This window comes from Thermobia domestica, chromosome 11, assembly GCF_964235325.1.
Source record: "Thermobia domestica chromosome 11, izTheDome1.hap1.1, whole genome shotgun sequence".
Classification (NCBI taxonomy): Eukaryota; Metazoa; Arthropoda; class Insecta; order Zygentoma; family Lepismatidae; genus Thermobia; species Thermobia domestica.
This window is the reverse complement of record NC_137464.1, coordinates 238,332,666-238,458,440: the sequence shown is the minus strand read 5'-3', so window position 1 is coordinate 238,458,440 and position 125,775 is coordinate 238,332,666. Positions and strand designations below refer to the sequence as shown.

At 34.9% G+C, this 125,775-nt stretch overlaps 2 protein-coding genes across 4 annotated transcripts; both read left to right on the top strand.

Moving 5' to 3' along the window:
* The first annotated feature begins 8,871 nt into the window (after window positions 1–8,871).
* On the top strand, window positions 8,872–62,365 carry LOC145664840 (uncharacterized). 3 transcript variants are annotated; one of them, XM_081731849.1, is made up of 2 exons: window positions 8,872–8,968; window positions 57,742–62,365. In XM_081731849.1, exons 1-2 carry the CDS (start codon window positions 8,898–8,900, stop codon window positions 60,530–60,532), a joined length of 2,862 nt encoding a protein of 953 aa, XP_081587975.1. In that variant the 5' UTR covers window positions 8,872–8,897; the 3' UTR covers window positions 60,533–62,365. The 3 variants fall into 3 exon arrangements, with proteins under 3 accessions (XP_081587975.1, XP_081587974.1, XP_081587976.1); XM_081731848.1 differs by lacking the exon at window positions 8,872–8,968 and adding an exon at window positions 24,706–24,813; XM_081731850.1 differs by lacking the exon at window positions 8,872–8,968 and adding an exon at window positions 45,674–46,003.
* Window positions 62,366–95,611: 33,246 nt separating this feature from the next.
* On the top strand, window positions 95,612–123,957 carry LOC145663785 (innexin inx2-like). Its single transcript, XM_081729870.1, has 2 exons — window positions 95,612–95,821; window positions 122,051–123,957. Exon 2 carries the CDS (start codon window positions 122,052–122,054, stop codon window positions 123,171–123,173), a length of 1,122 nt encoding a protein of 373 aa, XP_081585996.1. The 5' UTR covers window positions 95,612–95,821; window position 122,051; the 3' UTR covers window positions 123,174–123,957.
* The last annotated feature ends 1,818 nt before the right edge of the window (window positions 123,958–125,775 follow it).

The window sequence follows — 125,775 nt, the reverse complement described above, 5'->3', positions numbered from 1 at the left end:
CGACACAAACTTTTTACAGTAAACCCATATTACTAACAGTATCACACATACTTCTAACAGTAACGAACATACTACAAACTGTAACACATCAGTGACACACATACTACTAACAGTAACACACATACCTCTAACAGTAAAAAGGGGGCCGCGGTGGCTCAGTGGTAGAGCGTTCACCTCTGGTGCTAGGGGTCTCGGGTTCAAACCCTGCTCCCGCCAAGTGAACTTTGTGGTGGACAAACACCGTGTGCGTGGGTTTTCTCGGGGTTCTCGGATAACTGTACAATCTTATATACATCTGAAACTGTAACAATAAATTTATGGTTTTGCTCAGCAAATAACTAGTGTGTATTTAATTATATACAAAGCAAAGCTTCTACTTATGGAAAATATCACAATTATGTTTTAGAAGTTAAACATTTTAACATCGATCTCAATGTTTTAATTGCTTATTATTTTTTGATAATAGAAGATGAGAAATATTTATTTTGTTTCAATTAAGCTAAAAATCTTGTGGATGCTGGAGCCCCAGAGCACCCACGTACTCGACGCGCCTGTACAGAGGGGAAAGAATATACCGTATTTCTTCGAATGTAAGGCGTACCTTTTTGTCATCTTTTAGACGTCCAAAATTTAGATGCGCCTTGGATTCGATGGCCCCTTATATTCGAAGAAATACGGTATATTTTTTTCATGAAACCACTAAAGGGAAAAAATACACGTTCAATCCTGTTCAAAAGGTGTATTGGTACGTGTTGAATCCTCTCTGCTGTGCAACGTTTTCTCTTCAGGCGAACTACTGGCGATCGACTAGATAAAGAGTCTTGAAGTCCACCATGAAGAAAAGAAGAAAGAAAACGATATACTTATTTCAGGGATAGGACAAAATAAAATAGTTTATTTATTTACTCTTTTTAATTAACAGTTTGAAAACCTACAACTCTTCTCAATGTTCATTTTCTAATTTCATATAAGAATAACTGGAATGTTAATTTTCATATATCGTAAGAAGAAAGAAAGAAAAATATACACTATATCACACATTTCATAAAGATAACGAAATAAAATCGCCTATTTATCTACGCCTTAGTGTTGAGTGTTTCAAAATTGTTCAGAATATTTCCTCTAGTTCACTTAGAAAAAGAAGGAGACATATAATTACACATATTAAACAAAAAGAACAAAATAAAATATTTCAGTCTATCATGGCGTTTCCAAGTGCTTAGGATGTCTTTTTTTATTATTTTTATTTTTATTTATTTATTTATTTATTTCGCTCGTGAACACTTTATATCTTCAAACTAATATTAGTCAGGAACAAAACAATCTTCAATAAACATAAAAATTTATTATAATTTTAGCTTAACATTAGCCTACAGCTTAACATGAAATCCGAACCATAAGCTCCCACTGAGTTTCGAATCCGGGTCTTTCGCACCGAAGGTGCATATCCTAACCATTCTACTTTACATGTTTGCTCTACAACGTGGCAACATTACAAACCAATCTCAACTTCAACCAGCAAGATGGAGCAGCAGTTAACGATTCAGCCAAACACTAAGTATTGCTACATAATGGATTATTTATTTATTTATATATACTTCTGGTGATTGCGGCAGCTATGACCTTAAGCCCTTCACATATGAAGGATGATATCCCTCAGCCATCATACATTCCCGGAGAGGGAAAAGAAACGAAACGGCTTGCATCTGTATGTTAGATAGCATCCCGGCATTTGCCTGGTGTGAATGAGGAAACTCCAAGAAAAACCTTACTGAAAATATCTATCCTGACAAAAACCGTTAATTCTTTTCGGTCAAGTTCTCCCAGGAACACACATTGGATGAAATATTTTGTTTCGCAACGATTTGAATCAACAGATTTGTTGTAGTGTTTTATATCAGATCTGATACTTGATTATTTAATAGAAGATGAAGATGTCTTGAGACATTCTTCATCTTAAATGTTGTAAATTAAAAAGTCCTGTGGGCAGCACTACGAAATCTTCCTTCTTAGCCCTGTTAAATAAGGTTTTTTTCTACTACCACCTTCGAGACAGCATGATTCCTCCTTCACCTAATCTTTCTTATAAAGAATTTGTAGTCCGAACTTTCCCTTTGACAAACAAAAAGAATAATGAAACAAGTTGACTTAAACGCTTGAAACAGTATTGGTGAAAATTTCACGAGCGGCAATTACGCCATAGATGACAAAGATATTTAACCTATACACAATTACGATAGTATGAGATGCTACAACTATGATCTTTTAATTTAAATGGATCACGAGTAAACGCAACACCATAATATTGAAAACTCACACAGATGTTATTTACCTTTGTGTGTGTTACTGTGTGCAGAAATTAGTGTTGCCGATGAAACGAGACAAAACGACCGCGTCCAATAGAAATAGGTAATCCTTTTTGGAAACGAAATTGAATTTTTACGATACTTTTAGGAAACGAGAGAATCCGAAATCTCATTTCGTGAGCAAGACTAGCATAAATCACGAAGTTTAAGCCGTGACCGGTGGGAAATCCGTCGTAACTATATAGTTAGCGCACTCCACCATGCCGTACACGTCGTCAACACCTAATGGCCCATTTGCCGGTAAATGTCGATCGTCGATATAGCGACGGGTCGAAGGACTGCCGAGGGTTTCGTCGAATCGAAAGATATATCTAGTGTCGGGGTGTTGAACTTACCACCGCATAGCAGTGAGGACTTCATTTTGCTCCGCGCTCCTTCGATTCCTCGCAGAGAATCGCGAAGGTTCCAACACGAACTATCGCAGTCATGTGCATCCGGTTATTATTATATATTATTTTTTTCCTGTCGAATTGTTCCTAAAGTGAGCTCCAGGGGTCAAGAGTAACCCCTGCCTCTACATCATGAAGTGAAAAATCTTGAGATGAGTGCGTGTAATAATATGAATTTAGATGGCAACTGTCACCCATCATTTGAAAGTGAATATCGGAGAACCATGAAATAAAGTAAATAGACGCGTGTCATTTTGTTATAAAATTACAAGGCGTGTACATTTTATCTTATCCCAAACGGTTATCGTCGAATATACACGGTTAAAGGAGCACTCTGATTAGCCAAATTATAAAGACACCAACGATTTATCCCTCTACAAGCGACGTTTTCTCCATCGCCTCCGTGGCCAAGTCGGAAGAGCACTCGCCTAGTAAACATAAGGTTGGTGGTTCATGCCCATCGCGGGGTACTTTTCTTGACTTTTTAAAAGTATTTTTCAGAGTCACATTAATGTAAACAAATTACGCATATAGGCGGTTTAACAGATTTTGAGGAAGTAATTTTGTGGTTTATTGGCGTTTCGTCACTAGTGGGCCGCTGGTGGTATAATGTTCAAAACGGAAATGGGACCACCGCGGATCATCGCTGCGGGGCAGCCAATTTTTGGCAAGATGTCGCTAGTTGCCTATCGGTGGTCGAACGACGCTTACGGCATGGGGTCATTTCAGACAAGGGGGAGACCCGGGATCGATTTCCGGTAGGAACTTATCTGGTTCGAATCCTACGTTAATATTTGGTATACATCTTAAATACCCTTGGCGCTGAATGGGAGACTCAACTCCAAATCAGGTCACCAACCAACCAATTGATGTCGTAATCGGGAGCGCAATTTTCCTGTCATAATTGGGATATGGTGGCTCAATGATATTGCACTCGCCTCTGGTTTTAAGATTATAGGTTTGATTCCAGGCTATGACATGTAAGTGTGTGTTGGACATCATTGTGTTCGTTGGTTTCTAAGAGTTCGATATTTCCTTCCACACAATTCCACAGTTTATTTCACCATTCATTTTCTTCACTCATCAGCCGTTTCCATTAGCCTTCATAACATAATCCTGTGTTGTTAAAAATTCCATTTCATTTCATAGAATTAGATCATTAACAGTCTTGCATTTCCAAAATCACTTTTCACTGTTTACACCTCAATTAACTTGTGAGTAAATCATGAGTATGTCGGTATCTAAATTAATTATAATAAGAACTCTGGCGCTTCAAGTAAACTTCTATGCATGAATTATTTATCTTTCTCCTCAATAACAAATGCAGGTATTGCTTTTTCTTTTCCTCTTTGTCTGAAAGCACTAAGCTTACTATCAAAAGGAACATGGTTTTTCAGCAGACACTAAATTTGTTTGAGAGTCGCCCGCTTACAAACTTCACGTGAAAGCAGAAAGCAACAGGTCTCCCGAAGAAGGTAACTCAGGTGAATAGAGTTGGGAATATTTTCCCGCTTCTGATGTAGCTTGCACGGCTGACTTAATTCTTTCGCGAGTGTACATGGTGATTCGATTGAAACAGCTAATAAGTTTATCTTCGCTGCCAATTAAGTTTTTAATCTGCTGAAATATATTTTATGTATTATAGCTGAATCTACTATAATACATAAAAAATATACACTTTTATTTAGTATCTATTGTTGTTTAATGTTTCCTAATAATGATGCGTGTACTTATAGTAAGCATCCCATTTAACGCGTTAGAATAAATCTTATGAGAATGAGGTGTGACAAGGTATGGTTATCAAGACGATATAACAGGTCCTATAACATTTTCCTCGACCTTATTACAAACCTATGGTGGTGTTATTTTTGGTACATTATACAGCACTAAACTTCTATTTTGTTTTTTTCCACAGTTTTTTTTAACATTTTGTGTATGAATGCTGAAAAAGATCTTAAGTTAATAATCATCTCCCTTGATCAAGTGGAAATGGATGAGAATTGCATGACAAAAGAAACCCTGGAAAGAAAAGAACGTTTCAGAAAATGAATGATCTCCGAAGAAGTCCACAGACATGGTTCTATCCAGGACCAATGTCAAAAGATATGTAAACCTTTTGTGTAGGGTTTATGCATCACTGTAATATAATATTAAAATGACAGTAATTTTGACAGTGGTTCATTGTAATTTTACTAAAATCTTTATACAGTATACTTATGAAGTCATTTGAAAGTTATAATCTTCAGAGTAAAAACTAATTGCTTGTTTAGCTTTATCGAATTTTTCCTAAATCTAGATTACATTCCTCTTCCGTTTATTCCTAAATATGTCCTCATTTGGATTTAACATAACATGCGGCAAAATATAAACTCTGATGGGGTATCTCAGACCCCAAGTAACTCATATTACAAAAAGTTAGAGTACTTGTTATTGTTTATATAATTACAATGATAGTTCACCACAAAAAATGAGAGAATACAAGAAACCAGCATCATCTATTAACTACTTTTTAAATTTAGAGAGAATCAAATGACGACGCGGGTCTATGAGACCCCTCCAGAGTAGTTAAGTGTTAACAATGATTAATGCGTAAGCGCTCTAGTTATATACATTATGCCTTGATGTTATAGTTTTTGTACGATGAATAACGGAACGAAATGTCTTGTTTAACGTCATACGCACGATTATGCCCTTTAGGCTAAAGGAGACAAATGGCCGATGATACTGGGTGATTGTGAAATATTTGGCGAAAAGAGAATGTGTGACGAAACAAGAGAACCTCTGGAAAACACACACAGACGAATCATCGCAAATTCACATGGCCGAAAAACAGGGACTCTTCGCAACGTTCCTTAAAGCTGCTTTTTTCATAAGAGATATGTGAGAGTATTTCGTAAACTATTTAAAGTAAATTTCTTTACTCTTTGCAAAAAAAAAAAAAAAAAAAAAAAAGGAAACCGTTTTTCATTTACATTTTGTCTTGCTCAATCTAGAAAATCCTTTAACTTACTAAGCAATAATTCTATTACTATGATTAATAAAACATCATACATTTTGATAATTTGCTATTTCGAGGAATAAAGGAAGTTAAGAAGTAGATTCAATATTTTATTAAGAAAAAAATGTCTTCTTACAGTTGATGTCGTTCTCTGTAGATGGAGGAGAAAAGGAAGCTCAGTAGTAGATCGCTTATCTCTGGTGTCCTTGGTTCGATCTCCAACCAAGTAAATTTGTGGTGGACAACATCGTATCCGTGGGTTTTCTCGAGGTACTCCCGTTTCCTCCCACATTTTCAGCCCACCAATCCTTCCATCATCATCAGCTCTCTCGTGGCTAAGCGGTTACCGTATGCGCCTTTGTCGTGGGTAACCCGGGTTCGATTTCCGGCGGGAGCTCATTTGGTTCGGATTCCACGTTAATCAGTCGGTTTACGTCTCATATAGCCTCGCTGCTGAAGGGGACGCTAAACTAAAAAATCATCTCAACTCTTCCATCATCATTCACTTGGCTTGACGCTTTCAATCCTACTGTAGTTATGGAACGACAGGCTGTAAATTTACGTTAAATCCGAGTGTCATTTGGGAACGACATGACCATTTTGAAATTTAAAGTACCAACCAAAAATGAATTTTGCATACTCTTTAATTTGAAAAAGTAATTTTGAGTGCTTTTTGTGAATTATCTACTTGCAAACCTACTCCAAGAATGCCTTTCAGTCAATGTAGAAAGAAAACTAAAGATGTATCATTTTCATTTATAACATTCAAGCATTATTACTTTCCACGAAATAAAGAATTGCTTGCAAGCATTTTAGTCGCATGTTTCTGCACAAAACCCGGCATTTTCTAGTAAATTGCTATATTTTTTTTTCATTTCTGAAAGTTTCAGCTGTTTAGAGTAAAATTTCAGCCTTAAAAACTTAGGAAGAAATGATTTTTTAAAATAACTTTTATTTTCTGTAGGACACAGGACTTCGTTAATTTAAATACCCCTAAGATCGAAAGTGCTTATCATCCATCTTTCTTAACCTAATGGACAAAATCATTGGATGTTGAGCTGATAGATTATTTTTCTCTGTAGATTGAACATCAACGTAAGAAGCTTCTGATTGGCCAACTCTAATCAACTATACGTCATTGTAGTAAAGAGTTCTGAAACAATATTCATTTAAAATTGCATTTAAATAAATAATTCCTAGTTTTAAAGAATTGTCTTATTATTTTATTATTATTGAAATTTGTGACTATATCTGTTTGATTTTTCTTCTTTGAAATCATGAAGAGTTGAAATTGTGGAAGAAGAAAGTTGTGCAACGACTTTGGTAGTCAACACTCGTTGTGTGCATACGCAATATTGCCACCTCAGCTATTTTCACACCATATTTAGTTAGAAAAATATGGTTTAATTATTGTCTATAATTTTAGCCAATTATTCATCCGTAATTGCAAATTTCTAGTCATTCGTTCTTAGCAGTACTTAAAAATCTTTCAATCACTTCTTTTTTTTTTAAATGTAAGTTAAAACGAAATATGGATTGGAATTTTTCTATTTCTTGTGCTTGTAGGAGCATTATCACACCACAGTATATAGTATAGGTTCCATTTTACTTGTATCATTTTCGCCAAGGCATCAGTCATTGTTAACCCTTAACTACTCTTTTGGCATCTCACAGACCCCCAATTTTCATGTTTATCTTCAAATTTAAAGTTAGTAATTTATGATCCTGGTTTCGTATAACCTCATAGTTTGGCCTGCCCTATCATTGTATTCATCATCATCATAGGTATTCTGCCATTATTGGCAGGTCACTTGCCCCAGCTGAGAAGCTTCCATGTTCCACGATGTTCCGCTAACCTCTTCGCCTTGACGTACGATTTTTCTGTTTTGATATCGTTCGTCAACTGTATTCTCTTTCGCCCTTTCCCTTTCTTTCCTACCAACATACTCTCCTACCGACATACTAGTCGTCCCTCATGATACAATTCCTACTTAGCGAATGTCCCAACCAGTTTCTCTTCCTCTTCTTAATAATATCTAAAATATTCTTTCCTGATCCACCATTTCTAATATCCTCTCATTCGCTTTCCGTTAGACCCAGCTAATTCTCTCCATTCTTCTCCACAACCACATTTCCAAAGTTTCCAGACTTTTTCATCATTTTTGCATTGTTTTAATGGAAACAAAAGTAAGTACTCTGACGTTTTGCAATACAAGTTACTTGGGATCTGGTATACCAAAACGTACTATAAATTTTACTTTTTTTTTCTTGAACGTCGAGAATATTAAACGTGATTTATACAATATATAATATATTTATCGCTCTTGCAATTATAAATTTGGTGTTTTATACATAGAACTCTTAAAACGACACAACAGATACTAGTGGCCTTAGAGAACGCGTTACCTTCTTCGGCTAGAACATCTTTAAACACCAATGAAACTACATTTTTTTAAACTAAATACATGTAACTTTACAAATATATGTAGGAATGTGTATGATATTGCGACTCCGTTGAAAATACCAAAACAAGAACTAAAGATCAAAGACATTACTCAACATTGGATATTTTTGAAAAAAGTGCAAAAAATTCAATATTCGTGAAATAAAGAATTGGAATTTGTCAGATCCCACCGTAGTGTAAGTTTTTTCCACCAGAATAGTTGAGGATTAGGTAGTGTTATATGATTTGTGTTAGTGTGTGTGGTTTTGCCTTGAGTTCTACTTCTACTGGTGTGCTATAATAACACCAATAATAATAACACCAAAATATATAGTATTGCTACAAGAATTGGAAACAAAGGAAAAAACTTAAGGAAGTTTAGTATTTCTCTTGAAAGACGGATAAACACAATTTAAATATTTTAAATGTGAACGATAAAAGTGTTTGGTTTCGGAATACTAGGGTAGTTTGTCCTCTAAAGTTCTGAAGTGTTTTGCTTGCTTTCCTTCTTTAATTCTATTGGCTATAAGTTTAGATACGTATGTTCAGATATTTTCAGCTTGATTTTGTTAGTCATAGCTACTTTTTCAAGGCATCTATTGGCAACACTGTTCATACGCCTTTATGGAGGTATAAAACGAATGAGCGGAAGTGAATCGCCATTTTGTTCTAGTGTGCTGCATCGAAGATTGTTATTCAAGATGAGGACACTGACAGCTAGCAGAGAACGGAGCTCAAGAAACCCAAAAATTCTTCAATCCGATCAGCCTAGGTAAGCTTTTTGTTAATTAAGGCGATAAAATTTAGTAAAATGCCTAAAATGTACGTAAATTTTAGCTACTTTGCGATTTCCGTTCTTCATTTGTTTCCTTTTTATTTTTGGTTGTATTAATATACTTTTAAGCTTTTAATATTATGGTTCTTGCATCGTGAAAGAAATATTCCGTTGATTTAGATATTCTATAGGTATTCTGCCTTTGTTTATCTGAGTGATAACCTTTGTGTGTGTATAGTACGGCGTTCAATTATCTTCCGACATGGCACTTTGAGTGTTCAGAATTTTTAGTGTTGATCTAGCGTCGTTAGGCGACTGTGGAATTCTAAGAATTAAGTAAGAAGCGCCTATCTCATGCCCAGAGAGACAAAACACTGTTGATAGAGCCAAAGTGTTTATGCACCACCCGTATCACATATGAATTCGTTCATGTTAAAAGGGCTTCAGTCACCAATATGGCGAAATGGCGAAAAAAAAATCGGATTTTTGTTCCAATGGGGTACACATGTTTCTATGCACAAAGAACTTCGGTTTCATTTGTCGAACATTTTATAAACAGATGTTAACTTTGATTATTCTATGCAGCATGGGCTTGAATCAGGACTGAAGTCCTTTCTGCATAAGATTTATATTTGCTGTAGATGTTAGAGGCAATAATTATTGTTTTCGTTCCATTCGATTGGTAGACCTGCAACATCTGGAACCTGGCAAAAAAAAAAAAAAAAAAAAAAAAAAAACGTCTTAACACAGTTTTGTGCTAAAGAAGCGAGGAGAAAATAATAATTAAATAAAATTACATGCATACAGAACTTCGGCCACAATTTACATGCAAGAAGGGCTTCAGTCCATATCGCAAATTATTTTCTTTTTTTCTTTTTCTTTTCTCTTTTTTTTGCCATGGGAATGAGCATAAAAATGCTTTTCTTATACAGCATTCGATTAATGTAATTTTTATCTACACAAAAAAAATGGTTTATTTTGATTTTAAGTTTCAAAACAGATATGTTTTTCTTACTTGACTAAGTTTGTTTGACTGAAGCCATTTCACATGAACTGCTCCATATATGAACACTGGCTTCAGTTGATTGTGAGTTGTAACAGTGCGTGGTCAATATAAAATAACATAGAACATTCTAGTTTCTACATTGATAGATTTTTTTTTTGTCCTTGTCTTCAATTTAGCCACATAGTCCATGGTTCAATTTTCGGCGGGAAAACATTTAAAATGGTGCTTCGGGTTTTATGTTAAACTCTAGGCCCATTTGTCATATAACTTTGATGCTAAAAACGAACGCTGAACAAACACTATAATTAAAATATTAATAACGATAGATCACGCACTAGGCTAAAAACGCACGCACTAGGTACTAGATCAGCGGGAAAGATTAGTAATACTTTCTGTTTATAAGTGTAAGCAAAAATATTATTTTTATTCTTGTGTTAAGTTTTAAGCAAAGTTATTTGTGCCCATGGGGGGTTCGTCAGGTCCTGTCCCCTCCAGAATTTCGTAACTCGACTAACATTTGTAGACCTACTTAACAGAACTATACGTGTTTAATAAAGAAATTACTAATATAAGTAAAATATTTGATTTTACGCCTCATCTGTACTCTTTGTTTTCTTAAAAATCTATAATTTTGTTCCATCATTTTTTCTGAGAATAGGTGGGCAGTATTGGCCGGGTTCAGTGGTAAATAGATGTATTGGATCCCCCCTAAAATTACTTTGGACTCCTCCGGCAAACATTTCTGGGTGCCAGCGCATGATTTATTCCATATACCAGTAACTAGTGAATCACTAATGTTTACATTCTTTTTGTTTGTCTGATTTGTAGTATTCATTCATTAAACAGAGTTAGCTTGAGATACCAGACAGTGAAAGCAATTAGGACAAATTCGTTTTTCCACTTAAAACAAAGTACAAATAAAATACATTTTAAATTCAGCAGATAACTGAGTACAGCAAACTATAATATTTCTGGGGCGCGGTGGCTCAATGGTAAAGCGTGTGGACAGCAAATGCCAGTGGGATGTGTCTAGGTTCCCCCGTTCTCTCCCACATTCCCTTTCCACCAATTCTTTCATAGTAATGCTGTATACTTCCACTAATCTTCGTCACATTAGCGTATATGGTACAAACCTTGTCATGTTAAAAATTTAATTTTACTTCAATTCAGCACTTCTCTTTCCTTGTTTCTTCGAGAGCATAATACGGCCTACCCAAGAGGAAAAGGAATGGCGGAAACTTCATGACGAGGAACTGCGTAATTTATACCGATTATCAAACATTGTTAGGGTCATCAAGTCTAGGTGGCTCAGGTGAACAGGTCATGTACCCACGATGGAAGAAAGTACGAAAGCTTTCAAAGTTTTAACTGGAAATCCAATCGGAAAAGGACAGATGAAAGGACAATATTAAGATGGATCTTCCATAAATAGGAATACAAAGTAGAAACTGGATCCAATTGGCTAAGGACAGAAATTAATGGTGAGAATTTCCTAGTGCGACATTAACCCTCCGCGTTCCATAGGCCATAGAGATAGAGAGAGTAACATATTTTTAAAGAAACATTTTTGAGAGCAAATAATACTCTCTCCAGGATTACAACCTCTAATAGACTGTAGTTGGACAGATAACCTTTGGTACGGCATTTTTCACCGGATGTTGCTACTTCTTAATTCACATACTTTCCAACTCGCCATATTGATGGGTTCTGTTAACCTCACGAGGAATCGGGGAGCATTATGGGTTAATGTTCTTTTTCGTGTTCGTGTTCTTTTTCATCACTGAGCTATATGAGGCGTGGGGTGCACAGTTTAAAGTGTAATCCAAGGCGCTTTAAACTCTCTCTTTCTCCATAATTCATTCAATAATCTCCCACCAGAAATCGAACCAGGGATCCCATGCTCTAATGAGGGCAACGAAGAGCACTTTGTGGAATGAAAGTAATTACAGGAAACAGAAGAATCCTCAAAATAATTCACAAATACTATGTTGTCTATCTCATAAGATAGCATCACGTGGAATCGAACTGTGACAGTTTAGATCCAAAGGTGAGACTTTATCACTGAGCCCTACTCAGTTCAGTACATTTATACATTTCCATCGTCGTAGTTAAATGGGCAATGAGGTAAAGCTAATGATAATGAAAACTTCAGTGCCCTCTCCAGAAATACTCTGGAATTTGAAGTTGTTTCCAAGCCACCGATAGTTGTATTCTCTAACACACATACTTCTAACAGTGACACATGTACTATTAACACCGATACACATACTTCTGAGAGTAAAGCGATATTTTTAACAGTAGCACACATACATATAACATTTACACACATACTTCTAACAGTAACCCATTTACTTCTAACATTAACAATACATGCTGCAAAGAGTAACGATCATATTACCACCAGTAACAGTAATTTTTTAACAGTAGCGCGCATATTACTAACAGTAACGAATATATTGTCAACATTAGCTCACCTAGGGATGCGCACGAGACAAGATTTATGGCTGTCTCGTCTCGAAAATGTGTTGTAAAAGTGATGTCTCGACTCGAAAAATGTATATCTCTCTATTGGAAGAGCCGTGTCTCGACACGAATTTTGTCAGGAAAATCCCGTCTCGACTCATCTCGTGCGCATCCCTAATACTTCTCAAACTAATACACACACTTCTAACAGTTACGCGCATATTGCTAACAGTAACATATATACTTCTAACAGTAAGGCAAATATTACTCACAGTAACACACATACTTCTAACAGTAACTCACCCACCCATCCCAAAGTGACACACATACTTGTTACAGTGACACACGCACTACTAACAATAACGTATATATTTATAATAGTAACACACATATTTGTATTAACAAACAAAACTTTTCTATTGTAGAACACAGAACAGTATTATATGAAAAAGGGTGTAAATACGCTGGTATCATGCTTTACAATAAACTTCCGAAAGAAATAAAAACTCAGGACTCTGTTGCTAAATTTAAAAAAGAACTATAGAAATATTTATTACAACATTGCTTTTACTCGGTAGAGGAATACATGAACTGCTAAGTGAATAGAAATGTTACATGATGTACAGTAAATCAATGTCATTACTCGCTTTTAGCATTAGATATTTGTTGGAGATTTCTAAATACACTGCAAGCAATAATTGCTAAATTTATTTTTAACAATGATGTCATGTAAAATGTACAGCGTAATAAGATGTAAGAAGTAAGGCTTAATTATTAACCTAGTGTGTGTAATTTTCACTATTATTGTTTCTTTTACTTTTGTATTCATATATAAATGACGTGTCCACTTCATATGCATTATATTACAGTGTTAAATGTATGAAAAAAGGACGAAATAAATACAATACAACATACTTCTTACGGTAACACACATACGTACTTCTAAGAGTGAAACATATACTTCTAACACTGACACACATACATTTAACAGTGACACACATACTTCTTACAGTAATACACACACTACTAACAGAAGTAACACATATACTTCTTACATTGACGTCATTATTACTAATAGTAACACATAATTATAACAGTAGTAATCGTACTCCTGAAGTAACGCTCATACTTCTAACAGTAACACAGATAATTCTAACAGTAAAGCAAAACTAAAATACACATACTTCATACAGTGACACATACTACTAAAAGTGACAAACGTACATCTAACATACTTTTGACAAAAATTTACATATTAGCTACAATAAAACACATACTTTTTAAGCACACGCACACACAAACAGTTCTTACAGTGACATACATACTACTAACAATAACACACGTACTTCCAACAGTAACACACATACTTCTATCAGTGACATTAATACCTCAAACAGTGACACACATATAAGTTTCTGTGGCACATATACTTTTACCAGTAAAACACATACATCTAACAGTGATACGCATACTTCCAATAGTAGCATACAAATTTCTAACAGTGCTGTACATACTTCTAACAGTAAAAAACATCCTTGTAACAGTAAAGGAAAATTACTAACACTAATACACACACTTCTAAAAGTAACCCACATACCTTTAACAGTGACACACATACTTGGAACAGTAACATACATATTTCTAACAGTGATAAACATACTACTACACTGACACACATATTCTAACAGTGACACATACAGTGTTTCTTCCAGAAATGTTTTTGGGGCACTGCCCTCCGGAGCTCTGAGAGTTCCCCCAGAGGAGACCAAAATACTACATTTATATTACAATAATGATTAGAATAGTATCAGCATTGCACCCCCGGAATACCAAGTGTGCCCCCCGGAACATTTTTTCTGAAATAGCTACTGGACACATACTTCTAAAAGTGAAACATATACATCTAACAGTTACACACATACCTTTAACACTGACAAACATACTTCTATAAGTGACAATCAAATCTCTAATAGTAAAAAACATACTACTAACAGTGATAGTCTTACTTCTAAGAGTAACATACCTACTTCTAGCAGTGACATAACAATACTAACCGTGACACACATCTAACTGTAGCACACATACTCCTAGCATTTGCACACGTACTTGTACCAGTAACACACATAGTTCTTAAAGTGACACACATACTACTAATTTTGGCACACATATTTATAACAGTAATACACATACTTCTAGCGGTAATGCCCATATTACTATCAGTAATACACATACTTCTAGCAGTGCGATATTTACTTCTAACAGAGACACACGTACTTTTGAGAGTAAAGCAATACTTCTAACAGCAACACATATACATATAACAGAGACACGCACATACTTGTAACACAAACACACATAATTCTAACAGTAACACAAATATATATATCAGCGACACAAACTTTTTACAGTAAACCCATATTACTAACAGTATCACACATACTTCTAACAGTAACGAACATACTACAAACTGTAACACATCAGTGACACACATACTACTAACAGTAACACACATACCTCTAACAGTAAAAAGGGGGCCGCGGTGGCTCAGTGGTAGAGCGTTCACCTCTGGTGCTAGGGGTCTCGGGTTCAAACCCTGCTCCCGCCAAGTGAACTTTGTGGTGGACAAACACCGTGTGCGTGGGTTTTCTCGGGGTTCTCGGATAACTGTACAATCTTATATACATCTGAAACTGTAACAATAAATTTATGGTTTTGCTCAGCAAATAACTAGTGTGTATTTAATTATATACAAAGCAAAGCTTCTACTTATGGAAAATATCACAATTATGTTTTAGAAGTTAAACATTTTAACATCGATCTCAATGTTTTAATTGCTTATTATTTTTTGATAATAGAAGATGAGAAATATTTATTTTGTTTCAATTAAGCTAAAAATCTTGTGGATGCTGGAGCCCCAGAGCACCCACGTACTCGACGCGCCTGTACAGAGGGGAAAGAATATACCGTATTTCTTCGAATGTAAGGCGTACCTTTTTGTCATCTTTTAGACGTCCAAAATTTAGATGCGCCTTGGATTCGATGGCCCCTTATATTCGAAGAAATACGGTATATTTTTTTCATGAAACCACTAAAGGGAAAAAATACACGTTCAATCCTGTTCAAAAGGTGTATTGGTACGTGTTGAATCCTCTCTGCTGTGCAACGTTTTCTCTTCAGGCGAACTACTGGCGATCGACTAGATAAAGAGTCTTGAAGTCCACCATGAAGAAAAGAAGAAAGAAAACGATATACTTATTTCAGGGATAGGACAAAATAAAATAGTTTATTTATTTACTCTTTTTAATTAACAGTTTGAAAACCTACAACTCTTCTCAATGTTCATTTTCTAATTTCATATAAGAATAACTGGAATGTTAATTTTCATATATCGTAAGAAGAAAGAAAGAAAAATATACACTATATCACACATTTCATAAAGATAACGAAATAAAATCGCCTATTTATCTACGCCTTAGTGTTGAGTGTTTCAAAATTGTTCAGAATATTTCCTCTAGTTCACTTAGAAAAAGAAGGAGACATATAATTACACATATTAAACAAAAAGAACAAAATAAAATATTTCAGTCTATCATGGCGTTTCCAAGTGCTTAGGATGTCTTTTTTTATTATTTTTATTTTTATTTATTTATTTATTTATTTCGCTCGTGAACACTTTATATCTTCAAACTAATATTAGTCAGGAACAAAACAATCTTCAATAAACATAAAAATTTATTATAATTTTAGCTTAACATTAGCCTACAGCTTAACATGAAATCCGAACCTTAAGCTCCCACTGAGTTTCGAATCCGGGTCTTTCGCACCGAAGGTGCATATCCTAACCATTCTACTTTACATGTTTGCTCTACTAACGTGGCAACATTACAAACCAATCTCAACTTCAACCAGCAAGATGGAGCAGCAGTTAACGATTCAGCCAAACACTAAGTATTGCTACATAATGGATTATTTATTTATTTATATATACTTCTGGTGATTGCGGCAGCTATGACCTTAAGCCCTTCACATATGAAGGATGATATCCCTCAGCCATCATACATTCCCGGAGAGGGAAAAGAAACGAAACGGCTTGCATCTGTATGTTAGATAGCATCCCGGCATTTGCCTGGTGTGAATGAGGAAACTCCAAGAAAAACCTTACTGAAAAATTCGCTCAAGTTCTCCCAGGAACACACATTGGATGAAATATTTTGTTTCGCAACGATTTGAATCAACAGATTTGTTGTAGTGTTTTATATCAGATCTGATACTTGATTATTTAATAGAAGATGAAGATGTCTTGAGACATTCTTCATCTTAAATGTTGTAAATTAAAAAGTCCTGTGGGCAGCACTACGAAATCTTCCTTCTTAGCCCTGTTAAATAAGGTTTTTTTCTACTACCACCTTCGAGACAGCATGATTCCTCCTTCACCTAATCTTTCTTATAAAGAATTTGTAGTCCGAACTTTCCCTTTGACAAACAAAAAGAATAATGAAACAAGTTGACTTAAACGCTTGAAACAGTATTGGTGAAAATTTCACGAGCGGCAATTACGCCATAGATGACAAAGATATTTAACCTATACACAATTACGATAGTATGAGATGCTACAACTATGATCTTTTAATTTAAATGGATCACGAGTAAACGCAACACCATAATATTGAAAACTCACACAGATGTTATTTACCTTTGTGTGTGTTACTGTGTGCAGAAATTAGTGTTGCCGATGAAACGAGACAAAACGACCGCGTCCAATAGAAATAGGTAATCCTTTTTGGAAACGAAATTGAATTTTTACGATACTTTTAGGAAACGAGAGAATCCGAAATCTCATTTCGTGAGCAAGACTAGCATAAATCACGAAGTTTAAGCCGTGACCGGTGGGAAATCCGTCGTAACTATATAGTTAGCGCACTCCACCATGCCGTACACGTCGTCAACACCTAATGGCCCATTTGCCGGTAAATGTCGATCGTCGATATAGCGACGGGTCGAAGGACTGCCGAGGGTTTCGTCGAATCGAAAGATATATCTAGTGTCGGGGTGTTGAACTTACCACCGCATAGCAGTGAGGACTTCATTTTGCTCCGCGCTCCTTCGATTCCTCGCAGAGAATCGCGAAGGTTCCAACACGAACTATCGCAGTCATGTGCATCCGGTTATTATTATATATTATTTTTTTCCTGTCGAATTGTTCCTAAAGTGAGCTCCAGGGGTCAAGAGTAACCCCTGCCTCTACATCATGAAGTGAAAAATCTTGAGATGAGTGCGTGTAATAATATGAATTTAGATGGCAACTGTCACCCATCATTTGAAAGTGAATATCGGAGAACCATGAAATAAAGTAAATAGACGCGTGTCATTTTGTTATAAAATTACAAGGCGTGTACATTTTATCTTATCCCAAACGGTTATCGTCGAATATACACGGTTAAAGGAGCACTCTGATTAGCCAAATTATAAAGACACCAACGATTTATCCCTCTACAAGCGACGTTTTCTCCATCGCCTCCGTGGCCAAGTCGGAAGAGCACTCGCCTAGTAAACATAAGGTTGGTGGTTCATGCCCATCGCGGGGTACTTTTCTTGACTTTTTAAAAGTATTTTTCAGAGTCACATTAATGTAAACAAATTACGCATATAGGCGGTTTAACAGATTTTGAGGAAGTAATTTTGTGGTTTATTGGCGTTTCGTCACTAGTGGGCCGCTGGTGGTATAATGTTCAAAACGGAAATGGGACCACCGCGGATCATCGCTGCGGGGCAGCCAATTTTTGGCAAGATGTCGCTAGTTGCCTATCGGTGGTCGAACGACGCTTACGGCATGGGGTCATTTCAGACAAGGGGGAGACCCGGGATCGATTTCCGGTAGGAACTTATCTGGTTCGAATCCTACGTTAATATTTGGTATACATCTTAAATACCCTTGGCGCTGAATGGGAGACTCAACTCCAAATCAGGTCACCAACCAACCAATTGATGTCGTAATCGGGAGCGCAATTTTCCTGTCATAATTGGGATATGGTGGCTCAATGATATTGCACTCGCCTCTGGTTTTAAGATTATAGGTTTGATTCCAGGCTATGACATGTAAGTGTGTGTTGGACATCATTGTGTTCGTTGGTTTCTAAGAGTTCGATATTTCCTTCCACACAATTCCACAGTTTATTTCACCATTCATTTTCTTCACTCATCAGCCGTTTCCATTAGCCTTCATAACATAATCCTGTGTTGTTAAAAATTCCATTTCATTTCATAGAATTAGATCATTAACAGTCTTGCATTTCCAAAATCACTTTTCACTGTTTACACCTCAATTAACTTGTGAGTAAATCATGAGTATGTCGGTATCTAAATTAATTATAATAAGAACTCTGGCGCTTCAAGTAAACTTCTATGCATGAATTATTTATCTTTCTCCTCAATAACAAATGCAGGTATTGCTTTTTCTTTTCCTCTTTGTCTGAAAGCACTAAGCTTACTATCAAAAGGAACATGGTTTTTCAGCAGACACTAAATTTGTTTGAGAGTCGCCCGCTTACAAACTTCACGTGAAAGCAGAAAGCAACAGGTCTCCCGAAGAAGGTAACTCAGGTGAATAGAGTTGGGAATATTTTCCCGCTTCTGATGTAGCTTGCACGGCTGACTTAATTCTTTCGCGAGTGTACATGGTGATTCGATTGAAACAGCTAATAAGTTTATCTTCGCTGCCAATTAAGTTTTTAATCTGCTGAAATATATTTTATGTATTATAGCTGAATCTACTATAATACATAAAAAATATACACTTTTATTTAGTATCTATTGTTGTTTAATGTTTCCTAATAATGATGCGTGTACTTATAGTAAGCATCCCATTTAACGCGTTAGAATAAATCTTATGAGAATGAGGTGTGACAAGGTATGGTTATCAAGACGATATAACAGGTCCTATAACATTTTCCTCGACCTTATTACAAACCTATGGTGGTGTTATTTTTGGTACATTATACAGCACTAAACTTCTATTTTGTTTTTTTCACAGTTTTTTTTAACACTTTATGTATGAATGCTGAAAGAGATCTTAAGTTAATAATCATCTGCCTTGATCTAGTGAAATGGATGAGAATTGCATGACGAAAGAAACCCTGGAAAGAAAAGAACGTTTAAGAAAATGAATGGTCTCCGAAGAAGTCCACAGACATGGTTCTATCCAGGGCCAATATCAAATGATATGTAAACCATATGTGTAGAGTTTATGTATCACTGTAATATAATATTAAAATCACAGTAAGTTTGACAGTGGTTCATTGTAATTTTACTAAAATCTTTATACAGTATACTTATGAAGTCTATTTGAAAGCTATAATCTTCAGAGTAAAAACTAATTGCTTGTTTAGCTTTATCGATTTTTTCCTAAATGTAAATTGCATTTCTCTTCCATTTATTCCTAAATATGTTCTCATTTGGATTAAACATGACATGCGGCAGCATATAAACTCTGGTGGGGTATCTCAGACCCCAAGTAGCTCATATTACAAATAGTTAGAGTACTTGTTTTTGTTTATATATTAACAATGATAGTTCAGGTCAAACTAAGAGGATAGACAAGAATTGAGTGCCATCTATTAACTACTTTTTAAATTTAGAGAGAATCAAATGACGACGGGGGTCTATGAAACCCCTCCATATAGTTAAGTATTAACAATGAATGATGCGTTGGCGCTGTAGTTACATACATTATGCCTTGATGTTATAGTTTTTGTACTATGAATAACGGAACGAAATGTCTAGTTTAACGTCCAACGCGCGACTATGCCCTTTAGGCTAAAGGAGACAGATGGCCGATGATTTTGAGTGGTTGTGAAATATTTGGCGAAAAGGAATGTAGGACGAAATAAGAGAACCTCGGGAAAACACACACAGACGATGTTGTTCACCGCAAATTCACATGGCCGAAAAACAGGTACTCTTCGCAACGTTTTTTAAAGCTGCTTTTTTCATAAGAGATATGTGAGGGTATTTCGTAAACTATTTAAAGTAAATTTCTTTTTCTACTTTAAAGAAATGCACTGGAAAACGTTTTCCATTTATATTTTGTCTTGCTCAGTCTAGAAAATCCTTTAACTTACTAAGCAATAATTCTATTACTATGATTAATAAAACATCATACATTTTGATAATTTGCTATTTCTAATAATAAACTAAGTTAAGAAGTAGATTCAATATTGTATTAATCATGTGGTTCGGATTCCACGTTAATCAGTAGGTCCACGTCTCATATAGCCTCGCTGCTGAACGGGACGTTAAACTCAAAATCAACTCAACTCAACTCAATATTGTATTAAGTAAAAAGGGCTTCTTACAGTTTGTGACGTTCTCTGTAGATGAATTGGAAAAGGAAGCTCAGTAGTAGATCGCTTATCTCTGGTATATGGGGTCCTTGGTTCGATCTCCAACCAAGTAAATTTGTGGTGAACAACATCGTATCCGTGGGTTTTCTCGAGGTACTCCCGTTTCCTTCCACATTTTCATCCCACCAATTCTTTCATCATCTTGAGCTCCCTTGTGGCTAAGCGGTTAGCGTACGGGCCTTTGGCGTGGGCAGGCACGTAGCCAGGATTTCGTAATAGGGGGGGTCCGAGACATGAAATACTGTGGTTATCACACCAGAGTTCGATTATTCTAAACTATTTTACTGGTAGCATATATTGGTTCGTTTAGTCAGGATTTCGTGATAGGGGGGGGGGGAAGTTTGATATGAAATATTGTGGTTATCACACCAGGGGCTTGATCAATTTAAACTATTTTACTAGCAACTTATATTGGTTTGTTAAGACTTTAAAATTAGGACATATTAGCAAGTGCGCTGATTTCTCTGTAAATTTCGGGGGGTCCATTCAGATTTAGAAGGCATATATGAGGATTTTAAGACAAATTGCATTCAAATATGCCAATATATTGTAGGCCCTATATTTATAAATACAACAAGGGGGCCCACATGACCCTTGGGGGGCCGGCCCCTCAGGATCGGTGCCCATGCATGTTAGTAAGTATTTTAGTAACAAACTGTGAAGAAATCTCGAATAAAAGAATAAAAGAATTTATAAAAATATGTTTTTAAAAAATTACAATATCTACGTTCCTTCTTCTGTTCATCCAAATATGACAATTTTCCTTTCACTATGATCTCAACTATTTAAAAAAAGTACGTATCCAATAATGTTTTGTAAAATGTTTTATATCTGCGTTCCTTTCTCTGTTGAATCAAATGTTAACAGGACTTGCTTTCCACATAACTTTTTTTTTTGTTTTTATTATTCCGTCAATTACTGTCTGTTCCAAATGACAAGTTAAAGGAGCAGTAGAAAACCGTTTCTGAAATAACATGTTTGATAGTACAGGGAAGCGATGATAAAAATTTATTTTTATTTTAGCTTTACTTTTATCTTTATTTTTAACGCTGATTTTTCCTATTTCTTGTTTCTTTTTGTTTCGTCCTTCCTTAATTTTTTTATTTCTGGTCTCGAAGGGGGGGGGTCCGGACCCCCCGGACCCACCCCTTGGCTACGTGCCTGGCGTGGGAGACCAGGGTTTAATTCCCTGCGAGAAGAGCTCATGTGGTTCGAATTCCACGTTAATCAATAGATCCACGTCTCATGTAGCCTCGCTGCTGAAAGGGACGCTAAACTAAAAAATCTACTCAACTCTTCCATCATCATTCACTTGCCTTAACACTTTCAATCCAACTGTAGTTACGGAAAACGACAAGCTGTAAATTTACGTTAAATCCGAGTGTCATTTGGGAACGACACGACCATTTTGAAATTTAAAGTATCAACCAAAAATAAATTTTGTATACTCTTTTATTTGAGAAAGTAATTTTGAGGGCTTTTTGTGAATTATCTACTTGCAAACCTGATCCAAGAATGTCTTTCAGTCATTGTAGAAAGAAAACTAAAGATGTATCATTGTCATTTACAACATTCAAGCATTATTACTTTGCACGAAATAAAGTATTGCTTGCATCATTATATTCGCATCATTATATTGCACAAAATCCGGCATTTTCTAGTAAATTGGTACATTTTTCTTTCATTTCTGGAAGTTTCAGCCGTTTAGAGGAGAGTTTCAGCCTTAAAAACTTAGGGAGAAATTACTTTTTAAAATAACTTTTATTTTCTGCACGACACAGGACTTCGTTAATTGAAATACCCCTAAGATCGAAAGTACTTATCATCCATCTTTCTTAGCCTAATGGACAAAATCATTGGATGTTGAACTGATAGATAATTTTTGTCTGTAGATAAAACATCAACGTAAGAGGCTTCTGATTGGTCAACTCTAATCAACTATACGCCATTGTAGCAAAGAGTTCCGAAACAATATTCATTTAAAATTGTATTTAAATAAATAATTCCTATTTTTAAAGAATTATCTTATTATTATTGAAATTTGTGACTATATCTGCTTGACTTTTCTTCTTTGAAATCATAAAGAGCTGAAGCTGTGGAAGAATTAAGTTGTGCAACGACTTTGGTAGTCAACACTCGCTGCGTTCATATGCAATATTGCCAACTCAGCCATTTTCACACCATATTTAGTTAGAAAAATATGATTTAATTATTGTCTATAATTTTAGCCAATTATTCATCCGTAATTGCAAATTTCTAGTAATTCGTTCGTAGCAGTACTTAAAAATCTCTTTTAATCTACTCCTTCTTTTTTTTTAAAAAAAAAAAGGAATGTAAGTTAAAACGAAATATGGCTTGGAATGTTTCTACTTCTTGTGCTTGCAGCAGCATTATCACACCACAGTATATAGTGTAGATTCCATTTTACTTGTATCATTTTCACTAAAGCATCATTCATTGTTAACCCTTAACTACTCTTTTGGCATCTCACAAACCACAGTTTTCATGTGTTTAACTCCAAATTTAAAGTTAGTAATTTATGGTCCTGGTTTCGTATAACCTCATAGTTTGGCCTGACCTATCATTGTATTCATCATTATCATGGGTATTCTGCCATTATTGGCAGGTCACTTCCCGCAGCTGAGAAGCTTCCATGTTCCACGATCTTCCTCTAACCTCATCGTCTTCACGCACAATTTTTCTGTTTTGATATCGTTCGTCAATTATAGTATTCTTCGCCCTTTCCCTCTCTTTCCTGCCACTATACTCTCTAGTCGTCCCTTATGATACAGTTCCTACTTAGCCAATGTCCCAACCAGTTTCTCTTCCTCTTCTTAATAATATTTCAAATGGTCTTTCCTGATCCACCATTTCTAAAATTTTCTCAATCGCTTTCCGTTAGACCCAGCTAATTCTCTCCATTCTTCTGCACACCCACATTTCCAATGTTTCCAGCCTTTTTTAAAATCATTTTTGCATTGTTTTAATGGAAACAAAAGTAAGTACTCTGACGTTTTGCAATATGAGTTACTTGGGATCTGGTATACCCAAACATAGTGTAAACTTTACTTTTTTTTCTTGAACGTCAAGAATAGTAAACGTGATTTATATATAATTTATTTTTAGCTCTTGCAATTATAAATTTGGTGTTTTATACATAGAACTCACAAAACGACACAACAGATGCTACTGGTCTTGGAGAAGGTTTTACCTCCTGTGGCTAGAACATCTTTAAACACCAACGAAATTACATTTTTAAAAAACTACATACATGTAGCTTTACAAATATATGTAGGAATGTGTATATGATATTGCGACTCCGTTGAAAATACCAAAACAAGAACTAAAGATCAAAGACATTACTCGGCATTGCATTTTTTTTTTAAAAAAAGTGAAGAAAGTTCAATATTCGTGAAAGAAAGAATTGAAATTCGTCAGATCCCACCGGAGTGTAAGTTTTTTTTCACCGGAATAGTTGAGGATTAATTAGTGTTGATATGATTTGTGTCAGTGTATGTGGTTTTGCCTTGAGCTCTGTACTTCTACTGGTGTGCTATAATAACACCAATAATAATAACACCAAAATATACCTAGTATTGCTACAAAGAATATGTAACGAAGGAAAAAACTTAAGAAAGTTTAGTATTTTCCTTGAAAGACGCATAAACACAATTTAAATATTTCAAATGTGAACGATAAAAGTGTTTGGTTTCGGATAAAAGTGATTGGCTATAAGTTTAGGTATGTTCAGATATTTTCAGCTTGATTTTGTACATCATAGCTACTTTTTCAAAGCATCTGTTGGCAACACTGTTCATACGCCTTTAAGGAGGTATAAAACGAATGAGCGGAAGTGAATCGCAATTTTGTGTTAGTGTGCTGCGTCGAAGATTGTTATGCAAGATGAGTACGCTGACAGCTAGCAGAGGACGGAGCTCAAGAAACCCCAAAATTCTTCAATCCGATCAGTCTAGGTAAGTTTTTTGTTAATTAAGGCGATAAAATTTAGGAAAATACCTAAAATGTACGTAAATTTTAGCTACTTTGCGATTTGCGTTTTTCATTTGTTTCCTGTTTTATTTTTGGTTGTATTAACATACTTTTAAGCTTTTAATATTATGGTTCTTTCATCGTAAAAGAAATATTTCGTTGATTTAGATATTCTAAAGGTATTCTGCCTTTGTTTATCTGAGTGATAACCTTTGTCTGCGTATAGTACGGCATTCAATTATCTTCCGACATTACACTTTGAGTATTCAGAATTTTTACTGTTGATCTAGCGTCGTTAGGTGAATGTGGAATTCTAAGAATTAAGTAAGAGGCACCTATCTCATGCCCAGAGAGACCGTACACTGTTGATAGAGCCAAAGTGTTTATGCACACCCGTATCACATATGAATTCGTTCATGTTAAAAGGGCTTCAGTCACCAATATGGCGAAATGGCGAAAAAAAAAACCATCGGATTTTTGTTCCAATGGGATACACATGTTTATATGCATAAAGAACTTCGGTTTCATTGGTCGAACATTTTATAAACAAATGTCAACATTGATTATTCTAGGCAGCATGGGCTTGAATCAGTGACTGAAGTCCTTTCTGCATGAGATTTATATTTGCTCTAGATGTTAGTGGCAATAGTTATTGATTTCGTTTCATTCGATTGGTAGACCTGCAACGTCTGGAACCTGGCAAAAAACGTGTCTTAATACAGTTTTGTGTTAAAGAAACGAGGAAAAAATAATAACTAAATAAAATTACATATATACAGAACTTCGCCTATAATTTACATGCAAGAAGGGCTTCAGTCCATATCGTAAATCATTTCCTTTTTTTTTTTTTTTTGCCATGGGAATGAGCATAAAAATTATTTTCTTATACAGCATTCGATTAATGTAATTTTTATCTACACGAGAAAAAAATGTTTATTTTGAAAAAATGAAAATGAAATGAAATCTGAGTTTTACGTCCCAGGTTTATGCCGGTTAGGCTAAAGGAGACGGTGATGAAGAATAATGAACGAAACGGTGGAATGAAGAAAGTGGGAGGAAACGGGTGAACCCCGAGGAAACCCACGAACACTGTGTTTGTCCACTACAAAGTTCACTTGGCGGGGGCTGGGATCGAACCCGGGACCCCAAGCACCAGAGGTGAACGCTCTACCACTGAGCCACCGCGGCCCCCTGTTTATTTTGATTTTAAGTTTCAAAACTGATATGATTTTTCTTACTTGACTAAGTTTATTTGACTGAAGCCGTTTCGCATGAACTGCTCCATCAGTGGCGTATTTAGGGGGGCTTCCGGGCTTAAGCCCCCCCCCCTGAAATCTTACTTACTATAGTAAAGTATATGAAATCTCTTGCAGAATTTTCACATTTTCAGGCAAAGCTCCCCCCGAAAGTTAGTAAAGCCCCTCCCGAAACAAAATCGTAAATACGCCACTGTGCTTCATATATGCCCACTGGCTTCAGCTGATTGTGAGGTGTAACAGTGCATGGTTAATCTAAAATAACAGAACATACTAGTTTCTACATTGAGAGTTTTTTTTTTTTTTTTTGGTCCTTCTCTTCAATTTAGCCACATAGTCCATGGTTCAATTTTCGGTGGAAAAACATTTAAAATAATGGTTCGGGTTTTATGTTAAACTATAGGCCCACTCCTCATATAACTTTGATGCTAAAAACGCACGCTGAACAAACAAAATAATCAAAATATTAATCACGATAGATCACGTGTCTAAAAATGCACGCACTAGCTACTAGATCAGCGGAGAAGGTTAGTAATACTTTCTGTTTATAAGTGTGAGCAAAAAATATGATTTTTATTCTTGTGTTAAGTTTTAAGCAAAGGAATTAGTGTTCAGTGTGCCAGGAAGGGGCGGCCCCACGGGAGGTTCATCAGGTCCTGTCCCCTCCAGAATTTCGTAACTCAACTAACATTTGTAGACCTCCTTAACAGAACTATACGTGTTTAATAAAGAAATGATTAATATAAGCTAAATATTTGATTTTAGGCCTCATATGTACTCTTTCTTTTCTTATAAATCTATAATTTTGTTCTATCGTTTTTTTCCTGAGAGAATAGGTGGGCAGTAATTAACAATTATTTATTGTCTTCTTGGGTACACAATGAGACAGGTTCAATGTTAAATAGACGTATTTTATATCCCCTAAAATTACTTTGGACTCCTCCCGGCAAACATATCTGGATGCCAGCTCATGATTTATTCCACATAGCAGTAACAAGTGAATCGCTAATGTATAAATTCTTTTCGTTTGACTGATTTGTAGTATTTATTCATTAAACAGAGTTAGATTGTGATGCCAGGCAGTGAAAGCAATTAGGATAAATTCGTTTCTCCACTTAAAACAAAGTACAAATAAAATACGGTACATTTCAAATTCAGCAAACAACTGAATACAGCAAACTATAATATTTCTGGGGCGCGGTGGTTCAATGGTAGAGCATGTGGACAGCAAATGTCAGTGGGATGTGTCTAGGTTCCCCGTTCTCTCCCACATTCCCTTTCCACCAATTATTTCATAGTAATGCTGTATACTTCTACTAATCTGCATCACATTACACTGTAAAAAATCATTGTGTTATTTCAATGACATGCCTATGTGTTAACACGATTGTGTTAAAATATAATACAAACAAGTGGTTAGAACAACTCACTCTCCATTTGGAGTTGTGTGTCAAATGCCGCTAGTTGAAATGACACACAGCCTGTGTGTTACATTAATACAAGTGTAGAATCTTCGGTGTTGTTTTCTGCGTGATTGCTAAATGTGTTGGGCATCTAATTATAAAGGCTTATGAACTCGTACAGGCAAACACAGTAGAAAGAAATACTTAAACAAATCCAAGTATACGCAAAATTTCAAAAATAGAAACCGCGCGATGTGTTTTCAATTGTTTTACAAAATGTATCTGAAGAAACCTAACAGCACAAGATGTACTAGGCATGTGCCATTTAGGTGTTCTAAATTCATCTCCCACATTTGATGTATTTATTGCTTCTTTTTCTAAGCGATTGTGTACTAAAAGCAACAAACGCATCAACTTTATTAAATGGCAACTAGCGCTGATCATTTGAAAATGAATATGGAAGAACTATAAAATAAAGTAAATAGACAGTCGCCATTTTGTTATAAAATTAGGTCTACATGGCGCGGCGAGCAGATTTGATCTTATCCCGAACGGTTATTGTCGAATATACGCGGCTTAAAGGAGCACTCTGATTAGCCAAATTCAAAAGGCCTCAACAATTTATCCCTCTACAAGCGACGTTTTCTTCATCTCCTCCGTGGTCAAGTCGGAAGAGCACGCTGCTAGTAATTGAAAGGTTGGTGGTTCGTGCACCCCTCCCCCCACTGTTGTATTTTTTTTACTTGTTTAAAAGTGTTTTTTTTTAGATTCAGCATAATGTAAACACATTGCGTATATAGGCTATTTAACATATTTTTTTTTCGGGAGTAATTTTGTGGTTCATTAACGCTTAAGGCACTGCTCAATACCGGTTGTGTGTTAAAAGACGGTTTGGGTACAAAACCTCGCGGCCAGAACCTCGCGGACCAAAACATCGCCTGGCCAAAACATCGCCTCCCAAAACCTCGCGGCCCAAAATCTCGCCGGGCCGAAACCTCGCCTGGCCAAAACCTCGCCGGACAAAATCTCGCCTGGCCAAAACCCCGCCGGGCCAAAACGTCGCGGGCCAAAATCTCGCGGGGCCAAAACCTCGCCTGGCGAAAACCTCGCCACCCAAAACCTCGCGGGCCAAAATCTCGCCTTGCCAAAACCTCGTCTTCCAAAACTTAGCGCCCCAAAATATCGCCATACCCAAAATCCCGCCTGACCAAAGTGTAAATGTTCCAACAGATGATAAGGATGACGGTATAAAAGACGCTGTTTCAGAAGAAGTATTTGACCAAGTCCCGCGATACTATATGAAAATTCTATTTCTGTATTAGAGGATTTAAATGTGAAGGTAGGGCGACAGGATGTTTTTAAACTGGTTATAGGGAAAGAAAGTCTGCATAAGAAAAGTAATGACAACTAACGGGGTTAGTTTCGTGAACTTTGGAACATCCAAAAACTTTAGTTTAATATTTATGAATATTCATCTAATAATATTTATGAAAGTATGAAATAATATATGAGTTTTTACGACGCCCCTTGATTATGTCCTGTAGGTTAAAAGAGACGTAGATGACCAGAATGAAGCAAATGATCGAATAAAGAAAGTGGGAGGAAACGGGAATAACCCGAGAAAGCCCACGCACACGATGTTTTGTATCTTCTTCTTCGTCTTATTATTATTATTATTATTATTATTATTATTATTATTATTATTATTATTATTATTATTATTATTATTATTATTATTATTATTATTATTATTTGTAATGTGGAATTGCATATTAAGAAACTCATTGGGTAAATTTTAAAGAAAAGTTTCATTTGCGGCGAGGTTTTGGCCACGCTATATGTTGGGTGGCGAGGTTTTCGCAACGCGAGGTTCTGGCCCGGCGAGATTTTGTCCCGTGAGGTTTTGGGCGGCGAGGTTTTGGCCCGGCGAGATTTTTTTGGCCCGCGAGGTTTTGGGCGGCGAGGTTTTGGGCGGCGAGGTTTTGGCCACACGAGGCTTTGGCCCGGCGAGATTTTTTTGGCCCGCGAGGTTTTGGTCGGCGAGATTTTGGGCGGCGATGTTTCGGCCGCGAAATTTTGTCCGTATCCCTTAAAAGACGCAACACACCCCCTGTGTTAAACGCCAACACCGCGGGTATGTGTTGAACTAACACCGCATGGTGATAGTCACGCTGGAACCACTGCCTTGTGTTAAAATTGAGTTGAATTAACACAACCATTTTTTACTGTGTAGCGTATATGGTACAAACCTTATCATGGTAAAAATTTAATTTTATGTCAATTCAGTACTTCTCTTTCCTTTTTTCTTTGAGAGCATAATAAGGTCTACCAAAGAGGAAAAGGAATGGCGGAAACTTCATGACGAGGAGCTTCGTAATTTATGCCGATTATTAAACATTGTTAGGGTCATCAAGTCTAGGTGGCTCAGGTGAACAGGTCATGTACCCACGATGGAAGAAAGTACGAAAGCTTTCAAAGTTTTAACTGGAAATCCAATCGGAAAAGGACAGATGAAAGGACAATTTTAAGATGGATCTTCCATAAATAGGAATACAAAGTAGAAACTGGATCCAGTTGGCTAAGGACAGAAATTAATGGTGAGAATTTCCGAGTGCGACATTAACCCTCCGCGTTCCATAGGCCATAGAGATAGAGAGAGTAACATATTTTTAAAGAAACATTTTTGAGAGCAAATAATACTCTCTCCAGGATTACAACCTCTAATAGACTGTAGTTGGACAGATAACCTTTGGTACGGCATTTTTCACCGGATGTTGCTACTTCTTAATTCACATACTTTCCAACTCGCCATATTGATGGGTTCTGTTACCCTCACGAGGAATCGGGGAGCACCATGGGTTAATGGTACAGCGCTCACCTCTAGTGCAAAGGATCCATTGACCGAATCTAGCTCTTGTGAGGTATTTTTAGACTACATCGTAAATGCATCCTTTCTCAAGGATATTCCTTTCCTCTCACATTATCATTCCATCAATTATGTCATAATAATTCACTTTAATTAACTTTCCCATCTCCTTTAACCTAAAGGGCATAACCGTTTGATCTTAAATTAGAAATTTTATTTCTCAACGAGATTTGAACATGGCGCAGAGGAACGCCATACGCAATAGTTGTTCGATTCCACAAAAACCACGTATTTCTATAAACTTAATTTTCCCTCATCTCTAGGTATCCTCACTTAGTGCCGTGCCGGGAAGGGGGGGGGGGGCAAGCGTGGCGACGGCCCTGGGCGCCGAAGTATGGGGGGCGCAAAATTGACGTGGAAAAAGCAAAAAGAAGGAAAGAAAACCGGGAGAGGAAGAATTACTTGAAATTTCTTAGATCAACAGCATTTTATTTCAGTCTAATATTTAATTTGACCAGAGTCAGATTTATACTTTTACATAAAGGTATTAATTTAACTTGTTTTGTCAAAATATCAGTACAAACTAGTATGTACTTAATCTTCTTTACGAAGAGGTCTTATAATGTTACTCATGTTAGGAAAATGCATGTGCTCATGTATAAATTGTGAGGAAAAAAGCAATAGAAAATGATCAAAATCAAGGAAGAGCAGAGTTTATTTTTGAAAATTTCGGTGGTCTGTCGACTTCACTCATATGCAGCGGAGCGCCGTAGTATACTCTCGACTCGGGCGCTGATTTTCCGCAACAAGTCAATGTTCTCTTTTATCGCCAACTTTACCGAGGCTAAAAAACACTCAATCTCAAATTCATATATTGAAAGATTGTCATTATCTTTTGAAGTTAGCGTACATTTTCAGCATCAAGGGGATATGAGAAGTGGACCTAGAGTTTAAGATTAAATCCGAACTACCATAATGCGTTCAAATTTTAATATTTTCTCGTCAGGAATCGAACATGGAGGGACCTCGTCAATCAAAGACACGCCCGCTAACAACTAGACTAGTTGGGAAAACTGCATGTTAACAGAGATTGAAGTTGAGCCTCATTTAGGGTTCTTCCTGTGGGATGAATGACGTGGAATGAGATGGCGTGGGTCAATGAAAACGACCCATAACCCACTGACCCACCACCATCGTGACCCACTCCAATCCACCATGACCCACCACACATCGTGAACCACTCTCTCCCACCATGACCCACTCTGACCCACTACCCACCAAAATCCATCGTCTCCAACCAATGGCGCAAATCCGGGGGGATGAGGGGGACATGTCTCCTTCAGTCTTGGAACTGGGGGCTGTCCCCCCAATAATTCAATTTGAAATGTGTTTTTTTGGAGAAATGTGATGATTTTTGTCCAATTGTCATAAAGGAAAATGAGATGAAATTGATGCCCCTTGCTGTACAATATACAACAGGTTCACCTCAGAAATCAGATTCATCTGCTTTAATATGAGTCTCATCTTCCTCCCCCAGAATAATCCTCAAATCTTCCCGCTTCCCAATATTGAAGACAACTCTGTTCTCCTGATCCTACAGAGCATTGTTTTTGAACTTCATAAATATTTTGAAAATCGATATATATAAAGAGGGAACGATCTTACTCGTCCCTCCCCCAATGTTGAAGTCAGATTTGCGCCTCTGTCATCAAGTCTGACTCATTATCCTCACCCCCCTCTCCACTGACTAAAGACTTTACACTTGTAATAAAACAAGGCTGTGCAATCATCACTAATCAGAGTTGAATTTCTATAATCAATCACTCAAGCTTCTCTCTGTTACAATACCCCTGTTACTCTGTGTATATATGATCTTTACGATATAAAATGGTAAAGTGTTGAATTACAGATACTTTTCAGTGGAAAACAGGATGAAATTTAAAAGTCTCAAATCAAGATAAAATAAGCCAACGTAAAGGAAACAAACCAGCGTAAAATTTGACTATCTCGAAAATCAAGTAATAAGCCCTACTTTTATTATTAAAATTAAAAATATAAATATCAAAAATGCCTTAAGTTCTTTTTTCACTTAAATATACTCATCTCAGGTAAGTAAATAGAAACAAATGAGAAAGAAAGAAAAATAGAAGCCTTGAAATTAAAACGTAGACAAATTCACCAATGTTAAAATATGCTGTCTACAATGCGCTAAGCAGAGTGGGTTATGATGGTGGGTCGCAGTGGGTCACGTCCTGTTGACCCAACGCCCACTGATCCACTCACAAATCTTGACCCAGGACCCACTGACCCACTCTATATCTGGTACCTCTGTAGTGATTCGGTTTTCATTTTGTTTGTTTGTTTGTTTGTTGAAGATTAAGCTCCCTTTCTAGCATCGAGATTATATAAGAAATGGTCTTATTGTTTAATGTGGAATCCGAAACATTGTAATGGGTTGAAGAATTCTCTCCTACTGGAGATCAGATCTTGGAGTACGTGCACCAAATGCGAGCACGCTGTCCAGTAACGGGGGGGTGGGAGGACTAATACGGTTACTAATTTAATGAAAGATCTTACTCTTTATATCGGAGCTTCTTATGCACTGGAATATACAGGATAAGGCGAAAGTCCAGCACCACCTTTCTACTTATGAAGCAGATTGGGGAAAGATGACGAAACATTAGATATGGGTAATTGGCATGGACACCAATCGGCCATCTTGAAATAAGGTGGCCATCTTGAAATCCGCCATTTTGAATTCAAGTTCAACATAGATCGGAAGGGGACTATGCGACATATGATTTTAGGCTAAAATTTCAACAGAATCTGAAGTTATATTTTCACCTAACTTTAATCAGCCATAAAGTTTTGTAATGTGAACATTGCATGTAGGTTCCTACAAGATATGCTCTATGTGCCCCTCTTTGTGTGCTAAACAAAATACAATACATTTTTCTATTCCTAATGGACACGTAATAACACTTCCGGCGACACAAAGATATAAGCATGGCTGATTTGTTGTTCGGCATGTCGGAGATCAGTGATTTTTCTTGATAAATAAGCGCTTTGACATGGCCCCACAGATAAGTGTCTAAGGTGTCAGGTCGCAGGAAAGGAGTGGCCACTCGATTGGTGCTTGACGACCAATCCAGTCACCAGAAGGAACTGTGCATCCAACCACTTCGTGACACATAGTGTATAGTGAGGAGGCGCACCATCTTGTTGGAGAAAGGCAGGTAAGTCATTTTATGGGTTCATCAGTGATGGGAACACCTGTACCTGCAACATGTCAAGATATCTGTCTCCGTTTAAGTTCCCATGAATGAAGAACGACCTGATGATATGAGTATTCCATATCCCACACCATATCATCACCATTCGGCACCAAGTGGGTGGAAGCCGGTGGTGCAGCTCCAAAGAAAGCGAAGACCATCAAATCAGCCGGAAAGTTCATGGCCAGTGTGTTTAGGGGTGCGAAAGGGATCCTATCAATTGATTACCTTGCAAAAGGGAGAACAATTACAGGCAAATATTACTCCAACCTTCTTGACCAGCTGGATGCCAAAATTCGCCAGAAGAGGCCTGGCTTGAAGAAGAAGAAGAAGAAGAAAATCATCTTTCACCAGGGCAACGCACCTGTGCACAAGGGTATGTTGGCGATGGGAAAATTGCGGGATTTGGGGAATGATTTGCTCGAATATCCTCCATATTCTCCTGGTTGTGCTCCATCGGACTTCAAACTTGAAGAAATTTCTTTCTGGGAAGCGCTTCACATCGAATGAAGAAGTTGAGAGGATCGTGTATGACTATTTTCACAACCTTCCAGACTCTCACTTCCGGGGAGGTTGGAGAAACGCTGAACCAGTGTATTGATGTTAAGGGAGATTATGACAAAAAACAAAATAATTTTTGACTTGACATTCGCAGTCTTTTATTATCAGGCCGAGAACTTTTCAGCCCGCCCTCGTATGTGCATGTTGTCCCTCTCTGGATGCCGCACATTGAAGTCATCAGCGATGGCTCTGGCAGTGCGTTCCCCACTAATGAGAATAATTTTAATTTTTCCTTGGCGAGTGAGAGACATGTTAAATCACCTCCAAAGACAAAACCCATTGTGATTAAAGTTAGGTAAAACAAAAAATTCTGATTCGTATTTCTGGTGAAATTCTTGACAAAAACCAAGTGTCGCATGCTCTCTTCCAAGTTGAAGTATTGGACCTGAATTCAAAATAGATGATTTCAAGACAACCACCATGATGTCAAATGACAACATCTGGTGCACCCTTATCCTAATTACCTAAATCTAAAGTTTCGCCAGCTTTTTTCAAACTGTTTCAAAAATACAAAGGTGGCGCATGACTTTTGATTCTTTGCTTTTAGTTGAGTTGGGTTGATTTTGAGTTTAACATCCCTTTTCATCAGCGAGGCTATGTGAGACGTGGACCTACTGATTAACGTGGAATCCGAACCACATGAGCTCCCAACGGGGATCGAACCCGGATCTCCCGCGCCAAAGGCGCGTACGCTAACCGCTTAGCCACGGAGGAGTTCCCGCTTACAGTTATATATGGGATATTCAGAGCACAAGGGACGTATGTTCAATTATCAAAGATGTGAGAAAATGAGACATCAAGTTTGTACAGCATGCTTAAGTACAGTAGACTTCCAACTCTCCGGTCTAATTTGGCGGAAACGCAAGCCGAATAACAAAAACGGCGGATAGCCCGGAGTTGTATAATCAGTCACTTCTTGTCCCAACCATACCAGTGAAATCACACTTTTTGTACCCAAAACCCCTCTTGTTCATATTTTCTGACCTCTTAGTGCAGTCAGTACTTTGTAAATGTTTGGCTCGTTCAATATATAAAGTTCCCTAAGCTGTAAAATATTAGTTTTTTTTCAAATATATACATATAAACTATACATACATGTGTAAGTGGGTCCTTCCTTACCTCTCCATGTATCCTGAAGTGGGATGTGAGGAGAATGTTAAATAGCCATAGCTCTGATCTTTTGTTATGGCGTTTGGACAAATTGGTGCAACGGTGAAACAAATGCATGAATCTCAATGAGAATTATGTGGAGAGGTGAGAAAGGTCCGGCCCACCTACATATGTATGTATAGCTTACAAATGTCTGTTAACATTTTTTCGTTTTTTTGTTTTTACGTTTTAGGAGAACTTATATATTGAACTACCCACATATATTATGTTGTACGTTTTTATTTCAGGAAAAAGAAGTCCAAGAATAAAAATATTGTACATTTTTTAAGATCAACTTTATAATGCCCAACTTAATTGCAGGCAACATAAAATAATATACACTGTACATACACACAATTTAGAATAATGAAATTTGATATTTAGACTTCTGAAAGATTAGGATTTAGGATTTAGATTTCTGGGCTTTCGACATCTAATGCCATTTAGCCCTTCACGATTTGGGGGATGACGTCCGTCGGCGAGCACACAATCCGGGGAAAGGGAAGGAAGAAAGGATTTGGGAAGGAAGGAATAGGCCTGGGACCTTTAAGTTAGGTACCATCCCGGTATTTGCCTGGTGTGAATGAGGAAAACCCCGGAAAACCTCATTCAGGGTGGCTGGCCTGAAAAAGCGTGTTACACTTTTTCGACCGAGACTTCTCAAAGACTCAAATAAAGAATGCAAAACCATAGGATGAGCAAATGCGGGGTCTGGTGCAGCCGAAGGTTAGTCTCTATATAAAGGGTGGCCAAAAGTAGCTATACACCCCTGCATTAATCAAGTATAACATTCCAGCTTATAGGCTTATTTGCTTCGACTGTTCCAAGTTTAAGATATGAATATAAAAACATTAAGAACAAACAATAAAGAAAATATTCTACCTGATGGATAACAATTAAACATTATTATTAAGAGTTGATCAGTAGCAGACTATATACCTATTTTTGGGCCACCCTGTATATAAAGGAAGTCCTGAATGACTGACTGATCAACTCTTCGGCAAAAACAGCTTACGCTAGAAACATGAAATTTTGACAGTGCATTAGATTAGTGATGTAATGTACCATTAAGGAAGAATTTTTTGAAAATTCGGCATAGAAGAGAGGTAAATGGGGTAGAAATTATTATAGTAAGATGTCTATATCTATAAATCTCTGAAGGGTAAAAACGTGAAATTTGGTATATGGACTTCCTATTTAAAATGATTAGAAACATGTTTAACCGTTTCTTGATCTTTCTCCTAGAAGGTAAAAAAAAAATGGTAAGGTTATGTAATTATTATAGTGGATGACCGTATCTCGAAATTCTTTAAAATTAGAAATTTGAATTTAAAATAGTTAAAGATGTGTCTCACTAGTTCATAGTTTTTTCCCTACAAAGGAAGAGAAAAGGTGGATAGAAAAAGAAGAGTGCGGTTGCAATTGTTAAAGTAAGGTGGAAATAAGAAACTTATATATGAATACACAAGTAAGTGTTAGAATAGGCGAGCAAATGACAGAAGGAAGTACAATTGGAAGGGAAGATTGACATGAATGTTGTCTCTCGCAAACATAATTTAATATATATCTAGAGGAGATAGTGAAAAATAGACTACGTATTGAAGACGATATTTTGGTAGGAGATAGAATGATTAGGTGTAAACGGTATGAAGATGATATTGCGTTTGTTGTGGAATCTGAAAAGAGGTTCAATAAGATGTTGGAAAGTTTGAAGAAGAGGTGTGAAGAAAATGGAATGAAAATAAATGTTAGAAAGATAAAAGTCATGGTGATTGAAACGAAGCGGTTGTTGTGAATATAGAAGCAGGAGGGAAGAAAATAGAAGAGGTGACTAGTTTTCGATACGGAGGTAGTATTATTAGTGGTAATATGAAATGCGAAAGTGAAATAAACGCAAGGACAGGAATGGGGAAATAAAGAAGGAAGAAAAGTCAATTTTATGGGACCTTGAATAAAGAGTTGAGAAAAAGATTCATAAAATGCTTTGTGTGGAGTATTGTGTGTGTACGGAAGAAATATGGAGATCACGCAAAAATGATGAAAAACGACTGAAAATTTTCGAAATGTGGGTGTGGAGAAGAATGGAAAAAATTAGCCGGTCGAGCGAAAAACGAATGAGAGGATTTTAGAAATGGTGAGGGAGAAAAGAACAGTTTTCGTTATTATTGAGAGGAGGGAGAGAAACCAGTTGGGACATTGGCTAAGTAGGAACTGTATCATGAGAGATGTGCCCGAAGTTATGATGACAGGAAAGAGAGGAAGGTTCCGAAGGAGACTAAAATTGATGGACGGTATCAAAATAGAGAAATCTTACGTGAAAACAAAGAGGTTAGCGGAAGACCGTGGAACATGGAAGCTTCTCAGTTGCGACGAGTGACCTCCCAATAATGGAAGAAGAAGAATATGATGGTAATGATGGTATTTTGAAATCCCTTAAGATTAGAGATATAAAATTTGGAATTTAAACTTTTTCATTTAAATAATTAAATAATTGCTTTTAGATATTTTCCCTACAAGGAAAGAAAGAAGGGAGGAAGAGAAAATAGTGGTTCCTGCAATGAACATTTCCTTTCGGACCAAAGATTGTAATTCAAAGACTCCATAGTGTGTAACTAATCTTCAATATATAACATACCAAAACATTCAGAAAAAATATTTCTTAGTCACGGAGAAACAAAGCTTCAAATAATGCGAAAATGAACAGTTTATAACGTCAACAGAAATAAGTGTTTTGGCGTGACGTTATATCTCAACCTCTCTCCCTGAGTCGTATTGAAATCTTCAGGGAATCCTTTCGTATTGCAGTTTCTTACTGTAAACTACAAATAAATTTAGTGGAATAGTGAAGCTAAAAGTGCCAAAGTAAGTAAAATACTCACTGTGTGATAATAAGACATATTCTCCTAGTTTAAAATACATTAAAAGTTATTTGTAGCGTTCTATAATATCAAATATTTTAGGTACATATAAGCAGGATTACTTCATTACTGTATTAAACCCATAGGAGTGTAAGTACTTTATCAATTGAAATTAAATCACGCTGAGATTGAGCATATCTAAGCCACCATTAATAGCTTTCATTTATTTTGAAAATTTAACATGCATCTCCATGCTATTATACTACGGCTACAGATTAACACTTTCTGCATCAAAAACCTCTTAATACCTTTTTTTTAAAAAAAAGAAGTCGTATCATAATACAATCTTACATTGCTACAACTATTTACTGTAACTATTAGCAATTGGTCATTCCACACCATTGTTATAACTATTTTATCTTATGCTATAAGAATCGTATTTTTATATATGCTTCTACAAGGGAAATGCTTTCGTGGTTGCCGTGGTGGTTTGGAGCTGAAAAAAGCTGTAGAGAATAGACACAGAAGCTTAGGCTGCCGAAAGAATATGAGAAACAAATTTTTCTTGAACAAGTGCTTGAAAATTTTTCTTTTGACCTACGTGTCAGTTTTCAAAACAATTCACCTTAATAATACAATTTGACACATGGTCCTATCTAGGCGCCAGACACGTATTTCTAATTGCCATAGCTACCTGGCACCCGGAATTTTTCGAGCCTGAACCAGATAAATATTTGCAAAAGGAAATTCATTATGTATTCACTACTTTGAAACTTCAACTTTTTCTTTTCAATAGCCTCACACGAAAGAGTGTTCTAAGTATACGAACGGAAGTTTACGTATAGTCTTTCTCTCGTCAGCTCTGAGCGTAGTAATGTTTCATATATGACGGTACACTTGTAAAATATTATATTGTGAAAGTACTACCTTTTGTATATTTTCAAAGGTCCACAAGTAAAAAACAAAATCATAAACGCAAATTTTTAAAGAGTTCAATATCTTGTTAAGTTTCGTTAGTCTAAGTTGGTTTCCAATATGTTGCTTCACTCACTAGAACAGAATATTGTCTATATACTCATCATGACATATCACAAAAACATTCATAATCAGGAGAGATGGTGGATTAGTGTGTAGCTCTCACCTCTTGTGGGAGGGGACCCTGATTCGATGTCAGATTATTGAGTTTGCAGTGGACAACATCGTGTTTATGTGTTTTCTCGCGGTTCTGAAGTTTCTTCACACATAAAAGTATTATGTGCTTGTATTATATATATTTTTGCAGAGTCTGCATTCTTATTAATGGTTCAGTAGAACTTCATAAACTGTATATGCAATATGCAAAAAAGGTGGCATTTTCTATCGGGAACTTAAAACTTAAAACAAATCACTCAAACACTCTTGCGTGATAGAATAAAATCAATTCACGACAACCAACCTGGTTCCATTTGATTGCGAAACGGATACTACATACTTGTTGAACAACACACAATTTCTAATAGGTTTGCAAGTTAAAATATGCCACTGTTTGTATTACTTGCTATTAGACATGGAATGATGTCTTGGAGGGTTTTAAGCTTCAACTTAATTTCAGCGTCTTGCTTCAATTAAAGAACTTGTGTTAAGTATTTTTGATAGAATAATTGATAGGAATAAAAGACAATGAAACAATGAGAATAGTGCGGGTACATAGGAACTATAATCTCGAATCAATTTTTTACAAAAGCGTTGTGCTTTGAAATATGAGAGGGGAAAGGTATTCCTTCCCATGTCGTAAGTCTAATAAGATGGAGTAGAATAAACTGAAATTTTAAAATCAACCTAAAGAGTATGTTCAGAAATAAATCATTCAAGTTCCGGAGAAGAAACCAATTCTAACAGAAAATATGGTTTGGATTTTTTTTTCATCCTTTCGAGACCAGCTGATCCCCTTCTCTTTATGCAACCGGAAAAGGAGCAGTGTATGGCAGAGTGCAGCACAACCAGTAATTCAGTGAATAAAAGCATGCATGGTAATTAGGGTGGGCCGAAAAAAAACTCTTTTTTTTTTTAATTTCGATTGGCCGGGCTGCGGAAAAGTTGCCTCGTGTTAGTAGTAGTCAACACACAAAATTTGGATTTTTTTTGGTCAACTCCTTCCTTTGCCTCATCGGACTTGAATATTTTTATAGCTGTGGCTATGCAATCCGCACGATACTACGAAGAAAATTGTGTTGCACAGCTATAGCATTTGGTTCTTTTTTTACATTGAACCACTCTTAGGCTGAATATAAAAGCTAGATCGAAGTGAGATGCAGTATTGTTCCTATGTGGTTAAAAATTATAATCAATTAGACGAAAAAATGTATTTTTATGTTTCAATTTATGTTCTTCACATGCAGCGTGAAAAATATGTTGTCAATCTTACATTGCAGCTTTTTTGTTTCACGTATATCGTGAAAAATTTCTTTTTTACTTGTCTATATTATAAAGAAAATTTTAAACAAGTAATCTGATATCAAGTAATTTTGAAATCGGCTGTGCTATAATAAAAAATATATTACCTACAACGTTATACACAACTATAGTAATAATACGTGAAGCATTATTTTATAAGAAGTCGGAGACATTATAATTTTGTACACAGTCCAGCGGCCTGTGTGTTTCGGCGCTGGCCTGATCTGACAAAATGCTGTTAAAAGATTTGAGTAATATCAGCCATACCTTTTGAACATTTGTCGAGCTGTTTCAGAAGGTTTGTGCCCGCCAGATCTTCTGAAGGAAAAGCCTGGATCAATTGTTGTGTCCCTATGGTTGATGACAGCTTCTCGCATTCTCCGATTATATATTTGCACCGAAAATCCCGAAGAAATATTTCGTTGGCTTGTACAGTATATGGGCAAAGTATTTACACAAGTTCGGTTTGAAATAAACCGAAATTCTTCTCTCTCTCACCAACAGGACCCGACACTTGTGGCTACTCGCTCGATATGCATCATTTCTTCCAGAGAAATTAAGAAGAATCCTGTATATTATGATTAACTGCAGTGCTTACTTTGCCCATCTGGAAAACTTGTTGTTGGCAATGATCACAACCAGAACATTCAAGTTTTAGGATGAAGAAATTTTAAAAACGTATCGACAAAGATAGAGATAAAGTTTTTCGTGAATTTGTTCCAAAAGTAAAGTTAGACGCAAGTAAATATCATGAGATGATCGATTGTTTCTTAACGGATATCACCAAACCACCATTAACAAGAGAATTTTCTTCGAGCAAGATAAAAAATATTATAACGGTGGCTACAACTTCTGAGGAAATGTGATGTTTTCCGTACCATGCGCAAGCGGTGGAAAGAATCATAAAACTAGTTACAGAAGCGTCAGCATTAGTGTGTGGAGCTTATCGAAGAGAAGGCTATGACAAAATTAGAGTCTTGAAAAAAATGCAAAAATTGAACTCCCAGCAGAACTCCCTAAATGTAAATGAGCCAAAAAACGGAACAAGTGGGTGGGCGGGTAGAACTCAATTCGCAGCCACCTCCTCGTCGTGGGTTCTGGGGAGTTTCGAAGTGTATGTGCCAAGACGAGCTAAGAGATACAAGGGAAGGTTTATTAACAATTTTTCATTACCTATATTCATAATGTGTTTTGAAAATATCAATACAATTTCTTCGTCTAATTGATTATAAATTTTAACCACATAGGAACAATAGTGCACCTCACTTTTATCTTGCATTTTGTATTCAGCCTCAGAATGCTTCAGTGTGAAAAAGAACCAAAGGTTATAGCTGTGCAGGCAACTCAAATTTCTTCGTAGTGTCGTGCGGGTCGCATACCTGCAGCTATAAAATATTCAAGTCCCATGAGGCAAAAGAAGGAGATGACCAAAAAATCCAAATTTTCTGTATAGACTATCAATAACACGAGGCAACTTTTCCGCAAAACGGCCAATCGAAATTCAAAAAAAAAAAAAAAAAAGTTCTTTTCGGCCCACCTTAATGGTAAATTTTATTGATGGCGCCTACAATTCTGTCGTGTATACAAGTAGCTCATCGATTGGTCCCTGGTAACTATATTGTTACCATGCAGAAGAGCCCAGTGCGAGTTCACTTGGTAACCTTTGTTGTGAGTATCCCACGCTAAACTTTAGTCTACGTCTCAAATAGTCTTTAAAACTCTCAATGAGATTGACGAAAATAGTAAGAATAGCCAGAATCGGGACTTTCGTTTAATAAGAGATAACACACTTTTTCGTGTATGTGGGTTTTCTCGGGGTTCTCATGTTTCCTCCTACATTCTCAATCCACCAAATCTTCCATTATCATTCACTTGCCTTAATCATCTGTCTTGCTTAGCCTGACATTCATAATCGTGGGACGTTAAACTTGAAGATTTCATTTCATTTCACTTCAACACCTTTTCATCTACTTAAATCATCTACTCAATTTGTAAGTTACGATGTGCCACTATTTCTTGCACTTATCATTATTATGAACTAAATTATGTCTTGCAGGCATTTTTAGTTTCTGGGGTAATACTGTAGTTTTATATTCCATTCTAAGTGTTTTAAAAATAGCAGAATCGTTAGCAAATAAGAGACAAGAAGTCAATAAGAATAGATTTGCTCTATAAACTCGAACATATTTTATGTAAGTCTATTGTATTTATTTTATTTATTTATTTAACAATCACCAGATACAGCTCAGAGGCCATTTTATACTGGATATCTAACAACAACAATAAGAATGGAAGGAATTTGGGAAGGTATCAGCCAGGGCCTATTTAGTAGGTACCATCGCGCCATTTGCCTGGTAGGACTGAGGAAAACTCTGGAAAACCTCCGTCAGGATAGTCGGAAGCGGGAATCGACCCTACGATCTCCAGAATGCGAAGCCAACGCTCTACCACTTGAGCTACTTCGCTCGGTTTTAAAATATTAAAAAAGAGACAAATATGCCTTTGCGTATTATGTTTTAGATCAAATCAAAAAATGGGGAAAATAATCCAAGGTATGGAAACGAAATCATTGGAAATAGACTTAGTGATCGAAAAAAGGACAAAACTCTTTTCGTGATAAGCTTATTCTGTACTGTTCATGTAACTAGAATAGAAATCGTGTAATGAAGGTTACATAATTTCCAGCAATTTCCAGAATAACTAAAAAATACTATATACATTTTAAAGAAAACGTGTTTGGTGTGTTTTGTAAAACCTTAGGACGAAATTTGACATTTTTAAGTGGCACAACTCTCCCTCCCGTTTTGATCAATTGTGTCCTTCATGCAATGGAGATCAGAGGGAAGGCTCAAAAGAAATAAGAGCCACATTACTTCAAAGTAAAACTTAGATTTTAACATAATTTTTGTGCATTTTTCTTAAATGGGAAGGAATACCACTCCTTTATTCTTGATAGAATTTAATCTTAAGTACTCTGGATGATTAACACTTTTAGTTCTATGCCCGTGCTATGCACGACGCGCAAGTAATCGGTTCTACAAAGCATCTTATTACACTTAGTTAGCTAATATAGACATTTTGTAAAAGATGAATACATTTATTTCTTATTTTGCTGTATAAAACTTGTATTGTGATTTTTTTTTACAAAAAGAAATAACATTTCCACTTTCTAGGAAACCATTGTAAACGGTTCGACTTTTGTGTTATTATGTAAATGCCTTGGACCTAAAAGTGTTTTAAAAAACTTTAAAAAATATACACTATATTGTATCAAAATTGTATAATTTTGGTGAACATTATTGAGAAAATTACATTCTTATCATATTATTTAAGTAAACAAACATAGAAGTTTGGTGAAATAGCCATTTTACCCACTTATTGACTCCAACTGTAACCAATGAGAGTAAATAAGACACCCTAAAGAAATCATAAACTATGTTTAATCAAAATAGAGTAGTTTTTATGTGGTTATACTTCAAAATGACTTCGAATGTATATGTGTAAGCGTGCAACATTCTAACGTCTTTTAGTCATTTATTATCGATAAATTCCAATTTCAAAAGGCAAGTTTATTTCTAAAGCTTGAAAGATACCGTGTTTGAATAAAATCGGTTAAATGTTACGAATGTTATCGTGGAACAGATAGGCTTAGAAATAGCGATTAAGTCTAATGATAGGCGCTCGGTACTAATAATTCAATTCCTTCATAGGAATAGATGAATATTATAACACATAAATTTTAATTGAGTTAATTATTCTACGTAAATGATCATCACAAACTGTATTGCATATTGTTTACAAATGAAGTGAATTAAATTCTTTAGATTTTGCTTCGTCGAATAAAAGGAAATACATTTTCTGGTTTAACGTCCCACGCTTGTATCATTTAGGCTAAGGGAAACTAATAGTTAGGCTAAGGGAGACTAATAGTTGGTGAAGGTGAATGGTTACAAAAGAATTGGCGGATTGAGAGGGTGGGTAGGAAACTGAAGAATCTCCGAAAATCCACGGACACGATGTAATCCACTATAAATTAACATGGTCTGGGATCGAAACAGGTACGTCTTGCACCAAAGGAGAACACTCTAGCACTATGCCACCAAGCTTCCTCTGCAGAGTATGTGGAAACAAGAGGATCGTGAAAACAGAAAGAAATCATTGGTTTCTATTATTACCCATGATCTGGGATCGAACCATAAATCCTTACTAATAAAGATATTTTTTTACCATTGAACTACTGCACTCCTAAACACAGTTCGCTGCATTTATCTATTTACATGAAACCAAGGTCATAGCGGAGATCGCATATTGCGAATCAAATTCTTCCCCAAAATTCTGAAGTTCATGCTTGATGTAATGGGTTTTTAAGATTTACCATTCTCACCAACGCTAGTACTCTTGTTTTTCGATCATTCTTCTCTTTTCACCTTTCTTCATTGAACATGGTCTTGAAGTACGAAGTTTCAAAGAAATAGCACTTCAAATGATCACATAATATGCCTTAAAAATTATGCATTTCTTTATGATGTGCTAAATTCTATAATCTTTTTTTAATAGGAAAATAAAGGAGTGTTTCGGAAACATTTCGAAGTCCAAATTCGAAGAGATGTATAGCGATAATACGAGTTTTGAAACAAATATCTTTGAATTGTAGTATGATCTTACATAGATCTTTTCCAAAATGATGTAGCTACCCTTTGAAAAAAAAAAAAGAAAGAAAAGAAAAGAAGGAAAAAGTACTAGAGAAACAGTCCCCTCCTCCTATATTTCATCTTGCTTAATACATTGCATTTGGTTTAATACATTTTATTAAAACTTAAGAACAGTAATATTGCTTTGACAAAAAAAAAAAAAAAAAAAAAAAAAAAGCGCAAAAGTACAAAAATGCATAGCGAATGAGAAAGAAGTATAATCTTACATAACGAACGGTTGGTAACGCGACATTGACCGCGTGAGTTGTGACTACTTTCTCACCAGATGGAGCGCGAATGCAAGCGACTTCTGATTGGTCAACTTCAATCAACTACACGCCATTGCAGCAAAGCGTTCTGATATGGTGATCTTTCAAAATTGTTTCCAAACCGATTTTCCTATCTTTCAAGTATAGTGTTATTACTGCTGCTGGAAGTTGAGATAGTATCAGTTTAAGGTTTGCTTTTTTTGAAATTACGAAAAGTAATAAGGTGTAAGAATAAAACTTTTAAATACAATCCTCATCGTACTGCAACGAATGTGTTGGAGTAAGCCGCCATCTTGTCTTACATGCAACGTGAGTGAACATAAAAATTAAAAGATGAATGCAGCAGCTTTGCACGGAGTGAAATATTGAAAAAAACGAAACGCTTTTCGTCTTAATGATAGTGACGGCCAAAATAGGTAAGATATGTGTTAACAAATTTGATAGAATGTAGGAAGAAGCCATTTAAAATACAAGACGTGACTGCGTAGCGGTATTTGCTTTGCTTTTGGTAACATTTATTTGGACGTCTTGTGCAATGGTTATTTTGTAGTTCTGGCATTGTGAAAAATAGATTCCATTGCGCTAGATATTCTACCGATACTGGTTATACAGCACTTTAGTTGTTGGGACTTTAGTTCTTTAAAAAAGAACAAAACATGTGTTTAAAACATGAAAAAGATGTTCAATATGATTTAAACATGTTTTAAAACACACAAGAAAAATACATGGTTTAAACATTTTGAACAGTTTAAAACATGATTTTAAACATTTTCAAAATCATGTAATAACGTATTTATTAAGTTTTTTTTTGCTCTAGCAACCTATCTTTTCATTTATTTTATTATCGTTAAGACTATACTGTGTTGGGTACAGAATATTTCAGTATAGATTAGTAATTCTCAATTTATTTCATATCACGACCCCCTTTTATTACACCTTCTTGCCAGTGACTCTCATAAGTACTTTTTTGGTTGTAATAAGCTCTTTAGGTAGATTTTAAGATCTATCTACTATAGAGATTTCACACAATCTATCAATATGCATGTCAAAACAAAAGTCCTCACGAACCTTGTGTGTCGAGAACGGGTTGAGGGAGAATGATGAAATTTGAAAGTGCTCTGACACATCCGATGCTGCTATCAAGCATCAGGTGGCCATCTTTGCGTGGTATTCGAAAATTCAAATGCAAAGGGAGTCAAGTTACATGTTTTAAAGCTAGAATTTTACCAGAAATACGATTGTGTGGTTATTTTAGCCCTAAAGCAAGTCATCTCGGAGTTACCGCTTCTGAAAATTTTCTAGGTATGCATTTAGGGGCTAAGCTCGCGTTTCGTGGAGGTGAGTGAGATTTTTGTTGCAAATTTGATTATTATTTCAGAACGCTGATGCTAATAAAATTATTTTAAAGTAATAAATTTTCGAAAAGTAATGTTTGAAGCACACTTCATGTTGTGCTAACTTTAGAATATTTTCTGCAAGCCAACGTAATTGCTTTTTTTTTTAAGTCAATAATTTATTGAAGAAAGGTAACATTTGGGACGTTCAGAGCACAACGGATTCAAATCCATTTTCAATAAAGTTCGGTTTTGCTCAGCAAATGAATTCTATTTTAAAACGTAATATCTTCGCAGTCAAGAGACCGAAATAATGTAACTAAAAACACCTGAAAGGGCGTGGGATAGATTCATATGACAGCTGCTATACAGGGGCGTCAGTAAGACAGGAGGGCAGTCGTCCTCATCCTCACCCAGAATTTCAGATGTTGTGGATAGTAAGGCAGTTTTAGAAATCTTTTGATAAGGAAAGTCCAACAGAACAAGCTTGAGGTCCTTACACCGAATAAGTATGGAGAACATACAGATGATTAAAAATTTCCTTAAGCCCAATTTCCAGAATTTTAAGCAGACCCGAAACTCGAAAGGAGATCCACTTTTGGAATCCTTGGGCCAAAAAATACACAAGAGACCAATACAGGCCTATAGCTCCTTACGGCCAATGGAAATGGAATAAAACTAATCAAAATCCGTAGTTATTCGGTGTAAGGATTCATTTTTTTTATGTTGTACTTTGCTCAGTTAAGGTTTCTAAATCTGCATTACTGCCCCCAAAATCTGAAATTCAAGGTAAGGGAGGATGACCTCTCTAGCGGCAATCATATAAAATTCTAGATTGCATCTTGTAATGTAGTTTCTTCCTTCTTTCATCTCAGATTCGTGGTTGTGAAAATATGACGTTTTCCGTCAGTGTATTGTTTTGAATACCATTTACATTTATTTAACGTAATTATGCATCATCGACTATGGTATTCGGAGCTTGACTTGTTAATCATTCCCACGCTGCACCGTACACAATATAATGTTAATATCTTAAATTTATTAGCAAGGAGGGGGAAATTAGCCCTCCTCCCTCATTCCATCAACGCCCTTGTCTAGTGGTTGTTCTATGAAACTGCAGTCCACACCCTTTCACGTGTTTTTTGTTTCTTTTATTTCGTACCATTGACTACGAAGATACTACGTTTACTCAGCAAAAGTGAACCTTTCTGAAAATGGATTTGGATCCCTTGTGTTCTGAACGCCCCATATCTAAAAATATTTTATAAAAATTGAGTTGGAGCCAGATTTATCGTGCAACCCATGTTTGTTCGAAACGCATAAAATTAGTTTGTTTAGTTTGATTGATTACAGTCTTGCTTCAGTAACAAGGCTATTTGAGACAGCGCTTTTTGTTTAAAGTGATATCCGAACCAGTAATTTTGAAATTTTACGTCGGATTGCATTCAAAATCTATACAGCAAATTCCAACGTTTCGTGCTTCTTCCCTCAAAATTTAATGTTAAAAGACCAAAAATTGCGCCCTGTAGCGTGGTGCATACCTACAAACAGACGAACAAATTGAGATCAAATTGTTCCAGACACTGACGTTCGGCATTGATGTTACAATAAGTATCACGGTTTAATAGTTAGTTACGCGGCGACTGCCATACCTTGCGCTTTCTCGCCTGGTTCCTTCATACAAACTACGCCAAGGTGTAAAGTTTAAGAAATTTAGAACGGAGGTGGAGAGAGGGACGATATAAAATTTTCATAATATAATGAAAAAGAATTTGATGATACAAAATTAATTCTTGTCTGAAGTTTTCAGTTGCATGTCAACCACATCACTGACGTTAGAATGAATGATCAGAAGCGATTTTCGGATCAACACTTTTACCATTTGTTTGGGTCTCCAGTTTTTTCACGGCATTGCATTTTTCATAATGATTGTTCATTTTTTGAACTAAACCAACTATTTCTTTCTTACACATTGTGCAACGAGCTCGTATGATCGTTTTCTTACCTGATGAAGTTTGAGTTACTTTAATAAATTTGCTCCAAATGATGTACTTTTTTATTCTTGTAAAACTCATGTTAAAGGATTTCAAGTTGTACGCAGACTCTGAACCAACATGTACTCTATCACCGAATGCCTGCAATATTTTAATTTCAGAACCGCAAATAATCTTTTGTTTGCTTTCTGAATAAAACACAAAAATTTGTTTTCATAATAATTATTTTATTTATTTTATAATATCAGTTCTACAAGTAGTCCAACCTTCGACTACGACACTTTCTCGCAAGTTTACTGGGAAGCATTTAAACAATAAAATAAACGTTAAAAATAAGGGGAAAAGCCTTTTGTAAAAAAAAAATTCTTTCTGTGGCAGATTTTTTTACAAAAATAAAATAAAATAAACATATGTTTAAAACAAGTCTTAAAAAATACACGTCTTTAAAACAAAAGGTTTAAAACGTATACAAGATTTGTTTTAAACAAAATCAATTGTTTAAAACAAGTTTTAATCATTTGTTTTAAATATTTTGTTTTAAACAAAACAACCTTTATATACAGGGTGTTTCAAAACAACACCGACAACGTTTGGGAGGTGATTCCTGACACCAAAATAAGACGAAAAGTATAGAGCAACCTGGGTGCACAAATGCTTCCTTTCGGAGTTATAGGCTGCCGAAAACGTGAAAAAATGAACTTTAAAGATACATAGCTCCAAAACTATGGGGCCAACCGTAGTCGGGTCAAGACTTTATTAAGGAACTAATATGTGTTCTATTCAAAAATACATGCTTCAGAATCCTGCAATACTTCCGCAACAATTTGTAGAGGTAGTTAAGAAGTACTTCAGATTATATGCCCGTAACCAAACTGCAAACTCCTATAGTTTTGGAGTTATGGGCCTTTAAAGTTCATTTTTTTTTCATTTTTTCGGCAGCTTATAACTCCGAAAGGAAGCATTTGTGCACCCAGGTTGCTCTATACTTTTCGTCTTATTTTGGTGTCAGGAATCACCTCCCAAACGTTGTCGGTGTTGTTTTGAAACACCCTGTATATATATGTTTTAAACACTCTGTTTTGAAACACCCTGCACATGAAATCAGGGAAGTCAGTGAAAATGATGCAAGTCATGGAAGCTCAGGGAAGAAACTGGAAATCAGGGAAAATCAGTGAAATTTTATAAAATGTACTTTTCTAACATGATTTGTACACCAATTTCAGCTTAGTCAACCATTAGGCTAAAATACCTATTTGATTGTTATTGCTATTTATTTTATTGCTGTACGTATGAGCAATTGATTACACTGCTCTACAATGATTTTGCTGTTTGGAAACTCTTAAGGTTTTCTGAATGTTTTTGACCTGAGAAATCCAAAAATGTAGTTAGTTTTGCCCTATCACGTACAGTTTTCTTAAAATAGAGGGGAGGGGGAGACGAAAATAACCGTATAAATGTATATTTTGGAAGACGTACTGATTCTAATTACAAATATAAAAAGATACTTTCGATGCCATAGCCTTCTGATTATCTTTGAATGTGTAATAAAAGGCGTGCAGTTACTTATTCTGCTAACATTGAAAAAATATGTACTGTATCTGGTAGTACTGAATAATACCACAACGCGTTACACGTTGGAAACGCAATAACAGCACTGTGTAAGCTGTGATTGCGAGAACTATAATGCAGAGGGATTGAGGCTTTTCATTGATTCCAACAAGAGAAGTTTGAACGGTCTGCTTCTTCACAAAAGCAACCAACAACCCTCTCTATGCTCATTATTCATTCTGTGCATTTAAAGGAAACTTACGAAAATATGGAAATGTTTTTAAAAATAATAAAATACGAGGATCATGAGTGGTTATTGATCGGCGATCTGAAGGTGATATGAATGCAATCAGTAAGGGTGCACCAGATCTACTGAGGTTCTTGAACATCAGTAAGGGTGCACCAAATCCATGCCATATTTTGCGAATGAAACAGCAGAGAACGCGGTAAACACTGGACTGAAATTGATTGGCCTGTCAGGGAAAGCCGCAATATAGGAAGTAAAAATGTGAAAAACATCTGCCTCGTAGACCCTTCAAAAGTCATATTATCACCTTGCATATTAAACTACGCCTAATGAAACAATTTGTCAAAGATCTAAATAAAGATGGGTAGTGCTTCCAGTGTTTAATGACAAAATTCCCAGAACTTTCAAGTGCTAAGTTAAAAGAAGGAATATTCATCGGTCCTCAGATCAGAAAGTCTCAGATCAGTCAGACTTTGAACATTGTATTACAAGTGTTGAAAAGTAAGCATGAAGTGCATTCGAGGACGTGTGTCATAATTTTCTCGGGAACAACAGAGACGAAAATTACAAGTACATTGTGTGTAATATGCTCCAGAAGTTTAGAAGATTAGGGTATAAAATGAGTCGTAAGATTTATTTTCTGTATTCACATTTAGACAGCTTTCCTTCTAACTTCGGTGATTAAAGTGAAGAACATTATGAAAGATTTTACCAGGACATCAAAGTAATTGAATTCCACTATCAGGGAATTCCACTATCAGATGAACAACAATGTTGGCGGATTCTGTTGGAGGTTGGTACGTTAAGATTCACGAACAACTCACAAAAGGAAGTCTAGTTTTAGGAGCTTCCAAGTGAAGAAACAGAGACAAAAATGAGATAAGTCGTTTATTAATGACATTCAGCGACATGAGTTGTCGCCTGGGGCGAGAACGCGCCTTAGTGCCTCCTTATCAACCAAACAGAAACGCTCCCCCAAATATTTCCCCAATTTGAGCCCTCCCAATCCAGCGCCCGGGGCACAAGCCCCGTTTGCCCCCCCTAGTTACGTCACTGATGAGCTTAATTATTTAGAATATCGATGTTCAGATTAGTTCTGACGCAAAATAATGTTCCTTTGTTATAAATATATAGTCATAATGTTACTCTATATTATCAGCGTTGCTGTGTAAATAGCACAATTTACGCAATCATGTTTTCCGATTTGTGAAAAAACCTGACGTGATGGGAGAAACTAATTTCATTTTCGTAATTAGCAACCTCAAATCATATAAAATCAGGTGTCCAATCAAAAACAGCTTTCAAAAAGTTTCATTTTATCGGGCAGTGTTACTTTTTGTCTCTATAGAATAAATGATCTCATATATAAATATTCACCGTTATTTATTCCTTATTTATATGACAACGTCATCCGACACCTGTCATGAAAGTCAGTGAATTTCCTGCCAAAGGTCAGAGAAAGCCAGGTGGAAGTCAGGGAAATAGATTTCTCCAGATCAGTAGGAACCCTGTATTAATACACAAGTGTTTAACAAAAATAAAGAAAATGTAGGCGCATTACTTCTGATTCTATAGTAGCTGAAGTGCCCATTCCTTGCATGGGAAATTTTAGGTTCAAAGAAGATATTTGACCTCTTCTACCTCTTAGGATACGCATATCAATGAAAGTGGATAAGGTATTCTATTTCTGGCATGAATTTTTAACTCCCTTTTCCTTTAGTATATGCCCTTTAAGGAAAGTTACATAATGATATCCCAGCTTGAGGTTAGATTCTAAAACTCATTTCAAAGTGTTTAACCATTTCCCGTGACGCAATCGCAAACAGACATCGCCGATTTAAATATGAAGAAAGAAATTATAGGAAACACCCTCTTTCTTCCTTAAAACTGAAATTTTCAAAAAAAAAAAAAAAAAAAAAAAAGAAAAAAGAAAAAGAAAGAAAGAAAGAAAGAAAAAAGTGACATGTCCCCTTATTTTTAGTGAGGTGTTTATATACCGAATTTCATTTTCCTAACTTGAAGTGCTCAGGAGATATTGTAATTTTGGCTGAAATTTTGAACCCACATTAAATCCCATTACGATGTTCTCTTTAATCTAAGTAAGACAATAAATAAATAAATAAATAAATAAATAAATAATGAACTATGTTCCAAAATTTATTTCAAACTGTTCAACCGTTTCCCCATGATGCTATCGCAAAAAACAGGCAACATCACTTTCAATGGAAACAAAGGAATTATGGAAAATTATCCCCTCCTTTTAAAACGGAAATTTTCAAAAACGTTGCAACGCATGACAGCTTATTTTTAATGATAGATTTATATACCGAGTTTTATCTTCCTAATTTAGCGGGCTCGTGACATACTATATTTTATTTTTTATTTTTTCTTTTACATGAATTTTGAACTTCCTCGACTCCTTTTCCTAGGACGAATTCTTGAATCAAAGTAATATAATAGATTACAGTTGACCAGTGTTACAGCAAATTTGATCGAGCCCAAACAAAATTCAGTATGAATGATTCCCAAATCTTTCTTTTTTAATGATATTCTGTTTTGGTGGTAAACACATATTTTAGCCAATTTTAATACTAGGCATACACTAAGAAGTACGATTAAAGAAAGTAATTGTAATCACATTAAGATTATTATTTCAATGCAAGTTTTGAAGTTTATTTTTTCAGGTGGGCTTTTTTGTGGATTTTACCGAAAAAAAAAACACTGGGGAATTTTGGACTGGGGAAATTTCCAACAACCCTGCCTACGACTATCTTCTTTGGTTGTTTTACTTTTAGTTCCAGCATGTCTTACAGTGCATTCTCCTTGTAAATGAAGATAAATTATTGCATAGTAAATTTCGAAAAAATCTTGCCTTTCTTCATCTGAACCTTCTTGCAACGTTTTAGTTTTATCACAGAAGTTATTCCAACGGTTTCTTACCTTCCTAGGGGTAACTAGATTTTTCTTGGATGTAGTAACACTGTCATGTGATTCTAATACTTTTTTAAAAAAAATATTGATTTTTCTCTGTTTTATGTTGGGCAAATTCCCCTCTAAAGCCTTCCAAAACGAAGTCTTCACGTTTTCTTCATTTGTCCAAAGATGTAGCAACATTTCCCGCATTTTTATTATGGTTTTGGAATTTATCATGTTCATCAAAACACCTAAAACAAAGCAGTTCTACACATTTCGTACACTCCGGAAATATTTGAGATCACAGTCATTTCAACTGGAATTAACCGTTCTGTCTTCTGGAAGCTCAACATATGTTTCTACTGGATTCACTTCAATTGTCTTTCTTTCTTGGTTGTCTACAGAGATTTCAATTCATTTTTTTATGTCTTTATTCTCTTCATTGATATCAATTGAATATTTCTGAGTCCCTTGTTGGTAAGAGATTTTTCGGCACAATATAGTGCATAATTTCTTTCAGATTTTCCCATAATCACTGTTGTTTTGGGTTACCATCACATAGGGTTGCCAGATTTTGTAAATGAGAAACCGGGATACCAATCTCAGGCTATATACTGTATAAGGTCAGGGTTCCTGCTCATTTGGTCAGGATCAATTAATTACTTGTCTTCTAGGTTACTACTCACAATTTTCCAGTTCATTCTATACACAGTTAACACGAATGAAGCTCCACAAAGGATGTATAAACAATGTGAAAAGGTAACATAAGAATAGATCACTGGCATCCTTTATTCCGAATTGCGATTTGTTACATTTAACAAGTCCTAAATATTGCGCCAATTACGACACACCCTCCGATTTATGATTAAAGAGATACTATTTTCTTTGTTGCGTCATCACCTGAGTCAGAATCACTGCCCTAAAGGAAATACAAATTGAGCATTTAGCAAGAAAAAATATATTTACGCTGTATTCAGAACGATAAACAGAAACTAAATCTCGTTAAAGATTCACACAGGCTCTCCAAACGTTCGGCAGAAAAACATCTAGTAGACCCTATCAAAATCATACAAGACACATACCTTTATGTATTTAACTGCCATTTCTTGTGCTAGAGTAAGTTGTTACAGAATTTTAACCTGGAAATTACAGGAACTTTTATGAGATAAAGGAAAAAATATAATTCCAAAGTTATTGAATGCGTGCACAGCATCTTTAGAAATATTTATTCACACATGGGAAAGTATATTAAACAACTCGGTTCTCTAATCGTTCAAGTGGGATTTCAAATGAAACCTAGATATAAAACTACGGATCTAAATGCGACAGTAACATTCCATATTACTCTTACAATACTAGCAGTGAATTGTTCGAAAAATGAAGCAAATTCTCAACAGCAAATATATAAAACATGCAACAAATCTTTCGGACTCTTAGATTAATTTACGAAAATAATATAGCGAGCAAAAGCTTAAAGCATTCTTTCGCAAGAACACGAGTTTTGCTATTAAACAATATTTTTCCACTGGTGTTAAATTTCTGCCGGCAAAAATTATCGGAAAGGAAGTTTAACGTCCCTTTCAGCAGCGAGGCTATATGAGACGTGGACTTACTGATTAACGTGGGGTCCGAACCAGATGACTTCCGCTAGGAATCAAACCCGGGTTACCCACACCAAAGACGCGAACGCTAACCATTTAGCCACGAGGGAGCTCTGCAAAAAATTATCGTTTTATTAGTAAGGTATCCGAAATTCCCCTCCCCTTGCTACGGTAATGTTTACAAACTTCTTGAACCCTTTCCCTCTAGGTCGTATTGTGTATACAGGTGCAGTTAGTTCTGATTTCCAAAACAAATATACTGAAGCTAACAATGGATTTTGTAACTGTAAGCCCTGCTTGAAAATAATAATAATAATAAAAGTGGAAATTTAAGACCACGAGTCGGCACCTATTTCAATTATGTCTTATAAGAAATCCGATGTAGTAGAATAGACGTTTAAAACAATACGTTCGGAGTAGCTAAACTCATCCACTCTTAGATCAATACCTTGACTTTTCCAGCTTTACACACACTCTCTTTCTCCCTCTCTCTCTCTCTCTCTCTCTCTCAAACACACAAATAATATGTACATTGTCAGTATATTGTAACAAATGAATATCATTATTCAAGAAATTATTTCCATAACATATGTTCCCTCTCGAATATTTTTTAAAAATTCTTTTTTGCCACCTCTGGAAGCTAAACAACCCATAGAACGAAAGAATGGATCTTATTTTCAAACTCCTTGTTGTTTGTTTAGTAAATTTAATTGGTTACACAAATCTTCCAAAAACCTTCCGTTTTCAGGTAGGATATACTAGTTCTTGCAGGTTGATCTAAAGGACGAAAACCGGGACAAACAGACGTACCGAAAGCCTTTTTCGGGACACTTAATTATTTCGTTGAAAACCGAGACTGTCCCGGAAAACCGGGACTGTCTGGCAATCCTACCATCATATAATAATGAGGGAAAAATTTGCCCTGCCCTTGATTTAGAAAATATATTTCAAAATAAAATTCATAAAAAGAAAAAAAATCGACTCCTCTCCAATATGACGCATTTATTGTCTCAGGGTTCTCACCATCCACTCAGCTTTTAGTCTAAAGCCTTCAATAAAGAGGAAGTGAGTTTAACTTTTCAGTTATTTTTTTAAAAATATTCAACAAAATTTTTCAAGCATTCTCCAATTTATATGAAACTTGGTAGTATTTTCTGTGAGGTGAGGTATTTACTAATATTGTTTTGCTGGAATAGTTCCCCCCCCCCCATTATCAACATTTTGCGCTAATAGTTACCTAGAACACCGTATAATTTTCGTCAATTTCATTTATCTAATATCACATTAAAAAATTAGCATTAAATGCAAATTAGTTAGATTCATCTTGTCTTTCAATCTTGTAATTTCTTCCCGTAACATGGTCTGGATGTCCCATTTATATTCTTAATTTCTTAGTTTTCTTAATATTTCAGATTTCTGGTAATACAGCATGGCCCAAAAGTTAGTATACACCCCTGCATTGAGCAACTATATCATTCTAGCTTATGGGTTTATTTACTTCAGCTGTTCCCGGCTTAAGGTATAAGTAAAAAGACATTAAGAACAAATAGTAAAGAAGCTAGGTCTACCTGTTCGGTAACAATAAGAAATGATATGAGATACAGTAAGCAGATCAGTACGGGACTGTATACCTACTTACGGGCCACCCTGTATTTATCGCCACATAGATGTTTCGCAAGACATATGCTAATTTATTATAGCAACTCATCACACATTTCTACACTCAAATCTCTATGAACGTTTAATTATGGCTTCTACGAATCAACCTATAATGACCTTCGTTTACTGATTTGCCTTTTAATATTTTCTAAACCTTCGATTGTGCGATATATAGTTAAATTTTCCTTAAATGTGTAAAAATAGCGAGGATACCAGCAACTCAGCCCAGTACGTTCTGCTATTCATGAGATTCCTGACTCATGTCGGAAGTTAAATCCCAAGTAATTGACGGGTGGGCACACCACCATTCAGATTCAAATTAAACCCCAGAGAATCACATACTTCTAAATGTCATAAGCTGAAATGTTCCTGCCAGTATGTAATTTAATTTTTAGTAATGTCTTCACGACTATAATAGACGTATACAAAACTCATAATTTACTTTGTTTACTTCTATTTTGTATAATTTTGTATTTACAATACTAGTCTAAAATTAATTATAGCCACTTTTAAAAATTGAAATACTCTGCCGTATAACAGTGTATGGTACTTTTCGGAATGTGCTGAGTTATCAGTGGCATTAAGTGTTGTATGGCACATGACTGAGATATACTGAAACCATTGCTCAAGTCATGTCACTAGTATGCTGGAAAAGTTGTTTCTAAGTGGAACAATAATGTAGTTTAGAAACCTACCACAGGTTTTCTCCATTTTCATTCAATTCAGTGAAGTATGCCATATAGTATTATTCGGTGGAGTGCTTAAATGTATAGTTTGAAACAACTTTAACTGTTAATTAATAATTGTGTAATGTTTTAATTATTTTATATACTTATTACATTATTTCTTAACTTACAGGATGGCAAAACATCCGCGTAATCGCTACATTAAGAAGAATCTTCACAAACTGAGGAAAGCGATAATACGAGATGCCGTCCGAAACCTCTTCAAGATGCACTACGAGTATACGACTTCGCTATTTCTTTTTTATACTGTTCTTCTGGTTGGTGCTGAGTTGAATGGGAACCCAATGTGGTCTGCGAAGAAGGGGAATATGACAATGTCTCCAGTGTCTACCAACAGTGAATTCTGGGTCAATTCATCCTTTCAGCTCCTAGGAGACTACAGTTGTTTTGGTCACAGCGTTTACTACCCATTGGTTCTATGTATGCTTGTAGTTGCAACTCTCTGCTGCTTCTTGAATTACCTTATATTCACATGCAGTTGGAAGAAGGAGAATCCCATGAAAGCTCGATTAGGTTTTAGACGTCATAGTTTGAAAAATGATCCATTTGATCCGTCCACATGTAGTTCAATCTACTTGAAGAGCCCCTTTACACTTCTGCTCTGCCTGATGTTCATCTTGGCCACTGCCGTATTCTGCTTACACGTGTTTAACCGTTTTTTTGGGTACACTTTCACACGTTACGGATTTGAATTTTCGGTTCTACCACAGATAACACTATGGAAGACAAGCGACGTCATTACCCAGGTTATTTCTCGTGCTGTCAATTTTACTATAAGCGATCATGGTATGGTAAATGAGGTAGTATGTATAATTCCAATCAACACATTGAACGAGTTCACCAATACAGTGATGTGGATGCTGATGTTCTGTCTGGCTATGATGCCTGTTATTGAGTTGGTGTTCACCGTAGTAGTTATTATCCGGTTACGTCAGCGACGAGGAAATATACTCTTCAATTATTCCGTCACCCCACAGAGAAACATGAGCATGAAGGACAGGGTACTCAAAACCACCTTCCCATTCGAGGAACTCAATGGTAACAACAAAGGTTATATTAAAGAGCAGAAGAAACGGGGTTTGAAGAAAGTCTGTGTTTCTGACGGATTGAACATCGAGGGTGTGGTCCATTTTCCTTTCGCTTTCAGCTCTTACAACGACCACAGGAAGAACAACGGATCAATGGAACAAAACAATGACGAAGAACTGAGTGAATCCAGATTTCCAGATTTCAATCCTTGGGAGAAGGAATACCATGACGGACCAGAAGCCGATTATTTCACTCACCGGCGTGTTACTTGCGACCCCTATTATGGATACCGGATGAATGATAGAACAAATGTACAAAAGAATGGGTACAACAAGAATGAACCCAGCGTTCCACATTTCAAGCCTTGGAGGAATGGAGGAGCTTTTATCGGATCACATACTGACTACTTGCCAAATTTGCGTGTTACGTGCGACTTTTATGCAGACAAGAAGAATGAATCGAGCGTTCCATATTTGGATCCTTCGGAGGAAGGAAGAGCTTCGGACGCATCGGAAACCGGCTACTTGCTCAATCGGCGTTTTAATTGCGACCCCTTTTATGGATATGAAATGAACGACAGAACAAAGGAACAATATAATGAAGACAAGAAAAGTGAATCCAGCCTTCCACATTTTGATCGTTGGGATGAAGCTGGCGCTTCTGACGAATCAGAAGCCGACTATTTGCCTCATAGGCGTGTTACTTGCGACCCCAATTATGGATACTGGATGAACGATGGAACAAGGAAACAAAAGAATGGAGACAAGAAGAATGAATCCAGCCTTCCACATTTTGATTCTTGGGAGGAAGATGGTGCTTCTAATGGATCAGAAAACGATTTCGTGCCCAATTTGCGTGTTCCTTGCGACCCCAATTATGGATACTGGATGAACGATGGAACAAAGAAACAAAAGAATGGAGACAAGAAGAATGAATCCAGTCTTCCACATTTTGATTCTTGGGAGGAAGATGGTGCTTCTAATGGATCAGAAAACGATTTCGTGCCCAATTTGCGTGTTCCTTGCGACCCCAATTATGGATACTGGATGAACGATGGAACAAAGAAACAAAAGAATGGAGACAAGAAGAATGAATCCAGCCTTCCACATTTTGATCCTTGGGAGGAAGATGGTGCTTCTAACGGATCAGATGCTGACTACTTCTCCCATCGGCGTGCTACTTGCAACCCCTTTTATGGATATAAAATGAACTATAGAACAAAGAAACAAAAGAATGGAGACAAGAAGAATGAATCCAGCCTTCCACATTTTAATTCTTGGGAGGAAGATGGTGCTTCTAATGGATCAGAAAGCAACTTGTTTCCCAATTTGCGTGTTACTTGCGACCCCAATTATGGATACTGGATGAACGATGGAACAAAGAAACAAAAGAATGGAGACAAGAAGAATGAATCCAGCCTTCCACATTTTGATTCTTGGGAGGAAGATGGTGCTTCTAATGGATCAGGAAACGATTTCGTGCCCAATTTGCGTGTTACATGCGACCCCAATTATGAATACTGGGTGAACGATCGAACAAAGAAAGAATATAATGGAGACAAGAAGGATGAATCCAGCGTTCCACATTTTGATCCTTGGAAGAAAGAAGGAGCCGCTAATGGATCAGAAAGCGACTTGTTTCCCAATTCGCGTGTTACTTGCAACCCCTATTATGGATATGGGATGAACGATAGAACAAAGGAACAAAAGAATGAAGAGAAGAAGAATGAACCAAGCGTTCCAGGTTTCAGTTCCTGGATCAACGTAGAAGCTCCTGGAGTATGGGACGCCGATTATTTGGCCCATTTACGTTCCCCTTTCGATCCCTATTATTGGATGGAGGATGAACAATACAACGAAAGAGCAAAAGAATGAAGGCAAAAAGAATGAACCCAGCGTTCCATGTTTCAATTCTTGTTTGTGGCCACAAAAAGCAGGATTAACTCTTCTTGGTTAATGAAATCGTCAAGAATTAATGATCACGAATTATCACGAAATGATCAAGAATTAATTAATGATTTTTTTTGTATTTAGTTAAAATAATAGCTAATAGTTACATATATTGGAACTAGTTAATTTTAGTAAGTAACTGAAAATATTGTGTTCATCTTTCCACTAACAATATTATTAATATGTAGTACGAATTGCGTGTTTTCTGCCATTACACTTGGTTTATTATTTACTAACAAACTTCGGTGACACATAGTTGTCAGTGTCTTTTTTTATAATTTTACTAACAAGTTTTAATCGGTATACATCACATATTGCTATTTTATATTATTATTCAGTATTTCCATTTTTCATTCTACGTCTTATTTTGAAAATGTTCTGATATTTTCAAACGTAGTTTCAAAATTGGTTTTGTCTTAAATATTTGTATTCTGTTTAAATATTCTGTAAAAAAAATGTATATAAAATTCATCTTTTTGATTATCTTGTTTTAGAAATATTATAAACTTACGTTTGATTATAGAAATGGTATTCTACTCTTAACCAAAAGTCAACTTGTTGCAAGTGACATGAAAACCAAAAGAAATGCTATCAAATTGAAATAAAATTTCGTCTTACCATTAATATTATTATTTTGTATATAAACAGTTCAAAACTGTCAATACGAATGTGGAACTTAAATTATTTTCTTTTCTTTCAAATTTTGAATTATAATAACCACTATTAGCAACAAGAATATTGTTTGGTAAATATTATGTAAACGCTTGATTTGATCAGTTTGAAAAAAAAAAAGCAATTTTGTTTCAGTTTCTGTTTATATTATCAGAGATTAAAACTTTGTCCTGGAACTTTTCGTAATTTAGTTGTATGCAATTTTTGGATATTTCCTTTCATCACACTACTTTAGTTGTTGTTATAAAATTGTTCAACAAAATTGACGTTATGTTTGCTTTATCCATATTAAAATACATATACTGCTATCACGAAAACGAAAATTAATTTGGCTTTGTGTAATTACTAAACAAAATTACAATATTTGACGCTTTCAGTGTACCAGAGAAATAAGTCCAAATTTTGTCATTTTGGATATATTTAATATTTAATCAATATTGTAAACTTAATGGAAAAATGTAATTACTTTTTATTGATTATCTACCATTATTATCATAGAAAGAATACAAATTTGATTTTATTAAGTTTCTGAACAAAGTTATAATGACACATTTGTCATTCGTTTTAACGGTACAGAAAATTATAAGATATTTCCAATACAATGGGTCTGAAGTAAAGATATATCAGTCTATTATTGTATGATTACTGAACAAATTTAATAATATCACACGTTTTTATTGTTCTTAAAACTCATATAAAAGTAATTGACATTATATAATTTGTGAATAAAATTAAGTCTCTTTTATAAATAAAAAAAATGTTCACACAAAAATAATTAGGATGGTTTTATTAAATTGTTAAACATTATCTTATGATCTGCATCTTTAATAGATCTGATTTTTGAAATACAGAAAGTGTCAATCTGGAATTAAAAGTGTTATAAACAAAATTTAGACTTTTGGTTAGAAAAAATGACTGATCTTTGGCGTGGTAAAAGAGTATTACAACGTAAGAGTATATTGTTACAAAAAGTATGAGTTCTGTATCGTTGTTTAATTGATAAATCTTGTGTCTTGTTACAATTTCTAGGACAGGAAAAGGGTTATAATAGACTGCAGCTTACCTTTGTGACAATTTAATGTAACTGCAACATTGGTAAAAGATAATAAAAGTTTCAACTTGATATTTCTGGGTGTCATTTCGCTTAACTGAATCATGAAAATTTGGTTTGCTCATGTACAGAGAAACTATTAAACAATACTAAGTATGTAGTAATTGCAAATATTAGAATATGTGCTATTATTATATTATTTTTAAATAAAAGTGTTCGATAAATATTTAAGGTTGTAAGTAGTGTGTTCCTAAATTCATTTCAGCTGGAGACAGTAAGTAATTCAGAATGCCGAATTTTTGCAGAAGAAATATCTTTAATTAATGTTAGATTATCTAGATTACAGTGCTTTATTATTCCACTTTAACCCCATTGAAGGAGAAAAGTAATGTATGTTACTGAATTTACGAAAAATGGTGTCGTCAAAGTGAAACTAACGTAATGGTTGAGTATTCTTTTTATTTTTTAGAGTTTGTACTTTTAAATTTCTACAATTACAATTATAAGTAATAACTTAATTAATTTGAAAACCAAAATAACAATTGAACAGGTCAACATGGACAATTTGTAAACAAGTAAGAAAACATGATGGAAGATTGTAGAATGAAATAGTACTTGTTAGCGGCAAGAATTTTAAATATCAGTCTCAGCTTTGTATGAATTTTGATCAATTATAATGTGAAACAACTAATTAGTGACCTAAAAATATAAAATAAGTAGAATTATGAACACAAATTAGCATACCATAAACTATTATATAATAAAAATGAAGATCGGAATTTATTAATAACATTTAAATAAGATTTATTGTTTAAAATAATTAACATGTGAAAATTAGAACATTTTATGAGAATTAATGATCAATAATTAATCATGGAACATATCCTCCTTCTTTGGTCAATATGGTTCTTAGTTCAATCCCAACTCGGGCCAAGAGAACTTTGTTGTGGACGAACACCGTGTGCATGGGTTTTTCGGGGATATCTCATTTCGTCCCTCTTTCTTCATTCCACTATTTCATTCATTTCTCATCATCGCCGTCTCCTTTAGCCTAGTTGCTTAAACGTGGGATATAAAACTTAAAGATTTCATTTTACAAATTAGCATACCATAAACTACTTATGTACAATTAAAAATGGAAATCAGAATTTCTTAATAATAATTAAATAACTGAAGTGTTTGAGATCTCTTGTTTAAAATAATAATAAACATGTGAAAATTAGAACATTTTATGAGAATTAATAAACAATAAGTAACTATGGAACATGTCCTCATTCATAAAAATTATTTGTAACTTTTAAACACAAATGTACACTTATGTAGACTACAAAGATCTATAAAGGTGACTAATTAAATGAAGCCACTGAAATGATATAGTTGCTTGTTAACAAGTGTATGATTGTGTTCATTTGCACTCTAGGTTCTGCTTTAAGCATAGTTTCTGTCCTGCTAGATGCAGTTTCGTCTGAATTGCTTCAATACAATTCTGTCACTTACCTCGCTGAGTCCGTGTTGTTGGTTCTTTATTAAGAATCACAAAAGCTGAATTTATTTGTGTAAGAATATTTAGCAGCTATGCAGTAATTTAATGATGATTAACTTCCATAAACTTTGTAATCTCTGATTCGTTGAATTTTCATTAAGAGAAAGAATAGTGTTACTTTATACAGTATTATTTTATAGAAGATTTATTCATTTTCCAATATCTAAAAATTCTCTAATCACAGTTTACACAAGTATACGCCACTAGATAATTATTTACATACCTAACAAAATATTAAAAAATCATCCTTCTCTTCTTTGCCTGGATTAGTGCAAAATAACATATATATATATTTGGCAACCGACGCTATTATCATCACCTTTGTAATATTATGGTATTCATAAGCAAATTGATATCCTCTGCTAGTAGTTTTATGTCCCACCGTTATATCGGCTAGGCTAAAGGAGATGATGATGATGAGGAATGAATGAAATAGTGGAATAAAGAAAGTGGGAAGAAACGGGAAAACCCTGAGAAAACCAACCCACACGATGTTTGTTCACCACTAAGCTCACTTGGGGCTATCTGGGATTGAACCAAGGATCCCATGTACCAGAGGCGAACACGCTACTACTAAGCCACTTCGGCTCGAAAGTCACCATTTGGTATTCGTTGAAATATTAGTCACTATTTTAACGTCAATAATTTTTGATACTTTTCCGGAATCTCTGTCGGTAAAGTTATCATTTACAGGTAAAACAAAGTATTTTCCTTATTTCCATGAAATCTTTTAGTTTCACGTCTCAAGATTATGCCCATTAGGCTAAGGGAGACGGATGATAAAGGAAAATGAATGAGGATGGAAGAATTGTGGATTGAGAATGTGGAAGGAAACGGGAGTACCCAGAGATAATTCACGGAGACGATGTTCTACACCACCAACTTACTTGGACGGGATGGACAAAGGGATCCCACGCACCAAAGGTAAATGCTCTACCACTGAGCCACCGTTACCCCTTCTTATTGTTTGCAAAATGTTGTCTTTTAACAATAACTCAAAGTAGCAGCTGTATCCATACAAACTCCAAAAACCAGAAAAATGAACATCTCTAAAAAAAATTGTTAGACATTGTTAGAAAAAAAGGCAATTTCTTTCAGAAATATGCGACATAGAAAACATACAGTGTACGTATATATAGAATTTATTGAAAGTTTTAAGTTACCTTTTGAATTTTGTTCTTAGAGGATTTCTCAAGCATTTTCTCTTTCGTGGATGTAACTGTAACATAAAGTTCAAGGACATAATCCAGAAAGATATTTACCGTAACTGACGTAAAAAGATGTTAATTAAGATTACCAATGATTTATATATTGTACATTATACAAGATGAAAATGTTACACACACACACACACATATATATATATATATATATATATATATATATATATATATATATATATATATATATATATATATATATGTTCCAATTCACAAGAAAGGCGACAAAACTGACTGTAATAATTATCGAGGCATTTCTCTTCTGTCAACATCCTATAAAATCCTTTCAAATATTCTGTTAGCAAGATTGACCCCATACGCAGATGAAATTATTGGAGATTATCAATGCGGATTTAGACGAAATCGATCAACTATCGACCAAATATTTACCATTCGCCAAATACTGGAAAAGAAGTGGGAATACAATACCCCGGTACATCAACTATTTATTGATTTTAGAAAGGCTTATGACTCGGTTAGGAGAGAAACATTATACAACGTTCTTACAGAGCTTGGAATACCGAGAAAGCTAATTAGATTAATTAAGATATGTTTAAGTGAATCCCAAAGTAAAGTCCGGGTAGGAAAATTTTTGTTCACGAGCTTTCACGTCGAAAATGGCCTGAAACAAGGAGATGCGTTGTCGCCATTATTATTTAACTTTGTGCTGGAATACGCCATAAGGAAAATCAAAGATAGCAACCAGGGCCTAGAGTTGAACGGCATTCACCAGGTTATGGCATATGCTGATGATGTAAATTTAATAGGGGATGATAGGAGAACAGTAGAAATAAATGCAGAGATATTATTAAACGCTTGCAGGGACATGGGTTTAGAAGTAAATGCAGGGAAAACTAAATACATGGAAGTGCGTCGGGACCGTAATACGGCAAATTGTGGAGGCGTTAACATATTAAATAATACTTTTGATAAAGTGGATACTTTCAAATATTTAGGATCGATATTAACAGATGAAAATCATATTCACGAAGAAATTAAATGTCGACTAAAAGCAGGGAATTCGTGTTACTATTCGGTTCAAAATCTCTTGTCGTCGCGAATTCTGTCGAGGAATTTGAAGCTTAAAATATATAAATCGATAATCATGCCTGTTGTTCTGTATGGTTGCGAAACATGGTCGCTTACTCTGAGGGAAGAACATAGACTCAAAGTATTTGAGAACAGGATCCTGAGAAGAATATTCGGACCCAAGAGGAACGAGAATGGGGAATGGCGAAAGCTTCATAACGAGGAACTACATAGTTTATACGGTTTACCCAACATTGTTAGGGTCGTCAAGTCTAGGAGGCTTAGGTGGGCAGGTCATGTAGCTAGAATGGAAGAAAGTAGAAACGCTTTCAAAGTCTTGACTGGTAGACCCATAGGAAAACGACCATTAGGAAGACCTAGGCGCAGATTGGAGGATAATATTGAGATGGATCTCGCAGAGATAGGAATACAAAGTAGAGACTGGATCCAATTAGCTAAGGATAGAAGTCAGTGGAGAGCTTTTGTGAACGCGGCACTGAACCTCCGGGTTCCATAGGCCATAGAGTTAGTTATATATATACATAGATACATACATTCATACACAATTTTAAACTTGTATATACAAAACATCTACATTATTTTCCAAAACATGTGCTTACCTGAAATAATATTTGTTGACACCGAAAAATAATTTCTTCTTTGAACTCGCAATTAGTAGCTCTATTGACGGTTCATGAAAATTTTAGTTTGAATTTTCATATCTCCAAAGAATGAAATAAATAATATGCATAAAATCATGAAGCTTGCATGCAGTATTTGGGGAACATTTAGAATTTTATGGAATACCCTTTTACTTCTCCTGATCAATATAATACATGCAAAAAGTATTGTGTATTATTACTAGAAAGTGCATGTGAGGCCGAGTGACGGCAGTCATATGTGACTTGAACCCCGTTTGCTTCAAGTGGCTTTGTAGTGGACGAACACCGTTTGCATACATTTTCTCGGGGTTTATTTTTCTCCCCACTCTACTTATTCTATGCTTTTATGATTATCATCATCACTTTCTTCCTTAGCTTAGGAGCATAGCTGTAGGACTTTGAAATAAAAGATAGTACATGCCTACTCTGTTTTCAAATACGTTTCAGTGGAGAGAAGTTAACTTATGACACTTGCTGCATTCAAATTAGTATGAATTACAGACTACAGTTAACAGACGATATCAAAACAGAAAATCGTACTTAAAGATGGAAAGATTAGCGGGAAGATCGTGAAGCATGGAAGCTTCTCAGTTGCAGTAAGTGACCTGCTAATAATGGTAAATACCTATGATGATGTCAGAAACGTTCAAAAGAGATTTCTACTTCTTTATTTAAAACATTATTCAGCAATTGCACATATACGTATTACATATTATATATCCATCCTATGTACGATATATATGAAATTTGAATTGAGTGTTACAGGAACAGGAATTGCAATTATGTCATTAGCAAAAACTGGTCACGTTTGGATAAATTTATAGCTGCGATTTATACAGAAATTTAAGGAGGCTGAATCAAATTGGACTATTTTTAAACATACGTGTCCATGGAGTATCTAGAAAAGCTATCTCAAAGTTGAGATTTAAAGAAATATAAATATCTCAACTTTGAGGTAACTTTGTCATGACTCTGTGGATGGATATGTTTGGCATTGGATTCAGGATCTTTAAATTAGCATAAAAACAGCAATTAGAAATGTATCGAAGAATGACCACTTTTACTATTAGCATAAACATTACCTCAAACATCACAAAATTCAACTGATTTTTTTCACGATCCCATGGACAAATATGATTAAAGGTATGTAGGTTCATTTCATTTAGTGTACTAAAACTAGAGCAAAAACCGTAATTAGAAATTTATTCAAACTTGGGTACTTTTTACTAGAGGCATGATCGTTATTTTCTTTGGAAAGAGACTAGTACTAACTATTACTAATAAGAATTTCAAAAAACAGTAATAGGTTTCTAGAACATGGATATACATCAATTCATTTTTATAATTATCATATATTTTATTCACAAATGGAACTTTTAAATTGGATCTGAATACTGTTCTTCAGATCCTAAATCATTGCTATTATCAAAGTTAACTGAATATTCTGTACTCTCACTATGAAGATAGCTGTTATTTTATTTATATTTCTCTATTGTTTTTATTCAATATTATTAAATTGATTGAACGAATTCTGACCCCATCTGAATAACATGATTTCACTTATATTGACAAATGCTCATTCACAGCTACATTGATCATCGTCAAAGAAGAATTGCACTCTGCAATGTCTCTTTATTTTGACATATTAAGGTTCACTAATGTACCCTTAAGCTCGTAAATGTTGTCTGATGATGTCATTTTGTTCTGAAGACATTATATCTCAGCTCAACTGACTTAATAGAAGGTAACTGCTAGATTTATGGATTATTATACTAACATCTCGTTGATCTCGTTGGTATCAAGCAGCACCAACGTGTTAATTGGAAAGGACTTTTATATATATATATATATATATACTTTTCTACATTGTAAAGAAAATTCTTTCCTGTTCTTTCTTTCAGTTTACGCGAATCATCTCTAGCTATAAATGCATTTTGTTTATAAGTGAAACTAAAATATATGACTTGTATTGGGATTTTAGATTCTTCAACAAGGGAAACTCTATCCAGTATAGTCGTGTATATTTAAGTTCAAAATATAATAAGTGAATTGTTAATACGTATATAGTTGCTTCTTCCCTTCTATTGATGTTTGTTTTATGCTTTACTTTATTAATATCACACTAGTAAGGTTTATAGGATTATAATATTGGTACGTCGATATTCCGTTACTGCAAACGACAACTCTTTAACGTAAGCAAGTATTGTAATTGAAGTCTGGATTTTGTAATAGACAATTGGAAAAAATTCCTCGACTGAATTTGTTCATGGAATACATCTTCACTAACAATGGTGATTTCAGTTGTTCCTATCCACATCTCATATTTCAAAAATGGAAATACTTGCTCAGGGTTAATTTTGTAGGTTACAAGTAAAGTATTTTTGAGATTAAAAATGTTTTTTAAGATTAACAGATTGTTTGGTTAAATATAAATAAATTTTGGTGAAGTTAAAACCTAACGTACTTGAGGCATGAAAGGGTATATACTCCACACACTTGTGGTATAAGAGGGTATATAAAACAAAGGATATTATTGTTGTTTAATATCAGTTTAACATCAATTATACGATTTTATGGTAAACCCCCAACAAAAAGTATTAGTGAGGTCAAAAATCTCACATATTTGGGTTATAAGCGTGTATATAATACTGAACTATCAGCGTACGAGATTCAGCTATAAATGTAAGTTTCGAGTGATTCAGTGATCCTTTCTGCTACCTTCATCACAGTTTATTATTGAAATAACACTTAAATTGGAGTTCCGAACAGAAGAAAGAAGATGAGATTATTTTGTTTTTAAGAGAATGGAGTTTGAGTTTCACATACAATTTAGTACAGCATACCATAAAATGTATTTCCTTCTTTAAGGATTTAAGTACTTTTTCATAGTATAAATATCACATTAAATTATTTATGGCTATTTTTATAGACTAAGTAAAGGACCTCTATTATTACAAGCTTCAATATGGTAAAGGGGGACGCAGTGGCTCAGTGGTAGAGCATTCATCTCTAGTGCCTGGAATCCTTGGTTCAATCCCAGCTAGTGCTAAGTGGACTTCGTAGCGGGCAAACACCGTGTCCATGGGTTTTCTCGAGGTTCTCCCGTTTCCTATCACTTTCTTCATCCACCATTTCATTCATTCTTCATCATCACTGTCTCCTTTAGCCTCGCCGGCACAATTGTGGATGTAAAACTTAAATATTTGATTTCATTTCAATAGGATATAATTGACCAGATAGCTTTTGGTCAGGTACAGTATAGTTCGCCTTTATTTTTTACTTTCTTGACTCACCGTTGCTGTACCTTATTTAAGTATCTCCTCAATTGTATCACTGAGTTAAATCAATATCAGAATTGGTGCCTTCCGCGCACAAGGGAATCAAGTTCACTTTTTTGGTCAATTTGGACATATTTAATCTTTAAAATTTTTTATCTAAAATCCTTTCAGGGCTTAAGAGTCTTCATCCTAGCAAAATTAAAATACCGCTAATTTTACAGTAATTATGTGATATCTTCAAATAGATAAAAGATAATTGAAATAGGGAACAAGAGCGCCCTAGACAATATTATTTTGCGTGAGGTACCGTTATCACAAGTCACCTAGCGGCTTTCCGTTTTCAGCTGTTTAGAAACGCGAAAATAAATGCCGATTTTCAAAATGGCTCGAAATCGAAAGCAGATAAGTGAGTTGTGATAACGGTTTCTCATGTAAAATAATATTGTCTAGGGCGCTCTTGTTCCACATTTCGATTATCTTTTATCTATTTGAAGATATCACATAATTACTGTGAAATTAGCGGTATTTTAATTTCGCCGGGATGAAGACTCTTAAAAGATTTATCTCGAGATTTAGTATGTAACTATTATAATTTAATAAACAATGTTAATTTTTCGTGTATTTAAGAGTCCCGTACATACTGTATATTACTTTTCCTCATAACATTCGTCATTGAACTTGATTCCCTTGTGCTCTGAACGCCTCAATTATGTGTTGTAAGTACGGACGCGGGCGGGATTACGCGGACAAATGAAATATACGATTACCATTCGATTCCACATTAACAAGTTGGTTACTAGTATTTAAAATGTTCAGATTTTCATTTCTTTTTACGTGATTGTCTTATAATATCGGCTTCTTAAGGCATCACTGAACTTGGGGTCCAGGCAATGGAAGGAGAAATATCAAATCTCATTCTTCCACTTTTTTTTAAGAAAATCGATTTTAAAACTTTGTATAAAATATCTAAACAAAAAATGTTCTGTGTCTTTCTCCCTCTAAAACATTTTTATACTGAATCATTTAAATATGGCTGACAAAGTTTTGGTTCACCTTCCTACACTTAAAATCAACATATTTAAAAGGTTTTCTTTTGAATCTATTGTTTATCGAAAAGGTTTAGTGCATATAAACGACAAAACGTGTGCTTATCTTCAAGAGTACAATTTAATTTAATTTTTTTCAACATCATATATTACTTTTCTATCCGTAACATTTAATCTTGGACTATTTCACTCACTCAAATGATTGATTCGAATGTAATCTTCACCAGTTCGTAAAACTTCATGTTGTAATTTTTTTCTTTATTTCGCCCATGCAAGTTTGTTTTATTATATTCAGTATTCAAAAGAGATTTTCGGTAAATAAAAATAACTTCCATAGACATCTGCAGACATTTAGTTCAATGGTAAAAAGCCCACTTATTGCGCACAGATTTCCATTTCGATCCGAGATCTTGTAAATTTGTAAAATGGACAGTATTTTAAATTTAAAGCTTCTATCTTGATCTTTTTATTTGTAATTTAAGGTTTAATCGGGAATGTATTACCTCTTTCTGGATATCGAACCCGTTTCTTGCACATGAGCTTTGTGCAGCATCTGTCCTTATAAAATTCAATCAAATTTAGTATACGTTAATCATATCATTTTTTAGTAAGAAACACTTCATAACAAAACCACTTCAATTTTTGGTGCAGACACAAGCATTAAATCATTGATTGCTTCTATTATATTTAAAAAATCTTATTTATTTACTTATTGAGTCGGATGCTAAGCTCAAACTAGAAGCAATAAAAATATTTTTCAATAACAAACTCATAGGAATCTAATTACTTAAAGCTGTCACATTAGCATTTAACTTCTGAGATCAACTCTCTCCCAATGCAATAAATGTCGGTTCGACTAGAATTGAGTGATTCTATGGTTTGAATCCCACTCTAACCCTAGGTCCATGTCTCATATAACCTCGGTGCAGAGAAAGATAGTGAAGACTCTAAATAAACAAACAATACATACAGATTGAACAGACATATAAAAATGGAAGAAAATTCAGTCAAAATTTACATCCTATTAACTTTCCGTTACAAAACGGAAACATACTTGTTCAGCTAAGCACAACGTCTAGTGCGTTTGCAAGTTAGGATAGAATATTATTTCCTCCTACCAATATTAACGTCTTGGGGATGTATTATGCTTCAACACAATTCCAATGTCAACTCTTATAATCACAGAGCTGGTTTTATGTATTTCTGATAATTGAAAATTGTTAGGAATAAGGCAATAAGACAATAAGAATAGAACTGGTCCATAGAAGTTATAATCTCGAATCTAGAAATATACTGCTTGTTGTGCTTTGAAATATATATATATATGCATTCTTATATTGTAAGCCCCAGGAGATGAAATAGAATAAAATGAAATTTTAAAACCAACCTAAAAATTATGTTTGGAAATAATCATTCAAGTTACGGAAACGAAACTAGCCCTAACAGAAAATATGGTTAGTAATTCCTTCCATCCTTTGGAAAGCAGCTGATCCCCTACTTTTTATGCAACCGGAAAAGGAGCAATGTATGCCAGATTGCAGGACAACCAGTAGTTCATTGAATTAAAAAAAAAAACATTCGAGGATCTTACAATTCTATTGTATATACAGTTAAGTAATCGAAAGTAACTCTTGACTATATTCTCATCATGCAGAAGACCCCGGTTCAAGTGCAGGTCGTAACCTTTGTTATGAGTATCCCACATTAAACTTTAGTATACGTTTCAAATAGCCATTAAAACTCCAAATCCACACTGGCTTGATATCGACGAGAGCACAGTTAGGAACAGCCAGACTTTCGTTTACTGAGGAACAACACACCTTTTCATCTACATAAACATCTCATCCATTTGCGAGTTACGATATACCACAGTTTCTTTTCTTACAATTATTGTTAACGGAATTATGACCAGGAGGCGTTTCTAGTTTCAACACAGTTTCAGAAGTACGTGTTTTAGTCTTACACTTTATTTTAAATATTTTGATAATACCACAATTGTTAGGAATAAAAGAGAGTAAATCAACACGAATACAGCAAGTGCATAAGAACAATAATCTCGAGCATATTTGATTATATATATTCTTTGTATGTCGTATACCTAACCTAAGAATATGTGATTGGTAAAAATAATTCAAAGTATGGAAACGTAACCCTTGGAAATAGAGTTAGTGAGCTTCCTTGTGGCTAAGTGGTTAGTATACACGCCTTTGGAGTCCCTGGTTCGTTTCCTGGCCGGAAGTTATATGGTCTATCCCACGTTAAGCTGTAGGTCTCATACAGCCTCGTTGCTGGAAAAGGCGTTAAACTGATTTTTTAAAAAAATAGACTTAGTGTTTTAACAAAGTAAAAATCTTTTCCTGATCAGCAGATTTTCTACTGTTTATGCAAGTGGAATAATAATCATGTAATGCAGGTTACAAGACTTCAAACAATTTTCAGAATTATATATATAAAAAAAAGATAAATTTTAAAGAGAGCTTGTTTGGTGTGTTTTGTGTATTATCTGTCATAAAAGACAATTATGTTTCTAGCGGGATAGTATATTTTGCCCCTTGAGGCAATAGAAAATATCATAAAATCAGCTGATCTTATTAGAACATTTAAAGCTGTGGATCCTGGTAACATAACAAAATATATTACGTTTGCAAATGTAGTTTATACAACACGTAAAACAAATAGTGTAAAAAACAGGGAAAATAGAAAAATTGTTGTATGGTAAGTTTAACACAACTGAAAATAATAATAAAAAACTTGTTAATGTTTAAAGTTTAAAGTTTATAGAACAATGCAACATTGAGTATGTGACGTAGAGGTTAACATTTTACCTACCAATCCGTTGATCTACGTTCAAATCTTCATCAAGTACACTTTTCTCGTTGAAGAAATAGCTATTTACTCTAGTATTAGAGTTTTATTAATGGTTTTATTCTGTTAGATTTTTTCTTATTTTATTCAAAGGTAATAATATACGACTACAAATATGATTCTAGATCAAAAGTAAGGGTGTTCTAGATTTTTTCCATTAATCAAATATAGAAATAAGCTTACAAGTGAAACTAAATATACACGTAGTTGGAACGAAAGTATCTACCAATTTACTCCACCAGAATTTGTGTCTTTTCTGTTTCGTCTGCCTGTTTCATTATAACTCTCGTAAAACTTATCCGATTCTAATTGAACTTGGTATATGCATTCCTCCAATCTTTGGAAACAACGTTGCTGTTTGATGTTGCAAGTATCTATGAAACATAAAGCAGTAACAGGGGAAAAATTCTCCCATGCTGCACGTTTTCACATATAGAAAAATATTTTAGGTTGTGTCCTATATTTTATTATCAAACGGGGCGCCTAAATGTTCCGTTTTAAGCAAAAATGGACATAATTGGGTAGTTTGAGTGTTATTTAAAATTTAAATGATGATAGCAAATATATACCCTCTCGTTAAAATGACTGACTATGCAGTTATTTTTCGTAATAATACTCATTGGGAATTTTTAAACCGTGCAGCTTTCCCACTGGTCTAGTGATTAGCGCATGTGAATTTGTTGCGCGTGGTCCTGGGTTTGATTTCTGGAAGATAACACAGAAAGTTAATTTAACAATCATTCGCTTTCATTAATCAGCCATCTCATCTAGTCTAAAGGGCATGACAGTGGGACATTAAAATATAACATTTCATTTCATTTCATTTTAGTCCATGCCTGAAACTTTTAAATACTATTGAGTGCTTGATACTTCTTTAATGCGTTTCTTGTGTATTTTGGAACTTAAAAACATTGCTGATATCCAATACAACCTGAGAATCAGAGGTTCACAGATCCTCCATTCATTTGCGTCCCGTTTTTGCAAGTTAAGATTGTGGAGACGTTAAAAGAGCCTCTAGTTTTAAGCGTCTTTGCTGACACCAATTAAACTAGATACGAATTTGCTTCATGGTGAACAAACACCATGTGCAGAGGATTTTTTCGGGGTCCTCTAGTCAGTTTACTCACATTTTCGTCATTCCACCATTATTACTATCTCCCTTAGCCTCGGTGTATCATTATAGAAAGTTAAACGAAAAAAAAAAAAATGATCTAAAATCTAAGATTCAAGAAAAATAATTCATAATGAATATTTCTTTATGAATCAGCACATTTTGTATTTTATTATTATTATTATTATTCTACTAAAACTACTCTTACTGCTTCTTCTTCTTCTTCTTCTTCTTCTTTGAGCTTCTTTATGGCTAAACGGTTAGCGTTCTCGTCTTTGGCGTGGGAGACCCGGGTTCGATTTCCGGCGGAAGCTCATGTGATTCGGATTCCACGTTAATCAGTAGGTCCACGTCTCATATAGCCTAGCTGCTGAAAGGGAAATTAAACTCAAAATTTATGTAGCAGTGAATTGGTATTTTACTGCACCCAAAAAGGCCCAGTTATAGTCTCAGAAAAATAATAGAATCAAGTTGTCTTTATGAGACGAAGTGTAAGGTCAAAGTTTTATGCTACGTCTATAATTCATCTACTAAACAAATATAATTTTTGAAAGAAAATGTACAAATGTATATCGTGTTGCGAAATTTTGGGGCTCACACCCGGAGAACCCCTTGTGGGTATTCCTTTGATTAAAAAAAAAAATTAATAATGCAGATTGAGATTATCCAAATCACCATATCACAGCTACACATATTGCTTTTTCCTGTTCTTGTTTTCAAAACTCGGCTTCAAGTCCCTTCAAAGTTAATGCTCGATTGGCATTTTCATACGTTTTCAACTCTGTCGGCTGCAAATGTGGTGAATCTCCCTGATAATATCTCCTATACAGCTACGGATAGAGCATTTTCTGCACAAAAAATGCACAGTTTATGTGCCACTTACCGTACGTATTAGCAATTGGTCAATACAAATCATGACTATAACAATGCTGTCTGTTGTTTGCAATATTGTTTCATAATCCTAAGTAACCCATACGCAGATGAAATTGTTGAAGATTATCAAAGCGGATTTAGGTGAAATCAATTTAACTATTGACCAGATATTTACCATTTGACAAATACTCAAAAAGAAATATGATTACAAATTACCTGAGTACACCAATTATTTATTGATTATAGAAAGTTTTACGACTCAGTTAGGAGGGAAACATTGTACAACATTCTTACAGAATTTGCAATACAGAAAGTGCTAGTTAGATAAATTAAGATGTATTTAAATGAATCCCAAAATAAAGTCCGAGTAGTAAAATAGTTTTCCACGATATTTCAGGTCAAGAATGATCTGAAACGAGAAGATGCGTTGTCGCCATTATTATTCAACTTTGTCCTAGAGTACGTTATAAGGAAAATCAATGATAACAATCACTCCCTAGGGTTGAGAGTTCAATGGTATTCACCAGGTTTTGGCATAAGCTGATGATGTAAATATAAAGGGAACGATAGGAGAACAATAGAAAACAACGCAGAGGATTTATTAACGGCTTGTAGGAATACAGGTTTGGAAGTAAGTGTAGAGGAAACTATCATCATCATCATCATCATCATCATCATCATAGGTATTCTGCCTTTATTGGCAGGTCACTTGCCGCAGCTGAGAAGCTTCCATGCTCCACGGTCCTCCACTAACCTCTTCGTCTTCGCGTATGATCTTTCTGTTTTAATATCATCCATTAATTGTAGTCTCCTGCGACCTCTCCCTCTCTTTCCCGCCACCATACCCTCTAGGACGCCCCTCATGATACAATCTCTTCTTAGGCAATGTCCCAACCAGTTTCTCTTCCTCTTCCTAATAATATCTAAAAGTGTTCTTTCCTCACCCACCATTTCTAACACTCTCTCATTCATTTTCCGCTCGACCCAACTAATTCTTTCCATTCTTCTCCACACCCACATTTCGAAGGCTTCCAGTCGATTTTCATCACCTTTACGTAATGTCCACGTTTCCGCCCCATACAGTACAACACTCCACACGAAGCATTTTATGAGTCTTTTTCTCAACTCTTTATTCAAGGTCCCACAAAACAGACTTTTCTTTCTTTTAAAGGCTTCTTTCGCAATTCCTATCCTTGCTTTTATTTCACGTTCGCACTTAGACTACTAAATGCGTGGAAATTCACAGAGACCATAAAACTAAAAATTATGGATTCGTCAAAATATCAAATAATACTTTCGACAAAGTATATACTTTCAAATATCTAAGATCAAAATTAGTAGATCAAAACAATACTTACGAAGAAATTAAATGTCGACTAAAAGCAGGGAATTCGTGTTATTATTCAGCTCAAAATCTCTTGTCGTCGCGAATTCTGTCGAGGAATGTGAAGCTTAAAATAAATAAAATAATAATCATGTCTATTGTTCTATATGCTTACGAAACATGGTCACTTATTCTGAGGAAAGAACGCAGACTGAAAGTATTTGGGAATAATATCCTGAGACGAATATTCGGACTCAAGGAACGGGAATGAGGACTGACAGAAATTTCATAATGACGAACTGCATAATTTATACGGTTTACCAAACATTGTTAGGGTTATCAAATCTAAGAGGCTCAAGTGGGCAGATGGTGTAGCGAGAATGGAAGTAGGAACTGTTTCAAGGTTTTAATTGGATATCCAATCGAAATACGACCGTTAGTAAAACCTAGGTGCAGATGGGAGGACAATATTGAGATGGATCTCTCACAAATAGGAATATAAAGTAGAAACTGGATCCAGTTGGCTAAGAACAGATGCCAATGGATAGTTTCCTTGAAAGCAACATTGAACCTCCGGGTTCCATAGGTCATAGAGATAATTAGTTATTCATAAGTACTCGTATTGTATTAGCTATTTTACGGCTTTAATGCTTTAACAAGAGAATTGCATTTCGAAATTTTGGTCTCAGAGAAAGGCGAAATCAGAACAAAAGTGCTCGTAATAGAGAAGTTTGAGGTACTATTATGTTTGCGACCAAAAGTTAAAAATACAATTGTAACTTGCATGTACCCATGCTTTTTTTCTTTTTTGCAACTCCGTTAAAATTCCATGCACCCCCATAGTTGCGGAATAAATCAGTAGATCAACTCCACTATGTGTTCGTAATCTTGTGTATTTAGGCAGCATTAAAAGTCAGTGGTAACACAATACAGTCACCTTCCACATTTTAAAAATTTCTTTAATAAAGATGGAGAAACGCTGTATTTTCACTGATTGTGCAACACAAACTATGCTTCGATTTTCATGATTCAAATGTCAAAATGTTCAATTTTATTTTCTTATTTCTAAGTGCTCAACAAAATATCCAGAAACATATTTATTTACAAACATAATCAATTCTTACCGTATTCTTCACATGATCTTAAACTTGTTAAGAATCGTATGTTTCAAGCGCTTTTCACTGGTGTAATACTACAGCCTAAATCAATACAACCCTTTTCTTATTGTAAATACATTTTGAGCTGAATAGAATTACCTGCTAAATATAATAATTCTCTTTTCTTCCTCAAAAATGCTCTGGTGGACTTGGGACACTTTGCAAATCAGATTTTAAATTGTTAAGATAAAAAGTACATTATTTGAAGATACATTTTGAATACATGTTCACAGAAGTAACTTTATAGGAGACCGGCTTTTGGCTAGTTGGGAACTCCGCCACCATACCCCCATATAAATAACATAAAATTTTTCAGTTCTCCATAAAACCACTCTAAAGGTGGAAATTTTTATTTTTAGTCATTTACATAGGTAACGCTAACGAAAACGTATAAGCATGCCGAACCGTCAAGTTTTTATTCCAATTCCAAGTACCTACAAGATGAGATTACGGGTAAAAAAAAAAGCCCTATGGGGAATTTCTTTATCCCATCTTTGGACCCCCTAAAAATTAAAAATATTAACTTTTGGCAATTTTTCTGTTGATTAGTCCCGAAGAGCTACAACCATGCTAAATTTCAACGTTCTACGTCAACCGGAAGTACCCGTTATTTTGCCAGTTCATGTAGTTTTATATATAGTTAGGATGTTTCTTTGAAGATCGTATAAGCAAAGTCACATTGCTGTCTACTCATCGACTAGTCAGTCCGAGCACTCTTCTGAAAGAATGAGTCGCCTGCTAAGAATCTAGTGCCCCGTTATGTTTCCAGACGTTACTAACCGATCATTCCTCTCTGGTCTTGATTTTATTTTTGTCGTACGTTGCTCAACGTGCTCCTTTTTGTACAGTAAGCGACAAAACTTCTTTCCATTTGATGACATTAGTTTCGTAAATAAGTTAAACTTCAGAATGGAAGCACTATCTGAGCATAGTTTTCATTAAATTAAAAAGAATGTATTTTCTGTACATTCCAGCTAGTAATGTGAGGTGGAAAATTATCCGCTATATTTTTCCGGAAAATTTTCCGTTCTAAAAAAATATCAGTTATCAAGTAACAATTCCTCAGCAATCATAACATTGGTTGAATTCATGTACAGAAATGTTAAAAAGTGAAAGATAGTTTAAAGAATCTGAAAATTTTCATGGCTCAGATAATTTTCAGTACTATGTAGGAACAACTGAAACAATTTTTCATGAATCGAAATATTTTCTGTCTTGTACGGAAAAATTGATAAACTTTTTATGAGTCGGAAAATTTTCATCATTTTACAGCAAAAAGTAAAACAACTTTTTGTGAATCGGAAAGTTTTATTGCTCTGTAGAAACAAATGAAAGGAATTTTCATAGATCTGAAAATTTTCATCACAATGTGAAAACAAGAGGAAAAATCTTTTCATAAGCCGGACAATTTTGGATATTATGTATAGTGATGTTAGCTGGAAAATTTTCCACTATATTTAACTGCACATTTAGCTACAAAATTGAATTTCTGTAGAGGAAAGTTAGTCACCAACAAATTATAATTTTCCAATTAGCTTTTGGAAACCGGAAAATTTTCTAATATTTCAAGTTGGGAAGTAAAATTTTACACAGTGTTTCTCTCTCTGTCTTCCTCTGCGAACTATCGACCAAATATTTACCATTCGCCAAATACTCGAAAAAAAAAAGTGGGAATACAACACCACGGTACATCAACTATTTATTGATTTTAAAAAAGCGTACAACTCGGTTAGGAGAGAAACATTATATAACGTTCTTACAGAACTTGGAATACCAAGAAAGCTAATTAGATTAATTAAGATATGTTTAAATGAGTCCTAGAGTAAAGTCCGGCTAGGAAAATTTTTGTCCATGAGCTTTAACGTCGAAAATGGCCTGAAACAAGGAGATGCGTTGTCGCCATTATTATTTAACTTCGTTCTGGAATACGCTATAAGGAAAATCAAAGATAGCAACCAGGGCCTACAGTTGAACGGTATTCACCAGGTTATGGCATATGCTGATGATGTAAATTTAATAGAGGATGATAGGAGAACAATAAAATGAAATGCAGAAATCTTATTAAACGCTTGCAGGGACATAGGTTTAGAAGTAAATGCAGAAAAAACTAAATACATGGAAGTGCGTCGGGACCGGAATACAGCAAATTATGGATGCGTTAAAATATTAAATAATACTTTTGATAAAGTAGATAGTTTCAAATATCTAGGATCAATATTAACAGACGAAAATCATATTCACGGAGAAATTAAATGTCAACTCAAAGCAGGGAATTCGTGTTACTATTCGGTTCAAAATCTCTTGTCGTCGCGAATTCTGTCGAGGAATTTGAAGCTTAAAATATATAAAACGATAATCATGCCTGTTGTTCTGTATGATTTCTTAGCTTACTCTGAGGGAAGAACATAGACTGAAAGTATTTGAGAACAAGATCCTGAGACGAATATTCGGACCCAAGAGGAACGGGAATGGAGAATGGCGGAAACTTCATAACGAGGAACTACATAATTTATATGGCTTACCCAACATTGTTAGGGTCATCAAGCCTAGGAGGCTTAGGTGGGCGGGTCATGTAGCTAGAATGGAAGAAAGTAGGAATGCTTTCAAAGTCTTGACTGGAAGACCAATCGGAAAACGACCATTAGGAAGACCTAGGCGCAAATGGGAGGACAATATTAAGATAGATCTAGCAGAGATTGGAATACAAAGTAGAAACTGGATGGAGTTAGCTAAGGATAGAAGTCAGTGGAGAGCTTTTGTGAACGCGGCATTGAACCTCTGGGTTCCATAGGCCATAGAGTTAGTTCGTTAGTTAATATGTATATGTGTTGTTTAATATAAAATTGAGAATATTATTTAAATATAATTAAAACTTTTAAAAATTACTTTTAAACATAAACAGGCTATAGCAATATTCTTTCGAAGCAAGGTATTTCATCAGCCTTACAAAACATTGTAAACAGCTTCTGGTGAATGGGAAAGTGTGCTGCCACAAGAATATAAAGAGCCTCTCTTTTGACAACAAGAATTCTACTACAATGGCAGCACACTCTCCTGGTCAATAAGTTGTCCTTTTCTTTTCCTTTACCATTTATTATTATGATGACTTTAGCTATGTCAGATTGTTGGAGGTTTTCCAACGACAGGCTTACTAATCATTGATACTGCCAACCATTTAAACTTGTAATTTTAATTAAAATCATTTAATTTGCTATATTTGTTTTAAATACCATATAGGCTCCCATTAACTATTGTATATGTTATTTAAATATATCTGCACAAGCTAACGGTACACATTACTCTAATAAAATAAAATATTCCAATACAGTGCCATGTAATAGCATATTGTAAAATGTAACATTGTTTATTGTTTGTTAAATAAATCTGTTAACAGATCATCCATCCTTTCATTAACATATCAACAGAAAAACAAATAATCCATATATCCAAGGTAATAATAATAAAAATAAGTTGTTATAACAGTAATACCTCTAATCAAACATAACAAAAAAACAAATTATTTTAATAAGAGACGAAACATGGCTCCCCGGTGGGGAATCGAACCCCGGTCTCCGGCGTGACAAGAGACAAAACACACAAGGCGGTTCTCTCATAGCTTTACTACTTTTATAGATTTACATACTGCAACATTTGTAAATAAGTAGATGTAATATAAAGTGCCTACTGTAAATTTTTGAATACCCAAAATTCGAGTTTAAGTAACTCATGAAAGCAAATACTGACCATTGGAAATAAACATTTATTTATTCATATATTCATTCAGAAGAGAAAGTGAAATATAACTAATAAGGAAGCTGATTTGTGTAGTTGTTCTTCCAATAAAATAATAAAAGAAACATAAAAAGCAGCACCATTAGCGCTGCGTTCGAAAAGCAAGTAATTTCATTTTAATTTACAAAATAAAAACATATTTCTTTTTATATATATATATATATATATATATATATATATATATATATATATATATATATATATATATATATATATATATATATACTTGTTCTATCGAATCGTCATTATTTCTAATACATTTTTATACATAATAATGGTAGTTTTATAATACAAATATCTGCTCTAAGATGTTGATTATACAAAATTCGAATATTGAAATTGACTTACGAGTGTTAAGCACAATAAAATCATTTTCTGAAGTTTATGAAGATTACACTTTGTAAAGAAAAAATAGCGACACTTGCTCGGATATGGTTTTTTCAACATACATTAACCAATATGAGTTTTTGCATGAATTTCTGATAATATTACAATGCATATTTTTAATGAGCAGTTCATTCTTAATACTTGTGCCGCAGTTTCAGGTTTTTTATATGCACATAATGAATTTATATGCATATATTAGTAGCAATGTGTGTTTTCAGCAAAAACAGCTGTGGGAAGAACTATACATAAAAGTATGAAAGATCAACAATAATAGCGCAAACCAAAAAAAGTAATTTCTTAAGAGTAAGGTATATTGTGTACGATCATTGAGAGGTACAATACATCAAACTAGGTTTCGTATATGGACCATGGGCTTTAGGAATAGTCGAGGCCTTTTGTTGACAAGGCTATTGCAAAATGCAACCTTGATTTCATGGAATCACACCCGGCTTATCTGTTCTGTGAGTTCCATTCTATCCGAGATGGTTGTCTATTGTGTTTGCTACTCATATTGACCCAAATTTTACAATTGGATTCATGTCAAGTGAGTTTGGAGGCCACGTGAGTCTTAGAATAGTCATATTCTTGCACCACGTATTAACGATTTTCGCTCGGTGACATGAAGCATTAACGTCCTGGAAAACGAAGTAGTCCATATTTTCTTCAGGAAAGTTATCTGTAGCTGTTGTAAGAATTTTACGTACCAGAATTTGAAGACGTTTTTGTGTATCAAATGACTCTTCACATATATCCATTGTTCTGACGTCTTTGGCGGTAAGCAAGCCCATACCATCACTCAGTAACTGAATATTTGCATCTCTTAAACAAAATCCGTATGAAGTTCCTCGTTCATTCGTATCCACAACTTCACACCACTATCGTTTTCCACTATTCTAAAGACTTCAACGGAGAAAACAACATGCTTCCAGTTGTCATAAGTCCAAGTAGCATATCGCCTCACAAACCTACGTGTTGAAATATTCTGTCTTTTTGTCAGTTTCGACTTTCCAGGCGGTTTTTTCTTCGTAATATCCTCTTTATACACTTAAGATAATACAGTCGTACGAGTTACTGCAGTTTTGGGGAAGTCATTCCTTAATTCTGCACTACTATTGATTTTATTTGGCGATCTGCTCTGGGTGATGGTTTCTTTTTTCTATCACAATGTTGAGAAAGGGATGATTTCTTATACTATTTTTGCTTCTAAATTACTCTTCCTGTGGTCGAATGGTGGATTTTGAGTATTCCAGCCATGTCCCTTAGAGATGTAACTTAGCTGTGCAAAGCAAGAATTATGTCTTGTTCACGTGGCGACAAGTTACATTTCTTACCTATCATACTTGTTTACAGTTCACATGTAGCAACAATTTCATACAAAAACAACGCTGCACAACAACAATATTGCCACTTGACACTGTTCAAATTATGACAAAGCAGAGAACAATCACAAAATGCTAATTACCTGGGCGTACACATCACAAATGCAATTCAAAATTCTCACTCCAATAACTTAGGAGACATTCTCAGGTGCCATCTGGTGAGAATATTACTGATACATAAATAAATAGTAACCGCCGTTGTACACCATAGGTGTCACAGATAATGCAAATGAACTATCACACTCATAATTTTCTTCTATTCCTCTTCTAGCCGGCTGCAACTATGGTTTTCTGTGTAAGTTACCTTCAGAATTCAGGTGTCGCTATTTTTTCTTTACAGAGTGTATGAACATTATTTTCTCTTACAAAAATAGTCTTCATAACGAACTTTTATGTAGTTATTTCATTACATAGGCAGGTCTACATGTGAAAAAGTAGTGGAGTTTTCTGTTTCTGAAATTGATAAATTCACAAAGGTTTCTTTTAAATTTCTTGTTACATTTTAAATATTGGAATGGGATATTTGTTCTCTACGACCTCGATGTTAGTTCCCTGCACTTTACACACACACACACACACACACACACATAGAGAGAGAGAGAAAGAGAGAGAGAGAGAGAGAGAGAAACACTGTATATTTTTACTTCCCAACTTGAAACATTAGAAAATTTTCTGGTTTCCGAAAGCTGATTGGAAAATGATAATTTGTTGCTGACTAACTTTCCTCTACAGGAATTGAATTTTATAACTGAATGTGCTGTTAAATATAGTGGAAAATTTTCCACCAAACGTCACTATACATAATATCCAAAATTGTCCGGACTATGAAAGGTTTTTTTCACTTGTTTCTACATCGTGATGAAAATTTTCCGATTCATGAAAATTCCTTTCATTTGTTTCTACAGAGCAATAAAACTTTCCGATTCACAAAAAGTTGTTTTACTTTTTGCTTCAAAATGATGAAAATTTTCCGACTCATAAAAAGTTCTTCAATTTTTCCATACAAGACAGAAAATATTCGATTCATGAAAAATTGTTTCACTTGATCCTACATACTACTGAAAATTGTCTCAGCCATGAAAATTTTCAGATTCTTTAAACGACTTTTCACTTTTTAACATTTCTATACATGATTTCAATCAATTTTATGAACTGTTACTTGATCACTGATATTTGTAAGAACGGAAAATTTTCCGGAAAAATATAGAAGAAAATTTTCCACCTCACATCACGGCTAAACAAAGATGTAGGAATAAATGGAGTATGTTTTTATGAATCGGAAAATTTTCCGGAAAATTTTCATCACTGATTCCAGCCATACCACTGTTATTCGGAAAATAAATTTTACAAAGGAAAGAATTTTTTGCCGCTGACTGTACGTAGAGTTCTATAAAAATGTTCTGAAACGAGGCCAGCTAGTTTTAAAATGATTTTTTTTTCTTATTTTTACTTTAGTGCTAAGACTATCGATATCTTAATTAAGTAGACATTCTAATATTTTGTTTAGTTGATTTGAAGTATAAGATTTCTTTTTTTGGATACCCAAGCTATATGAGACGTGGACACAGAAGGAGTCGGGATATAAGTCACCTGAACTACATGAGCTCCCACCGGAAATCAAGCAGGAAACCTCGTTTCAAAGGCGTGTACGCTAATCCGACATCCAAGTAGAAGACACCACTGGGTTCTCAAGCTAATATTCTACTTGAGATGGGGAACAATTCGTCACTTAATTGAAGTGTAAAGAATATATTATTATTATTATTATTATTATTATTATTATTATTATTATTATTATTATTATTATTATTATTATTATTAATCTAGATTCTTCCTGTACAATTTTCAAGGTGTCATATTTTGTCACTGGATTTTAAGATTCATTTTTAAATTCACTTTTAGATTTAAAAAATATATTTAAAAAAGGAAATCAGTAGCTATCCGTCACTACTGGTGAGAATAAGAGCAGCTCGGGTGAATATAATGCTAAGAGCCACTTGTTGAGTGAAATTGATTTATTAGGTAGAATAAGTTGGGATTGAACCACAGAATAGCATTATGTAGTTTAGTTTCAGAAATGTGTCTGCGGATGGTAAGGGGAGCTTCTTTGGTATGTGTTATTGCAATGAATTATATAGAATATTGAATCTGCTTTCCCACTTTACTCGAAAGTTAGAAAAGGTGACATGCCATTATGTTCCCCTGAGTCGCTCATTTACGAAAAGCAATAGAAAAATGTTTGCATAAGGTTAAATAATTTTAGATATTTCTTCAATGCTGGACTAAATATACACTAACGTGTAGTTTTATTTGTTGGGTCAAATGAAACATTAACAAGACTAGCTTGATTATACAACAACCAATAAGTAACTTCTCTATATAATCCGTTCAAATGTTCACTTTTTAGCTCAACTAAAACATGTAAGTCTTTGATAATATTAGAGCCATGATGGGTAAGATCTCTAGATACCAACAGACAGCCCGGCTTCGATCCTTGATATGGTGATGTGAACCAATTTTTTCCCTCGTTCAAACGTGGTTCTGGGAATCACCTGATCTAGTCAAGTGGAAAACAGGGATACCTGGAATTAAAGGAGGGCAGAATGTGGTGCTGACCACTGATCACCTCACCTCTCAATACCGAGGTTATGGAAGTGTAAAGGCATACTTGATGGCGGCCATGGGCATTTTGCTTACTCTGAATGGAGAGCATACCCATTCTACTATACATTCGTTTAATATATCTTCTGATTTAATAAACGTAAAGTTCTATATCTATTTAAACTCCAACTATTGAATTCATAAAGCAAGTTCTTCGTCCTATATTCGTTCTCAACTGTAACTACTGGGGGGGGGGGTGATTGCTCAGTGGTAGAGGGCTTACCTCTGGTGATGAGATTCCCAGTTCGATCCCCGGACAAGTAAGTTTGTTGAAATAAAAATGAAAATAAATCTTTGAGTTTTACGTCCCACGATTGTGCCGGATAGGCTAAAGGAGACGGTGATGATGAGAAATGAATGAAATGGTGGAATGAAGAAAGTGGGAGGAAACGAGAGAACCCCGAAAAAATCCACGATCACGGTGTTTGTCCACCACAAAGTCCACACGGCGCGAAGTAAGTTTGTTGTGGACAACATTATGTCGATGAGTTTTCTCGAGGTACTTCCGTTTCCTCTCACTTTCTCATTCCACCAATTCTTCCAGCATCATTCACTTACCTTATTATTGTCTAACTTAGCCTAAAGGGCATAATCGTGGAACGTTAAGCAATTGAATTAAAGATGAAGATTAAATATATTGCACGATAAACACCATTAATATTTTCTAAATGAGAAAAGTCTGTCAATAAAATAATACTGATTTAACTTTAAAAAAAACATTTATTTTTAAAATTCTTTTTGGTACTTTTATTCTTTAGTTTTTCTTTAAGAAATATTAATAACATTTTGTCACATGTTTTTTTAAGGTAAAGAGCCATCTTCATAGTTCAAACTAATTTTCTGGCTTAATCTGACTCTCATTCTCTTTCCGTGATCTTGACCTTCTTATTCCTGAATACCTGCTTCTACGGAATTGAGCTCTTATCGTTTGCTTCATAATATTAAGTTTCAGAATATGTTGGCAATATCATTTTTAAGTACGTGCATAAAATGACTGGAAAGACAATAAAATATAATAAATCCCGATTTAAAATTGTTTGCACTTTGATATAATTGCGATATACGAAGTGACCATTTCTCCTAGTTTTTTCATGTATATACTTATCAAGGGGTAAAAGTGCTGGGAAACGCGGGGGGACGCCGTACTCCCACCTCCAAAAATATGTACGGCGTCCCCTCAGTTCCTAAAATAATACAATGGACAAAGATAGGCAGGGGACGGCGTGACGTCATGCCTCTACTTACTGTCCCCCTACCTTTTCAGATCCACTTTTACCTTTGCACCTATCATTGCGGTCATCCAAGAACAATTGAGGAGCGTTTTTTTTAACTCGATAGAGCACGAAACATATTTTATTTTATTTTTTTTACAGAAATTGCATTTTTGTTATTACTGTACATAATTTCTTTCTAGTTCTGACAAAACGCTCATGATTTAGTATCCTATACACACGGCACATTTCGAGATTTGCCTATTCTGATTCCAGAGTTGGATTGGTAGCAAAAAAAGCATGCCTATTCCATATATACACCTCAGTTTCTCAAAATTTGCTCTATAAAGTTTTTTTTATTTAAAAATGGTCTCGTTCCATTAACGTAACAACACAACGAATTTTTAGTGAAGGAAATAAGTAATTTTTTGTCAATATTTGAGAGGAAACAGCTTGGTCTCGTGTCGGTTTCGTTTCGAAACATAAGTGCCTGTCTCGAACTCGGTCTCATTTCAAAATTTCGAGACAAGACCAACGGTAGTCTCGGTCTGGGTACTGTTCCTAATTCAAAGTTACGTATACCCATATCTAGAGAATCGGATAATGTTTAAAAACCAATTATGTATATATATATATATATATATATATATATATATATATATATATATAGTGAGTGAGTGAGAGAGAGAGAACCTAGTGTTGCCCACGGAGCAAGAAACACGACAAATGGAGTTATATTTTTGAGACGAGAATCGAGACAAGACGGACAATTATCGAGTCTTATTGGCAACATTAGTTTACTCAAGTCTTTCATCTCAAATCCTATTTTAGCGTTACACGACTATTAGCATAAAAACTATAATCGATGATGTGATCGTACGAACAGAAGGAAGACCCTTTATCAACGTTTAAAAATACACAAGTCACTACAGAATATACGCCAATAATAAACATGGTTTAAATTTTTTATACCACAACGTTCGTTGCACGGAAAAATTCTGATAACTTTCTAGATGAAATTAACAAGAAAACCAGGACATAGACGAGAAAAGCTTTTCGAGACTCCAGACATTTACAAGAAGAAACAAGGATATTCTTGTTTGATCTACTAGGCAACAATAATATCATCCTATACAATTTTATATATTAGATAATGAACTTAGAAATAGTTCAAACGGTGCAATCATGCCCAGTTTTGAACTTTCCACATGTCACATACATGTCCCGGGACGTTCAAGCTTGTAGCAGGCTTGTAGTTCCTACTATAAGAATAATGGAAATTTCTACTGGTTTTCCATTGGATTTCAATGGAATCTACCTGTTTTAGGGTAACACAGATCTATTTGGATGTCCAAAATTCGTTTTTTTGATGATCATATAAAGAGCACAGAAATGTCCCATAGGAATCTTGTATTAAAGGTCACTTCCGGGACATTATTGAGTATCTGGAATTCCACATGATGCACACAGGACGTCCACTATCAAAATGGACTACCTCTGTGCTCTATGGGAATATTTCACTTCCATTTTCTTACTTTTGCTTCAATCTCAGAAATCGTTTGCTTAATTTGAACCTTAGTTATCACTAGAAATAGTAAAAATTGCTACAGGAGCGAAAAAGTTGTGTGTTGTAGGTACTGACCTAGTTATGTCATCAAAATAGATCAAAAATATGTTATAATCCATTTCAAAGTATAACAGACTGACTATTCTACGTAAATGATTTATTGTAACGAGTTTGTCACAAAATGTTATAGAACACAGGGCATTTTTAAAGCTACCTGGAGGCACTTGGATACCCAGGCCCAGCAGTTTGGATACCCAGTGCACGTCATAAATCTTTAAATTACTGGGAGAGTACTTGAACAATAAATTACTTGAATTACTGTACATTTGAAATTACTTCAATATACCTTGGTTTTGTAACTATATGTATTAGCTTGTATTCTGTGGATAAATATAAAACTGGATAGTTTCATTCTTGAAATTTCAAATATTCCTCTTTCCTTCGTTTTGCGTACTCATTTGACTACCATTTTCATTCTACAATACTCTAATACAGAGAAAGTTAATAGACCGACTTAAGAGGTAGAAAGGTTGAAGCTGAACTCTCACATGTAACGGTCCAAATGACGTTTAGCTTATATACCTTTTGAATAGTCTCTGAGAGAAAATAACAAGAAAATAATTTGCTATTTGGACATTTTTACTTAGCTTGCAATACTGTTTTGGTTCTTTACAATTAAGACTCATTATTTCTGATAAAATATCTGAATATTTGATAAAATATCTGATAAAATATCTCTTCTGGCCTTTTACACTTTTGGGGAACACTTTGCGTTGCGACGATAGCTAGTTGTGTTTCTGACGTAGTAACCTTAGTTCACAAACGGCGATATGTAGAGCAAGAAGGAGCTGCTGATTCAGAGTGTCAACGCGGATGGCTTTTAAGTGAAAATCTCTCACGCCGAATGATGAAATCAAAGCCAGGATTATTGTTTGCCATCTACAGGCAAAACCGGCCCGTCGTAATATTCTGGTATATTGTGTTTTTGGCAACACTTAAATAATCTACCTTCCTACCAAGAGATGGCGTGTCGAGGTCGGGTCGACTTACGTGACCTGCAGCAGTCACGTGCAGCCGCAGCCAGTGAAACTTGTCGAAACCAGTTGAGAAAAAGGCCTCGTTGTGTTAAGCCGGGTGAGTGTCAGTGTGTGATAATGCCGTATTCGATACCCGAGCGTGTTGCCATTGTTGAAGGGTTCATTCTCACTGGATCTTTTGTGAAAACAAAGAATTTGTTTCGGGAGAAATTTCCAGGACGTTCTGTGCCAGCAAAAAGCACAATTCAGGAATTGATTGAAAAATGGCCATTTCCGGTGTTTGGTGTGCCATTTCCGCCACACGCGTTATTGGGCCCATATTCTTTGAGACGACAGTGAACAGTGACGTGTATATGGGAATCCTGGAGGAGTTTTATACACACTTGACCGAAGAGGAGCGTCAGTTATGTTACTTTCAGCAGGACGGTGCAACATGCCACACATCAGCTGCATCATTGTCCCTTGTGCATGAGATGTTTACACCAGAGAAGACAATCAGCAAAGGCTTGTGGCCTCCTCGGTCACCAGACTTGTCCACGTGTGACTTTTACTTATGGGGACTGTTAAAGGGAAGAGTATACGAAACAAATCCACACACAATTGAAGAACTCAAGACCAGGATCCAGGATGTCACCAATAGCATTACAACACAAGAACTGACAAGGGTATATATGAATCTCCTTAATCGTGCTCACATGTGTGTTAAAGTGGGCGGAGGACACTTTCAGCACCTGCTGTGAAGGCTGCTGTGAAGGTGAGTAGTCATATTCAATACATTACATTTCATTTATGTGTTGTAGTTAATCATATTCAATACATTACATTTCTTTTTATGTGTTCACTTTACGGGCCGGTTTTACGTGCCGCACCCTGTATAAGGTACGCTCAGCTACATATTTGAGGCTAAGCTAACCTATCTGTTGAAGAGGAGGTTATGGTAAATAGGAAGGAACTAGAACGACAGAATTAGTTAGGCTTGCCATGTTAGGTTTGTTTTGCTGCTTGTATGGTTTCTGAAGAAAATTGAATATCAGGTTTCCTAAAATCCATATCCGTCTTATTGAGAAGAAGCGACCACAGGCGCTTTTTCCTTTAAAGTCAGATTGCCTTTTATTCTTTACCATCACATGATTGTTTCACTCATCCTACCGTCACACCGATCTACTATGCAACTCATCCTACCCTCACACCGATCTACTATGCACTATATTGTTGATATTCATTTGATGTCCTTGTTGATTATAACGCATACTAAGTTATAAACTTTGATGGAACAACTTTTGATTTTTTGCTTAGGTTGGGTTATATATTGACAATGTGAGTGCATTGATTATATATAATTTACATAATGTTGAAGTCGTTATTTTAGAGTCCTGTTGGCTTTCAGCTATTCCTGAGCTACACTCGTGTATTTGTAATTTGGTCCCCTTTCCAGAGTTTCCCAGTTTTCATTATTGCCCAGTTCCAATCTTCTCAAAGATTGTTTTCTTTAACCTAACCTGTTTTATGGTCTAACATTTCCTTGCAATCAAATATTTCGTGTCTGTTATGGGCAATATCGGTAATTGAGATTTTTTGAGGCACATTGTTTGTCATAATTAATAGATGGCACAAACTTGAAAGAAAGTAAGAGATTGTCCATTAAATATAAAGAGCTATTTTTAACAATCTTTAACCCTCTTTGATGCATAGTTACCTTCAGTGGCAGATTTACGCCTGCGGGGAAGGGGCTGAGATCCTCCAAAACTTTAGGATTTCTATAGAAAACGAATTAAACATTACTCATAATCTTCAAGCTCCGCCCCCTAATACTTTGGGGTTTCTAAACATGAAGTATTCCTAGGAGAAGCCCATACCAAAATGTTTTTCCAAATCTGTTGCTGATTACCTTTGTGTCCATCCCCTTTTTCCCCTTATACTCAGATATTAGAATCTCTAATACTCAGATTAAAATCACTGTGTCCTTTTTCGTTTTTTCTTCAATGCGAGTTTTCTTAAATATAGCCAGAAATGTTTCCTTTCGTTTGGTAATTTTACGAACAGTTAAATGCTAGAAAATGATTGAAAGTTTGCGACAGCTAAATTGTTAGAAAGAATCCCTCATGTCACAAAACGTAACAAATTGAAAATCTTTCTCATGCTCTGTAGCGTTACACAATTAATGGACTGTCCTAATAGTATCTAATGCCGAAATCTTTAATACACTGCATGCATTCTATTTTCATAGGAAAGGTAGGGCTACATGCAATGTTCTTGTATTGATGGCGATGTGTTGAATTGGAAATGAAACGGTTAGTAGAAGTCTGACAAATCCGTCATTTTGTATATCATTATTTCAAGTGTATTTTATACAAAAATGCACTTTAAAAAAATCTCTGCTATGTGTGTCAAGGGCCCTTTTGTTCCTGGATACCGAGTAGCGATTTCTTAAAAAATGCACTGATAGAACATATTTGTTGCAAATATAATCTTTGGCTCTAAGTTCTACTATTATGTTCTGGAGGCTACAAGTAACACATAATAACTAAATGGCATGAACAATTACAAAATGTTGGTAGAAGGTTTGTTAGTTGAAGTTAAATGTTCTTTTTACCATTGAACTACATAAGGCGTGAGATACACAGTTTATAGTGGAATCCAAAGTTTAACGCAATCCCTCCATAATTCATTCAATAATCTCCCACTGGGAATCGAACCAGGGATCCCATGCTCTAATGAGGGCGACGAAGAGCACTTTGTGGAATGAAAGTAATTAGAGGAAACAGGAGAATCCTGAAAATTATTTACCAATACTATATTGTCCATCTCAAAAGCCCCCATCACTTGGAATCGAACCTTAAAATTTTAGATCCAAAGGTCAGACTTTATCAATGAGCCCTACTCAGTTCAATACATTTATACATTTTCATCGTCGGAAGCTAAACAAGCAATAAGGGAAAGATAATGAGTAGAGACCGGATGCTAGCCAAAATGCCTATTCTTTAATATTAAAGATGTGATCAAAAACAACTTTTTTTGGTTTATATGGGGGGGGTTGTGGTTTCAATTTAAGCCAATTGTATTTGGCCTATGTCGCCCCTTACTCCCTAAATAATTGATTTAGTGCCTAATGTTGTCTATTCAATGCGTTTTCTTTAAAATAAGGTTTATATATAGGCATAGCCCGGCACGCCACGAGCATATACAAACATACATACAAAGGGCAAAGATTTGGTTAATGAAATTCACTTGCTTTACTTCCTGAAGTGATCTTGTGATCTTGTCTTGTCTTTTACAGTAGATGCTGAAAATGACTGCCTTGTGTTTCAATGCATTTTTGTACGGGCACTAACATGTTATTATACACGCAACTCTGCCGCATCAATTGCCAAAATCTCATTACGAATATTGTCCTTCAAGTCTTCTAATGTTTTTGGATTATTTGCGTATACTGCTCTTTGCCGATACTGAAACGCCAGGAAAATTCCTTGCCAAAATGTTTTCCGTTTCCTTAAATGAACCCGTGGACACGTACGCCTCCTTCATTGGGATTGTTTCTTATAGAGAATATATCTCTCTGAAATTTACTTTATACGTCTTAACAGAATCTCTACGGCTTTCGTACTGAAAACTGACAACACACTACAGAAACGTTGTCGCAACAATAGACGATAATGCACAGTCTACCTGTCTGTGGTGGGCCTGTTTTTCGTGGACCACCTATCACACACACACACACACACACACACACACATATATATATATATATATATATATATATATATATATATATATATATATATATATATATATAATATGGAATGCATGTCAAGCTTCGTTTTTATATATAGCAAAAGAAAATATTAACAAATAGGTAATATTTCTATGTTCTTTGAATAGTATCTAGGACTTGACTCTATTCTTTTAATTGTATTGAGTATTTATTTTTATTACTTCGAGTTACATTTTACTGTCTATTTGCCTGCCAATTTTGTAGGTTTTTAATGCCTAAACATCCGATCGCTAATAATGACAATGAAAATCTCTCCCCCTTCTCCGGGAATTCTATAGATTTGAAGGCCTCCGATAGTTGTATTCTCCAAGTCTCCGTTAAACCTCTCACCCCTAGCAATTGCTTTTCTGAATACAACCTTGACAGGGGTGTACCCACTTGGTGCACCGAGTCCGGATCCTCAAAAACATTTCCTAACTCAACAAGCATTTGTATACTTGTTTAACAGGGAAATGATTGATGTGGCAATTTAATCTTACACTTCATATGTACTCTTTCTCATATAAAAACCAGTTTTGTCAAATTTTTTCCTCAAAATATAGGTGGAAGTATTTTAAAATTACTTATCTTTTTTTCGGGTGTAAAATAATACCAGTTTAATACTGCATAAACGTAGTGGCTTGCCCTCCCAACAAAAATTTCTGGGTATGAATTTGAGTCTTGATGTATACTTAACAAAATGCTTAACATAAAATAACGTTTCAAAATACGTAATACTGCCTTAAAACGATGTTTAATATATTTTTATTATATATAACATGCTACAATTTCTCTTTCGTCAAAAGAGTTCAAATTGGAGGAAAATGTTCTTTAATTTAATTTTCAGAATAAAAACACTATATAAAGTTGCTTACTTTATGTTATCGCACTTAGCCAAAAAAACGTATTAGGAAAAATGGTTTTCATTTAGACTCCCCATATGTCATTTTTGTTATATTATATCAGCATTTCATTTAAACTATTTTAACTTAAAAAGGAACAATACTAATACCGGTTCAGTTATAATAATGAAAATATAACACTTTTCAGTGTTTTGCTATGTGGTTATGTGTGAGAAGTAAGACAGTTAAAGACGTCACCAAATACAAAAAAAAAAAAAAAAAAAAAAAAAAAAAACCCTCAAGCTTCATCGCAGATTGCAACGTGATAAACAGATATCACGTGAGGTAGAACTTCCTGTCAACATGAAAGGGTGAAAGTTCAAAGCAAGTGACTTCTGATTGGTCGAATACAATCAGCACTACGCCAATCAAGATAGGAAAGAGTTTTGAAATAATTCTTTTAAATGAGATTTTAATTAAGTTTTCCTACTGCACAAGCATTATTTTAATATTGTCAAATTGGAAATTTTGAGAGGATAAGTTAGGCCCTCTTGTTATTGTAAATATGAAGAGTAAAAATCGCGTAAAATGAAAAGTTTTGCCTCGAGTTTGGTAGTGTAGCGCTTGCGCAATGATATGAATATACAGTATAAAACAAATAGTTTCCTTGGAGTATGTCTCAGTCGTCTGTTATCATTGTGACGATAAGTTTGAGTGGCTCGTTTTGCAGATATTCAGCTGCACCGAACGTTACAGGTAAGATTTTTTTTTTTAATAGGAAAAGCACATTATTACCTTCTTTTTAAATCTTAGAAGAATCGATGGTGAATGAAGCCTAGTTTCATTCATGTGTTTTAATATTTTTTTCAGAGAAAATATAATGAATGATTTCATTTTTACTACTACTACTTTACTTTCGTCTGTAATGTTCATCCTTGGGGTACGCCAAGTTACTTTTTCTTATATAAAAAAAAAATAATAACACTTATTTTATACTGAACGAAACACAGAGGTTTCATTGTTATTTATTTATTTATTTATTGGTAATTGCTGTTGTATTCTTTAACGTATTTTTTTTTGTTTTGATTTTATAGTTTTTAGTAGTTTAGAGTGTAAATTATTTAACTAGACGCTCAAATAGATTATCGGGCTACAAGATACATATAATATACGTTATACCATGAAACTAGATACGATCTACTCAGATGCAGTGGACACCTTATTCTGTACTGTCAAACAACTAAACATATTCTATTATTATACTTATAATATCAACGTATAATATTAACCTTTGAAAGCCAATTGAAACAATTGTTGCGTTAAGCCTTCATACCTCAGCTACTAATTAAACTAGAAAGATAATTTTGGTATCAATGCGTTCCTGGGGGTGACATTTTCCGCCGATATATATTATGTATGTGGGGGGCGGGGCGGATAAGGGAGGGTAAAGTTCGTGTTTATTTTGTGTTGCTTTTTGCATCAGGTTTTTGGGGGACATTCTCCCTCTTGGGGGTACAGTCATAAAAATTGGTATGTGAAGCAATGAAGTAGTCCACTGCATGGTAATACTCTGTATGTGTACTTGTTACTTATATTGAGGGAGGGGGAGGGCAAAGGTGGTCAATCTTTTGAGTCTAAATTTATTGACAAATTACATTCATTTTCAGGACGGTTCCATTTAAGACAAGATGTCTTTTCATTGAATTGGTCTAGAAGCATAATTCTTGTTGCTGTACATGATGTGTGCAGTAAAAATGAAAAATGAAATGAAATCTTTGAGTTTTACGTCCTAGGGTTATGCCGGTTAGGCTAAAGAAAACGGTGATTATGAGAAATGAATGAAATGGTGGAATGAACAAAGTGGAAGGAAACGGGAGAATCCCGAAAAAATCCACGAGCACGGTGTTTGTCCACCACAAAGTCCACACTGCGCGAGCTGGGATCAAACCAGGGACCCCAAGCACCGAAGGTGAACGCTCTACCACTGAGCCACCGCGCCCCCCGCAGTAAAAATGATGCGTATATAACGTGGTACAATGGGACGAATGAAAACTTCAATGAATATTTCTTTGAGAATTTTTCCTACATAAAACGAATTCATTACGCTTTTCCTTCTAGTAAAACACAGAATGTATATTTTCTTTGACACAGACACAGACACACACAGACACACACACACACACACACACATACACAATAATTTCTTGTAGGAAGAAAAGAGTAACTAACATCATTTTCACCCCTACATTCTTGTCTACATGCTAAGCTAAAAATAGAAAGCCAGCGAGGCCGTCATTGTTTACTGGAGTTCAGGTGGTTGTTGAACAGTGGAAAAGATAGAAAGAGGTTTAGTTGCCGAAGGCGAAGTACGAATGACAAAGCACAAGTACAGATAATTACGGAGGTCCTCAGGATCGCCAACGCCAAGGTCTGCAACAGCCCTTCGAAAATGATATACAGGGCGCTTTTTTATAGGAATGTTCTGAATTTTTATTTCGCTTTGTATTTTAGCAATGGCTATCATTTTCTATATTATTATCATAAGTGTCTTACCTACACATTAGCATCATTTTGTCAGTGTAGGGTGATTCCAAGGGTTGCCAGGCCCCTCAAATTCTATTTCTTCATATGTTTAGAACTTTTATTTCTTCATCTTCCATAAATAGGACGGGAATTACAAAAATGTTATCTCGTTGGAGTCTGTGTTTCATATTCTTTCCAGCAATGTATGAATCATGACTCTGTGATGATTAGGGAATCACCAGGGCCCCAACGTAAGATTCTACGATTTCGTTCAAATCCCTGGCGGGAGTAGAAAGATTAAACAACTATTCTGAATATAGTATACTCGTATATTAGCTTAGGCTGGAATATCACCAATTACAACCACAAAGCTGAGCCTGTAATTATTCATAGTGAATCACCATAAAATTCACATAAAATATGATCATAAAAAATATATAAATCAAGGGGGCAAGGTGGGGCGCTGAACCCTACAAGAAATTGTACTTCAGAATATCGAACACCCAATAGAATTTTTACATTAGTTACAGCAAAATTTGAAACTATATTTGAAACGTCGCTTATACTTACCCCCTTGGAAACTACAACATGGGCGCCCTTAGTATAAACGAGCTGAAGTAACGTAAAACAGAGTTCTCCTATTCCAAATGACAAAATCCCACGAGATGTTGAAGATGATCTCCCTATTAGTGGTGACCAGGAGTGCGTCTAGAAATTTTTGTTGGGAGGGGTCCAGTAATACATGGAAATACTGTATGTTTATGTAGTATCAAAGAGGTGTTATTCTAAAGCTGTAAATAACAATAAGTAATTTTTAACTTTTATTCTCACGAAAATAATAAAAGTAGATTGTTTTATGAGAAAAGAAATAGTATATAGATCAGGGATGCAAATAACCACTCGCCCACTCGTTCACACGGTGCGGGCGAGTATTTAACATCATACCGAAGATAAGTAAATGATTTCTATTGTGGGATATGAGCTAGTAGCTTGTTTTGAGGTCTAGTAAAATTTTGTTGCTTATTTGCATCACTGCTATGAGTAAGGTCACGCCTTTAGTCTACATCAATTATTTCTCGGCGGGGGGGGGGGGCGCACGGTGGCTTAGTAGTAGAGTGCTTACCTCAGGTGCGTGGAATTCCTGGTTTAATCCCAAGTTTGTGGTAGACAAGATCGTGCCCGTGGTTTTTTTCGGGTTATTCTCGTTTCCTCCCACTTTTTCATTCCACCAATTCTTCCATCATCATTCACTTGCCTTTTATCATCGTCTCCCTTAGCCTAAAGCGCATAATTGAGGGACGTTACACTGAAATATTTCATTTCATTTCATTTTTAGTCATTTGTCTGCTAAACAAATATTAGCTACCTATTAAGAAAGTGTACAAAGCATGTCAAGTTAAGAAGTTTTTTGGATGGGGAGTCTGTATCCGGCGGGTGTGCCCCTAGAGATAACTGTGTAGCTACTTCCGTTTTTTCAAAGTTATAAATGGTATCTTAAGGTTGAACTTCATGACAATGTGCAATATGAATTACAAACCCCTCGAATTAAAACATACGTAATGTTTGGGGTTCTATCTTAAAGAAAGGTTATAGTTTTATTGAAATTTAGCGCCTGTTTTCAGTACCGAGGCTATTTGAGACATGGATCTATAGTTTAAGGAGGAATATGAATCACCACAATGCATTTAATGCTTTGTTAAGGGGAATCAAACTCGGGATCCGTTGCACCAAAGGTATGCACAGCATTCACTAAAACGAGCAGGGAGAGTGCCTTGGTGGAAGGTATTGTCTTTTATAACATTAGTATGGCGTCACTTATTTGTAACTAAAACGCTAGCACAATACATTAGTCCTCTCCGATAGTCTAGTGGCTAGCGTATGCGCCTTTACCGCATATGGTCCCGGGTTTCGTTTCCCAGTGGGAGAGCGCAAAAAAAATTATTTCAAAATAATTTACTTTTATTAATTATTAGTCTCCTTTTAACCTAAAGGGCATAACCGGAGTACGTTAAACTAAACAAATTGCATTTACATTAGCACAATACCACATGTACACAAACTACTACTATTATTGCTAGTATTAAACTACTCAGGGGTTCACACACGGGGGTTCACCGGGCCGAGTCACCCAAAAGCTTCCTAGCTTAACATACATTAGTACATTTTCTCAACAAAACTATATTTGTTTAACGGAAATGATTGATGTAGGATTGATGAAAATTTGATCTTACACTGCATCTGTATTCTTTCTCTTATAAAAACAATCTACTTCTATTATTATTTTCTGAAAGTGTAGTTGGAAGTATTTTACAATTACTCACTGTCTTTTCGGGTGCAGAACAATACTTTCTCAATAATACATAGACGTGGTGGCTTGTAGCATTGGATCCCAAACAACAGTAAAATGCATACGTCCAACAGTAATACACATACTTCTTACAGTGACACATATTTCTCATAGTAACACAGATACTTCTAACGCTGACTCTCATACTTCTACCAATGACGCACATACTTCTAGCATTAACACATACTTCTTACAATGACACATATACGACAAACTATGACACATGTACTTCTATCAGTAACACCATACTTCTTACAGCGACACACATACTACTAACCTTGACACACATACTTCTAAAAGTAACGCACATATTATTAACGGTACCATATATACTTCTAGCAGTAAGCAGTAACACACATATCTCTAACAGTGAGACACATACTTCTAACACTAACACATGTACTATTAATAGTGACACACATATTCCTATCAGTTACACACATACTTCTTATAGTGGCACATAGCACATATACTGCTACCAATAATGCACATACTTCTAAGAGTAACACACATTCTTCTTATAGCGACACACATACTACAAACTTTGACACACATATTTCAAATAGTGACACACATACTTCTAGCAGCAACACATACTTCTAAGAGTAACATATGACACATATACCTCTACCAATGACGCACACACTTCTAACAGTAACACATACTTAAACTGACACATATATTACAAACTGCGATACACATACTTTTAACAGTAACACACACACTACTAACAGTCATGTACATATTACTAACATTAACATGCATTCCTCCAACAGTGTCGCACATATTACTAACAGTAAAACACATACCTCTAACAGTGACACAGGACACATATACTTCTACCAATGATGCACATACTTCTAACAGTAACACACTTCTTAAAGTGACAAACACACTTCTTACAGTGACAAACACACTACTAACTGTGACACGCATACTTCTAACAGTCACGCAAATATTACTAACAATAACACATATTTCTAACAGTGACACGCATATCTCTAACAGTGACACATACTTTTTACAGTTGCACACATACTTCTAACAGTGACACGATACTTCTAACAGTAACACACATACTTCAGAAACTGAGACACATACTTCTAATTGTAACACTCACATTACTAACAGCGGCACATGGCACATATACATCTACAAATGACGCACATACTTCTAACAGTAACACATACTTCTTACAGTGACACACATATCACAAATTGGTACAAACGCACTACTAACAGTGAAACACATACTTCTAACAGTAACACACATACTACTAACAGTGACACATACTTCTAACAGTAACATACATACATTTTGCAGTGACACACATACTATTAACTGTCAAAAACATATTTCCAACAGTAAAGTACATATTAAAACAGTTGCAGACACATTTCTAACAGTAACACACATACTACTTTCAGTGACACATTCTTCTTACAGTAACACGCATACTTCTAACATTAACACACAGTTCTTACAGTGACACACAAAGTACTAACTGTGACACACATTCTTTTCACAGCAACACGCATACTTCTAACATTAAAACACATGTTCTTATAGTGGCACACATACCACAAACTGTGAAAGACATACTTCTAACAAAAACGCACATATTACTACATTACTATGAGTTACACACACACACCTCTAACAGTAACATACATACTACTAACAGTGACATACATATTTTTAACAGTAACACACATTCTTCTCACAGTGAGACAAATGCTTCTAACAGTGACACATTACACATATACTTCCGCTATTACGCACATACTTCTAGCAGGAACAGATACTTCGTACAGTAACACACTAACCACTAACTGTGAGACACGTACTACTAACACACATATTACAAACAGTAACACACACACTTGTAACAGTCACGCACATATTGCAGTTATCATGCATACTTCTAACAGTAACGCACATATTACTTAAAGTAAGTCACATATTTCTAACAGTGGCGCACATAATACTACCAATAACGCATATATTATTAACAGTGATACATATACTTCTGACAGTAGCACACATACTTCTAACAGTGACACATGACACATATAATTCCACCAATGACACGCATACTTTTAACAGTAACATATTTCTTATACTGACACACATACTACAAGCTATAACACACGTATTACAATCAGTGACACATATACTTCTAACAGTAACAGACATACTTCTAACAGTAACACACATACTTCTAACAGAAATACATGAGAAATATACGTCTACCAATGATGTACATACTTCATATAGTGACACACATACTACAAACTGTAACACACGTATTACTAACAGTAACACGTACTTCTAACAGTTACACACATACTTCTAAAAGTAACACATACTTCTTACAGTAACACACATATTTCTACCAATTACGTACATACTTTTAAGGGTAACATATATATTATTAACAGTGACACATATACTTCTGACAGTAACACACATACTTCTAACAGTGACACATGACATATAATTCTACCAATAACACGTATACATTTAACAGTAACACATACTTCTTATAGTGACACACATACAACAAAATGTACCACACGTATTACTAACAGTGACACACATACTTCTAACAGTAACACACATACTTTTAATACTAGCACACATACTTCTAACAGAAACACATGACAAATATACTTCTACCAATGAAGCACATACTTCTAACAGTAACACATACTTCTTACAGTGACGCATATACTATAAATTGTTACACACATACTATTGACAGTGACACACATACTTCTTACAGTGACGAAAATACTTCTACCAATAACACACATACTTATAAAGGTAATGCATATATTATTAACAGTGACACTCATACTTCGGACAGTAACACACATACTTCGAACAGTGGTACATGAGACTTATAATCCTACCAATGACACGCATACTTTTAACAGTGACACATACTTCTAATAGAGATACACACATACTACAATCTGTGCCACGCGTACTACTAGCAGTAACGCACATACTTCTAACAGAAACACATGACAAATATACTTCTACCAATGAAGCACATACTTCTAACAGTAACACTGTAAGCATTATATTTATTTAGTATATTCAGGATTACAGTTCAGCCCAAAGTTCGAATAAATATAATCTAGTCTATTACCTTTTTCTGAAATTCACTTGTACACACCATTGATATTACCTTTTTATTATAATACGTAATGAATTAAACATTTACACCTTTTAAATATCATACATATTGATTCTGTTTCTCGTTTCTATGATGACCAATAACACATATCGTCAGACTACCATGTTAACAAAATATCAATAATAATATCAGAAAATAATTAATTATACTTCTTTTCATATTTTCTTCTTCTTCTTCTTCTAACTAGTTTGTGCATATTTCAATAGCACATATTGCCCGTAAATACATGAAATGATATTTAAAATTACATGTAAAATACACAATATCGTTATAACACATACTTTTTACAGTGACACACATACTATAAACTGTTACACACGTACTACTAACAGTGACGCGCATACTTCTAACAGAAAGACATACTTCTTACAGTGACTCACATACTACTAACTGTGACATTAATATAGTAACGCACATATTACTAACAGTAGCACTCATACTTCTAACAATTACGCATGTAATACTAACAGTAACGCACATAGTACTAATAATAACACACTTCAAACAGTAACACACATACATCTAACAGTGACAAAGATACTTCTAACAGTAACATACTATTTCTAACAGTGACATACATACTACTAGCAGTTGCATACGTACTTCTAACAGTCACACACATACTTCTATCGATGACATATCAACATATATTTCTACCAATGACGCACATAGTACTAACACTAACACACTTCTAGAAGTAAGATATACTTCTAACAGTGACAAACTTATTTGTATCAGTAACACATGGCATATATACCTCTTTCAATGACGTACATACTTGTATAAGTAATACATACTTCTAATAGTAACACACATTCTTCTAACACTGATACATGATACATATACTTCTAACATTATTCATATACTTCTAATAGTAACACATATTTCTTACAGTGACACATATACATCTAACAATAGCACATGCTTCTTAGAGTAACACGCATATCACAAATTGTGACTCCCGTATTACTAACAGTGACACATACTTCTAACAGTAACACACATACTTCTTACATTAACATACACACTACTAACTGTGACACATACTTCTAACAGTGACACTTGGAACATATACTTCTACCAATGACTCACATACTTTTAGCAGTAACACATACTTCTAAGAGTGACACACATACTCTAATAGTAACACATATACTTCTAATAGTGGCATACACACTTCTAACAGTGACACATTCTTCTTACATTCACACACATACTTCTACCAATGACACACATACTTCTAAAAGTAACGCATATTATTTTTAAGAGTAACACATTTTCTTCTAAGAGTAACACACATACTACTAACTGTGAGACACATACTACTAACAGTAACACACATACTTCTAACAGTCAAACATGACACGTATACTTCTACACACAGAACCACAGACGCGTTAGTTGACACAAAAAATGCATAACTTTTGTGATTTCAGTAAAACGTTTAGATGTATAATTTTTAAGTATGCAACTAAATGCATAATGAAAACTGTGTTAATTGATTCACTTGTGTGCATAAAATTCATTATGCAGGTAAAGGTTTTGCTGAAATCACAAAATGTTATGCATTTTTTGTCTCCTACTGAAGCATATGCATGCATTGATTGAAACAGTGGTTTGTATCCCTGGTTGCATATTCCCTAATATATACAGGATTTACAAGGGTGTGGAAACGATTAAATAAATTTAGAACACTGCTAAAAATATGTAATCGAGGCTTTTTGGTATGATGCAGGACAGAGTGCAAATATTCCATATTACATGAGAGCCTCTACGGCCATTTTGGAAGTTGCCATACTGGATTTGAGTTAATTCAGTGAAATATGGACTTTACGATACGCTACTATTTTTGTAATAAAGTGTGATTTTTAAAGACTTTAATAAGATTGTTTTCTATATTTTTTGTTAACGAAAGTTTAATCACATAGGTCTAGAACTTATACAAAAACTTGTCATTGTAAATTCATTATCATAATTTCGTTCAGGACGCAAACCAGCAGAGAGGAAACTACCATACTGTCGTTACGAAATCACACCATATTTCAAAAATAGTATCGGATCGTAAAGTTCCCATTTCACTGAATTAATTACAATCCAGTATGATACCCTCCAAAATGGTCGCAGAGACTCTCATGTAAAGTGGAATATTTTCACTCTGTCATGCATCACAGTAATAAACCTCGATTTCATAGTTTTGATAGTGTTCTAAATTCCATCGTTTTATTCCATCGTTTTCACACCCTTGACAACCCTGTATATCAGATGTGCAATATACAATTTATGCCACTCAATTTATGAGACCCATCTAAACTACGTTCCAACAATTATGAGAAAATAGTTAAAAACATAAGGCCTTCAAATAGTATATCTTATAAGTCAAAAAAGGAAAAGAACTCAATTTATTATATTTAATACATAGCTTTTTGTTTTACAGGTTGCTCTACAAGGGCAGTTTTGCCATTTTCACTAAAGCTAAAACACCAAATTATCTTTGGTAAAATAAAAGAACTTGGGTCAATGTTAAAAAACTTTACAGAGTGAAAAAAAGTAGAAACTACCAACTCAGATTCTATTTTGTATTGTAAATCAAACTTTGTATTTTTATGTTCTCTGAATCTTTCTATCGCTTTTTATATGTATGTATTTTAGTATACTAATTTATGTCCGATTGGCCTTTTCCCGTTTCGCCTTATGCCCTCAAAACATTTGACATGCAACCGATAAAGGCGGAAGGGGAATTTCCTTTTGGTCTTTTCCTGCTTGACCTTATAACATACAAGGGAATTTTCATTCTATTTCTGTAACAAAGAGGAATTTATCTTATTCTCAATTGCAACGTCTCTTCTATTCCAGACAAATTAAACTAAAATATCTTACAAGAATATAAATTTTATTATCACACCCGAAATAGCATACCAAGTTTCTATGTGGATATACGAAACAGCATCAATATATGAAATTACATCAATTTCACTGTTCTTAAGTCTATCTTTTAGGCGGTGAATCCTATCGTCAAACCGTCTCTACTTTAGCTTTCTAAGTGTTTCCCGATAACCCACTTGAAGAAGTACTCACAGTCTTTCATTTTCAGGTTGCTTATCTTTCATTAATTTAATGAAAGAACGTATGTCTAAGTGATCCCTTGATGCCTTTCTTCGTAATTCGACGCGCCACTCTCCTGCATTGTTAGTTGTTCGTTCTTGATAGTTTTCGAAGTGATTCCACAAGTCACTGCAAATAGATAAAAATACATCATTAGCACATTAAAAATTCAAAGGATTGCAGAAGAATCTACGTTGGAAAGTTGATAGCAAAATTTTGGGTGAACCTAATTTATTTCTTTTGTAAATCAAAAGAATGTGTTCTTTTGATAATTTACAAATCAGTGGATGCAGAATCTTCAATACATGCACGTCGCAAGAAAATTTATATTTCGCTTTACATGAGGTGTTAATGAAATAAAAATCTTTACTGTAGAGTGCTCGGAATAGCTTAATTATATTTAAAAAAAAAAACTTGCACTAAATGCCATCTATTTATATAAGAAAGAAAACATACTTACAGAGAAAATAACGTGTCACCATCATCCAGCCAAGTGTCTATAAGATAATCATGGAACTCCCCCTTACATAGAACGTCAGGCGCATCTTCTTGCAAACTTAAAAACACTATATCTAAATGGGAAGTTGGTACCAGATGTAGGCTGCTGCATGTTGAATCCATCTTTTCACTTCAGTGTTCTCTTTGTACAATTGAGAAAGTTCTAACTGCTGAACCTTCCTCAATACAGACTGAGAGAAGTGGAAGGAACATCTTCTGATTTTAACCAGGAAGTACTTTATTTACAGCATTGATTGCTACTTTCTCAAGATCAATTAAAACTTCTTTCAATTTGAAACGCAGTCCAAATTTCTCAGCTTCTTCCCTGATTACCTCCAGTAATCTTACATATGTGTCTTGCTTTTTACTGGGAAATATGCAGAAGAGGAGAACAAATACCTGGCCGAAATATTTTCCGTGCAGTGCAGGGTATACATTTGGGAGAAAAAGCAAGGTTCAGTGTTAAGTGTCCCATCCATTAAATCCTGTCGCACTGACACAGAATCTCCAAAATTCCAACAGTACCGAAAACCTGTTGAAGATAGAAAAACTAGAATAAATAACACAGACATTCTAAAGAAAATTGTTTATATTGATATTCTTACTTCTATTACTATTGTCATATCAGATTTTCACGATTAAAAAAACGCAAGAAGAAAAAAGTAGGAAATGACGAACTATTTTCTTGATTACTAAAATATAACTTACAAGAATTCTACTGATATCAACGCCTACATCCACAAATAAAAGTTTTTGCCGTCGTGCGTTTCGCTCCATGATCCTTCCACCTTCAATTTACTCACTTTTTGCGGTAATGGTGCCCCGTTCATGCTCGTACGTTATGTAGAGAGTGTTTGAGGGCACCAAAAATAGGGACAACAGATGCAGTTTCAATACAGTAATTTCCTTTAGCAATCATCTTCCTGGAGAGAAGAAAATAAATTAATTTTAAACATCAACAACAACAAAAAATGTCATACTTTCACTCGAGAAAGTAAAGACAGACGGAATATTGCTTAACTACAACCGGTTAATTGTGTTACACTATAAATAAAAAAAAATGGACTATGTATTTGTGTGCTAGCTAGAATGCCATTTAAGAAAAGTTCCACATCTAAAGTTCTAAAATAACTTTTGGAGAAGTTGCAAGAATAAATATTAGAAACATGCAGAGAAGCTTCAGTGTCAAAATTACTTATATCTTATTACAACTATTATATATACTTACCTATATGTCTTAGTAATTGTTGATGTTCGTTCTTCCGCTGCTCTCTTCTTCATAGTGAGGTACAAATACAAGGCTCCATGAGCAATTTTTTAAACAGTGACGCAAATAACACAGTATTCTGAATACTTGCTTTAATTATAAGCTGTTCTGTTCATTCAAACGTAAATACTACTAGCCTTACAAATGTTTTCCAAAATGACACTAAATTTCCCTATCATAATTTGAAAATTCCCTTCGCTGGTGTAGGGCGAAATGGAAAGGGCAAACGGGAATTCCTGTGCCTTACAATCAAATTAGCATACACTATCTTAGCATCATAGCCTGAAGTAATGAAAACAGGCACAAGGCGAAACGGGAAGATACCCAAAGTTTCATTTTAAAATCATCTGAAAGAATTGTTCACTTACATTTTTCTGTGTTTAATTATAAAGATATATTTTGCAAACGGACAAATATGTGGACGTTTCGAATTAGGTACAAAAATATGAAAACTGTTTTTGTGATGTATAATTACAATGTTCCAAAAAAAGTTATATTTCTGGGATAAAAGTCTGTAGGTCCATAGTAATTCACCACGTTAAATTCAAATCTGAAATCATAATTTCGCTATCAGGGTTACTTTCTCAGTAATTTAGGATGTTACATAAGTGCACGACGCATGTTCTATTACAAAAAAACTGAGAATGGAACAGTAACTAAGACGTTACTGGTTTAGCATGTAGCATGTTTTGCAGTGGGTGTGTTTCTTGTTTTTTCTAACACATCGTCAGTAGCCTTTTGACATGCTGAGTCATATTTCTTTCGTTTCCCATTCATGAAACTCTGAATTTTAATTAAAAAGAAGTAACAGTCAGTTTAAATCTCATAATCAAATTGAAATCATTGGAAGAACATAACACTAGTGGAAAATCCTGTTAACCTCTAAAAAGTTAACCTGATAGTGTTGCCAGAAATTACATTTGAAATTTCCTTTTCTTATTATACGCTGTGTTCAAACGGTACCATTCACATTTCCCTATCATGTCCCTGAGACGGAAAGTTTGAGGGAAAATAAGGCTTTTGGTGGAAAAAATCCTTTTTTTCTATTTTGGGATAAGACACAGATCTCAAAATCAAATGAAAAATACTAAGTGGTGTACGAAACGTGTGTACCAAATTTCAAGCTTCTATCTTGAATAGTAAGGATGGGAGAAAAATTTACCAATGAACTAAGAACATCCCCACAGTGGCCCAGATGACTCAAAAAGATTCGGATGTAATATAAAAATTTTCTGAGACATCTTAGGGTCATGTTTTATACCTCATTCTCTTCAGAATAGAACAGTCTTTCAAACGGTGCCACTCATATGTTTCCGTCATGTATCTGAGGCTGGAAAAATCGCAAAAAATGGGAATTTTGTTAAAAATATCTCTTTTTTATAAGCACCATGTTAACACACAGATCTCAAAATCAACTGAAAAATGTTAAAGGCGTAGTGAATATGTCTCAAAATTTCAAGCTTCTATTTAGAAAAGTAAGGTAAAAAATATTAACATATGTGCTACAAATATCCCCACAATACCCCAAATTTCCGCATAAAACGGGAAATTTTCTAAGCCTTCCCTATTTACCCTAGGATCATGGTTCGTACCTCATTCTCTTCAGAATGGAAAGTACTTTCTAACGTTACCATTCACATGTTTTCATCATGCATCTGAGGCCGGAAAATCGTGAAAAAGGGATTTATTAAAAATATCCCTCTTTTTCCTTTTTACCCGTTTGAACACAACTAGTTGCAACGCAGACATCTGAAATATATCTGCAGAATACTAAGGAGTACACTGAATGTATGTGTAAAATATCAATCTTCTAGGTGCAAAAGTGAGCCCGCCAAAAAATAATATGCCCACAGTACCATAAATTCCCGTTTCAAACAGGATCTATTAAAATTTTTCTAAGATATCCTTATTGATACTAGGATCATGGTTCATACCTCATTCTCTTTAGAGGGGGCCGCGGTGGCTCAGTGGTAGAGCGTTCACCTCTGGTGCTTGGGGTCCCGGGTTCGATCCCAGCCCCCGCCAAGTGAACTTTGTGGTGGACAAACACCGTGTGCGTGGGTTTTCTCGGGGTTCTCCCGTTTCCTCCCACTTTCTTCATTCCACCATTTCATTCATTACTCATCATCACCGTCTCCTTTAGCCTAACCGGCATACCCGTGGGACGTAAAACTCAAAGATTTCATTTCATTTTTTCATTCTCTTTAGAATAGAACAGCCCTTGAAATGGTACAATTCGCATGTCTCCGTCGGGTATCTGAGAGGGAAAATCGAGAAAAAGGGAATTTGCGTTAAAATTTATTATTATTATTATTATTATTATTATTATTATTATTATTATTATTATTATTATTATTATTACATTCTTGCACCCCTGGACTGCCCCTCTGTTAATGTAGAGATCTAAAAATTTAAAAAATATTAAGGGGTGCACTGAATGTGTGTGAAAATTTTCAATCTTAATAGGTGCAAAAGTAAGTGACCCAAAAAATAATAAAAGTGGGCCTAACAAAAAATTCTTTTGTTTTAAGTTATGACGCCATCACACCCTATGTCTCGACCCAGAAAGGCGTGAAACCATACGTAACGTGTTCTACAATGCTTCTACGCTAGAAAAAAAAAAAAAAAGCTTTATTAGTACATTTTAAATCGAATAATGAAAATACTATCCTAACGTATAAACATATACGATATATATAAGGATTAATGCCGTGCTACTATTTTTAACCTTCAATTTATTTCCTGCTCACTAGTAGGCATACCGTGTTTTGTCAATATGTACTTCAATATCAGGAAATCGGGGCTTTTGGCCCGATACTCTAACCTTAAACATCACAATTACGTGACCATGTGTGACCTCACGTACTCTACTCTTGGTATGTGTAGGACAAGGACGCCGTTTTCTGTGTAGCTTTGGGGGACCCTATGGAAGATATGCATTAGAAGAAGGGAAAAACGAATGACCATGTACTGTAGAAATAGGAGAACCTGCTTCAACTTAGCAATTTGGGCCCCCTCATTAGAGGGCCATTTCAACTTTGGGGCTCCCAGGCCACTAACCCCCCTAGGATCGCCGCCCTTAGTGCAGGACTACCAACTTATGCGAGCTAAATGAAGTTTTCTCCTAAGTAATCAGCTTTCACCTAATAAGAATATTATTATTATTATTATTATTATTATTATTATTATTAATAATAATAATAATAATAATAATAATAATAATAATAATAATAATAATAATAATAATAATAGCGCTCCGGAGTTCACGCATACATTAGATATTTTTAATGACAACCGAGCAGCCAGCACCATTTTTGTTTCAAAACTGAAATTATTTTCGAAATCATACGTAATTTTATGTAAATTGGTAGTATGAGTCACTAGCATACACTCGTCACGAATTACTGATGTGTTGATCCGATGATTTTTTTCAAGTGATTTTTTTCACCCCTTGGAAATGAATAACAAACAAGTGAGTTTCCTTTGAACATGTATACTGTAGTTAACCTAAATATTTCTTCACTCCTTTGTGGATTTGTGCAGAAAACGAGTTCCTTCTGAGGATCCCTTATGTCTTTATCTCTTTTCTTGTTGCTATTTTTGTTTTGCTAACGACACTTTTCTTAATAACTACATACTTCCACTACCTAACGCAGTAATATCGTATTTTGATATACACTTATCTCCGTTTTTCTTAGCAGTTAGCACTAAACAAATGAACACACACAATAACAAGTCAGAATTCGCTCCATAACAACACGAAAACCAGTCGAGCATGCGCAGCAAGTACTGGAGACTAGCTTCAAATAAAACACAACAGGTGACGCTACCATGTAAAAATCTGCATCAATCGAGTAATCTTACACCACAATGCATTTACATGTCTCAAATGACCCGTTTTTATTTTCGATCGTTCTCTCGGGTTGAAAATGCTGCGCGTCAGTGACAGAAACAAAATTTATACATATTAACGTGCCATTTGATGCACTTAAATGTTTCAGATTTCCTATGATGCACTTGTAGTTCTGTGTGTACCAATAACGCACATACTTCTAACAGTAACACATACTTCTTACAGTGACACATATACTACAAACTGTGACACATGTACTTCTAACAGTGACACACATACTTCTAAAAGTAACACACATACTTCTTACATTGACACGCATACTTCTACCAATGATGCACATGCTTCTAAAAGTAACGCACATATTATTAACATTAACACATACACTTCTAACAGTAACACTCATACTACTAACTGTCACACAGATAGTACTAAGAGTGACACACATACTTCTAACATATATAGGCGTCCCAAGGATGTCCTTTGAGGGAAGGAGTAATCGAGGATCCGCAGAACTTTAGAGGTGAGACTATAGGCGTGCCCACCAAAAATTTTCTGGGAGAGACAGTACCCTTCACACAACATTGTGGATCAAATTTAAAGAAAGTCTGATGTCATTGCACCCCCCTTAATTTTCAAAATGTCACATAACATGAACTAAAGTGCCGCAATTTAGAATAGATATATCCTACGAATGGTGATAACAGGTTCTATTCCAGCGACACAAAAAAATCCTATTTATAGTACTGTTGACAATATTTATTACAATTAATGGGATTTCCAGGGCGATGATATTAATTTGTAGGTTTCGTGATAGTACAATGAACTTATGATCAGTGACTAAGCGTATCATTTAAGTTCATGTTTTCATTTATGATTTGTATTGTTTCCTATTTTGACACTGAAATTTAATCTTTAAGTGTTTTGTTAAAAAAGCTACAACCTCTGATAATATCTATAGCCATATGGGACCAAGAAACGTAGATCCTTCTTCAAAAAGCAGCAAAAGCCCAGCTGCTGATCCTGAAGATGTGTTAACAATTCCGTCAGTCTTCATCTTTTGCAACTTAGAGAGAATTTTTTCATAATGTTAACCCTTTTCAGCCCGAATTTTTTTGTGTGTTGGAAAAACATATGTTCACAGTATTTTCTGTTGCAATGATGCCACGTCCTAGATCCTCTGTTTTGCTTCACCGCGAGTAAGTAGACGTACCAAATTATGAGATTGACCCAAAAGAAGAGTGTTATGATTACATGGTGAAACTGCATGAATTAATAATAGATTTATGATTATAAAAAGTTAGTGATTCCAAATGTTGTTATCGGGCTGGAAAAGGTAACAACTCCCGTTATTAGACTAAGTCTACAATTCACCTAGTGGTACACAAATATTTAATGTTTACAATGTTTAAGGCGAGACCACAAGTATTAGCTTCGATTAGAGCAGAAATCGTGACCTCAGTGAAAGTGACTGTGAAAACAGTACTCATAGTTCGTGCACCCACTGCAGAGTTTCTCACTACTTCTGACACACTACAAAATTACAAGTTTAGTACTGTGAGCTCCACAATGTACGTATAAGGCAAGAAGTTGATGTTTACATATAATAGATGGAACGCTGATTCCAAAGCCATCACTCGTATTTCCAGAGCCATCATAAACTTATCCACTGAGTTGAACAATGGAAATCTGGAGTCTCACCATCTCATCAAGAATAACTGTAGCTATAAACTCACCAGTAGTCTTTTGATATACTGTAGAACACAAGAAAACTTTCATGAGAACAGAGATCCGCATCAACTCACCTGGCACAAATACTTAAATGTTCTTCGCCATTCACATCACGGGAACCATCAGACACGAAAGAGAACAGAAGAGGGTTTTGAGATTTGATTTTGTTACATATATAAAAAACAATTTCTTGGCCCATGGTTTCGAGATTTCGTTCTGGATTTTAACATCCATGAAATTACACCTCTTCATGTTTCTCTTTATCCGGCTCTTCAATTGTGGAAAATCTTCAGAGCAAAGGCTCATCAACTGAAATAAATTACCGAACCGGGAGTTCTCTAAATGCGAGTCCTTGTCTTGCAAGATAACACATACTTGAGATTACATTTTTCCCAGGAATATCCTGGCTTTCAGTTGTTCATCTAAAACTTGTCTGTTTAGCTGGTTTTCTACTGGATTTTTCCTCTGCGTGTAGCTATTTCTCCGGAGTGTAACTATTTCTCCGGATTTCAATTCAATAATTTGGCATACGCTAGTACAACCAGTTTATGGCATTCTGAAGTTTCGTGTATACTTAATTTCTCTTTAGCCTTCTTCCAGTTGCAAAATCCTACAGTAGAAAGCGTCTTCCATGATTTTAGTAAGAGTTTTTTTTAATGTTTTTAAAGATGTCCATACAGTAAAAACAGAAAATGACTTTAACTTTGGTTGGATCGATGTGCAGCCACGGAAGGAACCAATTTGGCACAAATTTCAATGTTCGACTCTTCAGAGACTGTTGTGGAAAATTTGTACATAACACTGAAGTCTAATTGGGTTTTGAAAGGTTTGAAGGGTGGAGAAAATCTGAACCACTTGCTAGACGTGGAGATTGAGAGGTTTCTTCTATAGACACTGATGGTGATGGTGACCGATACAAGATTTGAATTTCCATTGTCAGTTTCAGGTTGTAGTCCATCAGCTGAACTATCATTTGAATTATATTTTCTCTTCTTTTCTTCAACAATGGCACTGCTTTGCCCACGTGCTGTCTTTTTTTTCTTTTTCTTATGACAAATTGATCCATTTCAAACAATAAAACAGCACTAAACAGAAACAAGAGATGAAAAACTTCATATCAACGTTATATTCACAGTAACACACATAAACACAGCTGTATAAATAACGTTACTGTTGGAGAAAACACGCTGCAAAACATCTCCTTTCATAAACAGTGGCGCACTTGTACATAGTCCAGTTGACGAAGTTCAACAATACATTAGAAAGAACACGCAAAGAGACCTACGTTACCCGCACGAAGAAAAAGGTCTTTTTAGGCAGGTTTTGAGTTATATTTCCGAAGCTAAACAGTGTTGTAAGTCTTCCATCGATTGTCCAGGTTGGCACAATAATGTGGTATTTTTTACATGAATCCGATATAGCAAGAGTCGGTATATTAAATTTTAAAAAATATCATTCCACATTTTCTCTTTCCTCTTTGTAATGCTATAAGTGTAGAGGGAAAGGAATCTTTTTATACACTTAGAAAGCGACATTTTTTTATTTGCAGCTACCGCTTTCTTGGAAGACTAAAGATAAAATCTCAAGGCAGAAATATTTGAAACTGAGCATGAAACTTTTGATAAGTACTAAGTCAAATTCGAAATATTTTTACCTTGGAACCAAGTTGTAAATCTTTCACAAAGCGGTAGCTGTTTAAAATGAAAAGACACACTAAGAATTGCGTACTTTCAATTAGAATCTACTATTTAGAATCTATTACTTCAATTAGAATTAGAATCTCTTCATAAGAGTCAACACTTCATCATTACTTTCACTTTTTTGTTTCTCGGACCACCCCAACTTTGACCGATTACCTGCAAAGCGTCTTTCATTATTATTTAAAGTAAAGGGTAATTGTTTATTGGAGGCACTAACACCACTATGAATGCTCCGGGTTTGATCTTCCGACCCCCTCATCTGAGTAGTTCCCTCTAACCGGTCACTAAGATCTGCAAAGCGTCCGTCCGAGTTTAAGTTCATATTCATTTTCACTAACTGCTTATTCACTAGATATTGTTTGTGAGCCCTACAGTTAGCAACACGATGCTGTCCGCCACAAAAATAGCACTCAATTTTCTTTTTCCGAGTTTCACTAGTATCAGAGTTTCTCACCAGTGCATTATACGATTCTAAGTTTCGCTGATGTTTCTCATACTCAATAATGTCTCCCCTAAGATTTTCCATAGACACTGGGTATCGGTACTTATAAATATCAAACCTTATTTGCGGCTGCATCCTATCCATTATTAAACTAATTAATTCACTAGAGTTATTCCCATTCACAGTACCATAACATATTTCATATGCATCGCATATATTGTTTACAAAATCTAGTATATTTTCTCTAGGCTTCTGTATTACTCTTACATACCAATTTAAGAGTTCTCGCTTTCCTAAAGGTGTAACTAATTTAGTAAACAAATAATTAGAAATAAAACTCCAGTCATGTGACATTTCATACAAAGTAAGCAATTCTTGATTCAACCTCCCTTGCGCTTTACTTAACGCAGCAACTAAAACTGACTCGACTGGAAAAATTTTTAATTTCATAATTTTATGTACTGCTAATAGAAATTGAAATAAATTAAGATCATTTGTTCCATCGGTACTGGGTATTGATTGGATTTTCTCATTAAATAAGTTAGCTGTAATACTACTATTTAATTTATCAGCCCTAATATGGAAAGGCATAAAACTGTTTATTAAGGGATTTCTCCCAGTATTTAAATTGGTAGCTTCATACAAATTGTCAATTACAAAAGGATTCTTACTTTCATTTTCGTAGTTTTCTTTTCTATTAGCTGTAACCTCCAGGTCAATAAACGGATTGGTAACAAGACTTCCTCCACTATCACTTTCTACAGACAAAAGCTGTTGTGAGCTTTCACGTGACACACCTATTCCAGCTAGCTTGCTTGTTATGTCACTAGCGTTCGAACATAAATCACGTGTTTCACTGTTTTCATCTACTGACGAGGAATGCCTTGACCTTGACTCACTTTCTGTTTCTAAATAAGAAAGATCCCACCGCAGCCTAGCATTGGGAGGAATGACTACCCCTGCATTTCCATTTTCAAATCCATTTAATACCAACTGCGACTGATTTTTTTCGCCCATATTTTCCGAGAAAATAAAGAGGCTAAAGAAAATTATTATTCTTAAAACAAAGTAATGTCTGTATGAACTACCTTTCTTTAGGATAAGCGATAGACTCTTTACATTCATTGACCTTAAATTTTAAATTTGTTATTTCCTTATTAAATATATACAGGGCGATCAAAAGAGTTTCACCTACATAACATAACTTACTATTATACTTTCCATCTAATTCAGCATTTGAACATTTGAACATACCAACCCCTCTATTTTAACGCCTACTTTTCTTCTTAAAGAAGAATTAGGATTCGGAACGAAATGTTTGTAACGTGCCTCGATGGACGCCGTTCTGGGCCGCTGGATATTAGATCCAGGACAACTATATAAAATATTTGAGGGGTTAGAGTTGTTAGACCTATTTTCTCTATCAATAGAAATTAACTGGTGTATTATCAAATCTTTAGCTAAAGATTATGAATCTGAATAAATTTAGCATTAAATTCAAATATATTAATAATGCTCTTACGAACTGCATTAGAATTATACCATTTTATAGGTAATTCAATATCAGGTTCTTTTTAACGGAAAATCAGTAAATTATCTTTTATTTTATTTAGAAAAAAAAACAAAAAAAAATGATCTATCGAAAATGTATCGAAAATACAGATTAAATATTGAAACAATTGAAGATTATTAACAGCTATGAAATATCTTTGAGTAAATTCTCCTTTTATACAAGTCAACACGTGTTCAAGTAGGTCAGAAAGATACATTAACTGACACTATTTAATTACTACAATAATATAATAAATCGTGGATAACTAATAGATTTTGAATTCCTCCTTAAATTCAATAAGAATTTAGAACAATTAATTATATCTCCCAATGTGATATAAATTGAATAAATTACTAGTATTTAAATTGAAAAAGTATAACACTCACCATTAGACTATATCACTATTATGCCTTGTTAAATACCAGCCAGGAGGAGTATTTCACAATATTGCCTCTGAATTCCATTTAATAATCACACAATTAGACACCAATTACAGATGTATATAAATTATAATATTATATAACACTTGATTAACTTCAAGAGAACTTTAACACTTTTAGCTAACTCGGATATTAAATCACTTGATCTTTCAATGAATTACCGTATTCCGATTGAATTTAAATATATGTTATAGAACCAGTATAATTTCGATGTGCCCAGTTCTACATTTCGTTCCGAATGGCCGCTTAGGTAACCCGCAGCTCATTCGAAACTCAGTAGTTCTAAAGTTTTCCTCTAGAGGCGTTGTAAATGCCGAGTGTTCGGAAGTTTAACATAACCTCTAGGATAACATGATTTCTCTTTCTTTCTTTCTTTTTTTATATCCAGAATTAAGTGTGATAAAACTTATCACACGCAACATCATAAAGATACTAGCTCACACACACAATTAATTATATTGTCAGTGATAGGCTATATGGTGTTCATTGGGCCAAACACTCCAAACAATAAAGATTCATCTTACACTGGAGAAATAGTTATGCTTCGTATTTAATTATCATTTGGCCATGAAACAAATGCCAGAGAGATATACTAACCTCGTATACAAATGTGCGGTGTTGGAATATATAACTTGTTGAGATATGATGCTTTACTTTTTAAATGTTCAATACTTCCTTTACTCCTAAAAAATGTAATAAAGAAATAACGCCCATTTAAAAAATATATTCAATTATAACTCAACAATCTTCACAAAATTTGCAATCGATCAGTGAAAACGGCATCTTTCCAGAGCTTGTAGTTTCCGAGATAATAATTTGCCACAAACATATAAACTTTTCTTGACCACAAGCATATAATCGTAGCATTTTAATACTGCAAATGAATGTGTGCACGCTTTATGGTGGTTTTCGACGTAGCTAATACGGTGTCGTTACTTTCTGTACTTCGTCTATATACCCTGGTAATTGTTACAGAATTTTCTTCAATGAAACTGTAATTCCTTTCAATTCCAGGAATTATTAATTGACAATCGACGTTCCCATTCCAGTATTTCATCATTTTTGCCGATATATTTGGGGAAGAATTCCTGCTATACAATTTTCTGGGGGTGAACAATCCCCTCCTAGAAAATTTCTGGTGGGACGCGTCCCCCTTATCCTCCCCGGCTGGCACGCCCATGGTGAGACCAATAGTAGAAAAACTGCAAGAAAGTAAATTGAGATGGTTTGGAAATGTAAGAAATAGTTATTTAGAATTCGTAGCTCACCGAGTAGATGCTATAGAAATGAATGAGAAATGAGCACGAGGCCTTCCAAAGAAGAAGTGGGAAGATAGTTTTACTAAGGATATAATGCAGTCTCGGTGTCATTACGAATAGGAGATAAGTTAGAAAGAGTTGGAGGACAGCGATTCGAGAAGCTGATCCCCAGCTAACTGGGAAAAGGGAATTAGAAGAAAAAGAACACTAATTTATCTACTAAAACCGGAAGTGGTAGAGAACTAATGTACTTCCTGTTTCTATATTAATTGGGAAAAATACAATCCAAGGTCCGTCACGTGGTCCACTCATGACACTGCTACTTTTTTTTTTTTTTTTTTTTGCATATTATCAGTGAAACTTTCCACACAATCTGTGGGAAAAGTGTGCGGACAAGAAAACAGAGATAGCTATTTTAGATCAAGTTTTCTTCTCAAGACTCACAACGCCAAAATTTAATTTTAAAAAATCTGAATTTAAGACAACATTCTTGACTAAATCAACATAATTTAGCACACCTTAATTAACAGGAGACTTGGATAGGGTGTGTGTGGAATTCGAATTGCAGTCACCTCATCGTGGTGAGTTCTGGGTCATTTAAAGAAAAAAAAAAAGCGTTGAGAAATGGACGAAGAGCTGCAAAATCATTATGAAAATTAAATATATAAAATCACCCACATTAACGAATTAACAAACATGGCCTCACACAACTAAAATAAAGTATTTAGATGCTATAGAAATGGAAAGAAAAGTAGTATGTATATCCTTGCTACAGGCACGCAGCCAAGGGGGGGATCACGGGGACTCCGGCCCCTCCTTCGAGACAAGAAATGAAAAAAATTGAGGAAGGATGAAACAAAATGAAATTAGAAAAAGAAGAATCAGCGTTAAAAACAAAAAGCTACAGGAAGCTTTTGGTTACTCTTTCTTACGAGAAGATTTGTATTACTTGCAATACATGGTGGCGAGGTGAGACAGATATCCTGGAAAAGTCAGGGAATTTGAAATTTCTAGAAAAGCTACTAAATTCTCAGAATTTCTGCTACTGGCCAGGGAGATTTCAAGCTTCCGAAGGCATAGTGCCGCTGTGTAATAACGTAGACATTTTTTATCATAATTTTTCGTCATCGCGTCCTTGCAGTATCAAACATGTTATTCCAATAATAATAATAATAATAATAATAATAATAATAATAATAATAATAATAATAATAATAATAATAATAATAATAATAATAATAATAATAATAATTCTACTGCTCCTTTAACCTTCATTTGGAACAGACAGTAGTTGATGGAATAATAGAAACAAAAATTTATGTGGAAAGAAAGTTCTGTTAACATTTGATTCAACAGAGAAAAGAACGCAGATATTGTAAAATATTTTACAAGACATTATTGAGTATGTACTTTTTATAATAGTGAATATGTATTTTTTCATAATAGTTGAGGTCATAATGAAAGGAAAATTGTTATATTTGAATGAACAGAGGAAGGACGCCTCGTAAAAATATTATAAAATCTTTTTCAATACGTTTCTTTTATTATTTTACTCGAGATTTCTTCACAGTTTGTTATTAAAATACTTACCAACATATCCTCATTTTATTGTCCTAACAAACCAATATACTGTCTGTTGATAGTAAAGTAGTTTAGATTGATCGGGTTCCTGGGCCTTCAGAATTTCATATCACGCCCCCCTCCCCGTTACGGAATCCTGGCTAAACGAACCAATATTTGTTCCAGTACAATAGTTTAGAATGATCGAGCCCCTGGTGTGATGACCACAGTATTTCATGTCATGGACCCCTTCCTTTTCAAGAAATCCTGGCTACGTGCCTGCTTGCGAAAAGGTGAATTTTGGTGTTTACTGTAATTTTTTTTTTCAAATTTTTTTTTTTTCAAATTTTTTCAAATTTCAATTTTTTTTTCATTTTTTTTTTCAAATTATAGGCCGTTTGCGCGAACTGAAGATCCAAAGTGTGAATTGTTTCGTTATTTTTCCATTGATTAGCATGCGAATAAGCAATTTTTAAGCCCTATTATAATTCGATACTCGAAAAGTTGATATTTTCGCTCCACCCTACTAATGAATGTCTTTAAATGCTTCGATATTAGTCCTGTCACCATTCCTGTTTCCATCCACTGCTGTATAATCTAGGCTTAAAATAAGCACCATAATCTTCTACTGAATTTTCATTAGGCTTAAAATAAGCACCATAATCTTCTACTGAATTTTCATTACACTTTTTTCTTTAATTTATAATTGTCCAACCGCGTCCTTAAATCTCGTAACCTTAATTTAACTCTTTTTCCAGACGTCATTCAGTGATGAAATTTTGCACAGTGACATACGAATGTTCTATTGCTACTATTATACGGGATCAGCACGGAAACAGTCCCTGAAATAAAAAAAAGGCTAATAACTTTAACCATTATTGTGCTCGAACTTTAGCAGTAGTTACATCAACTCTAAAAGTTTTCGGTGGTGTTCATTGAAATCACAAACAAGCGATGTGCGTGCCATCTATTACGTGGGAACAATCGAGACGATAATCCAGCTCTAGTCAAATATTATGAAGCGTAACCGATCTAATAGGGTTTATAGCTGCATTAATACGTTCCTAAAGATCTGGTAAACCTAGTCCTATGTATCTATACTACTCAGAAGCCTGAGTGATCGTCAGGAAAGCATCAGTGCAGCTATAAACTCTATTACATCGGTTACCCTTCATAAAATTTGGCTAGAGCTGGATTATCGTCTCGGAGTGGTTCAGGAGTTATTAAGTTTTATTTATTTCTTATACCCCCTCTCCCTCCCCAAGCCCTCAGTTCTACCATCAAAGTGAATAGCCTAAAACCAGTCCAGCCTTGAACCTCATCCATGTTACAAATTTGATCGAGATCGGTCGGGCAGTTCAGGATATTTAGTCACAAACATAGTGATTTTCAATTTTATATATATAGATGATTTTTAAAAATCATAATAATTTATTTTAGTTATTAATAGTTGTAAATGTACAATGTAATTATATATTGCATAATTATATATTATTTCTCAATTTGCAGGATGACAAGTAGTCTGCTTTATGGTTACATCAGAAAGAAGTTTGACTCGTTGAAGAATGCATTGCATCGACACTCGTTCAAAGATGCCTTCACTAGAGATTGGGTCTTCATGTCGCATTTCGTCCTTACACCTATATTTCTCGTTTTATTTGGCGTCCTTGAGGCCGGTATCCAATACTTGGGAAATCCAATTCACTGTATGCCAAATGGAAATTTGACATCTGAAGACCAAATTGATAAGGAATGTTGGCTTATTTCGTCGTTTCAGCTTCCAGAGAACTACACACACGTTGATCACAAGGAAACATATGATGTCTACTATCGTTTGATTCCACTCATCTCAATAATTGCAGCTGTTTTGTTCTTCTTACCTTATTGTATTTTTACATCCAAAAGGAAGATGGTCGTACAAGTTAAAACTCGTTTATGTCTAAGCACACGCAGAGCGAATACTCCATATGTATCTCCTATTTTCTTCAAGAGCCACTCTCGGCTTCTTATTTGCCAGACTGTCAATATGGCAACTATCATACTGTGTTTATACCTGATGAATTGGTCCCTTGGATATGGTTTTACGAGTTACGGATTTCAATTGTTGATTCTTCTCACAATACCGCAATGGAAGAGAAGCGACGCCCTGGTCGAAACTTTTCCAGAATTAATTAAATGTACCCTGGAGAAGTGTGGGGTGAAGAATGAGGTTGTGTGCAACATTCCAATCAACGCCTTCAACGAGACAATCGTCATACTAATATGGATCTGGTTCTGTTTTCTAGCTGTGATCTCCGCTGCTGAGTTGCTGTATAATATAATAGCTGCTATTTGGTTACATCAGGGTCTAGGAAAAGTACGATTTACACCACACAGAGACGACAGTATGCTGCTGAAACCCATCTTGAATCTGGAGGAAAAGAATGATGTCAACTTAGTTTCTCCAAAAAGACAGGACAACCAAGAAGATTTGAGGGAAGTAGAACTTCCAGTCACACCGAGCACCACTGATACTTTCTACACCGTTGATGAGTTGGAACAGAAGTGTGCCAGATTCAAGGAACAAGTACCTATGATGGAAAGCAAATACGATAGAGCAAAGGAACAAGAGAAGAAAAAACAAGAAAAGTGATCCCCAGGATTCCACTCCGAAATCTTGCTCTGGAGAATAAGAAAGATATTTAATTTCTGCTCTTAATTAGAAGATACAAGAGTTCTCATTATTTCTTTTTCATATTTTTTTTTACAGAGTTTTGCTTTATATTACTGTAAGAAGGTATATCCGAGCTTAGTAATTACAGGTGGATAACTGTAAAAAAAAGAAAAGAAAAGAAAAAAAACCTCTACGAAATTTGCTTTCATGTTGTTTACTAACCTACTAATAATATATAATCTCAGTGGCGTATTTTTGCTATAACACTTGGTAGATTTTAGATTTTACTAACAACTTTTAAATCATATTTTTTCAATTATATATGTATACGTTTTGTCTCTTTACTATTAATAATCAGAAAATTGTATTCATGCTGTCTTAATGGAAAAAAATCAGTAATTGTCAAACGATGAACCAAAATTTGTTTGGTCTTGAAAAAAATTATATTCTTTTCACAAAATTGTGTAAGAAATGTTTTTTTAAAGAAAATATCATATTGATGAACTCGTGGAAATAGAATGTTTATATACATATAAAGAGTAATGAAAATATGTAATTCGTACGAAATGTATATGTTGAAATGTAGCAAGTATGAGAAACATTGTTAGTTGGTTTGTATATTTTACATTCATGAAATTTTGTGATACAATGCTACAATTCCTAAAGAAAAATGGTATCAAAAGATATGTTTATTATTGTAACATTTTTTGTTGAGCTAATCATTTATTCATCTATTATTTTCAAACGACACAATAAAAATTACATAAACTACACTATTGCCAAATATTATAAACTGGACCATTACATTTTTAAATTTATATATATATATATATATATCTAGGTACAATGCCACTCGAAAATTTTCGAACACCCCGGATGCCTCCATGTGGCCTAAAGCATAAAGTTGGACGACAATTGAATTAAAATCTGAGGATTTTTCTAACGATTGAAGATTATTATTTTGCTAAAAAGAATTCCAAAACGATTTTTAAAAAATGTTTTTGGTATTACTGATTTTGTTCTATGGCGATCAACGTTGAAACCGAAAACTCATGATTTCTACCACTTCCAAAAATGAGGTTTAAGGGAGAATCACGGGACGCTGAATCAGATGCATGAAAACTGTTCCCAAATATGTCTTACCGTTTTTTTCTATATAAGTTAATATTGAAACCAGGCGTGTGTTGTGAGTGGTTATAGTATGCTTTCCTGAGACACTGAATCAAAACCCAAAACAACTTGTTACCATATATTACCGTTTTTGTTCTTTGGTGATCAACGTTGCAAAAAAACGGTTGATTTCTAAACCTTTTGATTTGAATAGAGAATTAGCTGGAGAGATAGTACCTATTCTTGCGAGCTATTCTTGAATTAGTGTTGTGAAGGCCTAAAAATCAGAATTTTTGGTTTAAAAAAAACTTTTTAACGATTCTTTCTCGAGGTTGAAAAAAAAACCGGAAAATTCGGAAAAAATTGAAATTTTTGAATATTTTACTATATTCTTCTTTTTAAAATGAAAGCTATTTTATATTTATTAGTTAATTTACAGTTAAGATCATTGAATACTTATATTTCTTGTATTAGAATAGAGAAATTTCTTGTATTAGTATACGGAAATTTTGTGTCAACGAATATGTGTGCACCACTGATCCAAACATTTTAAATTTAGCATCGTGATAGAATGGAGTAATGGCTACAAAAGAAATTAAAATATAATCTTATGAAGTTTCCGCTTGAAGGCAGGTAAATGTTAAAATAACTGGCCCAGAATCATTTTAGTTAATATGTTAAAATCAAATATATACTTTATAGAGATATCTTCTTTGTGCTGTGTAAAATTTCCGGAAATTGTGAACCCATCAAAAAAATCTGTTTTATTCCGAAACATTGGCAAAAACTAGAAAAAATAATTTAAAATCTATTTCTTCGTCTGATAGTACTTACTGTAACCTGTCTGTAGCATGTACACAATTAATCTCTCTAACAGGAAAATACATTTAAAGCAACATATTTTAATTTTACTTTGTAATTTTCTGATTTCTGGTAGAATCCTTCTTTATTATGTGTATATTTTTCGAACAACTCAAAAACAGATATGATCTTATTTATACATACATCGCACAAGTGAGTAAATTTGAACAGGGAGAAATATATTAAAGGCTTTAATATGTTAAACTTCTGTTGGTTATTTTACTGATAATTTGTCTCACTAGAGAAAAGGTATTTGTTTTTATACAGGATTTTGTGCTTAAAGTTTATATAAAAGTCTATATTAGAATATTAGATAATCGTAATTATATGTTCTAGTGCATGAATATTAGTGAAAGTTTCCTACTGATTTTTCTTTTAAGAAGTAATTTAGTTAAAATTAACAAAACTTCTCTTGATGAAAGTGCATATTAAGAACTTACAAGGGAACATCTTAGATTGATAGTAGCATTGCCCAATCAAACAATGCACAATCGATAGAGAAGTGAAGAAAAGTGAAAAATTCCAAGTTTTACGGGCCGACACCCAGAAACATAAGAGATACAGAAGAAAGAAGAATCTAGAATCATGTGAAGATAGCAATGCAAAAGAT

Coding starts and splice junctions, on each gene's coding strand:
- LOC145663785 (XM_081729870.1), top strand. CDS start 122,052: ATGACAAGTAGTCTGCTTTATGGTTACATCAGAAAGAAGTTTGACTCG.
- LOC145664840 (XM_081731849.1), top strand. CDS start 8,898: ATGAGGACACTGACAGCTAGCAGAGAACGGAGCTCAAGAAACCCAAAA. Junction 8,969..57,741: donor CTTCAATCCGATCAGCCTAG/GTAAGCTTTTTG, acceptor CTTAACTTACAG/GATGGCAAAACATCCGCGTA.